At 42.4% G+C, this 144179-nt stretch overlaps 1 long non-coding RNA gene across 1 annotated transcript; it reads left to right on the forward strand.

Annotated features, from left to right (window-relative positions):
• The first annotated feature begins 18768 nt into the window (after positions 1-18768).
• LOC117980530 (uncharacterized) lies at positions 18769-94054 on the forward strand. Its single transcript, XR_004671840.1, has 4 exons — positions 18769-19276; positions 40092-40200; positions 68769-68899; positions 93422-94054. It is a non-coding gene; the product is annotated as an uncharacterized LOC117980530 (long non-coding RNA).
• Positions 94055-144179: the final 50125 nt, after the last annotated feature.

Here is a 144179-nt window from a genome sequence, read left to right on the forward strand (position 1 = left end):
GGCAACACAGGCTCAGATGTGGATACTGACATAGTTTGGATCTGTGTCCCCACCCAAATCTCATATTGAAATGTAATCCCCAATGTTGGAGGTGGGCCTGATGGGAGGTGGTTGGATCATGGGGCCAGATTTCTCATGAATGATTTAGCACCATTGCTCTTGGTATTGTCCTTGAGATAGTGAGTGAGTTCTCTTGATATCTGGTTGTTTAAAAGTATCTAGCACCTCCCCCTTCACTCTCTGGCTTCTGCTTTCGCTATGTGAAGTGTCTGCTCTCGCTTTGCCTTCTGCCATGACTGTAAGCTTCCCCAGAAGAGGCCTCTCCAGGAGCCAAGTGATGTTGGTGCCATGCTTGTATAGCCTGCAGAATCATAAGCCAATTAAACCTCTTTTCTTATAAGTTACCCAGTCTCAGGTATTTCTTTATAGTAATGCAAGAATGGCCTAATACACATACCAAAGACCAAATGTATCCAGACAGCAAACAGAACTACTGGAAGATACAGGAACCAGTATATCTAGAGGTAGCCAAGCAAAGTTCCCAGGTGGCCCACAGCTGGGGGTGGGGAGTGGTGTCCCAAATATGCCTGAGCATCAGAGGGGGACAGGCAGCTCGACACCACTCTGGCCTCACTCCCTAGAGATTCTGATTCAGGGAGTCTGAGAGGGGATGGAAAGGTGAACTTTAAACAAGCCAACTTAACCACTGCCAATTTGGGGACTACTGATTTACAAAGTGGAACCCAGAACCCAGAAAATGAGGCCTGCATCCTGTTCCTTTCTCAGCTACAGACTAACTTTGAAAAGCAATTTTAAATCTTAGGTGCCTTCTGTGATGGCGTGAATAGGTAAGTCGCCTTGTGAGTGGTCAAAACATGGCACAGCACTCATTTATCATCTTCATGTCTCAGTTTCCCCAAATGTGTGATGAAATGATATCTGAAAGCACTTTTCTGAAATCTTGTGAGGATAAGTTAAATGCAAACATGGAGTACTTTGAGCTCTTTGGAGGAGAGGAATTCCAGTGATTATTAAAATAGCGCTTTACTGTAGTAGCCAAATGAAGTGCCATTTTTAAATTCTTGATAATCTTGAAGATGCAGTTCTTGAGTCATGAAGCCCATAACAATCTCTTAGTTATTCAGGTGAAAATCAGTTGGAACTACGTGCATCATCTTCCTGTACTTAGAGGGGGAAGCAGCTATCGAGGGTCCTTCTCTTCTTTCTTCCCCTGACCACAGGCACTTTATGTAAACCCACCGGTCTGTGTTCATGGGTAGAGGGACCAATCTTTAACCAGTTCACTTGAGTTCCTATTTCATTCAGTAGCTAATGCAGGAAACCTTAACAGGGTCTCTGGTGTGCAAATGGACTCTGTTTCAAAAGTTCATTTGGAACTTGGAAAATGACAATGTGTCTAAACTGTGGTTAGTTCACCTCCCTTCCCTCACATCCTTAAAAATATCATTTAACAGTTACCTGAAGTCCTGAACAAAGAAGGTGAAAGAACTGGGCAATTATGTTTAGCAATGTGTTTATGGGGTAACACATAGAGCAAAGAAAAAACAGTTTCCTGACAGAGACATCGGGGATTGGGGACATCTGCCTTCCCCTAGAAAAAGCACAGTCTCCCTCTTCAGCTGGCCAGAGGGAGAACACTCAGCTGCACATTGAAGTTGGCGGTGGCTTCTATGACGTGGCTGGGTTAGGTTGGGTTTGGGTTTTAAGGTGTAAGAATAAGATTGTTGGCTCTTCAGTTGTGGGATGGAGATATTCAGAATCAACTTATGTCCATCAACAGATGAATGGATAAAGAAACTGGGTGTATGAACACAGTGGAATACTATGCAGCCTTTGAAAAGAAGGAAATTCTGTCGTGTGACACAAGGATGGAGTTAGAGAACATTATGCTAAATGAAATGAGGCAGGCACAGAAAGATAAATACTGCATGTTCTTACTTTATGTGGGATCTAAAACAACCAAACTCATAGAAGCAGAGAGTAGGATGGCAGTTACCAGAGGCTGGGGGTGGAGGGGAAAATGGGGAGATGATGGTTAAAAGATACAAAGTCTTAGTTAAACAGGAGGAATATGGTGTTTTTTTTTTTTTTTTTTAGTTCTGTTGAACAGCATGGTGAATATAGTTAATAATAGAGTATTGTACATGTCAAAATTGCTAAGAGAACAAATTTCAAATGTTCTCACCACAAAAAGTGATGTGTTTGAGGTGATAGTTATGCTAATTGGCTTGATTTAATTATTCTACATTGTATTCATAAATCATGATAACCTCACTTTATATCCTTAAACATTACTTTAGGGTGATGTTTTACCGAGATTACTTTAGTCATCTGTCCAACCGGGCCAAGAGGCAGGAAACGGAGATGATCCTTTGAGACTCTTCTACCCCACCCCACCTACAGTTCTTTCTTCCTCAGCTGCCTTTTCTTCCCAACTCCCACCCTCTCCTCCTGCCCCACCCTAGCACCTGTTCCATTTCGCGTTCCTGCAGGGCTTTCCTCTCCCATTGAGCTCTCACCTGAGAAGTCAGATTTGCCCGTGAAAGCCCCAGAGAGTTTTGCCATCACACCTTTTTTCTTTCTTGGTTCTGTTGTATGGGGTGGGGTCTGGTGTGGGCAGAATTCCATCACCCATTAAGGTTTGGTTTTTGTCTCCCACACCTCTCCAGCTCTATGCTTTTTAGCTAGAGGATTGAACTTGAGCAAATGTGTAATTTTTGTATGCTTCAGTTTTTATTACAAAATGGAGATCATACTTTCCCTCATTTTCATCCTCTTCCCCGTTGAGCTGTTTGTTCTTCCCTCCCACGTGCCCTCCCGATTCTCTCCTCTTCCCATGCCTCGGCTGACAGACGTTCAGGCCTTCATCACCTTGAGAAGGGATAGATTCGATGACTTGTCCCCAGCCCCCATCACTGTCCACAGGGGCCTGTGCCACTGTGCCAGGTTGTTTCTGAAATGCAGTCATTCCTCACCCACCACAGCAGCCATGGCTGGGCTCAAGTACAGCCCCTCAGTTGGGGCTCTGGCTTCCTTGCCTTGTCTCCCATTTCTTCTCCTTACATACCCCCTCTGCTCAAGACAATTCATGTTAGCCTTTTTCCAGAAAAAATTCTCAACACTTCTGGCCTGATATGGTTTGGCTGTGTCCCCACCCAAATCTCATCTTGAATTGTAGCTCCCATAATTCCCTCATGTCATGAAAGGGACCCAGTGGGAGGTAATTGAATCATGGGGGATAGTCTTTCCTGTGCTGTTCTCACCATAGTGAATAAGTCTCATGAGATCTGATGGTTTTATAAAGAGGAGTTCGCCTGCACACGTTTTCTCTTGCCTGCTGCCATGTAAGATGTGACTTTCCTCCTCCTTGCTTTCCACCATGATTGTGAAGCCTTCCCAGCCATGTGGAACTGAGTCAATTAAACCTCTTTTCTTTATAAATTACCCAGTCATGGGAATGTCTTTATTAGCAGCATAAGAACAGACTAATACATGGCTTTTGCTGATACTTTTTCATCCTCATGGAATGTTATTTCAGCTCAGCAAATTGAGAGCCTAATTTCAGCTCAAATTATATGCCACCTCCTCCATGACATTTTACTCATGGTAGCAGCCACAAGTAAGCCCCTCCCGTCCTGTGCTCCCTACCTACAGCACTCATATGTGCCAGCTGTGAATGCTGTTTGCTGATCCACTTGTCTCCTCTCCTCCACTAGATGATAATGGGAGCCTAAGGAGTGCAGGGGAAAGTTTTGCTTGGAATTAGAAGATGGGGCCCTGACGTCAACCTGGTTGTTAACAATGGAAGGTTACTTAGCTTTTCTGGGCTTCAGTTTCCTCATCTATTAAATGAAGTGGTTGACCCAGGTGCCCTTGAAGGTCTCCACCAGCACTAAGTCTCTGTGAACTCTTTAGCAGAACTTTAGGGTCCACCCAACAATATGTATTTATCTTCTCTCCTTGCCTCTGCCTCTTTCTGGAAGGGGATGAGAATTAGCTGAGCAATTTCTCAGTGGCAGTGGGCTACCCAGTAATGCAGAGGGCACTAAAATGGTAGTTAAAAGAATGGGACTTGGGTCATTCAGGTTGGAGTTTGAATTCAGCTCTATACTTTTTAACTAGAGCATTGAACTTGAGCAAATGTGTAACCTTTGTATACTTCAGTTTTTATTTACAAAATGGAGACCATAACAACATCTACCCCAGAGGGTTGCTGACAGGTTAAGAAGATAATTTAATGAAGGTCTCATAATAAACAATAAATAGATGTATAAGTGGTAAAGACCCACCTTCTATCAAGACAATGTGTGGGAGTTACTTTACCATGTCTGGGTCTCAGTCATGGATGCACATTAAAATCATCTGGGGAGCTTTTAAAAAAAAAAAATACCATCACCTGGGCCCCAGTCCAAAGTGAATCAAAATCTCTGGGGGGTAGCATTCTGGCATTGGTATTGTTGAAGCTGTTCTCCTCTCCAGGTTTTTCTAATTTACAGCAAGATTGTGAACCATCGTTCTAATGAGAATTTAATCGACCCTAAGAGAGGAAAATCCACATGTTGAATAACAAATTTCTAAGACATGCTTTAGAGAAGTTTGAGGCACTTGGGCAAAGAAAGTCCTGCTTCCCCAGTGCAGGAGCCATGAAGTTCTCTAAACTCATGTCTATCTCCTGGACTCTTCCTAGTAGGCCTAGATAAAAAGCAACCCGCCTGAGCTAGGAATGGCACTTAGGAAATGTCTCGTGACTCTGAGTCCCAACATTTGAAGTCATTCTGGAGGCCTTCAAATCTCTCCCAACCCTCTAACTGATTATATGGATTTAAAATTCAAGATCTCTAGTCAACTACTTTTTCCAGTTCCCTGTTCCAAATGTAACTTAATAGGCTGTCACCATGGAAACAGGTATTTCTCCTTGAGGACCAATCCTCCTCTTGAAAGTCTGTCTCTTCTATCATTTGATTATGATCAACGAGGGGTCATGAAAAGCGAGATTTATATCCATGGAATATGTGTAAAGAATCTGGATTTAGACTCTTCTGAGGGATGGTACAGCACTTTCTCTGAATCTGTTAAAGTTCCATTTTTGATAATAAGATACTCTTGCCCTTCTGGGAAGAAGGAAAAAAAATCCTGCTTCAAGAATATCGCTCAGTACTAGCTAGATGTGTTTCCAAATGTGAGAAAGTAAAATTATCATTTTAATCTGCCTCATTCTCACTTTTTGGGATCCAAAGGGTAGAATAAAAAACCAGTTTCAGACTGGTGCCTGTTTCAGACTGGTGCAGGGGGTGCCAGTAGCTCTGGGTCGGGGGGTCTGTACCCCAGGTTCCCCACCTACTGAAGGGCAGTGATCCACACAGCCCTGCTGGGGGTCTGCAGTGCCCTTCTGGGCCCTTCTTAATCCTAACAATTTCTGAAACATGCCCAATCATTTGGCACTTTGGCCTTCACGGATAATGGAGAAAATGGGAAGGAAGTGAGGAGGGAACCAGGTGGGAAGCCGAATGTGAGAAAAGGAGAAGAGCAGGAGAGAGAGGCCTCCGGTGAAGAACCACGCAATTCTTCAGGGAGAAGCGATGCTTGGCAGGTATGGTGCCTTGTTCCTGGACCAAACTGAGGGTCAGGCTGCTATTTCTCGTGGCCCAATAATGAGATGCAGATGGACTGGGGAGGAAGAGAGTTTTTCTTTCTGTAACCAGCTATAGGGAGAAGGCCTGGAAATTATCACCAGACCAACTCCAAATTACAGTTTTCCAGAGCTTATATACCTTCTAAGCTATATGTCTGTGTGTAAGTGTGCATTTATCTAAAGACCGAAGTGATTAACTTCTTTTAATCTATAACAAAGGTCTGAGTCCTGAAGACCTTCCTCTGGAGCCTCAGTAAATTTACTTAATTTAAATGGGTCCAGGTGCTGGGGTGATTACTCTTTATCTTCTTTCCTGCTAAATCATGGAGGTTCAGACCCCCCAGTAAACTGGTTTGTGGAGGCCGGAGGAGTTTCTTCAGACCCACAATGAAACTTGTTTAATCATAAATGTGTCCTGTTAAGAGTTCCTTCATTATTTTGTCATGCCTGAGTTTCAGGAAATGCCTACGCAAAACTCTTGGGCTTTTGTTACATTCCAGCCTTTGTATAAGGACACTGGCTTTTCTTAGCTTTTAATATTTAACTAACCACTCAGTCAGTACTGAAACAGTTGTTATGGAGGCCTGTGTTAGTGAGACCTGGCCTGCCACATTGTCACATGTCACCATGGCAAGGCTGAACTGTGCTTCCCAGAATTCCCTTTTCTGCATAATTCCAGTTAGGGTGGGCCATAAGAGACATCTTGCACAGGACTGGAGAGCATCATATTGTCTGTGCATTCAGTAGCTTGGCACTGTGGCAGCCGTGCATGTGTTGTCATTTGTCTGCCGGCTCATGTTGCTGGTGAGAGACGGCAGCAGGCCTGCAGCTACTACACTTCTCCTGGATCCTCTCTCAGCTTTTGCAAATCCTGGGCCAGATGGGTGTTAAGCTCCATAAAAAAGAGGCCTGGCTCTGGATCCTGCAGGACGCCCCATCCTGGAGGATGGAGACAGTGAGGGAATGACATGGATTCAGTCCATCCTGCAGGTTCTGGCTTGTCCTTACTGTCCCCACTGTCTTAATCAGCTTGGGCTGCTGTAACAGAATATGGAGTGGGTGGCTTAAACCACAAACATTTATTTCTCACTGTTCTGGAGGCTGGAAGTCTGAGATCAGGATGCCAGCATGGTCAGGTTCTCAGTGAGGGCCCTCTTCCTGGTTTACAGATGCCTGCTTTCTTGCTTTTCCTTCCAGGATCATCTCTCTGTGTCTCTTTTTACAAGGGCACTAATCCCATCCATGAGGGCTTCAGGCTTATGACCTAGTCATCTCCCAAATGCCCCACTTTCAAATACCATCATACGGAGGATTAGGCTTCAACATATGAATTTCAGAGAGTGCACAAAATTCAGTCCACAGAATCCCCTTTGCATTCATCTTTCTTTCTACGCTACCTGACTTGCAAATTTCAACTTCCAGCACTGGACACAGAGAAACAGCCTTGTAGAAACTAGTGCCTACAATTGCATAAGATGAAATCCCTATGATAAATTCATGTGGATGTGTGCATGTAAGGCTATCCTAGTGGTTCTGCGTTTCTGATCAAATTCTGACTGCATCAGCAGGAACACATGGAGGGGAGGACGGCATGAAGGGCTAGCACCCTTGCTCTGTGGGTGCAGTCATGGGTCCTCTGCTACATCCAAAGATGGACCAGACTGAGTCAGGCCAGTTCTCTCGGGGTACCTAAAGAACTAGAACTGAGAGAGTCACTCTCTGTTGGTGCAGAGGCTGTAAGAAGTAAAGTTGGGGTGCTGTGGGGAACTGTATTAGTCTGCAATGGCTGCTGTAAGAAAATACCAAAGACTGGGAAGCTTAAACAACAGAAATTGATTTCCTCACAGTTCCAGAGGCCCTAAGTCGAAGATCAAGGTGTCAGCTGGGTTGCTTGCTTCTGAGGTCTTTCTCTTTTGTGTACAGATTACTGCCTTCTCCCTGTATCCTTATGTGGACTGTCCTCCGTGCACATACATCCCTGGTGTCTCTTCCTCCTCTTATGAGGACACTAGTCATACTGGATTAGAATCACCCTAACAGCCTCATTTCAACTGAGTGGGCTCTTTAAAGGCCTTATCTCCAAATGCAGTCACATTCTGAGGTACTGGGGGCTAGGATTTCCACCATATGAATATTTGGGGACACAGTTCAGCCCATAACACTGGCTATTAGTGGGCAAGTGTGGTAGATATACTTTTTGCCATCTGGAGAAAGTCTGATTGCAGAGAAAGTCGGATTGCAGAGAAAGAGAAGAATGTAGCAGACACTCAGAGAGCCATGGAACTGATACACTGTATAGAGAAGACCACAGCCTTTGGGATGGAAGGAACCCAACTTTGTAAGGAGAGCCATTCACAACTGCCTCTGTAGATGACTCGTGACACAGCTCATAGGAATTTATCACTCCCAGCATACAAACTGTCTGACGGTTTGCCCTGCAGCATGGTCAGGCTTCAAGGCTGTTTTCCCAGCTGCAGAGCTCACAGGTGTCTGTGCATGAGTCTACTGTAGCTAGAGCATCTCCCCAGCCATGAGACAGGGGCTGATATCGGGATCAGTCAAAATAGCTCTACTAGCAACAGCAAGACACCTTTTTTCCTATTATTATTTAAAATTATCTATGACTTTTTTCTCCCCTCTAGTGCTATAAATGGAAAAAAGATTTCTAGAAAGTTCTTTGTATGTTTTAGACATTCCTTTCATAACCTACAAGCTAACTGTATATTAATAAACTATTACCTCCATTCAATCACATGCCAAACTCGCAGAAGCCCAATGACTTTTCAGTAACTTGTGCCAATGAACCAATCCATGTTTATTGAGCTCTGATTATAAATGAAGCTCAGCAGTAGGGAATACAAGAGATTCAAAGATGGTGAGGACAAGCTCCTCACTCTCAAAAATCTTACCATCTAGATGAGCTCAGGGACCAAGGCACTGAACTAGCCATGTACACCTCAGAGTCAAGGTCAAAGCATAATTTTAGTTTTGATTCAGTCCTTTGGCCAGAGAAGCAGAAGTGTCAAATTATAGCCATGAACAAGCACTTAAATAGCTTAGCTTTGTCTATAGGAGGGTCTCTGGACAGCTGGGCAAATTCATAGCCTTTACTCTTCTAGTGTTTACATCTTCCATGCATTTTTTGTGAATTCTAAAACAATGTGGCTATGTCACAGAAATGGAAGTCACCAGTTTGGTTTGCTAGTGTACTGCTTATGTACAAGTTGCTTTGGATTTCTTTTATGTCTGGGCCCTGGGTGGCCCTCAGTTCTGCCCATGGCAGTAGCTGACAGTGCTCCGTGGTTGTAGGAATATTTGGAAGGAGCAGAAAAGAGGTACAGTTAGAATGAGTGGGACTTGTCTGGTGGGTTGACTACTGATATAGTTCAGTGTCTGGTTACTGCTTCGAACATTTAGGTGAAAAATATCGTGCTGACCCATCCAGCACAGGCTCTGCGTAAAGAACACTTCACAGAGTAGTGAAGTACAAACACACAAGGCAATAATTATATATTATAACACACACCTTATTGGTACTGTTTCTGTGAAGAACCTTGATACATCATCTAAGGAAATTTCTCAAATGTCCCATCCAAGAAGTGTTCCTAGATAAAACCTAGGATGCCCCATTAAATTGAAATTGCAGATATATCACAGATAATTTCTTATAAGTATGTCTCATGCAATATTTGGGACATACTTATAATAAAAAGTTGTTTATTGTTCATCTCAAATTCAAATTTAGCTGTGGGTCTTGTATTTTTATTTGCTAATCTGGCAACCCGACATCTACATACTGCTGTTTTTGTAACATCTGCCGGAGCTACATGCCACAGCCATCACTGCCTGCAAGGGAGGCTGGGAAATGTAGTGCTGTTAACCAAGAACATTGTTGCAGTCAAGAACATAGGAGTTTTGGTAATAAGGAAGATGGAGATGATGAATAATGGATATTGGGTGGGCAACTCCTATAAAGTCCAGGTGACCCTTTTACCCATGTGAGATGGGTATAAGTCTATATTGATAATATTATTAGCAGCTATCCCATATTACATTCTTACTTTGTGTCATGAACCATGCTAAGACCTTTACATACAGCTTCTCATTTAATCTCCACAACAACATTATTGCTACCCCCATTTTACAGATTAGAAGCCTTATCCCATGGCTCAGACTAAGAGAGATTTAGTTGTTTGAGGTCACACAGCTAGTAAGTTGCTGAGTTAGGGCTAGAATCCACATTGATGTGATTTCAAAGCTGATGCTTTTGATATTTTTTTCCCAACAACAATTCTGCATGCCTACCATGTGCCAAGCACTAGAACAAAGTGTTATTAGAGTAAACAGAGAAGACAGTCTTTGCCATCAAGGAGCTTACTTCCCGTTATCGAGGCCTTTGGGAGGAGGTCATAAGGGTGAGGTCCTAATTCGATGAAGTAGTATTTTTATAAAAAGAGGAAGAGACAGCCTGGCATGGTGGCTCATGCCTGTAATCCCAGCATTTTAGGAGATTGAGGCGGGCGGATCATGATGTCAAGAGCTCAAGAACATCCTGGTCAACATGGTGAAACCCCATCTCTACAAAAAAAAAAAAAATAGCTGGGTGTGGTGGCAGGCACCTCTAGTCCCAGCTACTTGGGAGGCTGAGGCAGGAGAATCGCCCGAACCTGGGAGGCAGAGGTTGCAGTGAGCTGAGATCACGCCACTGCACTCCAGCCTGGTGACAGAGCGAGACTCCGTCTCAAAAAAAAAAAAAAAAAAAAGGAAGAGACACCAGAGACCTTCCTCTCTCTCTCTACATGTGCAGACAGGAAAGGCCATGTGAAGACAAAGCAAGAAGTCAACTCTCTACAAACCAGGAAGAGAGCCCTCACTGGAAACCAACCCTCATAGCACCTTGATCATGGACCTCCAGTTTCCAGAACTGTGAGAAAATAAATATCTCTTGTTGAAGCCACTCAGCCTATGGTATTTTGTCATGGGAGCCCCAGAAGACTAATATACCCCCACTATTAATAGAGAGAAACATAAATAAAAATCAGTAAATATGGAACAAATAAGTAGTGAAAAGAATCAGAGGTCATAGGGGTACTAAGGATGGTGTCAGCTCTTTAGAAAGGAATCTCAACACTGAGATGTGGCATTTGGGCAGAAACTTGAGGGGTGCAAGGGAATGAGACACGATGTCTGGGCAGGAATGCTCCAGGAAGAGGGAGCTCAGAGTCCTCCAGCAGGAGCCTGCACTGTGCCTGGAGAGGGAGAGCACAGGGCAGAGTGGCGGGAAATGAGGATGGAGAGTCAGGGCCAGGTCATGTTGAAAGCCCAGGGTTCTAAGTATGATGGGAAGCCGTGGGGGAATGACATGGTCTGAACTTCATTTCTGTAAGATCAATAACTCTGGCTGCTGTGTAAAAAAACGAACCATAAGCAGAGGACAGTGGGAGTCGAGAGAGACCAGTCAGGAGGCCACTTCAGTAGGGCAGATGAAAGAGGATGTAGCTTGAAATAGCCTGATAGATGTGGGGGTGGAGGAAAGTAGCCAGATTTCAGGATATATTTAGAGAAAGAACAGTCAGTAAAGAATCTGAGCAACTGGAAGGAATGAATTGTCATTTACTTAGATAGATTCATGTTCAGCGATGGAAATCAAGAGCTCTGGGCATTGGTGGGGGACCTTAAAGGGATCCCTCATAAGTGCCACCCCTCTTCTCTGCCTGAGAAATAAAAGAAAGACTAGAGATAGACACTGAAATATTACTTTTACTACTGATAGAGGACAACTAGGGGTAGCGGCTTAGAGTGGGATCAAATCACCCCCTAACCAAACTCCAGAATTAGGCAAACTTACCTCTCAGCCCCAGGCAATGCTGTCCAGGTTGAGCTCCTCAGTGAATCTCAGAGCACAGAAGAGAACATGTGTTCTCTGCTCCCAAGTGAGCATGCCCAGACTTTACTCATCAGAACCCCCGAGGCAGTGGAGTGAGTCAAGGGCAGAGTGAGGCCTAGAGTTCCATGAATTGAACTCCTTTCATAAGAAGAGGACACCAGGAATGGACGAGACACATTTTCTGCTAATAGATGTGTTAAGTTTGAGGCCCTTCATATGTCCAGGTGGAGTAAGGAGTTGGCTAGATAAGCCTGGTGCTCAGGGGAATGATTGGATTGATAATAAAGATTTGGGGTCATCAGTGTACTTTTGTTAATTAAAGGCATGGGACTGGGTGAAAGAACATACAAAGAAGATGCCTGGGCACTCTGAGACTTAAAGGCCAGAAGGATGCTTAGAGAAGAATCCAGCAAAAGAGAAGACATACCCCGTGGGGTAGGAGGACAGCTGAGAGCTCAGTGAGGAAACTTTCAAGAAACAGAAAGCAATTCACCGTGTTGAATGCTGCTGGGAAGTACAACTATGGTCATTGGATCTGCAAGAGGGAGTTGTTGCATAATGAAGAATTTATCTGGTCATTATCTCTGTTCCTTGGAGGGAGATTCTAAATTTTGGGAATTTCCCAAGCAATAGGAGTGTCTTTGCTATTCATGGTGGGCCCTGATAGTTTTTGCTAATGAAATGACTCCAGATGACAAGAGGAGGAGGGCCAGCATGGTGGCTCATGCCTATAATTCCAGCACTTTGGGAGGCTAAGGCAGGTGGATTGCTTTGAGCTCAGGAGTTTGAGACCAGTGGATCACTTTGAGCTCAGGAGTTGGAGACCAGCCTGGCAAATGTGGCAAAACCCTGTCTGTACTAAAAATATAAAAATTAGCTGTGCGTCATGGCACACGCATATAATCCCAGCTCAGAAGGCTGAGGCTGTATAATGGCTTCAGCCTGGGAGGTGAGGTTGTAGTGACCCAAGATTGCACCACTGCACTCCAGCCTGGGTGACAGAGTGAAACTCTGTCTCAAAAAGAAAAAAAGAGGATGGGGCTGGTCATGCCAGGAAAACCATGTGATTAGCAGGTTTGGTCTTTGAGCCACATGGTATCAAGCTGATCTCCAGACACTTGGAGTGTGAAGAGGGGCTTGAGTTGAGATTGATTTCAATCATGTAGCCAATGATTCAGTCAATCATGCCTCTGTAATGAAACCTCAATAAAAACTCTGGCCACTGAAGTGTGTTGGAGCTTCCTGGTTGGTGAACACATCTATGTGCTGGGAGAGTGGGGCACCCTGATTCCTTGGGGATGAAAGCTTGTGTTCAGGATCCTCCCATATCTCACCCTATGTGTCTCTTCATTTGACTAGCCCTGATTTATGTCCTTGATAATAAAACCATAGCTATAAATATAGCACTTGGTGGAAATCTGTGAATTGTTCTAGTGAATTATCAAACCTGAGGGTCATGGGAATCTCTGAATTTGTAGCCAGTTTGTCAGAAGGGCAGATGGCCTGGAGACCCCCAAACTTGTGCCTAGTGTTAGAAGGGAGGGCAGTCTTATGAAGGACTGAGCCCTTAACTTGTGGGGCATCCGGGCTAACTCTGGGTGGTCAGTGTCAGGATGCATTGTAAGGCCCCCCAGTATTGCAGGGGCCCACTAGTAGCATTGATGAGTGTGATTTCAGTGGTGTGATAGGAATGGAAGTTGATTATAGTTATTTTAGAAGAGAATATGAGGAAGTAAGTGGAGACACAAGTATAGACAACTGCTTTGGGAGTTTTTCTGGAAAGGGGAACAGAAAAATACGATGCTAGAATGACATTAAACTGCCCTCTAATGTTGATTATTGATTTATAAGGGTGTAAGGCCCTAGATAGGCATTTGTAAAAGTTATTTTGAAAGAGCAGGTATGTATTATGTGGTGTTATGGTTTGAATATGGTCCCTCCAAAATTCAGATGTTGCCAATGTATTAAGAGGTGGATACTTTAAGAGGTGATTAGGCCATGAGGACTCTTCCCTTGCAAATGGGATTAAGGTCCTTATAAAAGAGGCTTCACACAGCATTCAGTCTCTTGCTCGTCTGACTTCTGCCACAAGAGGACACAGCATTTGTCCTCTCCAGAGGAGGCAGCTCTCACCAGACAACCAAACCTGCTAGCACCTGTATCTTGGACTTTTCATCTTCCAGAATTTTGGGAAGTGAATTTCTGTTCTTTTTTGTCTAGGTAACTAGACAATTACCTAGTCTGTGGTATTCTGTTACAGCAGCACAAAATGGACTAAGATGTGGCCATGGTTAACAAGTTGTATGGAAATTGTATCCCCCAGTAGGCAGAGAAGTAATGTTGAAATATTTGAATGGCACAGTTGATCTGAGGACAAAGAAAGGCAAGGAACATGGCAGGGAAAGCAATGGGAAGAAACTGAGCCAAAGGCAGTGGTGCCTAGGGAGGTGGGGGCCTGGATGACTAATGAGTGGGGCCACCACTGCCCTGAGGGATTCCAAGTATCCCAAAGACCCCAGCAGGAGAATCATTTTACAAATTGATTGATGAGGCTTCTCAGCATTAACTGCCTGTACAGTGTCTGAGAGCAGGCAATGTGTACTCCGTGAACTGTGAGTTTATGCCTTTTTTTTTTTTTTTTTGAGGTGGAGTCTCACTCTGTGACTCAGGCTAGAGTGCAATGGCATGATCATGGCTCACTGCAACCTCTGCCTCCTGGGTTCAAGCAATTCTTCTGGTTCAGCCTCCCGAGTAGCTGGGATTAGAGGTGTGCATCACCACGCTTGGCTAATTTTTGTATTTTTAGTAGAGACAGGTTTCGCTGTGTTGGCCAGACTGGTCTCAAATTCCTGATGTCAGGTGATCTGCCTGCCTTGGCCTCCCAAAGTATTGGGGTTACAGGTGTGAGCCACTGTGCTTGGCCTGAGTTTATGCCTTTCTACTTAGTATTCCCAGCACAGTATTTGGCATAGAGTACATGTTCAATAAGTGCTTAATGAATGAAGCTTTCCTGAGGATACCCACTTTGTCTAGTTTGAACCCCAAATTTTTCCAAACTGTGCCTTCAGATCACCTAAATATCAACTTGGCAGGGAAAGCGCTGGTGCGCCAGAACTGGACAGTCACCTGCTGGGGACTTTTGAAAAGGAACTCCTGAATGTAGATGGCCCCTCTTGTCCTTGTCAACATAAGATTCTTTGGCTCCATGACCTCTAAAGAGGCTACGAGAATAATAATAATGATAATAATTAGAATATCAATAATTAACACATAATTCTTACAATGTCCTAGGCACTGAGGTAAACAATTGGCATCATTATTTCATTTAATAATACCTATGAGGTGGGTGCCATTACTATCTCCATTTAACAGATGAGGAAACTGAGGTATAGAAAGAACAAGTGACTTGCTCAAGGTTGTCCATGTGTACGTGATAGTCTTGATATGTAGCTTGTCTTAGCCACTAAGCCAGTGGTTTCCCAGACTTGCCTGCAAGGTGGAATCACTTGGAGAGCTCTGAAACCTCTCCATACCCAGGTTCTACCCAGGGTCAATTAAATTGGAATGGCCACGGTGGGAGTGGGCATCAGTATTGTTTAAAGATTCCCAGCCGATTCCAATGGGCAGTAAACTTTCGGAATCACCCATGAGGCTACGTTGCCTCTCAAATGAAGGTAAAAGAGGCCAGTTGCTGAGCTGGGGTGGACAGGGGTGACCTCTCATCCTTTCCTGCCCTCAGGTACCAGGGCAGAGTGTCTCAGGTGAGAGCCATGTGAACAGAGAGAATGAGATTCTTTATTTGTAACTTTTAATTGCAAGTTCTTATTCCTACCCCACAGACTCAGGTGAGAGGGCAAGCCAAACTATTACAGAAAAAAAGGATTAAATGGCTATAAGGTTTATTATTGTTATTTTTGTCATCATTCTATAATTTAGATCAGCCAGAACAGTTGTGTTCATTTTAATAAGCTAATGAGTACCATGGGAGAGCTGCCTCCAACGATTCGTGATGATGTATAACGTTCAACGTTAACTGCCTAGGCAAAAAACAAAAAGCACTGCCCTCACTTTCCCAGTCATCACCCCCACAGGGAAATTCCTCAGCCTTAAGCTGAATATTCCTGCTGAATATTTAACCTATAAACTCAAAAGCCTGGTAATTTACAGACAGTCTAGCAGGAGAGATCATAAATGACTCTCCCTTTGCATCGGGCGTATGCGTGGAGGAATTTGAAGAATAGGGCCTGTCTTGATTTTGTGGTGTAGCAAGGCCAGGCCATCGATTACAGCCAATAAAACAAAGCAGACAGCCCAAGGGTTGTGGAAGGCACAAAGCAGTTGGCACCATCTGCAATATTTCAGGGCATGGAGTACAGAACAACTTTGGAGTGAGGGTGAGAGGTTATGTTCTGGATGATGGGGCACATAGAAATAATGCATTGTTTGCAAAAAGCGCATGACAGCCATGCTCAGGGGCAGGGAGGGGAAAGAAGGCACGACGCAGCCTGTCACAGAACAGGGTGCCTTTTTCCGCTCGAGGCACCTGTGTCTGCCTTCTTTTATAGCGGGGAGAGGGTGCTGTTATGTTTCTGGAACCTTCTCTAGCAAAGTTAAGAATGGCAGCAGGGGCAAGGGAAAGGGTGGAGTATATGAGGCATATATATGTGAAAGGAAGACTTACCTTTCAGGATGAAGGTGGGGGGACGTTACCTATTAGCATCTGCATTTGTTTCTTATTGCTGCCTAACAAATTATCACACATTTAGCAGCTTAAAACAACACCTGCTTATGAACTCACTGTTCTGAGGTCAAAAGGTTGGGTGCAGCATGTCTGGGTTCTCTATTCAGAATTTTGCAAGGCTGAAATTGAGGTGTTGACCAGATACTGGTCTTGTTAGAAGGCATGACTGAAAAAGAATCCACTTCCAAAGCTCATTTGTGTTGTTGGCACAATTCAGTTCCTTATAGTTGTAGGACTGGGGTCCCGTTTCCTGGTTGGCCATCAGCCGATGGCCACCTGCGTTCCTTGCCTGTGACCTCCTCCATCTTCAATGGCAGAAATGGGGAATGTTTTTTCACAATTCAATCTCTCTTGCTAAGAATAGTCCTGGCTCTTAACAGTTCACTCGATTAGGTGAGGCCCACCGACGGTGATCTCCCTTTCTTGAGATCAACTGATTTGGGACTTTGGTTACAGTGACAAAATCTCATCACAGCTGCACCTAGATTCATGTTTGATTAAATAACTGGGAGAAAGGGGGTATATACCAGGGGACGGGACAATCTTGGGCACCATCTTAAAATTCTAACCCCGTCTCTACTAAAAATACAAAAATTAGCCAGGCATAGTGGTGGGTGCCAGTAAGCCCAGTTACTTGGGAGGTTGAGGCAGGAGAATCGCTTGAACCCGGGAGGCAGAGGTTGCGTGAGCCAAGACCGTGCCATTGCACTCCAGCCTGGGCGACAAGAGCGAAACTCTGTCTCAAAAAAGAAATTCTGCCTACAGCAGCATCTTAAGCAAAGTTCCTAAAAACATATGAGTGAGTGTGAGCAGGGTATGGGCCCAATTTCTAGGCATATCCATAGCCCTCATTGTTCACTGCAATGCTTGATCTGTGAGCCTAGCCTTAGCATGGTAATAAAGCCTTCACGCAGTGAATATTTGTTTTATCGATGGCTAATGGAAATGCTAACATTAACTCATCAAGAAGACCTAAGGCTGAACTTTCCACCGATTTACTGCAGGCTCAGTGAGAAAGGAGAGCTGGCGCTGCTGGAGGAGGGGAAATACAGGAGCATCTTGCTGAAAGCAGCTTTATTCTACTGTCCACTTAGATGCTGCATATCACACGTTAAAACAACGAGCAAAATGTACCTGTTAGAGGACATTTTAAAAATACATCTTTTTAAAGGGAAATAACTATTAATTCTTGCTCTGATGAGGCAAAGACAGAGCCCACTAAGAGATGCAGAGTGTAGACCCTGCTGAGGAATGTGGCTCGCGTGATATGAAAGGCCACAGCATGGAGTTTCGTGAGGAAGAAGCATAAAAACAAATCAAGGGTGGTTGAGTTGCCTAGAGAGGAGGAGGTAAGAATTGGAGAGGCTCCAAGGACATAACCCTGACAATGCCTATGGGATTTCTGAGCAGAGTGAAAATTATTGATATAAACATTGATTTATCTTTGAGTCACTCACATACTAAGTGCCAGACATTTGGCTGGATGCTGAAATACAAACATATCCCCTTTCCTCCAAGAGCTCACAGTGGGAGAGACGAGGACAAGGGTGGAAAGTTGTAACGTCCAGGGCTCAGTGTAGGGAGGGCAATGCACTCGGGAGGTGGCATAGCCTGGAGGGTGCACCCAACTCCACCAAAGAGGGTGTGGCAGAAAAGCCTGAGCCCAGTGTCACAGGGGGACCAGAACAATTTGATACTTGTCCACCTTCAAGATATGTGCATCTCATAGGTAACAAGAATGCCTGGCGTAGTACCAGACTCCAAAGGAGCATTCAGGAAACACTAATCATCATCATCATCTCATACTGTGGTCCCTTCCCCCTCCCCCACATACCTTCTTAAAATTTTGAGTCTGGAAGGGGCTGTAGAGATGATCAAGTCATATCTGCTCATTTTTGAGTGTGGAAACTAAGTGCTGCAAGGTGGACAGCCCAACCAAAGGCACACAGTTTGTTCATCACTGGTGTAGTTAGCACTCCTGTTTCCCAACCAGAGTGCTTTTTCAGTTGCTCTCAAATTTAAGCATGCATCAGAAGCACCTGGAGAACTTGAGAAACCAGAGATTGCTGGGCCCTCCCCGCAGAGATTCTGATTATTCAGTTAGTCTGGGTGGGGCCTGAGAATCTGCATTTCTTTCCTCCTTTTTCTTTTTTTGAGATGGGGTCTTGCTCTGTTGTCCAGGCTGGAGTGCAGTGGTGTGATCACGGCTCACTGCAACCTTAAACTCTTGGGCTCAAGCAATCCTCCCAACTCAGCCTCCTGAGTAGCTGGGACTACTGGGGTGCACTACCATGCCTGGCTAATTAAATTTTTTTAATAGTGAGTGGATCTCCTTATGTTGCCCAGGCTGGTCTCGAACTCCTGGTCTCAAGTGATCCTCCCTCCTACGGCTACCAAAGTACTGGGACTAAAGGCATGAGCCACCATGGCCCGGCCAAGAATCTGGTCCAGGGGATGCTGATGCTGCGGGTGCTTTGAAAGCAACTGCTCTTTATTATGCTCTCTCATTTGCCTCTGTACAATGTGCTTGCAAAGGGTTAACAAAACATCAAATGGTTGGTAATTTTACAATGGACATTGACAAATGTGGCCTTGGAGGAACACTAGAGTGAGGAATGGCTCCCCAGAGGAAAGGGCCAGAAGGTTTTCACCAGCGCGGTGAGTGGCGAGGATTTCAGGAAGATTGGAATTGAGGAGGAAGCCATTTGCCTGCCTACACCCTCCTGTATCCCCATGTTGGTGACAGAACAAAAGATAAAGCAGTCAGCATTACCTGAAGTGACTTGGAGGTGATTAATACTCAGAGCTCCTGGAGCAGAAAGGTGGGCATGCAAGTTGCAATTAAGATGATAAAGAACGCTGCTTAGCAGCAAGCTGGGGTGCGAGGCTGGTGAGGAGGAGAGCTACTGCCTGTCTCTTGCTCTGCAGAGACTGCTTCTGAGATACAGGCACGGGGTTTATGATGCTGCCAGGCTCATCAGGAGAGAGAAGAAAGGTAATTAGAAAGGTTATTTTCAAGACATGGGAGTTTTGTTTTGTTTTGTTTTTTTGTCTCCCTCCCTGGAAGGAAGGATGGAGACTCCAGCAGTTACTGATAACCATATTGATGAGGATTTCAATGGGTGGCGGGTGGAAAAAGTGATCATGATTTGGTTTAAATTCAGACTGTGTCTAGCCTAGCTAGTAATTGATGGAAGGAAGTAAATGACCCGAAGGAGGCTCTCAGTGTGATTCATAAGTCTTATGTGAAATTCGAAGGCAGCACAGGTTACATACACAGGGTCAGCCCTACTACATGGAAGAAAATCATTTCCAGTGCCACTTTGCCTCCTATTTTTGTGCTCTTTCTGAACACCCTGACCTCTCTCCAGGGCTAGGTGGAAGCTCCGAGGCACCATAAAAATTCTTATTCTCCAAGCAAACTGCTGTAGGGTGCATTAACTAAATTCACACCAAATCAACAAATGGTGACTTAATGCCTCTATTTAGGTCACTGTCTAATTCTGACAAATAACCCTATAATGGCGGAAGGGAGGCAGAGAGGGGCAGAAGTTAGCAGCAGATGTGTGTATCCACCTGCCCTCAACATTTCTGCTTGAATGTCTAATTCGCATCTCACTTGCCATGGCCCTACCTGAACCCTACCTTTGCTGCTTGCCTTAGCCCAAAGTGCTCCTCTTAGTCTTCTCCACTGCACGAAATGGGACTAGGTTTCACCTTTGAATCCTCTCAGGCAAATCCATCAGCAGATCTTTTTAGATTTACCTTCAGAACATACACCGAATTCAACCTCCTTTCGCCTCTGTGCTCCCACCTTAATTTATTTATTTTTGTTTTTTTTTGTTGTTGTTGTTTTTAATTTTATTATTATTATACTTTAAGTTTTAGGGTACATGTGCACAATGTGCAGGTTTTTTACATATGTATACATGTACCATGTTGGTGTGCTGCACCCAGTAACTCGTCATTTAGCATCAGGTATGTCTCCTAATGCTATCCCTCCCCCCTCCCCCCACCCCACAACAGTCCCCGGTGTGTGATATTCCTCTTCCTGTGTCCATGTGTTCTCATTGTTCAATTCCCACCTATGAGTGAGAACATGCGGTGTTTGGTTTTTTGTCCTTGCGATAGTTTGCTGAGAATGATGGTTTCCAGCTTCATCCATGTCCCTACAAAGGACATGAACTCATCATTTTTTATGGCTGCATAGTATTCCATGGTGTATGTGTGCCACATTTTCTTAATTCAGTCTATTGTTGTTGGACATTTGGGTTGGTTCCAAGTCTTTGCTATTGTGAATAGTGCCGCAATAAACATACGTGTGCATGTGTCTTTATAGCAGCATGATTTATAATCCTTTGGGTATATACCCAGTAATGGGATGGCTGGGTCAAATGGTATTTCTAGTTCTAGATCGCTGAGGAATCGCCACACTGACTTCCACAATGGTTGAACTAGTTTACAGTCCCACCAACAGTGTAAAACTGTTCCTATGTCTCCACATCCTCTCCAGCACCTGTTGTTTCCTAACTTTTTAATAATTGCCATTCTAACTGGTGTGAGATGGTATCTCCTTGTGGTTTTGACTTGCATTTCTCTGATGGTCAGTGATGATGAGCATTTTTTCATGTGTTTTTTGGCTGCATAAATGTCTTCTTTTGAGAAGTGTCTGTTCATGTCCTTTGCCCACTTTTTGATGGGGCTGTTTGTTTTTTTCTTGTAAATTTGTTTGAGTTCATTGTAGATTCTGGATATTAGCCCTTTGTCAGATGAGTAGGTTGCGAAAATTTTCTCCCATTCTGTAGGTTGCCTGTTCACTCTGATGGTAGTTTCTTTTGCTGTGCAGAAGCTCTTTAGTTTAATTAGATCTCATTTGTCAATTTTGTCTTTTGTTGCCATTGCTTTTGGTGTTTTAGACATGAAGTCCTTGCCCATGCCTATGTCCTGAGTGGTAATGCCTAGGTTTTCTTCTAGGGTTTTTATGGTTTTAGGTCTAACATGTAAGTCTTTAATCCATCTTGAATTAATTTTTGTATAAGGTGTAGGTACGGGATCCAATTTCAGCTTTCTACATATGGCTAGCCAGTTTTCCCAGCACCATTTATTAAATAGGGAATCCTTTCCCCATTGCTTGTTTTTGTCAGGTTTGTCAAAGAACAGATAGTTGTAGATATGCGACGTTATTTCTGAGGGCTCTGTTCTGTTCCATTGGTCTATATCTCTGTTTTGGTACCAGTACCATGCTGTTTTGGTTACTGTAGCCTTGTAGTATAGTTTGAAGTCAGGTAGCGTGATGCCTCCAGCTTTGTTCTTTTGGCTTAGGATTGACTTGGCAATGCAGGCTCTTTTTTGGTTCCATATGAACTTTAAAGTAGTTTTTTCCAATTCTGTGAAGAAAGTCGTTGGTAGCTTGATGGGGATGGCATTGAATCTATAAATTACCTTGGGCAGTATGGCCATTTTCACAATATTGATTCTTCCTACCCATGAGCATGGAAAGTTCTTCCATTTGTTTGTATCCTCTTTTATTTCATTGAGCAGTGGTTTGTAGTTCTCCTTGAAGAGGTCCTTCACTTCCCTTGTAAGTTGGATTCCTAGGTATTTTATTCTCTTTGAAGCAATTGTGAATGCGAGTTCACTCATGATTTGGCTCTCTGTTTGTCTGTTATTGGTGTACAAGAATGCTTGTGATTTTTGCACATTGATTTTGTATCCTGAGACTTAGCTGAAGTTGCTTATCAGCTTAAGGAGATTTTGGGCTGAGACGATGGGGTTTTCTAGATGTACAATCATGTCATCTGCAAACAGGGACAATTTGACTTCCTCTTTTCCTAATTGAATGACCTTTATTTCCTTCTCCTGCCTGATTGTCCTGGCCAGAACTTCCAACACTATGTTGAATAGGAGTGGTGAGAGAGGGCATCCCTGTCTTGTCCCAGTTTTCAAAGGGAATGCCTCCAGTTTTTGTCCATTCAGTAGGATACTGGCTGTGGGTTTGTCATAGATAGCTCTTATTATTTTGAGATACGTCTCATCAATACCTAATTTATGGAGAGTTTTTAGCATGAAGGGTTGTTGAATTTTGTCAAAGGCCTTTTCTGCATCTATTGAGATAATTATGTGGTTTTTGTGTTTGGTTCTGTTTATATGCTGGATTCCGTTTATTGATTTTTGTATGTTGAACCAGCCTTGCATCCCAGGGATGAAGCCCACTTGATCATGGTGGATAAGCTTTTTGATGTGCTGCTGGATTCGGTTTGCCAGTATTTTATTGAGGATTTTTGCATCAATGTTCATCAAGGATATTGGTCTAAAATTCTCTTTTTTGGTTGTGTCTCTGCCCGGCTTTGGTATCAGGATGATGCTGGCCTCATAAAATGAGTTAGGGAGGATTCCCTCTTTTTCTATTGATTGGAATAGTTTCAGAAGGAATGGTACCAGCTCCTCCTTGTACCTCTGGTAGAATTCGGCTGTGAATCCATCTGGTCCTGGACTTTTTTTGGTTGGTAAGCTATTAATTATTGCCTCAATTTCAGAGCCTGTTATTGGTCTATTCAGAGATTCAGCTTCTTCCTGGTTTAGTCTTGGGAGGGTGTATGTGTCGAGGAATTTATCCATTTCTTCTAGATTTTCTAGTTTATTTGCATAGAGGTGTTTATAGTATTCTCCGATGGTAGTTTGTATTTCTGTGGGATCAGTGGTGATATCCCCTTTACCATTTTTTATTGCGTCTATTTGATTCTTCTCTCTTTTCTTCTTTATTAGTCTTGCTAGCAGTCTATCAATTTTGTTGATCTTTTCAAAAAACCAGCTCCTGGAACCAGGAACCAGGAGGGAGGTGATTGGATAGTGAGTGAGTTCTCATGACAGCTGATGGTTTTAAAGTGTGGCACTTTCTCATCCTTGCTCACACTCTCTCTTGCTGCCTTGTGAAGAAGGTACTTGCTTCTCCTTTGCCTTCTGTCATGACTGTAAGTTTCCTGAGGCCTGCACAGCCATGCAGAACTATGAGTCAATTAAACCTCCTTTCTTTATAAATTACCCAGTCTCTGGTAGTATCTTTATAGCAGTATGAGAAGACTAATACAGGGCAAATGAGACCTCCGAGCACATTTCTAATGATGATGGTAAAAAGGACCAGTACTTACCAAGTGCCTATACTGTGCCGAGGACTGTTTATTTTCTTCTTAACCTTCTTAGTAATCCTTTGAATCTTTATTTTGTAACAAGAGGAAACAGGAAGCATAGAAAAGTTTAGGAACTTTTCCAAGGTCATTTGGTGGTAAGTAATGGAGGCAGGATTTGAACCCAGATGGCTGGGCTCCAGAGCCTTCCCCCACAGGCTGACAGATTCTGTCCTGGGTCAGTGCATATAAACCATTCACCATCCCTGATCCCCCTGTCATTCTCACCACAAGGGCTTTACCTTTGTCTGTCTTGTTTTTGTTTCTATGTTTGTTTGTTTGTTTTTTTACCTGAAACATCCAGAAGAGTGTCTGGCGCTGAGTGGAAAATTACTTATGTTGAATAAATGAAGGAAGCAGTGAATGTTTCAAGAGGGAATTTTTATATCATCTAATTAAAATGTCCCCTTTGAGCCAGTAAGTCGTTAACAAATGTTACCACCACAAATGTCTAATGTGAAAAAGAGTTGGCCTGTAAGTTTTTGACTGTATAGAAGCATGAAACAGATACTTATATTTATACAAGGGGAAATATATTGCATCTAGAACTCTGTAGTATTGTTCTTTCTGACACATTTTAGCATCTGGAAAGGACAGAGCATTACTGAGGGCCAGCAGAGCAGATGCAGGGCTGAAACACACCGAGGAAAGTGCTATGAATATTCATACGTAATGCACATAGAAATGTTTGTGTGTGTACACAAATGTCAATGTCCATGTACAGTGTTTGTACATAAGTGTGTGTATTATTCAGGGTCTAGTCAGGAAACAGCATCCATGCTAGTTACTTTAACAGAGATAATTTGCTATAGGCAATTGATTAAACAGCTGTTGAAAGACAGGAAAAACAAAAGTGTTAATGAATGAACACAGAGATACTCACTGGAGGAGGCCACTGGAACCTCTAGGACTGGGATAATGAAGGGGAGAGTTTGGGTTTATTGGAAACCAAAAGCTTGGATGGAGGCTTCACATGAATGACAGATCTCCAGGGAGAGGACCCTGTCTAACTGCTGCTGGCACCCCCAGATCTTGGAGGAGGAGCCCCTGGAACTGGGACTTAGAGAAGGGGCTGCTACGCATGTGCCTTCCAGGATAGCACTGTGAACCAGGTTCCAGGACAGTGAAAAGCAGCTGGAAATCAGAGCCACCTGTCACTGGAACCTACGTGCAGGTGCCAGGATTGGGGGCTGTTGCTTGGGTGCTGCTGACAAGAATGGCATCAGGTCCGTTGTTCCGCTCCCACCTTCTAAACCTCTTCCTGTGCCTGCTACTGGTTGCTTAAGAGGGAAACAGGGAGGCAGCTGGCAAAGGAAAGAGGGAGTTTGCCAAGTTCTGGCCCCAGGATCACTAAACAGATTGAGGAAGGAGAATTTAGAACTGAGAGACGACATTTAATAACAGACAGGCAAAGGTCCTTTTCCCATGCTGATTATCCTCACATAGCCTTTATGGCAGAGTGAACATTTATTCAAACCTAAATCATGCACCAAGCTGTTCATCGCCCATCTCACTGGAAGTTTCCATGTCAAATAATAGCTTTTCCTACTCCAGTCCTCACGAAGGCGTGGCTACCTATTCTCTATTTTCAACAACGTAACAACTCTAATTCAGTTAAATAACAGTAAAATAGCTAACATTTATTGATTATTTACTGTGTGTTAGGAACATAATATTTATACATATTATCTCATATAATCCTCATTATAACCCTATCAGATAGGTATTATATTTATCTCCAACTTGCAGATGAGAAACTGAGGCACTTTAAAATTAAGTAATTGACCCAATTTTACAAGTTTATATGTGGCCAAGGTCCAGGACACGTGTTCTTATCTTTTCCACGTCACTGCCTCTAACCAGCTATTGAATAGCTCTGACCTCAGCTGACTTGGGCATTAGAATAGAGTTGTGGTTAGAATAAGTGCTTTAGAACCAGATAAAGCTGGTTTTACGTCTGAGCTACTGTTCTTGCTTGCTAAATGGCATTGGAGAAATTGATTAAACTTACTAAGCCTCCACTCCCTTATCATGAACAAGGGAATAAAGATTGTGTCTGCCATAGAGATTATTGTTAAGAATTAAATGAAATAATTCTTATAAACCACATAGTGCAATTCATTACACATAACAAGTGCTAATAACAGGTAGCTATTTATAATGTATAATTACCCATTATTTTGCAATGTAAAATTGAGAAATTCTTTGTACTTCAGTTGCGTTACCTGAGAAAGGTGGTAGTTTGTGGCCCACCTCTAAGGTAGACTTCTAGACAATTTTTGGAGGGGACCATTCAGCAGCTCCAGCCTAACAGGCTCCCCCTGGCTGTAAAGGAGCTGGAGGCAGAAGCCACCTCCCAAGGGAAAGAGAGAAGCAGTGTGGCAGCAACAGGTGGGGGGGTGGGCACCTGTGGCAGGTCAGGTCTGCAAGATGCAGAGTGGCAAGAACTAGCCAGGACACAGCAGATGGCTCTACTATCCTTTCTCACATGGGAAGAAGTTTCATGGAACTCCCCTCCTCCATCCTGCAGTGGTAGGCTGAATGCTGAAGTCTGAATTCATAGAACCCGTGAATGTGTTACCTTACCTGGTAAAAGGGACTTTGAAGATATGAGTAAGTCAAAGATCTTGAGATGGGGTGATGATTCTGGATTATCTGGGTGGGTTCAATGTCATTACAGGCTACTTATAAGATGAGGCAGGAGACTGGAGGAAGGAAGGGAATGTGATGATGGAGTCACAAATTGGAGTGACGAGGTCACGGGCAAGGCCAGCAACACAGGCAGCCTCTAGAGGAGGCAAAGGAATGGATACTCCCCTGGAATCCTCAGAAGGAATTAGCCCTGTCAGTTCTTTTTTATTTGATGGGGTCTCCCTATATTTCCCAGGCTGGCCTCAAATTTCTGGGCTCAAGGGATCCTCCTACCTCGGCCTCCCATGTAGCTGGGACTATAGGCATGAACCACTGTCCCTGGGTCTCAACACTTTTATTTTAGCTCCATAAGACTCAGTTTGGACTTCTAATCTCCGGAATTGTAGAAGAATAAATTAGTGTTGTTTCAAGCCACTAAGCTAGCGGCAGTTTATTACAGTAGCAATAAGAAACTGATACACTGCCCAACTGACTTAGTAACTCCCTCTTTACTCCTTTCTGTCTCTGTAGTTTGGTCATACCTATATTATAGCACACATCAGATCCAGTTGTGTTTATTTGCTTATCTCCTCTACTAGATAGACAGTGAAGAGGAGGGGCCCTAAGAGCCTCAGAGCCTGTCAGAGGACTTAGTTCACAACAGGCTGCATAAATGTGGGTGAACTGAATTAATGTATAGATGGACAAGAGTGTCCCAAATTGTCTTAAATTTGTGACTGTCTTAACAGAGGCCTTCTTAAACTACCTGCCTTTGTTTAAAAGCATTAAAGATGGTTTTTAAAAAAACATACTCTGAATTTATAGCCATGGAAGGGATCCCTGATTCCTTTGGTGTCTATATATCTGACTCTGGTCAACATAAAGATCAAAGCGATAATCTTCCACTAATGAGCTAAGACTACGGAGAAGGACAGGAAGGAGAGAGAAAATGCACAAAGCTATTTAGAAGAGGAAGTTTCAGTACAAATATAATTGAAGCAAGAAGTGATCAGAATATGCAGCAACTGTTATTTTAAGGAAAATAAATTCATGAGATTCAAACTTCAGCATGATGGAGAAAAAGCGAAGTTTTTTACATTTTCCACAAGATGTTCAGCAAGATGAATCTGTCAAGAAATGGGGGGAAAGGTCACACAGAAGCCAATGGAAAGTTGTGGATGGAATTCATTCTGCCACACGGCATCATCTCAATTAAAATATAACTGGGAGATTGTCAATTAGGCTCACATCTTTTCAGAATCTTCTATATGGAACATTGACAGGGGTTGTTTATTTGATAACAGAACCTCTCAAGTCTTCCCATTGGGTTTGCAGTCTGAGAAAATTAATGCGTGAAATGGTCTATTGACTTTATTTTGACAGGAGCTGTCTCCGATATGTGGGAATTGGATAGTAAACAAAGCACTGAGTTCCCTCGGGATGTCCAGGGTTTGTGTTATTTTCTTGGATGGTGTTAGATCTGGGGTGCTGTCCATGCTACACCAGGGAACAATCACTTGGAGACCAGAGTCCTGGGGGAGGACTCACCAGGATGAGGTCTTAGTCATGGATGATGGGCAGGTGGGCGGAACATGGTACAGGGAGTGGGACTCAGAAAAATCAAGTTCACAAGGAAGTGGTGGGTGAAACCCCATCTCTACTAAAAACACAAAAAAATTTAGACGGGCGTGGAGGCAGGCGCCTGTAGTCCCAGCTACTTGGGAGGCTGAGGCAGGAGAATGGCGTGAACTCAGGAGGCGGAGCTTGCAGTGAGTCGAGATCGCGCCACTGTACTCCAGCCTGGGTGACAGAGCGAGACTCCGTCTCAAAAAAAAAAAAAAGGAAGTGGTGGGTATGGTGGTGAGCTAATAAATTAGCTAATAAATCCGTGGTGAGCTAATAAATTAGGCTGATGCAAAAGTAAGTGTGGTTTTTCACATTACTTTTTAATGGCAAAAACTGCAGTTACTTTTGCACCAACCTATTTGTGGAGGGGTTGCCGATTTCTATGGTGGGAATACTTCTGTCATGGCTGATTTCAACTGACGAGCAAAATTCTTAAAAATTAACAACCAGGTCTTGTTAGCCAGCACAAACCAGCTTCAGCATGCCATGGGATAAGTGTATTGTTTTTTTAATTTATTTTTTTAATTGAGACAAAATATGCATATATAATTTACCATCTGTATTGCTCTGTTCTTGCACTGCTATAAAGAAATACCTGAGACTGGGTAAGTTATAAATAAAAGAGGTTTAATTGGCTCACACTTCCACAGGCTGTACAAGAAGCATGGCTGGGGAGGGCACAGGAACCTGACAATCACGGTGGAAGGCAAAGGGGAAGCAAGCATGTCTTCCGTGGCTGGAGCAGGAGGAAGAGAGAGGAGGGAGGTGCTACACACTTTTTTTTTTTTTTTTTTGAGACAGAATCTCGCTTTATCACCCAGGCTGGAGTGCAGTGGCGTGATCTCAGCTGACTGCAACCTCTGTCTCCCGGGCTCAAGCAATTCTCTGCCTTAGCCTCCCAAGTAGCTGGGATTACAAGCACCCTGACCACTATACCTGGCTAATTTTTGTATTTTTAGTAGAGATGGGGTTTCACCATCTTGGCCAGGCTGGTCTTTAACTCCTGAGTTCGTGATCCACCTGCCTCAGCCTCCCAAAGTACTGGGATACAGGCATGAACCACCCTGCCCTGTCTTTTTGTTTGTTTGTTTCTTTGAGACCCAGTTTCCCTCTGTCGCCCAGGCTGGAGAGCAGTGGTGTAACCTCCACTGACTGCAACCTCCGCCTCCCAGGCTTAAAGGATTCTCCTGCCTCAGCCTCATGAGTAGCTGGGATTACAGGCATCCACCACCACGCCCAGCTAATTTTTGTATTTTTAGTAGAGATGGGGTTTCACCACGTTGGCCAGGATGGTTTTGAACTTACCTCAAGTGATCCGCCCGCCTCAGCCTCCCAAAGTGCTGGGATTACAGGCATGAGCCACCACACCCAGCCTGATTCCATATTTGACAATTGTGAATAGTACTACAATAAACATGGTAGGCAGATATCTCTTTGATATATGGATTCTTTTCTTTTGGACAACTACCTCAGTAGTGGAGTTGCTGGATCATATGGTAGTTCTAATTTTAGTTTTTTGAGGAATCTCCATACTGTTCTCCATAGTGGCTGTGCTAATTTACATTCCCATTAGCAGTGTATGAGAGTTTCCCTTTCTCCACATTCTTGCCAGCATCTGCTATTGCTTGTCTTTTTCATACAAGTCCTTTTAACTGGGATGAGAGGATATTGCAAATTGGTTTTGATTTGCATTTCTCCATGATTAGTGATGTTGAACTTTTTTTTCATAGAGCTGTAGGCCATTTGTATGTCACTGTTGAGAAATATTCACATCTTTTGCCCATTTTTTAATTAGATTTTTTGTTGTTGTGGTTGCTATTAAGTTGTTTGAGCTCCTTATCTATTCTGGTTATTAATCACTTGTCAAACGGATGGTTTTCCAATATTTTCTTCCTTTCTATGTGTTGTCCCTTCAATGTCTTGATTGTTCATTTGCAGAAGAAACTTTTTAGCTTGATATAAACCCAGTTCTATATTTTTGCTTTGGTCGCCTGTGCTTTCGAAGTCGTATACAAAAAAAAAAAATTGCCAAGACCAATGTCCTGGAGCATTTCCCCAATGTTTTCTTCTAGCAGTTTCATGATGTCAGGTCTTAGATTCAAGTCTTTAATTCATTTTGATCTGATTTTTTTGTGTATGGTGAGAGATTCAGGGTCTACTTTCATTCTTGTGTACATAGCTGTCTAGTTTTTCTAGCACTGTTTCTTGAAAAGGCTGTCTTCACCCCATTGTATGTTTTTGCATCTTTGTCAAAGATGAGTTGGTTGTAAATTCATGGATTTATATCAGAGGTCTCTATTCTGTTCCATCGGTCTATGTGTCTGTTTTTATGCCAGTACCACACTGTTTTGGTTACTATGTCTTTGTAGTAAATTTTGAAGTCAGGTAAGTGTGATACCTCCAGCTTTGCTCTTTTTGCTCAGGATTACTTTAGCTATTTGAGTTTTTTTGTGGTTCCATATACATTTGAGAATTTTTTTTCTATTTCTGTGGAGAATGTGATTGGTATTCTGATAAGGATTGCATTGAATCTGTAAAGTGCTTTGGATAGTATTGTCATTTTAACAATATGAATTCCTCCAGCCCATGAGCACAGAGTATCTTTTAATTTTTTTATGTGAGTGCATGTTGTTAAAGGCAGGCATCAGGGGGATTACAGGATAGGCCAAAGCCCAAATTGAGAAATTGCAGAAATAGGTTGCAGGCAGGCCTAAAGCCTGAGTTTGTCTGGGAAACTGACCCAAAATTTAAAGGTCTTACAATAACATTCAGGAATGTGCTGTGGTTGTTACCAGTTTCTTGCATCTGACTGGCAAGTGGGCATGTGACTAGAGTCTCCAGAACTTCTAGAAAAGACAGGAGAATACATGCTGAGAATGAATAATAGTGGTGACCGGGCACGGTGGCTCATGCCTGTAATCCCAGCACTTTGGGAGGCCGGGACGGCTGGATCACATGAGGTCAGGAATTCGAGACCAGCCTGGCCAACATGGTGAAACCCCGTCTCTACTAAAATACAAAAATTAGCCAGGCCTGGTGGCAGGCACCTGTAATCCCGGGTACTCAGGAGGCTGAGGCAGGAGAATTGCTTGAATCTGGGAAGTAGAGGTTGCAGTGAGCCTTGATCGCACCACTGCACTCCAGCCTGGGTGACAGAGCAAGACTCTGTCTCAAAACAAAACAAAACAAAACAAAATATGCACAAAACACACACACACACACAAATAATGGTGACTGGTTTTTGATGTTCTACTCTGTGCCAGACATCATATTTATATGCATTACCTTCAGTCCTCCTGATAACCTTGTGACACAGAGGCCGTTATTTCCATTTCTTCGATGAGACCAGTAAGGTGGAGAGGGGCTTATCACCTGTCTCACATTGTATTGCTTGTGAGTAGCAAATGCTGGAATTGGAATCCAGATGTTTCTGATTCCAGAGTTGCTCTCTTCTGCTGCTGCTTTCCAGCCCATCCCATCAAGTGAGCTGGAAATGGGGGAGACTGACGGGGAGCGGGGATGGGTAAAGGAAAGGTGAGGGGTGGAGGGAGGGAGGGGTTGTACAAACTAACCCAGCCTCTTGATTTTCTTACCTGAGGGGAGATGTCTGATTGCAGAGGCCCTCACAATCCCTGAGTTCTAATTCACTGCGTTTGGCCTGGGGGTAGCACCTGAGGCCATAGATGACACTTGAAGTCAGGTGGCAGCCAAGCTGACGTTCTGGGCACTGAACCCATTTGCAGCACAACCAGGAAGCCCACAGATTGGGGTTTTGGGAGCCTGATGCAGCCATTAAGGAGAGGGGGCTGGCATGAAGAATGCAGAGTCAGAAGCACAGCTGGAAAAGTAGGGCTCAAAGCAGAGTTTGAGGCCAGGAGGGAGCTGGACTGTGGGAGGGGGTTCAGGTACGTGAGAGGAGGCAGTCTGATAAGTCACAGAGGTGACAACCACCTGGGGCTTTGGTCATGCAATCCTCTTTCCCAATTTATGGAGTTCCTATGAGGGAATTGCTACTGACCCAAAAGAATGATGAGAGCAATACAGATAAACATCAGCTCCTGGGGCCTGGAGGAACTGAGCTTGTAATGGAATCATGAGATTAGCCTTGAGCACTCTCTGAAGTTGATCAAATCGCCACCACATAATAGCCTATAGCCCTTGGGCATCTGGAGTCTTTGGCGCTCTGCTTGGCTTTGTACAGAGTTGAGACAGGATGACATGACATCATCCTGGCCTACAGCAGAGGTCCCAGCCCTTACACCTGGGTGGGGGTGCTGCTCGGAGGTATTGAAGAGATTCTGGGAATCCCTGTGTGTACCCCTGTGTTCTTGATCAGCGGCATAACTATTACCCTGAGGGCATTCCACTAATATTTGAAAAACGGGAACTCTAAGCTTAAAGAGAAGCAGAACTGGAAGGCAACCACTGAGATCATCAAGTAGTTTGAAAGACATCATTTTTATTGGATAGCATGAAATCTAAGAATTCTTTCAAAAACACTGGTGTACATGTGTACGTGTGTGCTGTGTGTCCCTGTGTGAAAGGAGATGAGGGGAGAGAGAGAATGTGATTGTGAGAGAGGAAGCATGAAACAGGGCTTGGCCATGGGGCACCATGGAAGGCCAGAAGAAAGCAGGAGGAGGAGGATGTTAGTAAGATAGTAGGGAAAGAGGAAATGGGGAGGCAATATATGTGGCCTGAGACAAGAGATAGAACAGTGAGAATTCAGTGCAAGGTCTCAGAGAAACTGTTGGTTTGCCCCCAAATTCCTCATGTTTTTCAACAGGCTTCTGGTTCCAAGAGGGCATGGCTCCTTAAGGCCATCAGGAACCCATACTGGGTCCTGATGTCCAGGAAAGAGAAGGGAATGGAGAAGCCTTTTGAACGGGAACATCTTACTCCAGAAGGATGTTTGCAAGCTCCAAGGTTGGCGTGCTTTAATGATTCTCTGCTGGAGAAACATAGGCTTAGCTCAGTGGAAGGCAGTCTCGGGAAGGGAGGGGAGGAACAGGGCACTTTTGCAGCACTCAGCCGCTGCCCTCTGGGCTGCCACCCCACAGAGGTTGCCAGGCCCACTCCCCAGTTGATCCGGGATTTTGGATGGGTCCGAAGGCTCACTGCAGAGTTCAGGCAGCTGCGTTCCTCTACACCGCCCTGAAATTGTACCTAAATGTTTTAGTTGTTCTTCTGTGACAGGACTGAATGTAAAAAATGGAGGGTAAATACATTTTTAAATTAATTTAGTTTGAAAGTTTTTTTTAAAGATTTTGTTTTAAATCCATTAAGTGAAAAAATATATACTTAAATCCCCTATTTACATGAATGCAGGCAAATGAAAGAAGAGAAATAATGTTTCAGTTTTACATTAAAACTGAATATCCCCATTCAGAGGAAAATTTTGCAACAAATGAAGCCATTTAGCATGGAACTAATCATCTCTTTTAAATCATAGAGAAATGTACCAAGTTCTTACAAAGAGATATAGCTTTAAAATAGCCTGCTTCAGAATGCAATCATCTTAGGTATTGTCTTGCAGATTGATTAACAGAGGAGAACATGGTGGCAAATCTGTTCTCCCTCTGGACATGACCTCCACCACTCTCTGCTCTATTCTTCTTCTTTCTCTTAAAATTATAGGCTTTGAAATATCAGATTTTGAATAGTTTTCAAATTCATTAGCATAGAGTTCTTATAACTTTATAAAAACTTGTCATTGCTTAAAAAAAGTCACATTCGTGATAAAAAATTGCTAAACATAAAAAATAAAAAACAACCCCCCCCCCACCAACGTAATAAAAAGTAAAATCTTGCATCTAGAATTAATTAGTATGAAAAATCAGGGTGCATAAACTTCCAATCTTTCTTCTATATTTAACAAAACAAAACAAAGATTGGAAGATGCTTTGAGTTTGTTCTTGTATTAGTTTTTCCTTAGTTAATTGTGAACATTTCCACATTGTTAAGTACTTTTTCAGAAACATAATTTTTAATGAGGATACCATAAATTGCTTAGTCCTTCCCCCATTCTTGAACATTGTGGTTGTTCAGTACTTTGCTATTATGAAAGTACTATGATGAATATTCTGTTCAAAGACTTTGAGTGAATCTTGATTATTTTCTTAGGCTAAGTTTCTAGAAGCAGAATTACTGAGTCAAATACTATGAAGAGATTTCGGTCTTCTGATGTGGTGAATGTCACTCACATCTTTGCAGCATGTGGACACAATAAAGTCTCGGCCGAACATGTGGCTTTTGTTGCAGGCGGGCGGTGGGAGGGGTGGGGAGGCAGTGCGCAATGGGTAACCGGGCTGGTGGTGTGGGGGTAAAAGAATTTACCAAGACAGGTATAGGTAAAGAAAGTTACAGTTATTAGAGAAAGCAGGAAAATATGTTTGAAAAGGGGCAGTGGACAGCCTGCATGAGAGAAGCAGACTGCAAAGAAACAAAGGCTTGCTGGAGATTTTTTTTTTTTTTTTTTTGAGATGGAGTCTTGCTGTCGCCCAGGCTGGAGTGCAGTGGCATGATCTCACTGCAAACTCCGCCTCCCAGGTTCACGCCATTCTCCTGCCTCAGCCTCCTGAGTAGCTGGGACTACAGGCACCTGCCACCACGCCCGGCTAATTTTTTATATTTTTAGTAGAGACGGGGTTTCACCGTATTAGCCAGGATGGTCTCCATCTCCTGACCTCATGATCCGCCCACCTCTGCCACCCAAAGTGTTGGGATTACAGGCGTGAGTCACTGTGCCCAGCCGCTTGCTGGAGATTTTATGGGATGGTGTTTATGCTGTATGCTGAAGAGGGCTTTGCGCAGTACTAATAATGCCAAGGTTGCAGGGAGCTAACTTGAAGGTGTCTGGTGATAGCTTGGTGTGAGAACATTGTAAGTTATTTGTGCAGTAGGGCTCTGTGTCCTGGACCATGAAGAAAGGCAGGCTTGTAGCTTATCTGCTTCCTCTTGGTCCCACCAGCTCTACTCCTTTTGCCTAATTAGGTTGCTACAGCTTTTACTAGCTTGAGTGCCCCTCTTTTTTAATTTTTATTTTTTGAGACAGGGTCTTGCTCTGTTGCCCAGGCTGGAGTGCAGTGGTGCAATCTTGGCTCACTGCAGGCTCCATCTCCTGGGTTCCAGCGATTCTCATGCCTCAGCCTCCCAAGTAGCTGAGATGACAGGCATGTGCCACCACATCTGGCTATTTTTTTCTTTTGTTTTGTATTTTTTGTAGAGATAGGATTTCGTCATGTTGGCCAGGCTGGTCTCCAAATCCTTGCTTCAAGTGATCTGCCCTCCTTGGCCCCCTAAAGTACTGGGATTACAGGCATGAGCCACTGTGCCCGGCTGAGTGCCCCTCTTTTGACCTGAGGAGAAAGAGTAAGAGAAAGAGTAAAAGAGAAAGAGGGAGAGAGTGAGAGAGAGAGAGAATCAGAGAGAAGAAGTGAAACAGGGCTTGGCCGCTGGGCAACCTAGAAGGCTACTTAAACTCCCTTTCTAGTTCCCTTTTCCTCTCTAGCATGCCAGGGAGCTCCCAGAGGTGCCCCACATTGGTTGGTGGTCCCTCAGGACACCCAGGTGCCCTTCCTGCTGAAGTGCACCTGAGCTGCCGCTGAGCTGCTCCACGCTGCCCTGGCCGCTGGTGCCAGCTCTCTCCTCTCCATTCTGCACTTCAGAGGTTCCCATGACTCAGATTCTTGGTCTGTGAGGTGTGATGGCCTTTATACTAATGCATCTCTGGTTTCAAGTGCACCTTTTTTTCCCTCCCTAGAACATCCCAGCTGGCCGGAGCTAGGCAGATCCAAGTGCTCGTGTACTTGCCAGTGGGCTTGGCACCACTGTGTCTCCATTTGGAGACCCCGTAGCCTGATGAGTCTACCTGCCTCTTCTTCCCCAAGGAAGATTTCCTTCAAGGATACCATATTTCCTCCTGGAACTTAATTTGAGATGACCCCATCTAAATTTACTAGACACATCTGAACTTCACACGGATACATAGTTCTGGATAGTTCCAAGACAGCTTCTAGTTCCCCAGCAAATAGTGAATTTAAATAGCTATCAGAGGAGAAGGGTGCTGCCTGGAATGTTCAAATCTCTGACCCAGTCAGCAGAAATCTTCTCTATAATACACATGACTAAATTGTCCTTCAGAAAGGTTGTGTCTATTCACCTTTCCAATAGAAAGTGTACATTTATCTAAGCCACCAATGATATTAGATAGCATCATTTTTAAAAAAGGATTTTGTCCATTTAGAGGCCAATAAGAGGGTCTGGTTATTTTTATTGGCACTTGCTTAGTTATGAGTAAATTTGAATGCTTTCGCAAATGTTTACTGTTTTTCTTCGTTTGAGAATTATCTGTTCTTTTGCTTAATTTAAAAAAATCTTGAAATAGGCATCTTTTTCTCATTAACTTTTATGTTTTAAGGATGTTAATTAACCATCTGTTCATCAGGTGGGATACTTTTAGTTGCAACTAAAATTCAAGGGAGTTGTAATGTCATAAATAAAAAGACCCAAGTAGGCAAGCTCTGGAATTGGTTAATTCAGGGGCCTTATGGCATCACCGGGGTGCCTGATGTCTTTCCACTCTGCCATCCCTGACATATCGTCTTGCTTTCAGCCTCATGCCTTCATGCTCTGGCGATGGTGGCTCAAAACTCCAGAAATCATCTGCTCCTCACAGCAGCATTCAGAGGCAGAAAGAGGCCATTCTCTTCCATGAGTTCCTTCAAGTTTGAGGGAAACTTATCCCAGAATCCCTCAAGCCGACTTCCCTTCACAGCTCATTGGTTAGAACTGTATCTCATGCCCATGGCAACACCAGTCACAGGCAAAGGCTACCCATGACTGGGGTGACTGGCTTACATCAGTCACCCTGAGTCTCACGGAAAAGTGTAGATACCCCTCTCTTAGCAAGGAAAAGCAGGGAATGACCTTTGACTGCCTACCAATAGTATCTGCTACACTATGACTTTCACATATGAAATTCTAGTTTTAAAACAAAATACGGAGCCAGACACGGTAGCTTGTGCCTCTGGTCCCAGCTACTTGGAAGGCTGAGGCAAGAGAATCGCCTGAGCCCAGGAGGTCGATGCTGCAGTGAGCCATGATTGTACCACAGCACTCCAGCCTGGGCGACAGAGCAAGAGCTTGTCTCTAAAGTAAAACAAACAAAAACCAAAGTAGTAGCACATCTCAGATCTTTCCCTGAGCAGTGCCTTGTGTGTCAGGGAAGTCTCTTGATTGCTAATACACAATACTTAGCAGAGATGTTTGTGCCTCACTGGAGGTCAGAAGGTCTATTCCCCAGCTGCATTAGAGTACTCCCTCTGTATAGCAGAGGAGTTAAAATCAATGAGTCTGAAAACATTTTCTTCTAAAAACTGCTTAGAATTCCTCAAAGACTCTGCATTTTTCTGAGGGGAGCATTATACATACATCCAGTGCTCATCAAGACCAATTCAGATATCCATAATACTCCTCTCCTCACTTGCTGGGTGTGTCAGTTTCCCATTGCTACTAAAACAAATTATGTAACCTTCGTGGCATCAAACAGCACAAATTTATCATCTTACAATTTGGAAGGGTAGCAATGCATTTAATATGGCCCTCAGTGGGCTAACATCAAGTTATCCACTGGGCTGTGTTCCTTCTGGAGACTCAAGGAGAGAACCTGTTTCCTTTCCATTTCCAGCTGCTAGAGGCTGTCCACTCCCTCTGTCTTCAAAGCCAACCATGTTACTTATTATATCACATCACTCTGACCTTCTCTTCTGCTTCCCTCTTGCACTTATTTTTTAAGAGATGGGGTCTTGCTGTGTTGCCCAGGCTGGAATGCAGTGGCACAATCATGGCCCACTGCAGCCTCGAACTCCTGGGCTCAAGTAATCCTCCTACCTCAGCCTCCTGAGTAGCTGAGACTGCAGTTACATGCCAGCATGCTTGGCTCCCTCTTGCACTTTTAAAGACCTTTGTGATTACCTCGGGCCCACCCTGATAATAAGGACAGCCTCCCCATCTCAAGGTCATCTGATTAGCAATCTTAATTTCATCTGCATCTTTACCTCTCCTTTGCCATGTAACCTAACCTAACACGATCATAGATTCTGTGCATGAGAATGCAGAAATCTTTGTGCAGGTATTTTTCTGTCTACCATAACCCGTAGGAAAATAATTTCCTTTTCCTTCTCTATAATCTTTATTTAATGTTACCATGGTATTTAGGATACTTCTGGCCTCAAAATAGTACTGCTTTGGTTTTCTAGAGGCCACTTCATTATTTTCCCTTTGGGCCCATAAGGGTTCTGCCTCTGGCTTTTTGCTGAGGATACGACATTTGGCATCAGATCAAAGAGCGCAAGTATCTCTTCTTCCAGGCTTTCTAAGCCTCTCTGCTCCTTAGCATGGATATTTCTATCTGGTTGCCCATAACAGACTCATCATTCCACTATGCTTCTATTTAGGGTTGTACTATATGTATTCACTCCTCTTTAGTATGGTTCCCTTGTCAGAGTAAATCCATCTTGGAGCAGAGAGCTGCTTGCCCCACTTTGACTTCGTTTCTCACAAGTCCATGGAAGCCATGCGCTGGGATAAATTTAGCTCAGCTCTTGACCCTGACAGGTCATACAAGCTGTCCTTTATACTCCGAATTGCCTTAGGTCATTTTAATGGTAAGAAGTATTTTCTTTTAACTTTTTTCCCCTTTTCTTCCTGATGCCATTTATTATACAACATGCTTTCTTGTTCTTCCATGATCAGAACTAATCACAATAGGAAAACAGAAGACTCACCTGAGAAACACCAGGGCAGCTGAGAGCTCATAAAGGAACTGAAAACGGAACAAAATTGTGCATAGCCTGCCTTCCACATACAGACTTTGCATTTGGTAGATTATTGGTGGTTCAGTAAATGAACTTTAACATGTAAGTTATTTCTCTAGGTTTAATTGGTTCCATAATAGCATTTAGGTCCCAGTAACTTAAAAATGCCCAAATAGAAAGTTCAATGAACTCTGACCTCAAAATTCAGTGTAAATATTCTGGAACTTGGCTGGGCAGGGTGGCTCATGGCTGTAATCCCAGCACTTTGGGAGGCTGAGGCTGGTGGATCACCTGAGGTCAGGAGTTCAAGACCAGCCTGGCCAACATAGCAAAACCCCATCTCTACTAAAAAATACAAAAATTTGCCAGGCATGGTGGTGGGCACCTGTAATGCCAGCTACTTTGGAGGCTGAGGCAGGATAATTGCTTGAACCCGGGAGGTGGAGGTTGCAGTGAGCCAAAATTGTGCCACTGTACTCCAGCCTGGGCAACAGAGCAAGACTCCATCACTCTGTCTCAAAACATAGAAAAAAAAAAATTCTGGATCTTTAAGTGATCTGCATTTAGCCAAATGTGGATTCTTTTGAGATTCAAAGTGTTGCAGGAAACCCTTAGAGCCCTTTGGCCATGTGTAAAACATTACTCAGTATCAAATGAGAAAGAATAAACATGTTTGAATCACGCTGATTTAATTTTCTTTACAAAGCTGTCTGGAATCCTTGCAGCATAATCTGTTTGGGGTATCTAGAACCCAGGCATGCCATTGAATAACAAATTCCTGACTTCTGAAGATGCTCTGCATGGATGCTATGCGATGTATTTGGTGAAACACAGCTAAACAAATTTCTTAGTTTGGGCTGCGATAACAAAGTGCTATATACTGGGTGGATTATAAATGACAGAAACTTATTTCTCACACTTCTGGAGGCTGAAAGTCTGAGATCGGGGTACCAACATGGTCAAGTTCTGGTGAGAACTCTCTTCTGTGTTGCCATCTGCTGCCTTCTCATATCCTCGTGTGGTAGAGATCAGAGACAGGAAGAAAGCTCTCACTTGACTCATATAAGAACACTAATCCCATTCATGAGGGCTCTACCCTTATGGCCTCATCTCATCCTAATTACCTCCCAAAGACCCACCTCCTTATACCATCCCATTGTGGGGTATGGTTTCAATATATGAATTTTGAGAGCACACAGACATTTAGTCTGTAACAGGATCTATGTAGTTTTTTAAAAAACTGATCCAACAAAGGATTTTTAAAAAGCATTTCTGCTTCTTAAATCAACTCCTGGTTTCACGAAACCCCAGACCTCTAAGGCTTCTTTCCAGCTAAACACTAAAGACAGCACCTGAGTTTCCCTCCAAAACAGATAAAATCCTGAACAAGGGCTTGAAAGGAAACAGCTAGAAGAAACGAGGTAACCTTCCTTCTGGTTTCTTCCCTTGGCGTGCACAGGCATGATGCTACAGCTCTGTACTGTCAATGCTGTCACCAGGCATCACTTCCTTATGGTTTACACTCCTCTCTTCCCATCGTGTCATTTCTTAGAGCTCTGTAATCACACAGTCGTGTGCATCCATCCCCAGCTGTCAACAGGATCTTCTGAGTAAAACACAGCTAAATGAATCTCTGCAATGAGGAAGGACCGCAATCAAAGGTGAGTCTATACCAATCTCCGCCACAGTTCTGGTCAGCCTCACTCTCCCTAGACTGCTTGCTTATTCATTGCAATGCTAGTGAAACTTTGTTCTAATTGGGTGAGCTTCTCACCTTGCATTTCAAATGAAGCCCATACTCCTAGGAACCCCTGTGTTCACGTAACGTCTGGAAACCAGCATTGAAAATATGGAGAAGGCTCTCCTGTTGATCAGAGGCTTATTAGAGGCCTGTCTGTCATCATGATTCCTTCCCATTTTCAAGCATTTAAAATGTGAGCAGCAGTTCTAGCTGATATATCATTTGGTGGACGTCTGTGAAGGCTCAGTACTTTGCTGTTGTTGGGGGATTATCCCATGTTCCCTGTGGTAGTCAGAATATTGGCTCCCTCAGGTGCCCATGTGCTAATCCCCAGAACCTGTGAATACATCACCTTATGTGGCAAAAGGGACTTTGCAAATGTGATGTAGGTTAAGGACCTGGAGATGAGGAGATTGTGCTGGATTAGCTGGGTGGGCTCAAAGTAATCATGAGATTCCTTATAAGGGAGAGAGGGAGGCAGGAGAGTTGGAGAAGGAGAAGGAATGATGGAGGCAGAGGTGGAGAATGCAAGTGGGGTCTGGGGTCTTTGAACCAAGAAACACAGCACACCCTAGAAATTAAAAAAGACAAACGAAAAGCCCCCCAAAACCCCAAACCACCCAAATTATTTCCTAGAGCTTCCAAAAGGAAGGTGGCACCTCTGTCATCTTGAAATAGCCCAGTGAGACCCATTTCAGAATTCTGACCTCCGGCACTGTAAGATCATAAATTTGTGTTGTTTTAAGTCATAAAGTTTATGAGAATTTATAACTTCCACAACAGGAAACTAATGCTTCCCCCTAATTAGAATCTGTTTAATTAGGCTGCTTTGGTGGCAAGAATTAACAATGAACCTCAAACAATGAGGTGTTTACCTGAAGGCGACATGTGCTTAGAAACCCACCTGCTAGGAAGAGCAGGACACGGGGAAGCTCTTTCAACCACTGCAGATCTGGCAGCTCTTGGCCCCGCCAAGCTCCTCTTGATGTGTCTGTTTCTCTCTTCCAGTTGGCTCATTTTTTCCGTCTTCTCTGTGTTCGATAATTTATTCCTGGTCTCTGTTTCTTTTCAGTTCCTGCTCCCTCATAATTTTTCCCTGAAAATGGTACCTCATGGTCTCTACTCTACCCCAGAACTTTCCTTCAGCCTCAGGTCACTGTTATCTACTCTGTTCTTTCTGTCTTAGTTCTGTTCTTGAGGATGAACGTGACTGGCCGCGCTCAATCTACCATGCTAAGTCACAGCACGGATTGCTGGCCAGACTCTCAGTGGGCTGTCCTTAGATCACATTCCTCTCTGAGTCCAGTCAGCAGAGGCCAGGACTGAGTGATGGGTTGAGAAATGTGGCTGCCCAAGAGCCATCTCATTACTAGGGTGTGGCGGATGGGAGGTTGATGGCTATTGAAGTCAATCTAGGGCATGAATAATGGACCTAGGGAGTTGCTTTTCTTTCTGAATTAAAACATCTCCACATGGAATCTGTCCCTGATAAATAGTAAAGAGGCTCGGAAAGTCTCAAGTGTAGTCCCTTTCCTCCACCCCTGCTACTTTGCTGATACTCCAAGCAAGAATGGATATCCATTTTCTGTCCCCAGAGAGCTAGGGATTTATTACTTATTATTTTAATTATTATTATTATTAATTTTTTTTTCTGAGACAGAGTCTTACTCTGTCACCCAGGCTGGAGTGCAATGGCACCATCTCAGCTCACTGCAACCTCCGCCTCCCAGGTTCAAGCAATTCTCCTGCCTCAGCCTCCTGAGTAGCTGGGATTACAGGCACACACCCATGCCCAGCTAATTTTCATATTTTTAGTAGAGACAGCGTTTCACCATGTTGGCCAGGCTGGTCTTGAACTCCTGACCTCAGGTGATCCACCCCCTTCAACTGCCCAAAGTGCTGGGATGACAGGCGTGGGCCACCACACCCCGCCAAGCTGGGGATGTGTAAAGGAGATATGTAATGAGGTAATGTTAGCTGTAGAGTTTGGTCCATGGCATAAAAGGCCAAATCAGGAAGGACTGGCACCAAGGAACTGAACAAAACCAACAACCTTTCTTAAGTACCTACTCTGTACCAGGCACTGTTTTAGGCACTTGGGCTATACCTGTGAACAAAACAGCTCTCCCCTGGGAGCTGACATTCTGAGAAGAGGAGAAAGACATACAATAATAGTCAGTCTCTCAGTGAGGCTGACCACTCATTAGACATCCAGTCATAGGCACCCAGAGGAAGTCTTGGCAAGCGTGTGAAGTATCAGAAGAGAAGAGCTAGGCAGCAGTTCCTGGGCAGGGGTCCAGGCCTGGGGCAGGGAAAGGGAGGCCAAGGAGACCTGGCACTAGAGGCTGCAGGGTGTCAGAAGGTACGGGAGTGCCATCCTGGGGGCTTCATGTCACACCCATTATGGAGAAGACCAAGACAGCTGGTGGGCTATGGCGAAAGGGACTTGACAGTGAGGATTAAAGTGCCAAAATGAGACCTCTGTCTTCTGAGAACTGGTTGCAATATGGAGAAGTTTGTAAAGCCTGGAAGCGTGGGGACAATGCTGACAATGGGATGCAGTTTGGGGGCTTGGTTTCTGAGGAATGAATGGGACAACCTCACCTCCGGTCAGAATGGAGTCAGGATTCTGCACCCCTGACTTTGGGGCTTCTCAGTCCCTTCTCAGAATCTGAAGTTGGGCAGAACTTGGAGACATACTAACCAGGCCCATAGGCCTGAGTGGCCCCAGCTGTGCCACCTGGACTACAGAGGGCAGGCGGGAATCAGGCAGGTCCTTACAATCAGGGCTGATCCCTGGTTGTTCTTCTCCTTGTGTGACCTGAGACCTGCCTTGGGTTATTAGTTCTGACCACTAGGGCCATGAACAGCAAGTCTAAATCTTTCAAACAGCAGCCTTCCAATTATTTAAGGCTCTTATCGCAGTATTCTGGGCAGTGATTTTTCAAACTTTATAAGCAAGGGAAGCCCTCTCTCCCCACTGCTCACCACTCTTTGATGTGAATCTTATGCTACAGTCCAAATGTAAAGCAGAGAAAAGCAGAGCTGCTCCCTCTCTACCTGGGTTAGGGACCTGTTGTCCCACCCACTCCCTCTCTGCTCCCTGTATCTTGGCAGCCCCTTGGGCATCCCTGTGAAATTTTCAATGCACTTTGAAAGCCACTCCCTGAGACTTCTCTTTTTTAGGCTGAATACCTCTAGTTCCCTCCATAACTCCTCTGTATATCTATAAGCTTCCACAACCTTCACCAACCTGGTTAGCCTTTCCCAGGTGAACTGTATTTTGTGAGCATGTACTCGGGGACCATAAGTGGTCTGACCACCACAGCTCAGACCTTCTGTGAGCTAGACTCCTGGACACCCTGGAGTCCTTCCTTCCATGTGTATATATCTGCCCATCTACATTTTTGGTGTTCATTAGTTCATTTCATAAACACTTAACAGATCTGATAAAAGAAAAACTTCAGCTGAATTAAATTTAAAGAAGTTTCATTGAGCAATGAACGACTCACTAATTGAGCAGCCTTTCGGGCCAGAGAAGGCTCAGAGACTCCAGTGCAGCCACGTGGTAGAAAAAGATTTATGGACAGGAAAAGGAAAGTGACGTACAGAAAACAGAAGTGAGGTACAGAAACGGCAGGATTGGTTACAGGTTGGCATTTGCCTTGTTTGAACATGGTTCAAACAGCTGGCTACATTTGATTGGCCAAAACTTGGAGATTGGCACAAGCGTAGGCTATGGTCTGTTTATACCTCCACTTGCTATAGTTTATGATGTACAGAAAAACCTTTAGGCCACACTTAAAATATGCAAGGAGGCAGCTTTAGGCTAAACTTGATTTAACAGATCCCAACTATGAGGCTTAATATTAAGCCTTCTATGTTAAGAACTGGAGTTAAAGGGAAAAATTAAATATGGTCTTTATGTTGAAGGGGGTTGAGGAAGGTTGGGGAGAGGTTTGCTTGGCTCTAGTTGGTAAGTGCTATGATAACTATCTGTCAAGGTGCAGGACACAGGCCAGTGATTCTACCTGTGGGGGGCTGGAGAGGGCCTCCTCCCAACCAACTGGCTTCACCAGCCTCTCTTCTAGCTCTGCATTCCAGTCCCTAGCTGTGTGACCTGGGGTTGATCACATACCTCTACGCATCCCCACCTGTTTTGTCTTGTTTAATATGAGGAAATTTGACCCAAATATTTCCAAAGTCCTTCCATGTTCCATCCCATGTGCCAGTTGTGATAGTTTGCAGCTTCTGATTTGGTACTGCCAGCTGGAGCTTGGGATGCATTTTTCTCATTTAAACACATTCTCCAGTAGTGGTTAGGAGTACTTTGTTAGAAGCTCAACAGTATCTTGAAATCTGACAGTAGCATTTCTCAGAGGAATATTCATGATCCTTGGGATTAAGACCTTATTTTTCCAGAATTCAGAAAATCCTCTGAACTCGTCATTCATAGCCTCACATTGCCTCTGCTTGGCAGCTCTTATTTCATGTTGGGACCCTTAAACTTAGTCACTAATTCTGACAACACTCCTACTCTTGTATCCTGGATCAGCACAAGTATTTGCTTTCATTCTGGCCTGAATCTCCATCCCATCCGCATTTCTGATTTTGATCTTTTTAGATCTCAGCCAGTGTATTGTGCGGACAGACTCTTGGTGCTGTGTGTAAGTAGAACCTAACTACCATTACAACACTCCCTATGCTCAATCAAGTTTGTGGTGTAGAACAACTGACTTCTGAACAAATTTGGAACATGGCCCCTTTAGAAGTCCAGGACTTTCTATTAACTTTTGCTTATTTTTCTTTTTTTCAGTCTTAATGTATTTACCCTCTGGCCAGTCATCCAGTGATCACTTACATCAAACTTAGCATGAAAAGATTTTTTAAGTTGAAAATGTATGTCGATTTTATTTTAAGAGAATTGGTTCTTCTGTTCACCTAAACTATACTTCATTTTCTCTTCTTGGTAAAGGTGATGTCTTTTTTCTCTAATACTAGATATTCAAATTTCCTACCAGTTAAACATCGCTTATCTTGTTTATTTTGTACACATACTCTCAAGGTGCTTACTTGCGGTTATTAATGCCATATAACTCTGAATCCCTCAGCCCTTCTTCTTTGGACATGATTTGTATCCCTCTGGGACTCTGGAACTTTCAGATGTTACTCAAGGGAGATTTTTGAGATTTCTGGTCATTAGATATCCCCATTTAATTCCAAGTAGGGATGTCTAGTGATTTTTTTCTTTTATATTTATGACTTTTGAGAGCATAATTTGTTGTCTTGGTTTTCAGATTCCTTTGAGTTGTAAGGGTTTCTGATTTGAGAACTTCAACTTTGTTTCTCTTAGCAACCCTAATTTCAATCTTAATCTTCAATCTTTCTAACACAGCACAGTCTTCCAAGATAATGTTTTGTATCAGCATCCTAAAAGAGAAAGAAGAAAATATACAAAACGAGAGCTGCGTTGTGGCAAGCATGCATAAGACTATAATCATATATACCATCTTTACACTATACCCTAGTCCATAAAACTCCTTTGTGTATGCCCTTTTATATATAGTGCATTTAAGAGTTTTGAGAGAGAGAAAGGGGAGAATCTACCAAGCTTTGGCTCTCACAGCGTTCCTTTTTCATGTCTTTGTCTCTTAAGGCTTCTCATTCTTATCCTTCTTAAAGGTTAATATGACCTTCTCATAACAACTGCAAGTGAAGTGAAAGGCACCTTTCACTACCTTTCTCACCATTGTCTTCATCTGAATTGTAGCCCGAATATATTAATATGATATATTTGGTCATTGTTCTATACAAATAAGCAAACAAAAACCCAAACTCAATTGAGACAATTTGACTGTGATTGTCTATTCACCAGACAGAACATTTTTTTTCTAAAGAAATTGGAAATTCTTTAAGCAGTAGTCTGTTCTGGAGAGTCCTTAGAGACTACAGCTGTTCTGCTCCTAGCTCTATAGTCTTCACCTTCTGTTTTTTCCCTCCTTTCTTGTTTTGTTATCCTTTAACACTGAATATACTGCTGAACTTTTAATGATGTTCTTTTCTATTTTTAGATTTTTCTTTTGCATTTTTTTCCTCCCCTGAGAATGGTGCACATTTGAAAGCTGACTTTGAATTCATGAGAGCACTGTGTTTTCAGTACAGATTTTCTGCTTTGCTCCTCTTCTTGGTGTAAGTGAGCTGACTCTGCCCCAGGGCCGTCCCAACTGCAGAATGTGCCCTTGTTCCCTCAAGGCTTATTATCACCATTTCACAGAGAGGAAGAAAATATTGGGCGGGCGCGGTGGCTCACGCCTGTAATCCTAGCACTTTGGGAGGCCGAAGCGGGCGGATCACGAGGTCAGGAGATCGAGACTATCCTGGCTAACATGGTGAAACCCCGTCTCTACTTAAAATACAAAAAATTAGCCGGGCGTGGTGGTAGGCGCCTGTAGTCCCAGCTACTTGGGAGGCTGAGGCAGGAGAATGGCGTGAACCCGGGAGGCGGAGCTTGCAGTGAGCTGAGATCGCACCACTGCACTCCAGCCTGGGCGACAGGCAAGACTGCATCTTAAAAAAAAAAAAAAAAGGAAAAAGAAAATATTGCTATGCTGGTTTCGGCAGAGCCAATCTCACTGAAGAATGGAAAGTTGTAGCCGGGCACTGTGGCTCATGCCTGTAATCCCAGCACTTTGGGAAGCCGAGACGGGCAGATCACGAGGTCAGGAGTTTGAGACCAGCCTGACCAACATGTGAAACCCCGTCTCTACTAAAAACACAAAAATTAGCCAGGCGTGGTGATGCGTGCCTGTAATCCCAGCTACTTGGAAGGCTGAGGCAGGAGTATTGTTTGAACCCGGGAGGTGGAGGTTGCCATGAGCTGAGATTGTGCCACTGCATTCCAGCCTGGGCAACAGAGCGAGACTCCGTCTCAAAAAAAAAAAAAAAAAAAAAAAGAAAGCGGTTACCTCCTTACTTGTTCTACAGGGTTGGAATCAAATAAGATAGCAGAGTGGCAAATATAGGCAGCTTTATGGCATAAGGTATGGTGTAATTATAGTTTATCTATTATAGTATTATTAGTATCATGCATGTTTGCTACAACACAGCTCTCTTTGTGTATATTTTGTTCTCATTTTCTCTCTCTTTTAAGAGTCTATTACTTAACTTTTTCTTGGAAGACTATGTGCTGTGTTAGAGAGAACATAAAACTGAAAGCTAGAAAATCCCAGTACTAATCCTGGCTTCATGAACTGTAATGTGACATATAAATGCTGGTTATTGTTGCTACTATTAACAACAATAGCCAGGAATGTATTGAGTGCCTGCTGTGGGTTAAGCTTTTTACATGTATTAGTTCATTTAATCCTCATGACAGCCCCTTAAAGGGGGTCGTTATTATATTATATTCATATGACAGGAGAGGAAATCAAGCTTTAGAGAGGTTACCCAACATCACATCTCTAGTAAGTGGTATTCAGACTCAGGTTTGTATGATTCAGAGCTCCTAGTCATTGCTACCATACCTCACCTTTTTTTAGTATTATTGATAACTATAGCAAGAATAAGGGTAATGCATGCAGGTCAATGCTGCATGATCATCTACTTTATCCCTTTCCAAATTGGTAGAACCAACTGTTTGACTTTGAAGCTAAAATGAATCCCAAGGATCACTTGGTGGAGCCTCCTGAATTCACAATTGAGGAAACTAAAGCCCCAAGAAAGGAAATGCCTTTTCTAAGCTGACAGTAAACTCCAGTGTGGACACCTGAACCTCCGAACCATCTGACTGTATGTGAACACAATTTCCTGCTTTCTTCTCATTCACCATGCAACTGATGATCACATTTGTGTATTCCTCTCCCAGGGACTACAGATCTGATACTTTGGGTGGACGTCAGAGATCCACATGATTTAAAGCAGGAAATCAGGCCTGGTCTTTTCAAGGTCTTAGGTTCGCCAGGTGGGTGACTTCCATGCTGTCTTTACAAGTGACAATTTCCCAAAGGGATAAACTCACCACATACTGTCTCTCATTTTATTGCCCTGTTGGCTTTCTTATGCACTCTGTCAGTGTCCACAACCGTCTTCATAATAGGATCAACACTGACACTTGAGATACTATAGTCCAATAAATTGAAGGTCTCCAACTCATGACTCCTTGTATCAAGTAGGATACAATCTGCTGCAAGGGACAAATAACGAATCAAAAATTGAGACTCATTAAGCTTAAATAATAAGAGGTTTGTTATCAAAGAAATCAGGAGGTCTGGAAGAAGAGGCATGCTGGTGATGGTCAGCTAAGTGGCTCCATGACATCTAGGACCTATGTTCTTTCCACCTTTCTGCTCTGCCAATCTCAGTTGTCACTTAGCTCCCTCCAGGTTTCAAAATGGCTACAGCAGTTCCAGGCATCCCATCCTCACATCAGCCAATGTCCAGAGGCAGAAAATAGTGACTCTCTCATCCTTGCATAAAAGCAAAGAAGTCATTCCCAGGAATCACCCCCTGCTAACTGGCCAGCAGAGGGTCATATGTCATTTCCTAAGTCCATCACTAGCAAGGGAATATAATTTCCATGACTGGTTTAAACTAATTAAAATCTACCTGTATGGGGATGAGAGGGGCCTAGCCTTTCCAGAGGTCTTATAGAGGAATGTGGATTCTTGAAGAACTTCAAGGTTCTGATGGCAAGGAAGAAATGGGAATGGTGACTGATTAGGCATTTTGATATACTATCATCCTAAAATCATTTTAAACTAAAAAGTAAAGCATCATCACATTATGGAACTTGTCCTTTTTCCTTACTCAGTTACATCAAAAATGTCTGTCAGAAAACTAAGACAATTTTGGCCAAGTTTGGTGGCTCACTCCTAGCAGTTTAGGAGGCCGAGGCAGGTGGATTTCTTGAGCTCAGGAGTTCAAAATCAGCCTGGGAAACATGGCGAAACCCCATCTCTACAAAAAATACAAAAATTGACTGGGCCTGGGAGAACACACTGTAGTCCCAGCTACTTGGGAGGCAGAGGCATGAGGACCACCTAACCACCAGGGAGGCTGTAGTAAGCCGTGATCGCACCATTGAGCTCCAGCCTGGGTGACATATTGAGACCATGTCTTAAGAAAGAAAAAAAAAAGAAAAGAAAATTAAGAAAAATTTAATACTAAATTAGGAAAAAAAAGTGCTCAGTGTTGGTGGGGGTGTATTGATGTAACCTTACTCATTGTTGAGAACACCACAAATGACATTCAACCTTTTGGAAATCCACTTGACAATACATATGGAGGCACAACAATATTCATGTGACCTAGTAATTTTACTTCTAAGAAATCAATCCAAAGTAGAGAAAAACTGTCAACACAAAGATATTCTAGTATTATTCAAGGCAACAAAAATTTGGCGACAACTAATGGGGTGTGCCATGGCATAGTGGAAAAGGCAGTGACTTGGAATTCAGCAAGCTTGAGCACAGCTCTTACTTTTACCACCTACTTGTAGCCAACCACTACACTTGTCTGAATTTGCAACAGCAATTATTATATTCGAGTTGTGGGATTGTTTGAGGGTTAAAGAAAATGAATACAGAGCCCTAATTACATAGTAGGCACACAATAAGGGGTACACACACACCATCTAAAACCAAGGAAATCGACCAGGTGCTGTGGCTCATGCCTATAAACCCAGCACTTTGGGAGGCCAAGGTGGGTGGATCGCCTGAGGTCAGGAGTTTGAGACCAGCCTAGCCAATATGGTGAAAGCTCATCTCTACTAAAAATACAAAAATTAGCTGGGTGTAGCGGCACATGTCTGTAATCCCAGATACTTGGAAGGTTGAGGCAGGAGAATTTCTTGAGCCTGGGAGGTGGAGGTTGCAGTGAGCCAAGATCATGCCACTGCACTCCAGCCTAGGCAACAGACTGAGACTCCATCCAAAAAAAAAAAAAAAAAAACCAAGGAAATCAAGGTTAACTCCTTTATAGACTTATGCAGGCATTAATATTTATATTAATTAAGACTTTCAACCAGCAGAAAAACCTGTTAATACAATAATAGTAAATGAAAAATCAGGATAACAAATTACTACCATGTTTAAACTAATCCTACACAATGCAAAAAATCCTCACATGCCAACATGCTGATAGGGTTATGTTAGGCTTAACAGGATGATGGGTAATATCCCCTCATTTTTTCTGTATCCTGACATTACATTTATAGTAAAAATAGTTTTTAAAAATACAAACCTATAAAAAGTCTGAGACAGTCTTTTAGTATTTACTTCTCCCTTTTCCTTCTCTGTGAACACATCTGAGAAAAATTCTGCCACCCCTTTTTGGTGGTCTAATCTAGATGTATCCAAGATTGAGCTTTCTGTCCCGTTTTCTGCATCAGTTGATCTCTTTTCATGTTTTTCTAGGAAAGTTTTCTTCTGCCGTTTCCCCCTTTCTAGCTTTCTTCATGCACATTGGCCTCATTGTGTTAGTGTAATTTTCCCTCTCCGATATTCTGTCAATATTCTCTGTGGGCCTTTCATTGGTTCTTCATTCCTATTTTGTCTCTTAAATTGCCTTGCATTGATTCTACTCCTCACCGTCTTCTTCATGTCTTTTTTCCTGCAATTGCCCATCGATCTTGTCTATCTTGAAGGCTGAGAAGGACTTTCTGTTCATTAATTACTTGGCTTACTTTCACCTATTCTCCTCCTGTCTAGAAAATTACTCATCTCCATACACCCTTAGCAAGACTACTGAGATGTGCTCAAATTGCTGGAAAGCTAAAGAACAAGGTCAGAAGGCAGGTAGGAGCCGCGGGAAGCTGAGTAGCTTTGAGGTCATGCCATAGAAGCAGTCTGGCTAGGACACTGTCACAGGTGTAGCAGCTATTGTCACTGCTGGACATTGTCACTGAAAATGGATTTAAACTGCCCTTGTGCTTTCATACTCAGCTGAGAATCAGAGTTGGCGTTGGAACACCTGACAGATGGATCTAGGTCAGGTGTCCATACCCTTCTGGCTGCCAGTGGGAAGACCGGTCTTCCCTGTTTGGCTTTCATGGTGGGAGATTGGACAGCCAAACCTCATACAAAGAGAGGTCCCCACCATGGGAAGAAAGTTCAGATCCTGACCAAGAATAAACAAATAAGTAAAAACAGAAAACCAGTGTCTTCTGCACTTTTCAGAATCCCGTGGTCCCAAAGGCAAAGAGCCTGGACTTTATACTGTTATTCTACAGTGCAGATACCTTCTGTTAAGTAGAATTCACCTATGCAGCATTTTCTTTCTGCCTTTTCATGAGGAATTCTCTAGCTCTGGCATCGTATTGCGAGCTAAGAGGATACCTTTCACTTTCCTCTTATTACTATAATGACCTTACTTCATGCTGGGTTTTGCTTATCTCTCTCCACAAAGGCAGCTTTTTCTGTAATGGCTTTGTCCATTGCTGATTCTCAAGCATGTCTGTCTCTTCTCCCATACCGACCCCTCCCTGGCATATGCACCGTTCGGCAGAATGTTAACTAACGCTCTTTTTCCATTAAACTAAAAGCTCCTTGAGGGCACATATTGCCTCTTTACCCTTAACACCTAGTACTGGGCCTGGCACATATCATACATAATGAATGAATGAATGAATGAATGAATGAACACATGTTCCCTCTTCTGTATTTTTAGTTCAGTGTTTTACAGCAAACACGTGTCCTGTATTTCCTGGAATCACTGGTGGTGAAATTTTCTTCTTTTCAATAAAAAATACTCTTTAACTGTCTAACTAGATATGCTTCATTTCTGTACAATTATAAAGCTTTCTTTATCAATACCTTCTTAGGTCATAGATGATTCATTGTGAAGCCACATTTCAATTTTGGTTCAGAAAAAGGTAATTCCTGTAATTATCATCAGAGATAGCATACAATTCTTGAAATGCTATTTAAAAAAAGGAAAAGCACCTTGTACAATTTCTTCTCACAAAGACCAAAAATAAAACCTCAAATGGAAATGTTTGAGTCTTAAATATATGTCTCTTGTTACCTTATCTATTTTTTATGACAAATGTAAGGGAGTGGGGATGTTAGCTTATGTGGAAGCCAGATCTATTATTGGGGTCAGATTTCTCTGTAGACTGTTGGGCAGCTCCCTGATGGATGTCCCCTATATGGGGCTCCCACTCAATATCTGGCCTGTGTCCTTTGGCCTGAAGGATGTGTTCTGCAACCATAACTCAGGGAAATAATTCTCCACCCTATCTGACCACCTTTTGATGACTACATTCTTTAACGACTTCTTTTACTATTCTAAAATAAAATTCGTGAGAAACATAACTTATCTACACACACATTTTTAAAAACACCAAAAAATACTCTAACTGGAATATAAAGAAGACATAAAAGGAGATTAATTTATGATGCACTCTTGTGCATTTCAGTAAGTATTAAAGGCTCAACACAACCATTCTAGAAGACAAAAGGAAGTCATAAGACACTTCACCTCTCAGCATGAATGTGTGGCAGCTAGGAGCACAGGTGAGTAGAGGTGTGTATGTGGAATGGTGAATACTATTGGCTATATTCCAAATAAAACTTAATAAAAGCTTCCCTTAATTCATATAGTAGGTGCATTACTGGGAAATTCACTAATTAAAAACTATGCCCCAGCACTTTGGGAGGCCGAGGCGGGCAGATCACGAGGTCAGGAGTTCAAGACAAGCCTGGCCAACATAGTGAAACCCCGTCTCTACTAAAAATACAAAAAATTAGCTGGGCATGGTGACAGGCCGTTTGTAATCCCAGCTATTCAGGAGGCTGAAGCAGGAGAATCGCTTTGAACCCAGTAGGTGGAGGTTGCAGTGAGTAGAGATGGTGCCACTGTACTCCAGCCTGGGTGACGTGCGAGACTGTGTCTCAAAAAAGAAACAAACAAAAAAACTATGCCAAAATTTTGGGGGCTTGTGTGCAAAATAGAGTAAGGATCTATGTTCAAAAAATTGGAAAACTTTTTATATTTTTATTATGAAAAATTTCAGACATATAGAAGAGTTGAAAGAATAGCACAATAAATACTGGTATATATCCAAAAAGGTTGAACACAAATTCAACCATTTTTTTCCCAGAATCATTTGAAAGTGATGAAACATATCACAATTTATTTCACTATGTAGCTTCTAAAAATGACATTGTCCTACATATTTATGATACCATTATAACATCTAAGAAAATTAACAATTTCATAATACCGCCTGATATCTAGTCCATAAACAAATTTCTCCAGTTGACCCAAGCATTATTTTCAAGGCTGATTTTTAAAAATCAGGATCCAATCAGCATTCACCCATTATATTTGTTATGTTTTACTAGTTTCTTTTAATCTAGAATAATCCCTTCATCTTTTTCTCCCATGACATTGATTTTTTTTACACATCTGCCATTAGTTTTTGAAAACAAATTTGCCTTTCCTTTCTTATAATTGGAATCAATCATTCATCCAAGGATCTCTAATTCCATGGACAGAGCTAAGGCTGTGTGTGTACTTTTTTGTAATTGAGTTCATAAGCTACTTCCAATTCAAATAAAACATTGCAGAGATTTATCCTTTATATCTATTTTCTTAAGTTGACAATTTTGGTTCCTAATAACGTATATTCACTTTTTTACTTTCACCCTTAACATTAAAAAAAATACTTTAAAAAAGACCATACCTGTGGATGTTATGTACATCCTGAAGTCTGTTCATATCAATCTATCTAATTCTTTTCTTAATGGCTACATTATATTGTATTGTGTAGACGCACCTTAGTTTATTCAACCAGTGACACATTTATGGATGTTTGTATTGCTTCTAATCTTTTTAAAATTACAACAAATGCTGCCATTAATAACCCTGTATACATACTATTTTGTATTTGTGGAGGGGTAACTTAAGAGTGGATTCTAGAAGTGGGATCACTGGGCAAACATTTAGAGTTTTAGAGTTTGCCAAATTCTCCTCCATAGAAGTTGCACCATTTTGCCTCCCTGCCAGCAGTGTATAATAACATGTTACAAAAGGTTTTTCGTCTACACAAACATCCATATTGTACTGAAAAAGCCATGAGGGATACGGGACAATCCTTCCTTGGACGTGGGGCAGTTCTCTATTCTGTGCACTGTCTGCCCACTGCAGGGTGTTGACTGTCCCTGGGCTCTGCTCTCTAACTCCCAGGAGGACCTTCACTTTACAACAACCCCAAAACTCCAGTGCAAATGCCCAAAATGCCCCATTAAGAGCACCTCTGCTCCAGATACTCTAAAATCTACTCTTGGGATGAAGAGAGGCCCTTAGAAAGCTGTGTAGTCAGGCACATGGTTTTTTGCTTCCCGTATAATTGTTTTTGCTGACTTGCACTTGGCAGTATTGTATTTGCCAAGGACATGAGGTGAAGCAGCCCTATGAAGCTGCACGTCGGAACTTCTGTGGGGATGCTCTTGCTCACGACATCCTACTGGGCTCTCTTTCCAAGGACACTGGGAGAAATGCCTCTCTCGTATAGATCCTGGGAGAGTTTTGTTTCTCTTGCCATTGTCCTCTGAATACAATGCATCACAAACTTGATCTCGCTCTCCTGTTTGTACTGGATGCTAGAACATGACTAGGCCAGTCTGTGCTCTGTTTCTGGCTTGGGCACAGGATTTTACAATGGCATTTTGTGGACAAACCATCCCTAGATCTATCTTATTTTCCTATAGTCTTCATTTCTCCTTGTCTTATTTTTCTGACTCACCTTTTTAAAAAAATCAGTGGATTATATGATTTTCTAGTGTAATTAAATGATTTTCTAAGTTGCCTTAAAGAAATAAAAATTCAGCACCAGCCTCACAGAATTGTTGTCAGGATTATGCATGTAGGGGAGCTAGCCATGCCTGGCAGAAAAAAGGAGCAAGTAGTCCCTGCATCAGTCCTGCGTTCCTATCCCTCCACCTCCACCCCACACCCCTCCCACCAAAGCACACCTGCTCTCCACGACTAATGACCATGTCCGTGGATTCACTGAGTCCTACTTCTCCCTTTCTAGTTAGGTGCCCAGATGAGCTTTTGTTTTTGTTTTGTTTTTTTTGAGATGGAGTCTCACTGCAACACCCAGGCTGGAGTGCAACTGTGCCATCTTGGCTCACTGCAACCTCCACTTCCTGGGTTCGAGCAATTCTCCTGCCTCAGCCTCGTGAGTAGCTGGGACTACAGGTGCCTGCTGCCACGCCTGGCTAATTTTCGTATTTTTGGTAGAGACAGGGTTTCACCATATTGGCCAGGCTGGTCTCGAACTCCGGACCTCAAGTGATCTGCCCCCCTTGGCCTCCCAAAGTGCTGGGATTACAGGTGTGAGCCACCGTGCCTGGTCAAGATGAGCTTTTGAACGTGAACAAAATGTGTGTGTCTGCATGACATGGGCCACACAGTAGGTTACTTTCTTTGCAGCACGACAGTAAATGTTTTTTCTGCATTAAGGAATGGATAGCTGTTCTTGTATCTGAAGATACTTGAACACGAGTGTATTAGTCAGGGTTCTCCAGGGAAACAGAACCAATAAGAGATATCTGTATATAAGTCTATATAGAGAACTATAGATAGATCATGCAGGTATAGATACATAGAGAAAGAGTTGAAAAAACCAACCGTTTTTCCCATTATACTCTCACAACACAGAATGCTCCTGTAACCAAATGTGTGTGGGTTCCCCCCGCCCCCGCCGCCACACCCAACAAGTGAGCAATCCTGCAGCAGACATCAGCTGGGTTTGCTCTAATTCAATTCAATTCAATGCTGATACTCCCTATCTACCTGCAAGGAGATCCCACAGGGTGAGAGCTCAGTCCCACAAGACTGCTCTGCCCTTCAGACTCCATTTGCGAGTCCCGGACTTCCAGAACTTCTGACCAACAGGCTATACATTGGAGTGCCCATGACCCTTTCCTCAGGTGAAATTAATTTGCTAGGGTGGTTCACAGAACTCAGGGAAACACTCTAATAGTTCCCCGTGTATTACAAAGGCGATTTTAAAGGATACAAGGGAGCAGCAGGATGAAGAGATACAGAGAACATGGTCTGGAAGGGTCTTGAGTGCACGAGCTTCTGTCCCCATGTAGTAGTTGGGAGCCATCCTCCTGGTATGCGGATGAGTTCTTGTTTACCAACCTGGAAGCCCCCTGAACTCAGTACTTCTGGGTTTTTATAGAAACTTTGTTATATAGCATGATTGATTATATCATTGGCCATTGGTGATCAACTCAACCTTCAGCCCCTCTCCCCTCCCCAGAGGTGGAGCGAGGGACTGAAAGTTCCAATCCTCTAACACTTGGCTGGTTCCCGTGGCAACCAGCCCCCATCCTGATGCTATCAAGAGGTCCCCAGCTGACTAGTTATCTCATTAGCACACACAAAATACTCTTATGACTCCAGAGATTCAAAGGATTTTAGGAGCTGTACGTCAGGAAACTGGGAAAAAGATCAAATATATATATATATTTTACATCATCACATACACATATAAAAAGATATTTGTTATAAGAAATCAGCTCACATCTCACATGATTATGGAGATTGAGAAGTCCCAAAGTCTGCAGTTGGCAAGCCGCAGACCCAGAAGACCGGATGGTGCAATTCCAGTCTGGGTCTAAAGGCCTGAGAATCAGAAGAGCTGACAGTGTGAGCTCAGCCTGAAAGCCAGCAGGCTTGAGATCCGGGAAGAGCCAATGTTTCAGTTTGAGTCCAAAGGCAAGAAAAAATCCAATATCCCAGCTCACAGGCAGTCAGACAGGATGAGTTCCTGCTGTCTCAATCTTTCTGTTCCATTCAGGTCTTCAGCCGATTGCATGAGGCCCATTCACATGAATCTGCTGTACTCAGGCTACTGATCCAAATGTTAATCTCATCACAGAAACACCCAGAATAATGTTTGGCAAAATGTCTAGGCATCCCGTGGCCCAGTCAAATTGACACATACAATTCACCATCACAATGGGGATCTCTTCAGTGGGCCCAGAGTGCAGTGCCTGGACTTATGAAGGAGCATGGGGCAGGTGGTTTATTGCCGTTGATGACCCTTACCCTTCATCCTTCTCTACCCTAACATTTCTCATTCCAGCTCCTTCTGCCTTTCTGGCTTTCTTGCCTGGATGACTCAGAACGCTGGCCCCTATTCACCCACATATAACTTGGTCAACTTTATTGTAATCATGATATTTTTTCTGGGAATGTATGCCCTTTTATTCTTCAGGCTGCCTGGTAATTTTACTGCAAAATCAAGCCAGCAATTTTCCCTTATTTTTTTCTCTAGAGATTCCTGTCCAAATGCATCATTTATTACCTTGTTTCCAAGATGCATTTCATACTCTTCAATCTCAGAAATCTGATATCCTGAAAAATTTCTTGCAGAGAGCCCCAGGAGCTCTTGCTGATGTTGCCACTGGATTTTCCCCCCGGATACAGAGCACTCTGAGTTGAAAAAAAAAAAAAAAAAAACTTCCTGTCCTAAAGAAACATAGGATCTCACTGAGGGGGTTTAGGGTGGGGAAAGGAAGGATCTTTTCATTCAAAAGCAAAACAACTGAGTAACTGTTTTCAACATGGTAAAATAGCAGCTACTGTCGCTGTTGTTTCAGACATTATAAAAATGTCTTGTCATAGATAAATTATGGTCATGGTACATAAATGACCTCTTTGATTTTTTAAAAACCAATTTATGGTCATGCCTTTGTTAAAGGCATTGTTAACGTCCATTGGGTAGAAAGGACGTTAGAGGTTTTCTGGTGACATAGGCCACAGAGTCAAGTGACTTCCCTAAAGCCACACAGCTAGTTATGGGCAAAGCCGGGAAGACCACTCAGGTATTCTTGTTTTCACGACAAGTCAATATCTACAGATAACGCGTGAATGGCTGGAACAGTTCACAAGTGCAGACTTGTTTTGGTGATCCTAAAGCAGCCAAATTGGCATTCGATTTTGCATTTTTTAAAAAAGTAGGGCTTGGATGTATTGAAAACCAAAACATGACCTTCTGAAATATGAGCTGTATGAAGTCAAGGACTGTTTGCAGATGAGACAAGTGGTACTTTTGCAGCAAAAGGAAGTCCTTGAAATTGCACTGAAACCTGAAGAAAAGATTGAGAAAAACTAAGACCTGGTAATTGACTTCAACCCTGGAGACATTTGAGGTTTAATGGTGTCGAGAGATGGTTATCCAACTGATAATTTAACTCTCTCCCCTTCCTTGGATGCATGAAGATAGGGTTGGGCTGCTTCTTTTTTGAGAGTGGGAGTTGCAGAACACAGCAGAAGCTCAGAACTATCTTTTCCTCCTCTTTTCTACACTGAAGGATGTCTCTTTCAACATTTATCTGTGTATTTAAGAAAGACAGCACTTCACCTCTCCGAAGTCCTCCCAGCCTATCCAACCACCACCTGTCTCTAGGTACACGGTGGGCCTCCTAGGCGACATTTGAACATCTACCCAAGGGTGGACTTTTTTGACCACCATAGCTGTCTAAGTGTTGGGCACCAAAAGTAAACCAGCTCTGCAAATCACACCATCAGAGGAGAATGTCAGAAACCCAGGGTTGGCACAGAATTTAGCTGGCTGTCTTGAATCTCTAGTTTTCTTTTTGAACTTAGAATTTTATAATTTTCCTGTAATGTTTTTCTCCCTGTGCTTTATTTTATTTTCAAAGAACATACAATTCATTTATTTTCCAAAATAATGGGAGGAACTTGCCATGTAAGCAATACAAAAATGTTTTCTGAAAATGAATAATTCTGGTACTGTTTCTAGGACAACGAGGGGGATAAAATAAAATGAAAAAACAGAAGCTGGGAAAATGGTGTAAAAATTTGTGTAAATCTAGAAAGAACCATTATCTTTAAAAACTAAGTTAAAAATCTGATATTTGGCAATGGAGATTTTAATAATTCAGGTCACATTTAAATAAGTGTCCTGGGCAATTTATTGTTGCTAATGTCATGTTGATAGGTGTTAGACAAGTATAAAATAGAATGTTATAGAAATAGAATGTAATCATCCTTTTTTCCCAAGGGTAACTCAGAGTCTCCTGAGATAACACGTTATGTTAGGGTTTATGTATAAGCTACTCTTTCTTTGGAAATGTGTTAGAAAATTACCATATGGATAATACTTAAAATGTTCTTCCTTAAGTGTTTTGAGAAACAGGAGTCAAACAAACACCAGCCCCTGAGTCCCCCTGCCACCAGGAACTGAGACAGCTCCCGGTGGCTCATCTGAAACTCCTCTTATCAGCAACTTACTCAAAAATAGCTCAGGATGAAAGGTCTTTGTACTATACTGGTAATTTTTCTAAACATTTTAAATTGTTTCAAAATTGTAAAAGAAGCAGATATATACACACACACACACAAAATAAACATGTAGATACATATTTTAAAAACATAAATGAGGATGTGTGTTATACTATACCAAGCCTATAACCTGAGTTTTTCACTTAACATTATGTTATAAACATCACCATATTATATGCAACCTGTTTAACCGGTTCATTGTAGGTATATACCATAATTTAACCAAGCTCCTCTTGTACTTTTAGATCATTTCCATTATTTTAATATAATAGATAGTGCTGCAATGACCAAAACAGCTTTAGACAAAGACAGCATTGTTGCACATAATGAAATTCAAGGGTTTGGTTTATCTGCGAATTCACTAAACTGTAAGGAAGCCCTTAGTCCATTATCTGTTAGAGTCTATTACTCCATGAAAGCTAGAAAGGATTGATTTTTTTCCCCCTGCTTAACAGTTCTTTCTGACTAGGTCACTAACTTTGGAAGTGACATCTTGACGTTGTGAATTTTCTCCCACTTAACAAAGCTAGCACAAAATTCCTTTAAACAGTGACAGAGTGCATTAAATCAAGAATACAGCCATTGGCTTCACGACAAGAATGTTGCCAGTGCCACTGGGTTGTAACAAGAAGGCAGAAGTGACAATGCCCACAGCACTCGGCTGTGCATTCAGCTTTCTTCTGCTAGTGTATTAAAGGGAAACATCCTGATTTGTCTGGTCTTTTACAATATATTGTTTAATATTTTTGTCAAATTCTATCAAGCACCGGTATTCAATCACTGAGATATTGGGCCTCACACATGCTGAAAATTATAATAATGTCACTACATTTATACAATGGCTTATGTGTTTCTAATCCTTTTACTTTTATAATCTAATGTGATTCTTTTTTAATGAAAATAGAGTTTATTAACTTTTAATATAAACATGAGAAATAAAAACCACATAAATTGTAGCATTCTTTTCAAAATAAAACTGCAATCAATACTTGAATCTCCAAGCTCCGAATTCCATAAACAATTTTGTTTTTTGAGGTGGTAGATTGTAATATTTTTATACCGTTATTTATCATTTATGTCTCTGTCCTTTGAAAATGATGGAAACTGCAGCATAATATGATGTGAAGCATTGCTGTAGTAGAGGAAGTATTCCCGGCCCAGAAATGCTTTGTTTATAAGCAAGATTCCTAGGATTAGATTTGAGAAAGTAGGACAAATAGATTTCACATAGTTGAGAACACTAATCTCTTTTTAGTATTTCAAATTTAGGTGACATTATTGGTCTCCTAATATTATTTGCTCCTTGCCTTTTAAAGCCTGAAGTAAGAGTTCCTAAGGGTTATGTAAGTTATTTCTTAAATAGCAAGACTTAATGGGACACCTACAGCTTGGTAGCATGTAGTATGATAAAACAGCTGTTCATATCACCTTCTATCATTAGGGTCCAATTCCTTTTATTACATGTTAATTAACACTGATCTTCAAAATCTTCCTTTAAAGAAACTTCGGTGATCAAAGCATATAGAGCACAGCTCTGCAGGTAACTACTTTTAAAAAGAGGAAGGCATTTTATGGAGATACAAGGTATTCCAAAAGTTTAGGGTAATTGTAAGCTTTGATACTTACAGAAGTATAAATGCTACAAACCTTCACAAACCCTTGTTTGAACATTTTTCTTTTTTTTTTTTCTTTGAGACAGGGTCTGGATGTCACCCAGGTTGGAGTGCAGTGACATGATCATGGCCCACTGCAGCCTTGACCTCCTGGGCTTAAGTGATCCTCCCACCTAGGCCTCCAGAGTGGCTGGGACTACAGACACGTGCCACCATATCCAACTAATTATTTTTATTTATTTATTTATTTATTTATTTATTTTTATGGACAGGTTCTCACTATGTTGCCTAGACTGGTCTTGAACTCCTGCGCTCAAGCAATCCTCCCACCTCAGCCTCCCAAAGTACTGAGATTATAGGCATGAATCACTATGCCCAACCCATTTCTTTTGCATTTAGTTTTGCGTTTTTCTAAGAGATGGGGTCTTGATATGTTGTCCAGGTTGGTGTGTAGTAGCTCTTCCTATAGGCACCATCATGGTACATTGCAGCCTCCAATACTTGACCTCAAGCAATCCTCCAGCCTCAGCCTCCCAAGTAGCTGGGACTACAGGTGTGCACCACCACACCCAGCTTCAATTTGCAAATTTTGAATATAAAGCTTTTAATTTTTTGCCTCAGTCAATGTCTACTATCTTCAAGAGTGACAGAAACAAAAAATTAAAGCTTAATATTCAGGAGACAAGTGTCAGGTGGGCCTGTAGTCCCAGCTACTTGTGTGGCTGAGGCTAGAGGATGGCTTGAGGTTTTTTTTTAAGAGATGGGGTCTTGCTGTGTTGTCCAAGCTGGAGTGCAGTGGCTGTTCACAGGTGCAATCATAATGCATTGCAGCCTAGAACTTCCTGGCCTCTAATGTGATTCTTAAGAACTCTCTAAGAAGTAGGCCAGGTGCAGTGGCTCAAGCCTGTAATCCCAGCACTTTGGGAGGCTGAGGTGGGCGGATCACAAGGTCAGGAGTTCGAGACCAGCCTGACCGACATGGTGAAATCCTGTCTCTACTAAAAACACAAAATAAAATTAGCCAGGCATGGTGGCACACACCTGTAATCCCAGCTGCTCAGGAGGCTGAGGCAGAAGAATCACTTGAACCTGGGAAGTGGAGGTTGCAGTGAGCCAAGATCGCGACACTGCACTCCAGCCTAGGTGATAGACGAGACTCTGTCTCAAAATAATAATAAAAAAGAAGTGATGGGGGAAGATACTACCATTCTCATTTCATTGATGATGGATACTAGAATGAGAGTGGGATTGTTGCTCAAAGTTACAATGCCAGGAAGAGGCACAGCTGGGACTGATGCTTAGGTTTTCTAGCCATTTGCTCAATATTCCTGGATGCCCAGTGTCTCCCCACCTTGCCATCTATCTCTCTCATATTTCCATCTGGTACAACCATCTACCCAGTTCTTCAACCCACTCTTTCCTTTGTTTTCATCACTCTCATATCCTATATGGTACCATCTTGCCCATTCTACTTTCAAACCACATCCCACATATGTTCTATTTGCTCCCTGTCTATCATATACATCCCCATCCAAGCTAGCATCGCTTCTCACCTGAGCAACAGTAATAGCTGCCTGTCTGGCCTCTGGCTCCCACTCTTACATCCCCATGTCTATTCTGTACATAGCAGCCAAGTGACTTTCTTAAAACACACATCAAACTCTGTTCCTTCCCTGCTCAGAACCCTTGAAATGCCCTTTGAATGAACTCAAAACTCTTCATCCCAGCCACCAATACACTAAGCCACACATGACCTGGTCTCTGCCTGTCTCTGATCTTCTCCCCACATCTCCCACCATCTCTCACTTGCTCTATCATATGTCACAGCTAGGCTTAGCTTTCTGCCTATTACTGTTAGGTTGGTACAAAAGTAATTGTGAGTTTTGCCATTAAAAGTAATGGCAAAACCTGCAATTTCTTTTTCACCAACCTAATAGAACATGCTAAGCTCACTCCTGTTCTAGTCTCTCATGACCTGAAGCTCTCTGGGCCTAGTCCTTCCACCATCAGGATCCTTCTTGTCATCCAGGTCTCCGCTGGAAGACCACCCTCCCTGAGCGCCCAAACTGAAGGGGACTCTGTCACCCTTTTCCACATTACCCTGTTTTACCAAATTATGTCATTACTTTGTATTTTGATTAAATGTCTATCTTGATTTACTAAATACACTCCATTTATTTAACAAGCATTTACATAGCATCACTATGAGCCTGGCATTTTTCTAAATGTATTAGCTATATTAACTCATTTAATCTTCGTAACACCCCTTTTATTTTTCAGATGAGGAAATGGAGGAAAAGAAACTTCTTCAAGGTCACCTAGCTCATAAATGGCAACACCAAGATTTAAATTGAAGTAGTTTATCTCGAGAGTCCTTGCTTTTGGATGGGAGTCTTGTCGATCACATTCAACCCTAAATACCCATCATGTAGAACAGTGCCTGGCACAGAGTAGGCACTCAATAAATATTTGTTGAATGGCTGAATGATGTAGTGGTTTCGAAGGAGACCCTAACCCTGGATCTCCATGAGCTTGCCCTTGGGTATACCCTATCACCTGTCTGATCCTTAGACCTTTGGTATTCAGAATCTGGCCTGGCTAACATTTTCTGAGATATTTCAATACAACTTCATCTTCAGCCAGAGTAATGTTTGAAATTAAAGCTATCCTCTGCTTGAATTCTACACAGTCACAACTAACATGCACGTGATGATGTATACATTTCTATGGTACTTTTCAAATGCATCTTCTCATATAACAATAGTGCAAGGAAAGAAATCATTCTCCCTTCAGGAGAGTAGGAGAGACTGAAGTAGTCATTGTCATTACCTCAGCAGGTTAATATAATAGCTTTTCACTCGCATTTAAATCCAGAGGAGAGAAACCACATGATATGCATTTGCCTGTGTCAGTAACATCTGCAGGGAACATTTACCTTTATTACTAAGGCTAATTTTGTGTTGATAGAGTTGGATCTTACTGAGAATGTCTAGTTATGAAGTTTTTTTTTTTAAAAAAAAAAGTGGGAAAAGTTAAATCTTATGGCAAGGCCAGGCTGAGCCAACTTTAATTAAATAATGGTGTGTTGTTATAAAATATCAGGCAGTGCGCAGTGGCTCATACCTGTAATCCCAGCACTTTGGGAGGCCAAGGTGGGCAGATCACTTGAGATCAAGAGTTGGAGACCAGTGTGGGCAACATGGCAAAACCCTGTCTCTACGGAAAATACAAAAATTAGCCTAGCATGGTGGCATATGCCTGTAATCCCAGCTTCTTGGGGGGCTGAGGCACGAGAATCACTTGAACCCAGGTGGCAGAGGTTGCAGTGAGCTGAGATGGAATGCACGACTACATTTCAGCCTGGGTGACAGAGTGAGACTCTGTCTCCAAAAATAAATCAATAAAAAATCATCTCCCACCTTTCTATACTTTCCTCATTGTTTCACAGAGCGCTCCTGTCATTCCATGGCCATCAGCCCACTCTGGAATGTTTCCCTTACTTCTCTTAAGCCCGCCCTTTCCCAGTTATCCTAGGCTTTACACAGTAATAGGTATATACTTCCCCTTAAAACTTACCTCTCCTGTGTCCTTGTACCTCATGGGGTCACTAAGTGAATAACTAGTTCTGATAATGAGTCATCCCAAGCCTTATGCAAAAGCCCCTTTCTCCTTGATCCACTTTGGTCCATTGTCTTCTGTTTTGCATTACCATCGCAGTCTGCTTCACTGGGTTACAAGCAGCGTGAAGCTCGTTTTGTGTAGTCTGGGCTTTGATGGCAAACTGCCTTGGTTCGAATCTTTGCTCTGCCACTTGCTATATGTGTAAAACCTTGGCAAAGTATTTCATCTTTCTGTGCAATTATTTCTTCTACAAATTAGGGATAACAGATCACCTGTCTCAGAGGATTGTTTTGCATGTTGTATTACTGCATGTAATGCAGTAATATGCTGCCTGGCCTGATACAAGTATTATGTTACAAGTATTATCAGTATTATGTTATTATTATTATTATTATAATATGTTAGTATCATTATTGTTGAAAACAGTGACAGTTTTTCTACTCGTCACAGCTCTTGTATACAAAATTGACACTTGATAAATGTGTGTTGGAAACAGTCTCATTGGTTTTCTTCATTACCGGTCTCAATGGCTTTAATGTATTATTCATCTCAAAGAATACTATACCACAAATGACTTAACGGACACCTAATATAAATTTGCAAAAGAATAATAATTTTTGCAATAATAAAAACAAAGCATGATATTGTGAAATGAATGACTATTTTTTCCCAGTGTGAGAGATGAAATTGTTTGCAACATTTTAATGAGTTTGGCTCAGTCCAGCTGGGTAGAATTGTTAATCAGTGTCTGCATCTCGATGACCCATCACCTTCAAGGTCATCGGGAATGGTGACCTTTTAGCTAGTTTAGGAGGTTCAGCTCAAAGATGAACCCAGAAATGATGGAGAATTGCTGTTAATTCTATAATCCAGCCTAGCTCAGTTAAATCCAGCTAATATCACCTGAACTGCAGGTTACTTACAGATATGTGAGTATAAAATTGAATGTTTATTATTTTATCCACTGAGATCTTAGAATTATTTGATATACAGAACTGTCACAGTAAAAACCTTTCTAATACGTGCATTGGTACCAGAAGCAGGGTTTTGCCTGTAATATGTGGCTATGGCTTTGGGATCAGAAAGCAAGTAGCAAAACAATGACAGAGGTTGGAAAAATGGTGACCCATGTTATGTGGTAGCAAAACACTTGGTAAAATTGTCACCTGACAAAATCGGGAAGGCAAATAACATAGTTCATTAAATGATGAGAGGATTAGGAAGTTTTGAGGCAGAATGTTGACAGTGTGAGCTGGTTGTTACTGTACTAAAAGAAAGGAATAGGTTCAGAAAAGAACTGTTTGGTTTCAAAGTAGAATAGAGAGGAAATAGAGAGAGGCCAAAGATTTTGGAACTTTCCGGGCTGAAAAATTAAACTGTTTCTCATCTCCAACCAGTAAAAGAGAAAATTGAAAAGTTCTTTGAGTTTAAAAGCTTACTAAGGCTCAGCCTCTGGGGAAAGACTGAATCAAGCTTTTAAAAGATCATTGCAAGGATTAAAGAGGTAGCTATAGATTTTTTTCCCCAGTGGGACATAATGGACCTGACATATTGGAAGTCTGATATATTGAAGTAGCTATTAATAAGTATATTGCATGTCTCAAAACAAATTGTGGGTATAACTTGTCACATAGAGTTGTTGAGAATGAAATACAAAAAGTCAACAAAGTTTTTGAGTGAGGTATCTTGTGCAAAGCACCCTAGGCTGGCTTAAAAGAGATGTGACTATTAACAAGCTAAAAAGAAAAAGAAAAACAAAAACAAAAAAAGACAAACTTGATTCTCCAACTTTCTACCAGTAGGAAGCAGGCTAAGAAAGTTCCCCAGCTGCCAAAAAGGTAGTAGGGTGACAAGGTTTGCCTGGGATTTTCCTGGTTTTAGCACAGAAAGCTCTGCAACCCAGGAAACTCTCAGTCCTGGACAAGTTGGGACAGTTGATCACCCTTCTAAGAGGGCATATTCTACAGTGCTATTTTTACGTAGCCAAGAAAGATATTGAAAACAGAGGGACATCTGTAGAGTACAGTCAAGAGTCATGGAGAACAATGGACTTGGGACTTATTCCCAGGAAGCAGAACTGAGGCTTAATTAAGGAACATTTCCTATCCCTTAGGTAGGGGGAACCTGATAAGATTTCAGAATTGCTATGGGCCACTGACTACTCACATCCTTCCTTGACCTACCTTGCTTAAGAGCAGTGGTTTCATTTGTCCTTCTCTGGTGTGCCAGAGAATTCTCAGGCCTCATTTGGAATTTCTCCAAAGATCTCTTATGAACTAAATGATTGGCTGAGACAACTTATAAAAATGAGGTTTATTTTACCTCATTTGGTACACATTTGGTAACAGCATGCTGTTACCAAAGGTGACAGTTTTCTTTCTATGTGGCAATAGGGAAATTTGCTGGGGCATCTCAGGATAGCAACCTAAAGCTGAAGGCCTGATGTCACTTTGTTCCCTTTGCATTTTCAATTCATGAAAGAGAGCATTTGATGAAGCTCTTTGGAGCAAGTTGGTGTGAGTCATCTCTTTTTGCCTTGTTTGCACCAGCCAGCTCGGAGGTGTCTGGACTGCTTCAGGTCCAGCCTATGCAGGTTTCTTCTCCCTTATGCACACCTCCTGCTATAATCTGATGTGGTTAGAGTGGGAAGCAGCTGACTCTGCCTTCCTAAGACGCTGAGAAAAACTGAGACAGAAAAAAGCATTCAGGTTATAAGCATTCCTCAAAAGGTGACTCTGTAAAGAGTCATAAGACTCTTTTAATCCATTCTGCAAAGTCTTAAAGAAAGGTATGGTGATGTGGAGATTTCATGTATCTTGGTGAGACTGAGAAGTATAGAAAGAGAGGGGCTAAAAAGGCCTTTTAGCTGTTCTATCATTATATGGGTAAAACCAACCAAGATGTGGTACAGACAATGCTGTGTGGTCACTAAATCTCATTTACTTTTCTTTCTCCTAGGCACAAAGGAATATATGCTTCTCAGCTTCTTCTTCTTCTTTTCTTCTTCTTCTCCTCTTCTTCTTCTTCTTGTTCTTGCTCTTCTTCTTCCTCTTCCCTTTCCCCTTCCCCTTCTCCTTCTCCTTCTTCTTATTCCCCTTCTTCCTCCTCTTCTTCTCCTTCTTCTCCTTCTTCTTCTTCTTTTGAGACAGTCTCACTCTGTCACACAGGCTGGAGTGCAGTGGCATGATCTCAGCTCACTGCAACCTCCACCTTTCATGTTCAAGCGATTCTCATGCCTCAGCCTCCTGAGTAGCTGGAATTACAGGCACTTGCCGCCATGCTAATTTTTGTATTTTTAGTAGAGTTGGGGTTTCACCATGTTGGCCAGGCTGGTCTCGAACTCCTGACCTCAAGTGATCCACCCGCCTTGGCCTCCCAGAGTGCTGGGATTACAGGTGTGAGCCACTGTGCCCATCCCTCAGCTTCCTTTACAGTTAGTTTGGGGCCATGCTACCAGATTTTATTATATTGTATTTTATTTTTTTCTGTCTTTTTTTTTTTTTGAGATGGGGTCTCAATGTGTTGCCCGGGCTGGAGTGCAATGGTGCAATCATGGCTCACTGAAGCCTTGGCCTGCTGGGCTCAAGTGATCCTCCCACTTCAGCCTCCTCAGTAGCTGGGAGGTGTGTGCCACCACATCTGGCTAATTCTTTTTATTATTGTTTTGTAGAGACGGGATCTTGCCATCTTGCCAGGCAAGATGCATAAAACAGAAAGAAAAGGTGCTTCCCAGAGCCTTGCAAGGTCCCCATGCAGGTCTGGAATTCCTGGGCTCAAGTGATCCTCTTGCCTCGACCTCCCAAAGTGTTGGGATTACAGGTGTGAGCCACCATTCCTGGCCTTATGCTACCAGGCTTTAGACAATGGCTATAAAACTCCTGTGTCATTTTCCACCAGCTCTGTGTTCTCTCTCCCTCTTTCACAGCTACCTTCCATTAGAGCTACCTGCCAAATTTTGGATGGCAGCACCCCAAGATGAAAGGAGCTTGGATCCCCAAGTCATTATTTGGAGGAGAGCCTCTGCAAAGAACTGCCTGCTGTGCACTGGACTGTGAGGTAAAAGGAATGTAAACCTGTGTCTTATTAAACCATGGAGCTTTGGGGATTGCTTGTTACAGCAACCGGCACTAATTATCCTGACTAGTATAAAAGGCTAAGGAAATGAAAATAGAGACTCCACCAGACAGTTTTTCCTCTTAGCTTAAACTCAGCAACTAGTTTTAAAGTGTCATCACTTCACTGGCATTAGAATTTATCATCCTTGTGTAATTGATTGTCCTCTCAGTTCTTGATTTGAAGTTGGGTGGTAGAGAGAGGGAGGAGGTGCTAGGTTGAAGTTCATGTCGTTGAAATCCTTATTCAAAGTACCAAAATTGAGCAGCAGAGGTCAAGAACATAAAAATATTTATGTGTAAGAATCAAAACACAACAGTAACATGCCTAAGTTATTTTACTTTTCTGGATTTTAAGACAACTATTCATGTCCAGTCCCCAGGGGATCCCCCTCCTCATTCCAGTTACTATTCGTCATTCATTCCCAGAGCGCCCAATTACAAAGTATGATGTATTTATTTCTCTTATCGAAAATAAACATTAAACATGGAAAAGTTAATACTGGACATAAGAGCATGCTGGGAGTTGAAACGAGCTCTAAAGTCTTGCTGAGGCAAAGATTCTGTGTCTTAAAGCCCTAATATAGTCCTTAGCAAGCAACAAAAATGAACCTGCTCCCAAAAGCATTGACCTGGAAGTGTGTCTTTGTTGCTTAAGTTATGATTACAACTTCCCGAGCTGGTTTTATTAATGAGCTCTAAATGGAAGTGTTTATCTCAGGAGGAAGTACTGTTTCTCCCTCTTGTCCCTGGTGACACGCTAAACATACTAATTGGTATGAAGCTGATTTTTAGGAGACAGGAAAGCCCTGAGGCCTTTGCCACATTGACAATCATGGCTAGACTCATTACAGGGCCTATCAAATCAGGGCTGGAAACAGGCTACTCACACTTTGCGGCATCCCTGGAGTGTGGGCTTTGCTGTGCTTTGTCATTCAACATATGCTTGAGAAAGTGCTTCCCTCTTTTACTTGGCCATATTACCTGCATGGGGACCTTGCAAGGCTCTGGGAAGCACCTTTTCTTGCTGTTTTATGCAAAATTTTACATCACTTTATTATACTGCCTTCAATTTCATCAGTCATTGGATGAAGAGGATTAGGCAATTACGTCTTCAAAAATGGGATAAACTGCAACGTAGATAAACGACAAATAATCTATCTTTAATGCATAAAGAGAATGTACAAATCAAGAAGAAAGAATCAAATTGACCATTTGAAAGACCAAAAAAAGAGCAGAACATGAAAATATGAAATACCAATGGCTAATAAATATTTTTTATTAAACAAATTAACTTTACTAGCAAGTAAAGAAAATAAATGAGATATAAACGTCACAAAGAGAAATAGCCCCTTATCTCTAATCAAATTGGAAAATATTTTACTTTTTATAGTAATATCTAGTGATATCCAGAGTGCAGAAAACAGGCATTTTCAAACACTGCTGGACATAGAGCGGAGTAAATCAGTGGAGTATTTAGAAATATTTATCCAAAGTCTTAAAAATTTGACCATCCAATTTCACTCTTAGGAATTTACTCCAAGGAAATAAATATGAATGTATCTAAAGAATACTTATTATAGAATTATCTAAAATAATAGAAGTGGAAGACAATCAAAACCCAACAATAAGGAATTAGTGAAATAAATATAGTTCTTCCATATGATAGAATGCAGTATAGCCATTAAAATCATTGTTCCAGAGTATCCAATAATACAAGGAAACGTTTCAGACATAATGTTAAATGAAAATGGCATGTTACAAAAGAGTATTACTCCAGTTTTGAAAAATAAAATGAGAATAAGTATATTTACTTACATAGAAAACAGATTGAAAAAATACACATCAAAATGCTTAATGATTATTATTTTAGTGTGATGGAATTTCTCTGTGTGTGTGTTATAATTTCTGTATTTTTCAATGTTTCCACTGGGGACATATATTTCTTTAATAATCAGAGAAAAAGATACACGTATCTATCTTTATATCATATTGATTCATATATATATAATAAATGTAAATGCTGGGCTTATGCAATCCTCCCACCTCAGCCTCCTGAATAGCTGGGACTACAGGCATGCACCACCACGCCCAGCTAATTGTTGTATTCTTTTGTAGAGATGCAGTTTCACCATGTTGTCCAGGCTGGTCCCAAACTCCTGGGTTCAGGTGATCCACCTGCCTTGGCCTCCCAATGTGTTGGGATTACAGGCATGAGCCACCGTGCCTGGCCCTAGCAAAATTTCTTATATATGCATTGTTGGTAAGAGTGTAAATTATTATAACCACCTTTGAAAGCAGTTTGGCATTAAGTTGGACAATTGAGTATTCACATACTATATAATTCAAGTAATTCTTCTTATAAATATACTTCTGTACATGTACAAGAATATATATAGATGCTCTATTTGTACTAGCAAAATCCTCAAAACAAGCCAAATGCCCATTGACAGGAGAATGAACGAAGTGAGGTATATGTACACAGTGGAATACTATATAGTAATAAAAGTGAATGAACTACATGCAACAATATGAAAGAGCCTGAACAATTTATTATTCAGCGAAAAAATAGGTAGAATATTAATTACAGAGCGTACCCTTTTTTTCTTTTTTTCTTTTTTGAGACGGAGTTTTACTCTTCTTGCCCAGGCTGGCGTGCAATGGTGTGATCTCAGCTCACTGTAAACTATGCCTCCTGGGTTCAAGCGATTCTTCTGTCTCAGCCTTCCAAGTAGCTGGAATTACAGGCATGCACCACCACGCCTGGCTAATTTTGTATTTTTAGTAGAGATGGGGTTTCTCCATGTTGGTCAAGCTGGTCTTGGACTCTCAACCTCAGGTGATCCACCCACCTCGGCCTCCCAAAGTGCTGGGATTATAGGCATGAGCCACTGCATCTGGCCAAGTGTATCCTTTTTACAAAATTAAAAAGTAAAGCTAAACAATATATTTTGGGAATGAATATATGTGATAAAACTAGAGATATGTAAAAACAAAAGAATAATAAACAATATAGTGGTTGTCTTGGGTGGGAGAAGGCTGAAAGATGGGAAGAACGACAAGCATATGGGTAACACGTATCAAGTTAATGTCAATATCTTAGTTTCTTCGTTGGGTGGCAGGTTCATAGTTGTTGTTGGAGATGTTTAAGAAGAGTTCCCATCTGCAAGTAGTGTGGTTGGTGCTAGTTAGTGATTAGCCCCCAACGTTTTTTTTTTTTTTTGAGGAAGTGTCTCACTCTGTCACCCAGGCTGGAGTGCAGTGGTGTGATCACGGCTTACTGCAGCCTCAACCTCCCAAGGCTCAGGTGATACTCTTGCTCCAGCTCCCAGAGTAGCTGGGACAAAAGGTGCATGCTGCTAGTGATTTCCTTTTACAACCCATACAACAAACTGCTTACTCAACTTTGTTAATAGCTACTCCCTTCCCCTACATGCAGACTCCAGGACCTCAAAGACAACTTGGTTGTTCCTCTCTTACAGCACATAGCCAGCCATTCTTCAAATTAGTCTCTTGTCCTACAACATATGACCTGTTCAAATGGCATTTTAGCTGTCTTTCAGATGGAGACACTTGACTGTGTTTCGCTTATTCCCAGTGACCTCGCAAAAGCAATGGAAAGATCCCGCAGAGGTTCTTATTATGGGAGAGTGTGCTCTGCTGGCAAGAGTTTAATTCTAGGTAGAAGACCCACCTGGGTTGTGATTAGAAGTCCTTGGGCCATCAGAATGTCTTGAAAATGAAATAGGTGCTTTGGGAGGTGGAGAGTTCTCCAACACTGGAGGTATTCAAACAGAATCAAGGGGAGCATTTGGACTAGCTGTCTTCTAAGGCCCCTTCTAACTCAGGATGTGAGTCCAGGTTTCATCCTCTTCCAGAGGGCAATCAGAGCACAGCCCTCTGTAGTAGATTGAGTGGCATTTTTAATTCTATGCATTACCCCCCACCAGCAATTTTGTCACAAGTTAATAGCCTGTCCTATTAACTTAGATTATAACACTAATTAGGTACCTGGCATACAGGTATTTATGAGCCTTGAAAATAAGGGCCAAAACAAGGCCAAACACATTTTTATGAGCTGTTCTCCTTCCCTACAATGAATTCCCATATTCACAGAGATAATGATGAAATAAGAAATGTGCTTGGTATCCTTCATGTATGTGTATATTTCTTAAGATCACAAGTACCTTTAACTGATCTTGACAGCCAGAGAACAATTCATTCAGGCAATTTTTTTCCTTATAGGTTTTATTTGGTATCTTGTTCAGATTCCAGGCTTCTCTGGGTGACCTCGTGATTTGATTGTCTGATCAGGGAACATTACTCATTAAAAATAAATGTACAAAGAGGTTTGGAGATTGAAGTTTCATGTTTTATTTGTTGAAAAGAAAGAGGTCATGTCAACTAATCAAATTCAACGTACATAAATGCAATTCCCAAGCCTCTGAATGCAGGGTATAAAGAAGGGATTACAAAACCAACTCGTTAACAAGTACTGAGGGAGGTTTCTAAAATGTCTGGGTTCTACTAAATACAGACTGACCGCCCAAGTGGTCCCACTCTGCTTTTCTGTCCATTTAGGATAGGTTCTGTCGGATGCCTGATTTTAGGATATTTTACTCTAGGAGCTAAGATGGTTTAATTTCATTTAAACATTCCATTTGTACAGCAAAAATGGGAAATGACTCTTCCTAGCTCAAAGCATGACTTTCCATTATCCCCTTTAGTGTCTTTTTCTTCTTTAACATGGTATTAAGGATGGGAGAAAAAGCATGGGGTTTTGAATTAAAAACTAAAAAGAAATTGGGTTTCAGATTAGCTCTGTTACTAGTTTTGTTACTTTGATGAGGAATTTTACAGTTTTGAGGTTTATTCATTTTTAAAATTGGATAGATAACTATATCCACTCTCACAACAACCCTGTAAGATGGATATATAACTGTATAACTATAACCATATGACTAAATCCATCTCATAGGGTTGTTGTGAGAATTAGATAAAACTGTCATGTGTTTAGAATTTTCTTTGTTCTGGAAGGGATTTAAGGCAGCTTTATAGATAAGGCTCTAGTAAACACACAACTTTATAACACACACGTATGTCACACACAGACTCATATGACATATATACACACTATACACCAATGTAGCATAAATTTAAAATATACATAAAAGATGAAAGGAAAACAAAAGTGGGAACATATAGTGAAGTCAGAAGTGAGAATAAAAATATGAATGAGATACAAATTTGATTGTAATATTTACAGCAAATAGCAAAAACTAAAAATAAAAAAAGGAAGCCTAGTCTATAGAACATTTCACAGTATCCATAATGTAAAAGGAACCAGTCGTCCCGGAGAACTAGTAAATGTCATTGTTTCCGGGACTAGGCAGGGAATTCTTCCATTTCCAGAAGACAGTATATGAGGCAATGGACAAAGTCTTTGACAATGATCTTACAGTAAATGCAATGATGCACTTCATAAGGCTGTTTATTATATGGATTTTTTATGACATTACCCAAAAGTAAAATATGACCAAAAAATACTAGAACATGTAGAAGTTGCTTAGAATATGTTTCTAGGTATATTGCATCCTGGTGACTTGGCTTGCCTGTCTAGGAGGATACATGGACCATGTATGCTTCAAGCAATTCTCCATGTACTAAGAAAGAGATGAACCTATAAGCAACAAGATGCTATAGAACAATGGATAGTCACTCTCCCGGTACCTCTAGCCCAAGAAATATTACTTGTGTCTCTGTTTGTGGAACTGTCATGATTACAAAGCAACTTGATAGACTTAACCTTGATAAAGTTAATTCCTGAAGACTTAAAGGGTGATTCCTACTAGGAATATCTGCATTTCAATAAGCAACTCTTGAAGCTCCCAAACCCTAAAAGCCCTAAAGAAATGGTCTTTAATGAAAATGCTTTGTTCACAATGACAAGACAGGTACAGAGGAGGTTTTCTTCCTGGGATTTTATTTTCTACGTAAGTGGCCACTGATGCCCTTACTTATAAAACTATATGTCTCTAGGGTGAGATTCCAAGTCTAAATCTAATACAATTTTTTTTAATTTTCAGATTTTTAGAAGAGGCCATTTTATAAGGAAGACACTTTCATTGAATGTGTTTTCCAAGACAACTGTTGCTAACAGTATGTTACTTATGTGTCCTTCGTAATTCCCATGTGCTTGTCCCATGAATAGATCTCACTCTGTTCCCAAGAGCAACAAACCATTCACAACAAGACCTGATGAAAACAAGTTATTTTCAAATTGATTTTCCTTTCTGTAAAAAGCTCTTATCATCCAATTTACTAAAAAATTTCTTCTAATTAAAGGCTCATTATTTAAAAAAAAATACAGCTTCAATCTTTATGCCATTAGGTAAGAACATGCTCTGAAAATCAAGTAGCTTTCAGCAGTACAAAAGAAAATGAATTCTTTGAACTGGGAGTTGCGTTGGAAAGAGATTGCTACCTGGAAAGCTGATCAATACCTTCTGTGTTTCAATCCATAAATGTATGATAATCAGTCAGGAGTGGCAGCTGTCACACTCCCCAGTGTTATGGAAAGGATTACAATAAGCAAGATAACAGAGTTACCATTTCATCTTTCAGCCTCCATGCTTACAGTGCCTTCAGCTGACAGAGGCCAGAATTACTCACCTGCCATTCTCAAAACCCTTCTTATTAAAAGAATATAGTGATCACTTAGTTACTTTAGACTGGTGGAGGCTGTGTGTTCTGCTGGAGTTCATGAATATTACAATAGCAGAAAACAGCACAAGTTGGCTCTCTATATCCTTCCAGATAATGAAGAGTTTCTTAGGGGCTGAATAGAGTCTCTTTTAAGAAAGGATGGGTTTTTTTAACCCACGTTTTTATCCATTTTACCTGAAGAAATCACTATTTACAAAGAGAGAATGGGTATCATTGGGTGAAAGTTCGCAAAACCATTAAGCAGAAACATTCATTGATCAACCAAGTTCTTTCTAACTAATTCACTGGAGCCTTGCTGAATACAGAAAAAGTCCAGGAAACAAAGAGTGAGGCTTCAAGTGGTGGTCAAATTAATGGTCAGCTGGGAGACTGCTAGATACCCAAGTCACTCCCGTATGGGCAGATGGTGAATCCACAGGGGTCCCATCAGGAGACAGAAAATACACAGTCATTTACACAGGGAAGTTTAATATAAAAAATTGCTGAGTTATGATAGGAGAGCAACCATCAGGATGTAAAGATAACCCTAAAAGATACCATAGGGCTGAGGGAGAGTATCTAAGGAGGGACAAACTTGGGAGGGCCCCCACCCACCAAGCCTGGGGTTCAGACCTTGCGGAGAAGGGATGGTTGCAGCCCAGTGGTAGCAGATAATTTTGCTGGGTTTCCAGTTCTAGCTCATCCATTGGTGCTGAGCAATAAGAGACAGCCCTCTGAGATACAGGCGAGTGGACAGGTGGACAGGGGCACAGAGGGAGTCAGGGCTCCATAGCGGGTGGAAGGCCTGTATTGCTTGGTGTCCACATGGGAAGGGCCATGGGAAGGTGGTCACCAGACCCAAACAGGACTGCACTGGTCACTGAGGGACTGCAAATGTGTGGCTGGGGCAGAACACCACCAGGTATCTCTGCACCCATGCCCCATTCACAGACTGTGGTAGGGATAAGAAAAGCAAAATGTGGCAACTAGAGCCAGGAAGAGAAGCCTCCTTCTTCCTGGAATGTCTCTGCAGTACCCTCTACTGACAAAGCTTCTATCACTTTCACTCTAAGGGAGAAATGCTTTGAGTCCAGTGGATTATGGCAGAGTAGGTATGAAGGGTGACATTGGATCTTAGAGGCAATACATTGATAACTGGCTCATTTATAATGATATAAAGCATCTTCTAAAAGTGGTGAGAAGTAGGAAGGGGGAAAGGCCTGGCAGTCCCATTACTTCCTATATCAAAGGAATTTGGCTTTTGTACTGATGTATAAACACAGAGGTTTGTAGAACACTGGTCTATATGGATGATGGAAAGACAGTAACGATGTTCTGCTTGGGCAAAATTGTGCAGCCAATCTATATGTTTAACTAATTGCTTACTAAACAATTAACTTTGTTACCGTTAGCATAAATGAACAGGGTCTGCCATGTATGTTGTCAATGCCCCTGCCCCACCCAAAAAAGAAAAATCTACCAAGTCATGTTGGTGGCTAGGGGTGAGTTAGAAGGAAGAATGGGTTGATGTTTCAGTTTTCAGACAGCTTATGGAGAATTGATCAGATAGCTAACCTTTGGCAACAGTTAAAAGGGCCCCTCCACTTTGGGAGGGCTATAAGGGAGGTGGAGGGAGACATGGAGATGGCTTTGACAATCAGTGCTAAAAAGATCTGGGAATCAAAAATAGTATCTTATAAGGCCCCTCCCTGACTTTCTATTACCATGGGAATGTGACACCACTCCACATGCAGCCCATTTTAGACTCTCCCTGACATTTCCCTTAGCCCAGTTTCATCCAGATGGTGATGCCAGAGGGGAGGGAGTGGTAGAGTTGGGGGCTCAGATCTGGGTCCTCATCTTTCTTAGGAATTGCTGGATCCCTCACACTTCTGTGTGTAGGTTCCAGCTCTACATCTTTGGAGGCACTTTCTGTTCCCCAGGAGTGCTTAGAGCTACATGTTACTGTACCGTCAAGCTAGGTTCTGAACTTTAGAATGCATTTTTAAAATTAAATACGAAAAACCACCATGGGAGTCAATCATGAGATGAGCACGTGGAAAAATGCAGTTGCTTAGGCAGCAGTGTGGCTGCCTTTGACTGGGAGCAGAAAAACAGCCAAATATGTTTTCCATTGATTATAATAAGGCTACACCTAATTTGTCAGAAAATAGCGTATCTCATGAGTGTGGATCTTTTCAACTTTATAGACACTAAAATTCATACCAAATTTTTAAAGAAGGTGATAGGCCCCAATAAAAATAATGACTTAGATTGGGCCTGTAAGCCATAAAGTAATGGGGAGTTGCATAATCATTTAATATAATCAACTTAATTGTATGTGTGTATGCATACATAGATAGATAGAAATAGATATATCTAGATATCTATATAGCTACATGTGTTGATATATATACACACATACATATACATATATACATACACACTTATATGTCATATATATGGATATATAAATCTGTATTTTTATATACATTGCATAGCTCAGATTCCCCAAATAATTTCTGACTCTTCATGTTACTAAAATTTGGTTTTACCAGAGGTTATCTTGTACAAGAAATGGTCAAGAATTTTAACAGGAATTCATTATTCAACCATTAATAGTTGCCATTAGGATGAAGAAAATTGTGTGTGTGTGTGTGTCTGTGTGTGTGTGCAACATTCTATGAAATGACTTTTGCAGTGATGTTCTGTTGAATAACAGAGTGACCTGAATGATAGCAGGACACAGTGTGAACATGAGGGTTCTTCATACGTGAGTTACGTTTAGAAGATAATTCTGTTTGGAAGCCTTTTCTATTTTCAGATCTTATTAAGCCCTGTGAGGTCTCTTAGACTTACTTGTCTGGAATCAACAATGAGTAAGAACAAGAACAAGTGCTAACTCCATGAAAGGCCAAAGTATTTCTCTCCTGAGACAAGTGGCACACACGTGGGTGAGCAGTGCTGTGGAATATGAGGGCGGTCAGTGCAGAACCAGCTGGAGAAATCAGGAAGAGCTGAAGTCAGAGGAGGGCTGAGAGAGCAAGTTTGAATGGACTAGAGTTCTCTTACATATGCTTGAGCCTCACATCAACCCCGTGAAGAAGGGAAAAGCAAAAATTGTCATGTTCATTTCATGAATAGAGAAAAACTCAGAAAAGTCAGAGGATTTATATGCCCAAGGTCACAGCTAATGTATAACAGAGCTGGGATTGGAAACCAAGTCTTCTAACTACAAATGCCTTATTCTTTCCACTTCATCACACTGACTCATATCTGCCAAGTTCCTTCCCACGTTTTAATTTTTTTTAAAGCCATGGAGTAAAAGCTTGGGTATTAATGGTGAATGGGTGACGTACTTCATTTTATAAGGATAAATGTCTTCTTTGGTTGCTAAATTACAATAACAGACTCTAGACATTTTCATAAAAAGTATTTAATAAAAACACCTAAAGAGTTTCTTGTATATCAAAGTTAAATGAAATAGATTAAGTAACAATAAGGAGAGCCTTTGATCAGGCATCATAGCCAAACAAGGCTTGGTAACATTTCTAAGGAAGTGCTAAGTAAATAAAGAGACTTTGTCTTGCTCTAGGAAGGAACACACAATGTCAAAATTTAACCAAAATTGTTCCTGGAGAATAAAGTTTCCATGTCACATTCATGTGATATATTTTGTTTGGGATCTCATGGGATGGAGAGGGGATGGAGAAATAGAAAGACATTTGTGAATTCTTTTTGGCTTGTTTCTTTGTAAAGAAACAAGAGCTAGTGGCTTTAGGAATGGTGGTAGGAAATAGAGTCCTGGGTATAAATGAAAGATGCTGGGTTAGATCCTAACTGGAAACGATTCACCACATTGCTAGCCAGCAGTTATTCAGCAATCCGGATAAAAGTGATTTGATGTCTGTTGTCATACTGGGTGAGCAGAAAACTCAAAGGCCTGGTCCTATTAACCAACAGCCAACAACCATTCAGAACAAGGTACATTTTCTTAACTGCTTCCTATACATCAGGCTGTGCCAATCTCTTTACATGGCAGGGACCCACTTAAGACTCCAGAACAACCCTACAAGGGAGTAAGGTTATTTTCTCCATTCCACAGAGGAGCCAAATGAGGCTTAAAACTGGCCTATAATTTTATTTTTTAGTTGATTCAGTTTTTTTCTTACATATAATCTTAATGAGTCTTTGAGGATGTGACAAAAGGTTTGTTCTCTACCTGAAAAGCTAATTTTAAAATACAAACTAATTTGATGAATTTCCTACCACAGGGTATAAGAATAATTATTGAATCTTAGGAAAGCAGTGAATTCTTCTCTAGAACTCATTTTTAAATAGAGCTAAGATTTTGGGCCAGGGTAAGAATAGTCATGGGATTGGATCACCAGCTCCTTCATGTCCCTTCAAAGACCTGTTTTTCCATGATTCTATAATTTACATTCAGATTAAAATGCAGAGTTGAAAGGTGCTTCTATTTTGTGTTAGTAAACCAACTGAGCTCTTTTCTTGATGACCTCATATAGGATAAGATTTTGAGAATCGAGGCTGGTTTTGAGGAGAGGTTGGCAAAAGGGATGTAGATGTAGAGTGTTGGATGAGAGCAGCTAGGGAATCCAAGGACAGTGTGCAATAGCATGACCAGCACAGGCAGCCAGAGAGAAGCCAGCAATCTACTACTGAGGTCAGGCAAGACCAAACCAACAGGTTCAACATGGCAAATGGGAGGCAGATCTCAGAGTTGTTTGAAGCATCAAAAGAGAGGGAATAAACCATTTTCAGGGTTCCTCTACTTTCACCGGAGGCCAAAGAAGGAGCAGTTGTGGAGCTCACGTAGCCGAACACATGGTTTTGAACGTGAGTTCCTGGCCGGGCGGAGTGGCTCATGCCTATAACCCCAGCACTTTGGGAGGCCAAGGCGGGCAGATCACGAGGTCAGGAGTTCGAGACCAGCCTGGCCCATATGGTGAAACCCCGTCTCTACTAAAAATACAAAAATTAGCCGGGCTGGTGGCATGCACCTGTAGTCCCAGCTACTCGGGAGGCTGAGGCAGGAGAATCGCTTGAACCCAGGAGGCAGAGGTTGCAGTGAACTGAGATTGCGCCACTGCACTCCAGCCTGGTGACAGAGTGAGACTCCTTCTCAAAGAAAAAAAAAAAAAAAGTGAGTTCCTTATTAAAATCATGCCCAACTAATGTAAAATCCTATTGCTTTTTAGTTTTTGAGTGTTCTCATAGTCCTCCTAAAATAGTAGTTTTTTGGTTAAAAGAAAAAAGTTGAAGTGATTTAAACTTGCTTTGACCTGGCTTCAGAGAGTTTCAGTAGACCTTACTAGATATCTCGAGACCATTTATATAGTAGCCTTAAAGCAATAGTTTTCAGTTTTTTGCTGTTGATGGCTGTAAGCCAAATTTTATTAAGAATATCAACATTCAAAACAATTTTGCTCCTCTGTATGAGGAAAGTTGCAGGATTAAGCATAGTGTCTGCTCTTACCACCCCCAACACCCTCTGAGGCTCCTGGGGCACCTCCTAGGAACCCTTAGAACTCTGGGGAGAATATTTTGGAAACTATTTCCTTGAAGAAAGAAAATCTATCCTGTTGGTAACCTCTGGAAAAATGATTGGAAAATTGTCTGTTACCTTGACCTTAGAAATTATAGAAAATTGTTTCACATTTCATATGCCCAAAGGTATAATACATGCATAATTATGGATGAACTGTCTTTGCATAAATTTTAAACTATTAAAGCAATTAATGATTAATGACTAGATTAGGGAAGATGCTCAGGCTCTATTAGAATCTTAAGTCCACCAGCCCCTCCTGAAAACAGTAGATTAAAGGGACATTCAGGGAGTATCTGGTTGAGGGTAGAGGACAGTAAGAAAGAAGGATTTCTGGCCCCAGTGATTTTATCATAAGTTCAGGTATGTGATGTTAACTGAGTCAAGTTAAAATAAAAACAGGAGACATTCAAAAATGTTTACATGTAATATTAGGATGAAAAGAGTATCTTAGAAATGGCTGTTCTGTGTACTAACTGCCTCTGAAACTAAATTTACCTGGGCCCTGTATACAATTGTGGAATTGTAATTGGTAACTTTTTCATAATCTGTATGTATACACATAGGGTGTATCAATATACAAGCCTATCCATTAAAATAAAAATCAACATATTACAAAGTGTCTACGTATTTTTGAGACAGATAATCCACAGGTTGACCATAAATACAAATGTTTCTGTACTCCTTGTATCATAGCCAAATTGTGGGTATTTTGGGAACATTTAGGACAACTCTCTTTTATTTAACTTGAAAATGGTTGGTGGTTCACTTCAGAATTTGCCATCTTTTCTATCTTGTTATGTCAGCCACATCAATACTATTGGCAACGCTTTTAAATCCATCAGTGTGATACCAGATGTGAGTTTTCCTATTTTAAATTTCTGCTTTCTTTCTAATATTATAATGAATATGGCAATATGGTTATATGCAGTATTACTGCCAGTCAAGGGTCTTATTATATACTATTATTACATATAGCAATATTTTATTGATTTATTTATTTTAATTTCAATAGTTTTTGGGAAACAGGTGGTTTTGATTACCTGGATAAGTTCTTTAGTGGTAATTTGTGAGATTTTGGTGCACATGTCACCTGAGCAGTGTACACTGTACCCATATGTAGTCTTTTATTCCTCAGACACACAGCAATATTTTAAAATCTCTAATGCTATCATCATCATGATCACAAAAAAAGATTTCTCAAATGTACTTTAAAAGGCCGCTCTCTGAATAACTTATAAACTCTCTGAGCTTCAGTTTCTTCATAGCTATAAAATGGGGGCTAATAATATCTACCTTCTATAGTTATGATGAGGATCAAATGAAATAAGGTATGTAAAAATGCAATAAACTCAAAGTACTATAAACATCAATGGTAGAGATATAAAAACAGAAGCACAGGAGATAGCTCAGATGGTAGCCACATGAAAAATACCCCTTTGACTCTTGCTGTCCTGGAGTCATCCTTTATGGTTCATGTTTCTCTTCTCTAATGGACATGTGTGTGGGGTAACTGTGGTTTCCATTTTTTGAATGCCGCTCCATGTCTTCTACACGCTCAGATGAGTAGCTTGGGGAAACACTGCAAATGCACGAAAACTAAAATACAGTTCTACACAAAGCATCCAAAGGTCTACAAGCTTTGTGAAATCAGCGTGTTTGGTTCTGACACAAATAGAACCAGCCACAATCTAATTTGTTTTAACTCTTCCCCAAGGAAACACAAGTCATCCCATGAGATTTTTATAAATTGTCTGTTGGCCTTGCTGTCTCTTTCTCGCCTTTCATCTGGCAAAAATAATGTCTTGGTTCACAAAGCAAAACTCAGTTATTGATTTAATGCCAATAATTCTGGTTTCTTATGTTCAAGGTGTTTTCAAGTGATCATGGTAGAATATGCTGGGCTCTTCCTGGGAGTGTACATAATGGCATGGAGCAGAAAATAGGATGAGCCCAGTGTAATATTCTAGATAAGTTGAATTTCCAGGCTTTTAAGTATCCTTTAAATTTGTTGAGGGTGACCATGAAGACTGTTATGTAGGGTGACCACAGAAATTTTCAAAAGGAATAAATGGCTAGTTTGATACTTCCATCTGATGTCGTCATCTCTGAGCCTATGTTCCTGCCAGGAGAGCTTTCTCCTGCCCTCTCTACCTGACCAACTCCTACTAATACTTTAAGACCCAATTCCAGTTTCACCTGCTAGAACCACATGAACCTAGCATGATCTCTTGCTCCTTAGAATGCCTGTCATACCCATGGATATGTACCCAGGGCATTCTCAATCATGGGCTACATTTAATTGGCATTTTACATTTCATGTGCACATGTCTTAGCTGCTCAGTGAGGCCACAAGCTTCTTGGAGGCTAGAATAAACCATAGTATCCAAGGTTCTATATATAGTTGGTCCTCTGTGTCCACAGAGTCCACATCTGTGGATTCAACCAACCACAGATCAAAAATATTCTTAAAAAAAAGAATTGAATGGTTGCACCTGTACCTCACAGACTGTTTTTCTTGTCATTATTCTCTAAACAATGCAGTATAAAAATTATTTACATAACATTTACTTTGTATTACATATTATAAGTAATCCACAGATAATTTAAATTATATGGGGGATGTGCCTAGGCTATATGCAAATATAACGCCATTTTATATAAGGGACTTTATATAAGTGACTAGGTTATAGGCAAATATTACACCATTTTATATAAGGGACTTGAGCATCCTCAAATTTGGTATCTGCAGGGGTCCTGGAAGCAATCTCCCACAGATTCTGAAGAACTATATCTGCTATGTGTACAATAAATAGCTTTTAAATTAAAATGGATTGATTTGACAGAAAAATTCAAAGGTTTGGATAACATTTTCCAAGCAGCTGAACATAAAATTTCAATAAAAATTCTGCCATTTGGAATGTCAGAATATGATCTAAAAGCTTGACTTGACTGTTAGAATACAGGGCCTCCAAGGAGGATGAAAGCTGCTTTTGAATAACAGAAGGTCAAAGAAGTAGTTGGTTAATTTTCTTTGGTTTTGGAAAAGGAATTGAAAAACCAGCCTGTTTTGCCTACATATTGAAGGACTGTGGTTCTAACTTCCATGTGCAATATCAAATCCTACCCTTGATTTGGGCATAAGTTGGATTGAGAAACCTTCAAGGCAAACTTTTAAAAATTACTCCCACTCTGGTTCACAATGTCAGAAGAATTAGGAGGCTACACATGAAACCCCAGATTAATTTTGTTTTTGAGACAGAGTCTCATTCTGTTGCCCAGGCTCGAGTGCAGTGGTGCAATCACAGCTCACTGTAGTCTCAACCTCCTGGGCTTATGTAATCCTCCCATTGCAGCCTCCCAAGTACCAGGGACTATAGGCACGCACCACCGTGCCCAGCTAATTTTTTAATTTTTTGTAGAGCCTAGGTTTCACCATGTTGCCCAGGCTGTTCTCAAACTGCTGGGCTCAAGTAATCTTCCCGCTTCAGCCTCCAAAAGTGCTGGGATTACAAGGCATGAACCACTACGCCTGGTCCCCAAATGAGTATTCATGGAAAAATTTAAAAGAGTATTGTACTTATCAAGCAGCTTTGGAAGAGCTTCTAAATACCCATGAGAATTTGCAGACCTTTCAGTGGAGAAGAGCTCTGTTGTGATCTAAGTGATCTAAGCAGCAGACCTGGACGCAGACAGCCTCTGGCTTTTCACAGTGTGAAGTTGGGATTACTCACTCTTCCTGTTATTTTCCGATCCTTTCCTACTTTCTGCTCTGTTTTCTAAAGACTTTCCAGTTTTCACTGTAATCCAACTTATTTCTATTTTGGGGCAAGCATGAGCATGTGTTCAGTTCTCCAATTTGGGAGCATCAGTTAATTTTCAAAATGTGTGTCTTTAGTGCATGATTTGGGAAATTTCTTCTGTGGGCTATTTTTATTGTTCTCCTTTATCAGCTGATGGTATCCCAGAATCTGAGAGTTGGTAAGAGCTGGTTTTCTAACCAATCTTGCACAATCATCTAGCCCTCTGCCTGCCTGTCAGATATCTGAGTCCATGGAAAGAAACTACAGTCATTATATTCAGAATTGTAAGTCCCTCCATATCCAGAAAACTTTCTAATGAACACCTGGCATTCCACAGATTATAGCATGAGAGTCTTGGAAGAGATTGAACTTCTTCAAGGATTATTTTTTCTTGAACATTATTTTCTTCCTAACGCATTCCTAAAATTTGATGCTCTTTTATTCTTAAACATTTCCAGGGAAGAAAAATTTACTGCATGCTCTGGCTTGGTTTTAATGCTTGACAACCCTTGAAATCAGAAAGTTACATGAAACCTAGACTCTTGCTGCAGTCTATGCCTGACTTCACTTGTTTGGTCTTAACTGGAGCCTGAATATCAATTACCCATGCATTAGATACAACCCATTTGTATGGAGCTCTAGGGGGTGAAAAATTCTGGCATGGGCCATTCTGTTTGACCTCCTCTCTGGGAATGAAAATGACCTTCTGCTGCTATCTCCTGTGCTGCACCATATGGGCCACCTGCTCTGGTCTGTTTTGCCTCCCTGTGTTCCCTGGACACGCACATCTTGCTTGTTCCTCTCTCTGCTCTGTGCATGCTGTGTCCCCATCTGGCATACCCCCTTCTTTCTCTCACCACCAGAAGGTAAACTCCAGGAGCCGACAAGCAAGGACTTTGTCTCTTTTGCTCACAGCTGTATCACGAGGTGTGTCACAGCCACATCACTCAGAGCGTATGCCTGGAACCGTGTCAGACATGCCACACACACTGGATAAGTGACATTTCATAATTGATATTCAAATTCTATCCAACATCAAGGCCTTTGCCCAAGGAAATAGAACAGCATAAACCATCATTCATGCAACAAAACTGCTGTCTACACCACCAATGAGTGTCTACACCAAGTCCAATACTGCTCCTATATTTGCAGTTACAAGAACATGGAGTTGACTCCTCATCCACAGTACATGTTTTTGTTAGGTAAAGAATGAGCTGCCTACAATTGTTGATGAGTGAAAATATTGTGTCTCAATAACACATTAAGTTAATGTCCAATTCCAGACCCAGATCACAATAAGATAATAGATACCATTTATTGATAGTTTAGTATAGTGTGCCAGGCACTATTCTAAGGGCTTTATAAATCTCAACTCAATAATTCTCTTTACCATTCCATGTGTTAGATATGGTCATTATCCCTATCTTACAAGTAATGATACAGAGGAACAGAGAGATTAAGTAACTTGCCCAAGGTCACACAGTTAGCAGAGCCAGGATTGAGACTTAGGTAGGTCTGGAGCTTTAATTTCTATGCCACGCTACTGTTCTCTTTGCCACATCGCTTGACTTTAGGTCTCGTGTTCCTAACCTCTGCTTTCTCCTGATGGGGACCACCTTCCATACTACGGGAATGCCACCTCCCTCTACTAAACACAAACACTGGCACTAAGATTTGGAAACTCACAGTCAACTGTTTCCTTTCTCAACCCACATCAGCCTCCTCAAGGCTCGTGTTCTTTAACTACTTTCTGTTATTTATGAACACGTCTGTCTCCCCATTAGACAACAAGTGACTTTGAGGACAGCAAATGTGACTTACTCATCTCCCCCACTCCCTCCCTCCACATTCCAGAACACGGTACAGTGCTTTGCATATAATAGGAATTTAGTAAGCATTTGTTTAATAAATATGTTTAGGGAATTTTTCCTGTTCTTTTCTTTTAAAGCCAAAACTACTCACAAGGGTTAAAAATGTTAAACCTCATCTGTCACCTCTGAGATGAACTGTAGGGAAAATGAATAAACAGTCCACTCCAGCTGCGGGAACCTAGGCCCCAAGGAGCATCCAGAAAGCCCTCAAACCTGAAGACTAAGCAGACTGTAACACATGAGGCCATTTATTAAGTCAGCAGTGGCCAGTGAATGAAAGGTTGTATTTTCAGAGAAGAATGAACTATAACTTCAGAAGACAGCTTCCTTTGTGGAGGTCTTAACACAGTAAGCAATATTTTGTGGCTTTTTTGGTAACAGTTCTTATCTGAGAATGTCTGTGGTAGATTAAAGATGGCCACAGATGCTTTGCTACTGTTTCCTTTGAGCAGTAGAATCTAACTCCCCTCTTCTTGATTCTGGGCTGGGCTTAGCGACTTGCTGGACCAATCAAATGCAGAGCAAGTGACACTTCATGGCTTCCACGTCGAAGTCAGAAGAAGCCATTGGCTTCCACCTTGGCCTCTGGGCACACTCACTCTTGAAACCCAGACATTGTGCTGTGAGGAAGCCCAGGGAGCCATGGAGAGGCCAACACGGAGAGGAATCATGGCCTCTGGGAGACAGCCACAGCTGGGGTCCCAGCCGATAGCCAGCAGGGATTTGCCAGCCATGAGAGTAAATGGTCTTGGAGTGGATCCTCCAGCCCAGCCCAGCTCCGCCAGCTGATGCACATGGAGCAGAGATGGGCCATCCCACCAAGGCCTTCCCCAGTTCCTGACTCAAAAAAAAAAAAAAAAAAAGGAACTGTGAACAAAATGAAGTCATTTTAAGTCACAAGCTTAAAACAGCAATAATGCTGAAACCAGCACAGTGAGAAACAGCCCATCAAAAAGCCTATCAAAAAGCTCTTCACTTTATAGGTGATTTTTCCCAAACATACCCATTGGATTACATCTTTGACCTGCCTTTACCTCTTGAGTCGTGGTGTTTTAGAAAGAAACTGTTCACTTCGTAGGTCAAAACTATGTCAAAGAAAGACATGGAAAAAAAGAAACCCTATGGCTCTGCTATTCTAAACTGAAATTGTAAGGGAATTAACATGTGGCAGTCTGCTCTGAAAAAATTCAACACATAATCCCATGATTGATTTAAACCCAGATTTATGATATTAAGAAAATCTAAGCCTTTAACTAGATCAAACAGTTACTAGATCAATTATTTCAAAGAAATGTTAGACCGCTGGTATAAGGCCACCCTGATGATAAAATAGGCAAAATAAAAATACCTTCCCACCTCTAACCCTCAAAGCCTACCGTTAATGGTTGATTCACTTGTCTTTATAAGATCCTCTTTTAAAATGCAAATATTCTGAAGGTTCGTGCATTAACAGTTAATGCAGCCTTCAGTTATTCACAAGCTAGACTGAGTTACAGAATTCCAGTTCACTGTGTAGAGGTGGGGGAAATGGAGTGGTTCTTGGTGAGCAGCTGGTAGCCATCAAGGGAACATGTCACCTGGGAGGGAGGGGAGAAAGCTTGGGAGGCAGCAAGGTGTGCAAAAAGTTAGGTGGGAAGCATCTAAAAATTGCTTCTACTTTGCTGGCTTCCTTTAGGCTGACCAAGCTACTGGAACTTACGAGAGCTTTTGAAAAATACAAGGCTAGAAAGGGTTAAACAAGACAGCCAGCAGTACCAAGTCGTTCCTTCCAATTAATAACTCTGTAGGGTCTTATAGTATTTTGCCTCTTCCCAATTTCACCTCCTTGCTGACCCCTACAACTGGGAGGATCCCCCGCCAGTGCTCTTTGAAATTGAGTTTGCTTGACCTCTTGAGTGACTGTGATTCTCAGCTGAATGGGATATTCCTGTCTTTGTTCTCCCCATGTGGCCTCAAATGCTCCTGGCCTTATAGCTTGTCAGCTCATTATCAGGGTGTTCATAGAACAGTTAGAAACCCTAAAGCAAGATAGTTAAACAGGTATTTTCCTCAGGGCCCACAGAAGCTCTCTGCTACACACTGACTAGGGAAGTCCCCATCACTGGCCATGTCCTTTGAGGACACAGAGGAAAAGTACGCAGTTGCTTTCACATAGTAGTTCCCCGAGATTAATATTTACCTGGTTCAAATACTTTCCTCATTACACTAAAGAGCTTCTGCACAATCAACAGAGTAAACAGTTAACCTACAGAATGGGAGAAAATATTTGCAAACTATGCATCTGACAAGAGCTAATATCCAAAATCTTTAAGAAACTTAGACAAATCAACAAGAAAATAGCAAAGAATCCTATGAAAAAGTGGGCAAAGGGTATAAACAGACACTTCTCAAAAGAAGACACACACGGCCAACAAACATATGAAAAAATGCTCCACATCACTGGTCATCAGAGAAACGCACATTAAAACCACAAAGAGATACCATCTCATACCAGTCAGAATGGTTATTATTAAAAAGTCAACAAATAATACGTGTTAGAGAGGATGCAGAGAAAAGAGAATGCTTATATACTGTTGGTAGGAATGTAAATTAGTTCAGCCTCTATGGAAAACAGTATGGAGATTTCTCAAAGAACTAAACACAGGACTACCATTCGACCCAGCAATCCTACTACTATGTATCTACACAAAGGAAAAAAAAAAATCATTTTATCAAAAAGACACCTGCATTCAGTGTTTATAACAACACTATTCACAATAGCAAAGTCACAGAATCAACCTAAGTGTCCATCAATGATTGATTGGATAAAGAAAATATGGTGGCCGGGTGTGGTGGCTCACGCCTGTAATCCCAACATTTTAGGAGGCCGAGGAGGGTGGATCACCTGAGGTCAGGAGTTCGAGACCAGCCTGGCCAACATGGTGAAACCCCATCTCTACTAAAAATACGAAAATTAGATGGGCATGGTGACGGGCACCTGTAATCCCAGCTACTTGGGAGGCTAAGGCAAGAGGATCACTTGAACCTGGGAGGTAGAGGTTGCAGTGAGCCGAGATTGCACCATTGCACTCCAGCCTGGGCAACAAGAGCGAAACTCAGTCTCAAAAAATATGTATGTATATATGGTACATATACACAATGGAATACTATGTAGTCATAAAAAGAATGAAATAATGTCCTTTTTAGCAACATGGATGGAACTGGAGGACATTATCCTAAGTGAAATAACTCAGAAACAGAAAATCAAATACTGCATGTTTTCTCTTATAAGTGGAAGCTAAATAATAAGTACCCATGGACACAAAGATGGAAGCAATAGACACTGGGGACTCCAAAGCAGGGAAGAAAGATGGGGGGCAAGGGTCAAAAAATTACTCATCAGGCACTATGTTCACTGTTTGGGTGATGAGTTCACTAGAAGCCCAAACCTCACCATTACACAATAGACCTGTGTAATAGACCTGCACATGAAACCCTGAACCTAAAATTTAAAAAAATACTTTCCTCATTGATTGTTTCATTTCTTCATATGGCTAATTAGTCACAGAGAAAAGATTATTCTCCTCTGCTGTGCCCAACCCCATACACTTCATGCAGGTCTTTCTTCAAACGGGGGACCATTATACTGGTGTCCATCTCTTTGAAGAAAAGGAGAGGGAAAATCTGGAGTTTGAGGCTCTGTTTCTTATCATAGTCTTTTTCATCTTTTAATTTTTGTTCAGCCTTATCTACTATGGCAGAAACTACCAATACCTGAGTTTTCCTTTTGGAGGCACACAATTAGACCATATTTCCCATCCTGTGGCATCTATGTGAGACTACAGAACTGATTCCTATCAACGTGACACATCTCAGGGAGGCGAGGTGTGTTACTTGGAGGGCTAGGTGTGTCTGCTATGCTCTCTCAGTCTTTCTTTACACATCTCATAAATGTAGAGAACTCTGACATACAGTCACAAGTTGACAGATGCCTGGATCCCTGAATGATTGCATGAGCAGAGCTCTCCATCGACCACACTGAAATGTGACTTGACTGGGAACTTTTTTATGTTACGTTACATTGTTTGTTTTAGCAATCAAGTCTACCCTGACTCATAATTGCCAGCTTTTTCTCTTCTCCTTTCTTATTCTCTCTGGCCAAACGTTTGCTTGGTACTCTGTTCCTGAGTCATTTCTTGAATCTTCACCTGACTAACTCACCAGAGGTTACTTGTCAATGGCTCTAGCTCTTCAAAGACAGGGCAGGTATACTGTTCACCTTTGCACCTCTATTGTCATTCATGCAGTAGGTTCGATAAATAAATGTGTAAGGTGCTATTCATAAGATGTTGCTAAAATAGGTCCTTCTTCTTGAGGTTCTTACCTCAAATTGAGGAGACAAGATATATACATATGTAAGGTAGTATATGAAAAGTGCCAGTGGTTCATATACACTGTGAAATATTGTGCAGCCATAAAAAAGGATGAGTTCATGTCCTTTGCAGGGACATGGATGCAGCTGGAAACCATCATTCTGAGCAAACTATCACAAGGACAGAAAACCAAACACCTCATGATCTCACTCATAGGTAGGAATTGAACAGTAAGAACACTTGGACACAGGGCGGTGAACATCACACACCAGGGCCTGTCGTCGGGTGGGGGTCTAGGGGAGGGATAGCATTAGGAGAAATACCTAATGTAAATGATGAGTTAATGGGTGCAGCAAACCAACATGGCACATGTATACCTATGTAACAAACCTGCACGTTGTGCACATGTACCCTAGAACTTAAAGTATAATTAAAAAAAAAAAAAGAAAAGAAAAAAGAAAAGTGCCGATGGTTTGTTCAGAAAATAACTGCAGCTGGGGATCAGAAGAGGAAGCTAATATACAGCCTACTGTAGTTAAGGAAGTGTTCACATCAGGGAGGAGAAGTGAGCTAAGCTTTGAAGGGCAAGTAGGATTCTAAGAGGTGGAGGAGATGGGAGAAATCACAGGAAAAGAGAAAGAGGAGGCATCTCTAGAGTTGCCCAGTGACATAAGCACAATTAAAACTTGGTTGTGCACATCATTCTTCCACAAGTGAGGTCCTAACCCAGTTGACTAATCAATAAAATTATACTTATCTGCTCCTGGCATATTATACTTTCATGTACATCTTTGGAACAATTCTCCTGATCTCTCCCTATATGAGATATATAAATAAGTGCTCATTATTGATAGTAATTCCTATACTCTATCTGACATAGAGTCAGATTATTATTACCAATAAATCAGAGAGTTTCATCTGGCGTTCTCCTCCATTCTGTCTATCAGTAATTTAAGCTTGCAGTCTCATTGAATATATATTCCTCTATAATTTCTTCTCATGGCTTAAAACTAATTTTAACAGCCCTTTGTGTGTGTAGATACATTTATTTTAAAGGGCTCTCATCCATCTCTCATCATAGGATATGGAGAAGACTGAGGCTATCTCCTGAAGCAGAGACTTTAAGTGCAGATGATATTAGCTGTCTATAACCAAGACAGGGCTGTTGGCTTATTATGGCAGACAGGATTGGTAGTTCATTGGTAGTTTTCAGATGAAGAATTCACTATAAATGCTAATAAAGCCAGGCCAAGCTGATCGTTGTCCAGGAAGGAGAATAGACAAGGAGACAGCTCTCAAGAGGGTCAGTCATCATGAAAGGAGTGGAGAGAAAGTGTTCTGGGGGTTCCAATATGGACTTAAGAGAAGTCATCTCTGAGAGCCTTGTTTCATGTTTATTTTCAACTGGATCCATCCTTTTCCCATTCCTAGCATTCACGCTCCCATCCCAAATCACTGAAGGGTTTCAGGTCTTGTTATAGGAACTATTTTTTAAAAAGTGTTTTTTTGTTTTGTTTTGTTTTTTGAGAGAGGGTCTCGCTCTGTCACCCAGGTTGGAGTGCAGTGGCACAATCTCGGCTCACTGCAACTTCCACCTCCCAGGCTCAAGTGATCCTCCCACCTCAGCCCCCACAGTAGCTGAAACTACAGACGTGTGCCACACACCTGGCTAATTTTTGTATTTTTTGTAGAGATGGGGATTCGCTACATTGCCCAGGCAGGTCTCAAACTCCTGAGCTCAAGCATTCCACCTGCCTCGACCTCCCAAAGTGCTGGGATTACAGGCATGAGCCACCATGCACGGTCTAGGGAACTATATTTGATACAGTTGTGATTGTAGGGAAAAATGAGAGAAATGGAATATTTACCCATAAAGTGTAGTTATAAAATTCCTTTAAATTTTCTATTTTCTTCTCCAATATACTTGGAAGCCCAATATATTAATATTCTAGATGTGCTGAATACCCCCCTCTTCTGTCTCTGAGAACACTAATGGTCCTCGCCATTCATCTGGCCCTCCACAGAGTCTGCCTTAATACTGAGGCTGGCTTTTCCACAAGTGCTTTCTCCTTCCTTAGTAGTTACTCACAGACCACAGTTCTTGGTGGTCACCTGTAGACCTGGTTCTGAAGAAGCAGCATAATTGTTACCTGTTTTTCTTCCCAATAGACTCTGAGCCTCCTTGATGGGAAAGATTTTCCTTCTGGACCTCCATCTCCCTGGTGAAAGAAAGGTGGCACATGGCAAATCTTCAACAAACGTTGGCTGTTTGAATGGATTGGTGAAGGATGAATGGATAAATGAAGTGCAGATCCCTTGCAAGTGGAGTCTGTGTTAGTGTCTGTGTTATACCTCCTGTATCCTTGGTACCGGGCACTGTTCCTTGAACAGAGTTTTTAAACCCGTGGATGCTCTTTCAGCATGTAAGTCATTGGAATCAGTATTTAGGGGAAGAGTTATGAGTTGTTCTTTATTTCTCTATTAGTTATACCCAGCTTACTTCCAAAAGGAACTTAAAGAAAAAGAACATTAAGACTAGGACTTTTTCTCAAACATCTTACAGATTACAGGATTGTTCTTTTGAACTCTGAAAAGTAAGCTGGTTTTGCTGTCAACTTTATGATTGGGTCAGAAGTCGTCAGTGCTTTAACAACAGAATCTTGGGTGTGGTGTTTGCATGATTTCACCCAAGCATGTTCCCAGCATGAACATAAGGGAGGGAACACATGATTAAATAATGGTTTTTAACATCTTGTCACAACTACATGTTTAGCCGGACTCTCAATAAAAAATGAATGTGTCCTCAGAGTCACTTGTCTGTTTTAGACACATTTCTAGCAGCACTTTGAACTTTCTTTAAAACATCACACGCCCCTTGAAAGCAGAGTCTGTGCTCTCAGGCTATGTGTGCAGTGAGTGTCTATAAATCCGCAATCACTTTCAAATCTATGGGATTATAAGGCCAGGTCATCCCATGCCCTCAAAGCTGAATTCCAACTTAAATCAAAACAGTTTTCTGACTTAAATCACAAGTGCCCTGACTGGTATGCTCACAACTTTCTTTCCTAATAACTAAAATGGTCTGTGTGTGTGTGTGTGTGTGTGTGTGTGTGTTTCTCAGTTTGGCTCTCCCCCTTCCCCCCTCGTCCCATCTTTCTCCTTATCTCAACAAAACCATCAATTTGCCGAGTAACCACTGTGGAAATTTCATTAGAGCTGCTGTATTTTACTGTAAATATCACCAACTCAGGGCATCCGGTTGAGCAGCACCAGATGTGCTTTCCTGGCCCATCGCCAGCCTCTGCTGAGCCATCGCCCTAGAAGGACATTTTCACCTCTGTGAGTTCATCACATCAAGAGTAGCTCTTTCCAGAGACTTCTGTTAATGACTGAGAAAGTCTATCTTGCTTTGTGCTTTAAATTGTGTGCCCCATGTGCTGGAGCTGCATCTGCACAACAGTCTAAATGCGAACAATTGGGCTCTGTGGTGTTTTGTGGTGTATAAAGTGAGATTCTCATTCTGTCCTAATAAGATGAGTCCAGGCGACTCTGCACACCACTGTAGGGTGGATTGAAGAGATTTGGCAGCCTCTCCATTCCCTCTTCTGGTTTTGGTTTTCCCACCTCTTCACCCACCCAGGTTTCTCCCAACCTGCTCTTGGTACAAGTTGAAGCTCTAACCCTCAGTATCTTAGCATGTGGTCTTATTTAGAGATAGGGTCTTTACAGGGGTAAACAAGTTAATATGAGGACATATAGGTGAGCCCTAATCCCATATGACTGGTGTTCTTTTCTTTTTTTTAACGTTTATGTTCAGGGGTACACATACAGGCTTGTTTTATGGGTAAACTCATGTCGTGGGGGTTTGGTATATATTCTTGCATCACCCAGGTACTAAGCATAGTACCTGTTTTTTTTTTTCTGAACCTCTCCCTCCTGCTACCCTCCTCCCTCAAGGGGGCCTCAGTGTCTGTTGTTCCCCTCTTTGTATCTCTGTGTCCTCATTATTTAGCTCGCACTTATAAGTGAGAACATGAAGTATTTGGTTTTCTGTTCCTGCGTTAGTTCCCTTAGGATAAGGCCTCCAGCTCTATCCATGTTCCTGCAAAGGACATAATATTATTATTTTCTTATGGCTGCATAGTATTCCATGGTGTATATGTGCCACATTTTATTTATTCAGTCCACCGTTGATGGGCATTTAGGTTGATTCCGTATCTTTGCTACTGTGAATAGTGCTGCAATGAACACATGCGTGCATGTGTCTTTATGGTAGAATGATTTATATTCCCTCGGGTATAGATCCAATAATGGGATGGCTGGGTCAAATGGTAGTTCTGTTTTTAGTTCTTTGAGGAACCACCACAGTGCTTTCCACAATGGTTGAACTAATTTAGACCGGTTTAAGAAGAGGAGCAGAGACGCAGAGGCAGATGTGCAGAGGAAAGAGGATGTGATGACACACAGGAAGAAGACGGCCATGTGGCTGGGGTGATGCCTCTACAAGCCCAGGAATACCAGGGATAGCCAGCAAACACGAGGAACTGGAAGAGGCATGGAAGGCTCCATTCCTAGAGCTATCAGAGAGAGGATGGCTCTGCTGACACCCTGATTTCAGACTCCCAGCCTCCAGGACTGTGAGAGAATACATTTCTGATGTTTTAAGTTGCCCAGTTAGTTCTTGGTATCTTGCAGCAGCAGCCCCCAAAAAGGAGTACCCCTCTCTTTCTCCCACTCTGCTCACAGCAGCTGTCTTCCAACTCAGGGTCGTTCCACAGTCATGCTCCACTCTAGCTGCATTCCAAGTGGCAAGTTTTTCTCTCTTTGCCCTCCAGCCGTCACAACGTATCAGTCTTTGTCCACTTCTCCAATGCCTCAGTGTCTTTAGAGTTATTAATAGTGAAGGGACTACCTAAGAACAGTAGCATCTTAGGGCACGGCTGCTGGGCTGACAGGTCAATGGTCTGGGTCCAGGTTGTACATAACATCTACCAGAGCTTTCCCAGGAAAAATGGCTTCCACTGTTTCTCAAACTGGAATCTGAGGTCTCTCTAAGAGTTGTTTTTCTTGAGACAGGGTCTTGCTCTGTTGCCCACACTGGAGTGCAGTGGCACAATCACAGCTCACTGCGGCCTCAACCTCCCGGGCTCAAGCAATCCTCCTACCTCAGCCTCCTGAGTAGCTGGGACTACAGGTGCATGCTACCACGCCCAGCTAAGTTTCTAATTTTTGGCAGAAATGGGGTTTCACTATATGGCCCAGGCTAGTCTTGAATTCCTGGACTCAAGTGATCCTCCCACCTCAGCCTCCCAAAGTGCTGGGATTACAGGCATGAGCCATTGTGCTCAGCCACTCTGAGAGTTTTTTATCTTGTGTTTTCATTTATAAGACCTTCTAAAAAGTTATTAGTCTTCCAATTATAAAATCAAAACTTCTGTTTTGCAGTGATTATTACAAGCAAATATAATTTTTAAATCCATTTTCCTCGAACACTTTTTCCCCCCTTAAAAGGGGGCTATTTATTTCTCAAAATGAAGAAACCATGATGCAAATGAAAGGAATGGTTGGAGAGAAACCTGGGCTGAGAGGCCTTTGGTCTTACCGCCGGCTTATTGTAATTTTGAGCTGGATCTCATTCAATGCCAAGCCAAATTTGCCAGCTCATCATTAGCCATTACATGTACAGATATATTTGCATGAGGATTTTAGAAAATAAAAACAATTGCTCACCTGTCTTTCTATCAACTGAAACAGCCTTTCCAAATAACACTCTCTTTTCCCCTACTGCACCTCATGGAGCAAACATGCTGTGAGCAACTTTTAAAATAAATTATTCAGAATCTTGGAGGTTGGAAGATGGAGCAGAAGTCCCCTGGAGTATTTTGAAGTAAACACCAAATTATAAATGAAGAGCTCTTTATAAACAGGTTGTAGGGGCAGGAACAAGGACGGAGTGGATGGGCTGGATTCCAGCCCCTGGCTAACCTTCAGGAAAACAACTGAGTCTCAGTTCACCTGCTGGGAATCCTGAGGGGTAGTGCCCCTGTCTCTGAGGGTCTAGTGGAAAGGTTCCCTGATGAACGTCTGTGTGGATGTATGTGTGGGGGAAGAGTTCTCTTCTCCAGGCCTGGTTTCCACCGTCTGAGCATCATCAATCCCTAACGGAGGTGTGCTGTCTCTGCTCAGGCTGCAGAGAGGACGGGTGGGCCTGAGCGGAAGCAGAGAGTGGGAAGAGATGGACTTGGGCATGCAGGAAGCCCTCTCTGGGCTGCCTTCCAAGGGCCTGATTTCCAGCTCTGCCGTGGCCCATCCAGGACAGAGGGCTTCAGCAGCTGTTTGGAACAAGGCTTAGTCTAGGAGACAATCTGACAAGGTATAAGAGATGGACCCAACATGTCTTTGGGATGGGTTGATAAACAGCACAAGGTTTATAATTAGATCCCTGATTATCCTAAATTTCTAAAACAGAAGATTTTTGCTTTCCCTTCCTCTCCCATGGTAGAAAACTGGAAAGCATGCAGACCACCCTGGAAGAGCCCTCTTCCCAGAACTCTGGGGGTATAAAGGCTTGCCTAGGTAGGCCAGGACTGAAGAATGACAGGTCATGTCATCTTTTGCCAGATACTGGAAAATTCATTCTAAACACACATACAAAAAATCCCCATTGCATTTAATTAAAATATAATATGGCCAGGTGCGGTGGCTCACACCTGTAATCCTAGCACTTTGGGCGGCCGAGGTGGGCAGATCACCTGAGGTCGTGAGTTCGAGACGAGCCTGACCAACATGGAGAAACCCCATCTCTACTAAAAATACAAAATTAGCCGGGTGTAGTGGCACATGCCTGTAATCCCAGCTACTCAGGAGGCTGAGGCTGGAGAATCGCTTGAACTCGGGAGGCAGAGGTTGCTGTGAGCCGAGATTGCGTCATTGCACTCCAGCCTGGGCAACAAGAGCAAAACTGTCTCAAAAATATATATATGTGTGTGTGTGTGTGTGTGTGTGTGTGTATGTGTATACATATATATACACATATGTGTATATATTATATATAAATATATATAATATATATAATGCATACTCTCTGGGCATGGTGACTCATGCCTGTAATCCCAGCACTTTGAGAGGCCAAGGAGGGAGGATTGCCTGAGCCCAGGAATTTGAAACCAGCCTGGGCAACATAGCAAGACCCTGGCTCCACAAAAAATTTTAAAAAATAAGCCTAGTGTGCTGGCACATGCCTGTGAGTTCCAGCTACCTGTGAGGTTGAGGTGGGAGGATCATTTAAGCCCGGGAGGTCAAGGCTGCAGTGAGCCATGATCACACCACTGTACTCTAGCCTTGGTGACGGATAGAGACCCTGTCTCAGAAAAAGAAAAAAAAGGTGCGTACAAATGACGAAAATATCACATCATAGAAAACTATATTCAGTGAAAACAGCCAGGCACAGTGGCTCAAACCTGTAATCTCAGTGCTTTAGGAGGCCGAGATGGGCAGATCACTTCAGGCCAGGAGTTTGAGACCAGACTGGCCAACATGGTGAAACCCCATATCTACTAAAAAAAAAAAAAATGCAGAAAAGATTAGCCAGGCATGGTGGTGTGTGCCTGTAATCCCAGCTACTCAGGAGGCTGAGGCAGAATAGCTTGAAACTGGGTGGTGGCAGCTGCAGTGAGCTGAGATCACATCACTGCACTCCAGCCTGGGTGACAGAGTGAGACCCTGTCTCAAGAAAAAAAAAAAAAAAAAAAAGAGAGAGAAAAAAGAAAACTATATTCAGTGAAAAGTAAGCTTTCATTTCTTCCAGATCAGGCGCTCTCTCTTCAGAGGAAACCAAGAATACATTCTTGTACATATTTTTCTATGCATCAACAAAGACATACGTGTATCAGTAAACATATCTGTTGATATTTATATGACAGAATACCATACCCAATATTTGTGATCTCGCTTTAATCACTTAACACATCTCAATGCTATTTTTTTTTTTTGAGATGGAGTTTTGCTCATGTCACCCAGGCTGGAGCGTGTGGTGGTGCGATCTCAGTTCACTGCAGCCTCCGCCTCCCAAGTAGCTGGGATTACAGGCATGCATCACCACGCCCAGCTAATTTTTATATTTTTAGCAGAGACAGGGTTTCACCATGTTGGCCAGGCTGGTCTGGAACTCCTGACCTCAAGTGATCTGCCCACCTCGGCCCCCCAAAGTGCTGGGATTACAGGCGTGAGCCACGGTGCCCGGCCCCTCAGTGCTCTTTTTATCCCTACCTAGAATGATCCAACTTATTTTAAAAATCTTCATACTACCAGTGCTGAAACAACATTTTCCACACATTTCTTAGGTGTGCAAGTTTATTTGCCAGATATATTCCTAACAGTAGTGGAACTGTTAGATCAAAGGCATATGAATTTTTCATTTTGATAGATATTGACAAATTGCCCTCTAAAGAGAGCATGTCGATTTATATTCCCTGCCTGTCTGCACTCTTACCAGTGCTGTGCATTTTAAAACTTTCTGATCTTTGCAAAACGTATGAGGAAACAAATGTGTCTTCAGTGATTTTCTTGCTTCCAGTCTTGCTCCTTTTGATTCACTATTCACTCTGCAGCTAGGGTGTGAGTCCAATCCTGTAACTCAACTTTAGAAGATGCTTCCATGGCTCCTCACCGTCCTTGAAATAGAGTCCCATTTCCTTGACTGGCTCACAAGGCCTTTTGTGTTTGCGGTCCTGTGTAGGTCTCTACTGCCATCCCTCATCTTTTGCTGCCTCGCACTCCACATTTCAGCCATGCTAAACTACTCAGTCTGCTCTCCCTCACCTCCTTCCAGACCTCTTTCCCGTGCTCCACCTGCCTGAGAATACTTTCCATTGCCTGTCTTCCCTACTCTGGCTCACACTCATCATTCTATTTTTGGCTTAGATGTGACATCTACCAGGTTATAACAGGGATGCACTGGCTGCCTCCACAGCCCTCTTACTTCGCCTTTTAAATTATGCAACACTTGGTATATCAAAATAGTATGTAATATACACGTACGTTATGATGCAGAATCATAAAAATAAACCTATGCACCTACCAACTGCAACTGAAGAAACAGATGGCTGCCAACACTGTAATATGTGCTGCTTTCCTATCCATCATTACTCTTACCACACTGGGTGGTAGAGAATCTATACTTGTCTCTATTTCCCACTGGCATCTGAGTCCTGGGAAACAGGTCTGGATCTGACCCGTGCATAGTGGTATTCCAAAGCCAAGCATAGGGTGTGATAAATTGCAATCACTTAATAATATTTTTAAATTGAATATAATAATAGTCAGAAAGGGGAATTTTTTTAATAGCCACGCTCTCAGAAAACAAGTCAGTTATTAAGAACTTATCATCAGTTCACACTGTACTTTGGGTCATTTTTCCAAGGTCAGAGATCAAGTTGTATAGCTTAAGCCTCCTTGTCTGCCTCCTTTGGTGAGGTAGTCTGCTATGACTTTTCATTTCTTTTCTTTTTTTCTTTCTTTCTATTTTTTGGTGGGCGGTACCATTGCTTTTTTAAATTTTTCAGTTGTGTATCAATAAGGCTGAACAGTTTCTGAAGTACCAGGAATCTATATTAATATTATAATTGCAAAGTGAGTAAACTTACTCTTCCATGGTAATAAGTAATTCAGTTCCTGTCCAAACCGAGAAATGTCATTTGTGACACTGATTTCACAAATTAAATGCTATCAGCTACTTGAATTAAATAAGGAAACATATCACTAATGGAATTTAAATTAAGGTAACAATAGTAACTCTAATTTAATAAGGGTGGACCTCATGCTAGGCACACTGTAGATTTTTTGCTGATCTTTACCATTATCCTAGAAAGATACGAATGATTATTTCTGTGTTCAGATGAGGACATAGAGGTTCAAAGGGCGAGGGATTGAACCAATGCCACTAAGCTTGGACATCAGAGAGCCAGAACGGGCATCAAAGTCTGTGTCTCCACAAAGCCAAGCCCCTTCCCCCATATCACACAGCATCTCAAACACCATAACTAAAGAAATAGCACAATGCCTTTAAAAAGCATTTTCCTTATTTTTTTCTTTAAATTTACCCTGGTCTATCACTTTAAAAAAATCATTTTTATTGTTTTAAAATTATAACCTTTACTATTTTTTTACATGGTATTGGATATTTACTAAAAAGAGTATAATAAAGTAGTATGTTATTCATGATAAGTGCTAAAAGGAAAAACAAAGCAATGTAAGCGGATGGGAGGAGACAAGTCTGGATGTTTCGTTAGAAGAGGAGTTCAGAGGAACTTTCTTTGATAAGATGATATTTGAACAGAAACCTCAGTGAAAGGAGGGAGGGAATCTGTGGAGATATCGGGAGTAGAAGGTGGGGAAAGAGGGGTCCCGGGCAAGGTGCACCTGCCTCAGTGTGCACATTCACACCTAATTTGTAGTATATCCCAAGCTATAATATGGCTGTTTACATTTTAGAAGAGATTCCCCTACATTTTATGGAGCTTATGAATTGAAAAAGTTTTCTTAAGTCCTCAAAACAACCGATTTCTCTTGACTTCCAGACCCCCAAGAGCAAGCTGCACCTTTGCCTGCTTCCTGTTGGCTCTGAATGAGGAGAAGGTTGCTCAAGCACCCACTCCCACTAGTGAAGCTCAGCAGAGAGCTGGTGATTGGGGACTTAATGAGATGGCACCTGTGAAACCCAAGTACATGCATGAAAGCTTATTGCTATTTTGGTTTTTGTAAGATTGAAAGTCAGGGGCACTCAGCATGGTCATATTTATCAAGCAGAAAGACATAATTCTCTTGTGTATTAGAAGTAAAGTTCCCATTCAAAGCGCATGTGTATTTCTATCTCTCCAGGCATGCTGGGGCCCGTTAGACCAAATACCACGTGGATGGTCTCAGCAGACAGAAAAACTCCATGGAGTTCTATCTGGGTAGGGGAAGGCCATCAAAGGGAGATATTGTCCAGGGCCTGAAAGTGGCACCAAAAAAAGAAAGGGTGGATCTTCACACAGGATGGGTGGAAGGGAAAGGAGGGAAGCTATTTAGCTGGAAACAAAACAAACCCACCCAGAATGAAATTGCACAATAAAAGGAGGAACAGAGAGTTCACAGTGCCAATTTGAGAATAAGTTCAATGCATTTTCTAGCAAATTAGTAAATAAAACAGGATGAAATAGTGGATCAAGAAGGATTATTAATGAAAAGAACCATGACTTTGGGTTGCTAGGCTCCAGCTTGAGAGTCGCCAGCAGGACTAGATATGTCTGGTTAAGGTGGGTGGAAGCTGTCTCCATGTTCACAGTCATGTCTGCAAAAATAGAATTGGGATGATAAGAAAAGCCTGAAGGAAAATAAGCTGCTCTTCTACTCTCTCCATTCCTTGTGCATTGCTTCAATTTAACCTTACTAAACAAGCGCCGGCCTGCAGAAAGATGAGTGGTGTTTCCTATTCAATTAATCATTGAGGTGCTCTCCCAAAGAAACCATCTGTCAATAAGACACATTTGGAATGATGACAGGAGACCATGGACTATTAAACAGTAGAATGATGTGGATTTTCAGCTCACTTTCAAGGTTTCAGAGAGCACGTACAACAAACACTTTCCTTCTAAAGACTCTAGGACCCCCACACTGTTGAATAAATGACTGTGTGTGTGTGTCTCTCTCCATCTCTCTCTCTCCTGCTCTGCAACATTTATGAAAAACTAGTGCAAAAATTGTGCATGGTTATGGATTCTCAAATCAAGTTTCCCCTGGGTTATCATTCAGATAAACTTAGCAAGAGAATCTTATTGGTGATAATAATTATGATAATGAAAGTAACTTCCAGGCTGGGTGTGGTGGCTCCTATCTGTAATCCCAGCACTTTGGGAGGCCGAGATGGGAGGATTGCTTGAGCCCAGGAGTTTGAGACCAGCCTGGGCGACATAAGGAGACCTCATCTCTAAAAAAAAATTAAAAATTAGCTGGGCCTGGTGGCTCACGTCTACTTGGGAGGCTACTTGGGAGGCTGAGGCAGGAGGATGGCTTGAGCCCAGAAGGTTAAGCCTGCAGTGAGCCATGATTGCACCACTGCACTCCAGCCTGGGCAACAGAGTGAGATCCTGTCTCCAAAAAAAAAGTAACCTCCAGTATTTGCACAGGTCCTTATGGTTCATATTTAGTCCCCACAAGAACGCTTAGGTAGTACATATCCCCATTTTATAGATGAGAAAGCTAGCTTAGGCACACGCTGCCAGAATTTGGAAGCAGTCAGCAGAGCAGTCCTAGGGAGTGCTAGGTCTGAGCGGGACTGGACCCTTTATCTCCCTCTGCTTTCCTCTCTGCCCTGGCCAGAGAAGAGCACCAAACACATGCTGTCAATCCTCACTCTGTCTCCACAGGGACGCCAAACGTCCTGTGCTACTAACAGACTTTCCACATGTGGAATTCCTTATGGCTCACAGCAGTTGGGAGACAACGACACTGCTGATCAACCAACTGCTCTGCTGCTGGTCTTAACAAGCAATGATAAAAAAGACCCATCAACTTCTGAGGTCGGCCTCCCAGAAGACAAAGCCTTTGTTCCCAATGTGGAATCAAGTCCTTGAGGGCGCCAGCTCTGTGTCTGTGCTTCCTTCAGCACCCTGCTCTTTTCCTCTTGCCAAATAGAAACCTTTTGAACTAGCATTTCTCAAAGTACTCAGCAGAATGTTCCAGAAGATGTTAGGCAATGGAATGTGGAGAGGGTGGTGGGAGGATTCTGTGATCAAATGTGCTTGAGAAATGCTCTTGAAGATTTACATGCACACTAGTATAGTAAAGTTTCTGAGGAATCCCACAGTAAAGAACTATTTAATTTTATTTATTTTTGTGGTTCAGATTCTCCTTTTCTTTCTCCTCTGAACCCTACCCATGTCTAGTGGAATATTTCTTTACCCATTATAGAATTGTAAAATTATGCAACCCTCCAAAATAATATCAGAGCAAGGCCAGGCGTGATGGGTCATGCCTGTAATCCCAGCACTTTGGGAGGCCAAGGCGGGCAGATAACCTGGGTCAGGAGTTCAAGACCAGCCTGAAACACATGGCGAAAGCCTGTCTCTACTGAAAGTACAAAAATTACCTAGGCATGGTCATGTGTGCCTGTAATCCCAGCTACTCAGGAGGCTGAGGCAGGAGAATCACTTGAACCTGGGAGGCAGAGGTTGCAGTGAGCCAAGATCGTGGCATTGCACTCCAGCCTGGGCGACAGAGTGAGACTCTGTCTCAAAATAAACAAACAAACAAAAAAAGACAAAATAATATCAGTGCATAGAATGTTCTGGAAATGCCTAGCTTCCTGAACATGGCCTGGTATACAGTAGGGCTTACAGTTGTTGAACATTTTTAGGTATTTTATAAATCAATCCCCAGTATTTATGTAAAAGAATGAAACTATAGCCAATTAAACAATCATGTTCATTTGACACTGCTATTGCTCAGTGGTTCTCAAATTTTGTTGCAATTAGAATCACCAGAGGGAACTTTAAAATTTGTGATGCCCGTGCTGCACCCTAGACCCATTCAATCAGAACTGTGGGATTGTAGCCAAAGTATCAGTATTTTTTAAGTTCTCCAGGTGATTTTAATGTGCAGCCAAAGTTGATAACAAAAGGTATGAATAATTATGCAATGGCAAAGAGCAGATATGGGACTGAGAAGAGTTTCTGGGATGGGTGATATGCATCACTTGAAAATTGTCCGTGAATTTATGAAATTTGTCCAGTCAAAACCGAGATAAATGCTAGAGACTTAGCCTATACTTTTACCTTTCTAATCAGTAAACATGTGTTTCTAACAATGCATGCGAATTAGTTTAATTATACACAAAAAATTCTGGTTTATGTAGATTGCAGAAAGCTGCAGGTTGGATATTTGTTGCATCATATGGCAATTTGGTTCAAGGTGGACAAACACAGGTAACAATGAAAGACACCGAAGAGTTGGCTTGTAGAATGGGGTTTTGCGGATATGTAACACAATTGATTTATGAACCAATTTCTATGCTGAATACTCTGAAAAACGTTCCCCTTCCAAACTATTAGCCCATCATGGATACATACTAATGGTGGCTGAGTGCTGAAGCTCAGGTGATTTTCATCACTCGGGGCATCATGAGGAAAGAACAGGCACTTAAGATGGAGCTTAGATCTCTCAAGGAAGAGTAGATCTTAGGCCACATGGAGAGTTCTGAGTAGTCAGGAATAAGTAAAAGTAAAAATAATAATAGCTAGACTTTACTAAATACCAGGCTATATTATATATGTCAGTTATTTCATGCAATCCTTGTTAATGAGAGAGGTACTATTTTTATCTCCATTTTCCTGGCGAGGAAACTGGGGGGATTCAGTGAGTTTGTGTATGCAAAGTGCTTGGCACCGGAGCTGGCACATGACCAACACTCAATAGTGGTGGCTCCTAATTTTTGGATCATAGAATGTTAGAGTTGGAAGAGACCTTAGAGATCATTAGTGAAACCCATCATTTTATTTCTTAAAATAAAACCGGCCGGGCTCAGTGGCTCACGCCTGTAATCCCAGCAGTTTGGGAGGCTGAGGCGGGCAGATCACCTGAAGTCGGGAGTTGGGAGACCAGCCTGACCAACATGGAGAAACCCCGTCTTCACTAAAAATACAAAATCAGCCGGGCACAGTGGCACATGCCTGTAATCCCAGCTACTCGGGAGGCTGAGGCAGGAGAATGGCGTGAACCCAGGAGGCGGAGGTTGTAGTGAGCTGAGATCACGCCACTGCACTCCAGCCTAGGCAACAAGAGAGAAATTCCATCTCAAAAAAAAAAAATTAATAATTAAATGAAACAAAATGGTAACAATAGAGAATTTCAATATTTAGAATCTGCCTGAGATTCGGCTGTGATCCAATGTTAAGAGTGCTGGTAAAATCCCATCTACCAAATCCCTCCTCTACAGATAGCATTGTTCTTTGCTCCTGATGGCTGGAGTCCCTTAGGTAGAGACCCCACAGGGCCTTTAAGCTGTGGCCATAGAACAGAATTCCCTGACCACCTGCATTGTGTCACCCTGGAATAGAGGCTCTGACTGGCATGAAAGACGGGGAAGGAACATTCTCTTTCCCTAAATGTCCACAGAGAGATACTATTTTAGAATAACTAAGCATAGGCAGGGCGCAGTGGCTCCTGCCTGTAATCTCAACACTTCGGGAGGCTGAGGCAGGCAGATTGCTTGAGCTCGCAAGTTCGAGACCAGCTTGGGCAACATGGCAAAATCTTGGCTCTACAAAAAATACAAAAATTAGCTGGGCGTGGCGGCACACACCTTAGTCCCAGCTACTTAGGAGGCTGAGGTGGGAGGATTGCTGAGCCCAACAGGTGGAGATTGCAGTGAGCTGAGATTGCCTCACTGTACTCCAGCCTGGGCAACAGAGCTAGACCTTGTCTCAAAAAATAAATAAATAAATAAATAAATAAAGAATAATGAAGCGTAAATGACTAGATATGTCACTTACCAAGGATATAGGAGTCAGCTCATTTTTTATTCATTCACTGGGCAACTATTTATGGAGTAGGGGTTAACACTTATTGAGCAATCACCATGTGGTAGATGCTGTGGATGTTGTAATGTGCCTCCGAGATCCTGCTTCTTGAATGAATGATTTCAGCTGGAGGGAGTGCTGTTGGCAGGCAGCCTTCAGCTATCAGCCCCCTTCAGAGGATGCCTTAAATAAAGAGAGCTAATTTGCCCAAGGATACACCTCCAACACATCCTGGGCTTTCTCTCATCCAATGACTTATTGAAATAGGGTGCCAGGGAAGTGATAAAAGCATAGCCCTCTTGCCCCAACCCAGGACAGTTCTGAAAGATTGTCTCATGTTCAGAACTCCCTGCAGAGTTGACTTGGCTTTCAGCCCTTCCCCATTCCTGTTCCTAGCACTTTATCCATTCATTCATTCATTTCACAAATATTAATTAAGCAGTTTTCATGAGACAGAATCCGCAGGCAAGAGTATATTGGATATATATTCAACATACTCTACACCATGTAGGCTCTACCTCATGTTCATGATGCAGAAGGTGTCCTCAGGGATGAAAAGAATCTAATAGAATATTAATATTAATTCCTTGCTTGGGTCTCTGCTAAAAAAATGTAGAGAAACTCTCATTAAACTGTATTTAATAGAGACAAATAATAGGAACTGAACCATGTCATAATAGATTAATTAATTCTCCCAAAACTAATTGAGAAAGGAGTTGTCAATAGATATCGTCACTGGAATCTAATGGTTTAATTTGGCAGACATCCCAGATAACATTTGGGGTCTATCTGTGTGGGATAAACCTTGCTGCCTTATTCTCCAGGAATGAATACATAGGTATTCCAAGTACAAATGCAGAGTTACCTGAATGCTTATGCAAGCATATTATCGGGTTTTGGTGTACTGTATGAATTAGTAGCATAATTAATAACAGGTCTACATATAAGTAATGCATAAAATATATTATATTTATCTGAAAGTATTTCAGTAAAATAATGATATTCCATGTTTTAAAAAATAAACTTTATGAGGGAAGAAATGTTTATTACTATCATATGATTTTTTGATAATTTTTTCTAATGATTATGATTTACAGACAACTGATTTTTATGTTTTGGCCCAGTTTTATTTTCATACTGAGGAAGTAAGAAGAAATATTCAAGTTTTTCAAGATGGAGTGAGAGGAAATAGCCACTTCATATGGTGCTCTAGGATAAGAATTCTGCAATCAACAACAAAATACCTGTCCTTAAGACGGTGTCATGGCTTAACTGTGCCTGCAATTTATGCATTTTACCACCAGAGGGAGATAAGGAATAATAGTCATTGGAAGCTCCTGAGCCTACAAGCTCCTAAGTGCGTCAATTTTTTTGATTGAAGATAATTCACTCTCCCTCTAAATAATAAGCATACATTTTCAAATTTTGAATGCACTATATATTTTCTAAAATATAAAAATAAGCTATTTTTAAGCAATCTATTTACTGAAAGACAATACCTTAGAAACAGGGGTCAACAAACTTTGTAAGGCAGATAGTATAGTAAATATTTTAGGCTTTGTGAGTCATGATTTCTGTTGTAACCACTCAACTTTGCCATGTAGTTGAAAACAGCCATACGCGATATGTAAATGAATGAGTACCCTATTTCAAGAAAACTTTAGTTATAAAATCAGGCAGTGGGCTGGGTTTGGCCCATAGGCTATGATTTACTGATCGCTAACTCAAAATTAAGTATTACGAATTCAGTTGCCTACAGTAAAGCAGGCTCTGTAGAGACCATGACAAATCAGGGAGCACATATTTTATTTAATAGCCAGCTCCACTCAGCTCCAGCCGATAGTAACTAGGCAGAATGTGAGCCTAGCATGACCAGATCTTTCTATTTTTCAAAAACAGATGGAAATCTGTATTTTTACATATTTCCCTATTTTAAAATTTTGGCAATTAGTTCAGACACCACCACCACCACCACCATACACACCTTGGGTACCCAGAAAGCAACTGCACAGACTGCATTTGTCCTGTTGAGCAGCTTCTGCTGCAGAGCAACTTTTAAAAATTAAAAATTAACCAGGCTGGGCATGGTGGCTCATGCTTGTAATCCCAGCACTTTGGGAGGCCAGGGTGGGCGGATCACCTGAGGTTGGGAATTCGAGACCAGCCTGATCAACAAGGGGAAACCCCGTCTCTACTAAAAATACAAAATTGGATGGGCGCGGTGGCGCGTGCCTGTAATCCCAGCTACTCAGGAAGCTAAAGCAGGAGAATTGCTTGTACCCGGGAGGCGGAGGCTGCAGTGAGCCGAGATCACGCCATTGCACTCCAGCCTGAGCAACAAGAGCGAAACTCCGTCTCAAAAAAAAAAAAAAAAAAAAATTAACCAATATGCTAAAGACAGATGTGGAGATTTCTATCATTCTTTCATGTAAGTAAAGGAAATCAAAATATTTTACCCCAAAATATATTTCTTTAACATATTTTGAAATGGCTGCTGCAGAGCTGGCAAAGCGAAATGGCCTTGCAAAGCTGTCTTTTATGGGGTAAAATTTGCATCTGTAGAGAATCTCCATTAACACAACCAGGCTCTAGGAGAGATTCAGAGTCTTACACCTTTAAAAGTCTAAAAAGAAACATTTACCTTTGAGGGAGGCTTTATCTACAAAATAATGCCAGCTCTGCTGACCAAGCCTATTTCTTTCTCTGGCCCTTAAACTGTCCTGCCACCAAAACCTGTTTGGGGGCAGGCACTGAGTCGTCATTCTTTCTTTAATCTCCAGATAGTATAAAAGCTTCTGTATTGTTGGGTTGGATCTTCATTCTGAAAGTTCCTGTATAGACATGCTAAATTGTATACCTTTTCTGCTATTAATCAACCTGCCTCATGTCAGTGACTTTTTTTAGTGAACCTTTAGAGGGCCAAGAGCCTATGGCCCCCACATAAACACTTACATAGCACTGATTAAGTGGGAGGCACAATTCTAAGTGCTTTGTCTATATTAGCTCATGAATTATCCTCACAGCAACCTTGTAAGGTAGGTGCTATTACTGTTTCACCCTGGGCAAAGAGAAGCTGAGTAACACCCAAGGTTACACAGCTGAGGTGTGGCAGAGCTGGGATTTGAACCTAGGCAGCTCTAAGGTAGAGTCTGTACACATAACCCATTAGGCTGTAACTTATCCGAAAGGGGTCTTGATCCAGACCCCAAGAGAGGGTTCTTGGTTCTTGTACAAGAAAGAATTCGGGGCGAGTTCACGGAGTGAAGTGAAAACAAGTTGATTAGGAAAGTAAAGGAATAAAGAAGAGCTACTCCATAGGCAGAGCCCAGCACTGGCTGCTTGTCTAAGGACATTTATAGTCATTTCTTGATTATATGTTAAACAAGGGGCAGATTATTCATGAGTTTTCTGGGAAAGGAGTGGTCAATTCCTGGAACTGAGGGTTCCTCCCTGTTTTAGACCATATAGGGTAACTTCCGGATGTTGCCATGACACCTGTAAACCGTTATGGCACTGGTGAGAGTGTCTTTTAGCATGCTAATGTATTATAATCAGTGAATAATGAGCACTGAGGATGACCAGAGGTCACTTTTATTGCCATCTTGGTTTTGGTGAGATTTGGCTGGCTTCCTCACTGCATGCTGTTTTATCAGCAAGGTCTTTATGATCTGTACCTTGAGCTGACCTCCTTTCTCATCCTGTGACTTAGAATGCCTAACCTCCTGGGAATGCAGCCCGGTAGGTCTCAGCCTCATTTTACCCAGCCCCTATTCAAGATGGAGTCACTCTGGTTCAAAGGCCTCTGATGTAACCGTCTCCCTTCCATGGCTGCTTTCCTCTCTTAATCCTGCACTAAGCTACAGCAATTGAGAGAAGAAGACTCTTGTCTCTCTTCTAACTAGACTTGGGCCTCAGGGTCAAGGTTTCTTCCCAGTCAACTTATCTTCTCAACCCAAGTGTGGACTTTGTGGCTTTGGGGAAAGTCATGTCTGAGATGACTTCATCCCCTACTGTGAGGCAAACTCCCTAGCAAATGTCAAGTTGAAAGTTTGGATCACCCCATCACTTCTGTGTTTATATTTTATTGTAATTATTTTTCAGTAAAGCTTACTGCTCTGGAATTTGGATTAACTCTACACACAATATTTAGTTTAATTATCCATCGTGCTTTTCTAATTTGTTCTAGCAAGCCCCAAGAAAATGACTTCAGATAATGTGTGGAAAGATGTCTTTCTTAAAGCTACAGTAACTGAATATAAGAAAAGGCCATCAAATGGAAATTAAAATTGCTTTAAAAGGATAGCGAGAACTCATGTCTAAGTTTGCTCAGTTGAAATCACAGTTTTGAGAGAGAAGTAGAATTTTTTTTCTCTAGCAAACTTAAAAGAAATGACGAATTAGGTACTTGTGTCACTTTTCTAAAATGCAGCTATGAGTTTTATTGCTGATTCTTGAAGATATTCTGAAAAGTAATTTCAGCTGCAAAGGAAATGCAGGAGGCAAAACAAATTATAGTCCCTCTTTTCAAAAAATGCGAATACCTCTGGGAGACCAGTGAAGCTATCAGTCATACACAATTTAATATGCAATACTTTTTGCAGCAATGTTTTCCTTCTAATGCCCACAGAAGCTAGATTCTGCTGGGAAAGGAAAGTTTTAGAACTTCTGGGGTCATGTGAGGCTTATGGTGATAATGCATGTAGTTTCGTAACAGAAACAGGGTTTGCCTGGAACTGTCCCAGTTTTAAAACTGAAAGTCTTGTATCCCAGGAATGCCCTCAGTACCAGGCAAACCGGGACACTCAGTGACCCTAAGATCACCGGACGGCGTTTGTGATTTCCTGTCTAGTTCTGCTCTCACTTCCCTCCTCTCCTCACAGCTAAGCCATCTTAACTGCTACTTACAGATATGGCCCCACAGGCTCTGAATAACCTCCTCAGTGCTTTCCAAACCTCCTTGACTGTGGGAATCACCTGGGTGCTTGCCAAACCCAGATTCCCAGGCTGCACTTTTGGTAATTCTCATCCAGAGGTTTGCAGTAGGTCCTGAGAGTCAGTGAATTCACCAAAGCCAGGGGAGTCTTATAATTGGAGAAGTCTGGGAAGCACTAATTAGCCTACATTCAAAGGGGTATGCAAGTACTCTAGTTCAAGAACCAGGAGACTCAGCATAATCCACACTCGCTGTGGCCTGGCTTGGCCACTGGGACTGTCAGCGGCGTTCGAACCAGAACAACTTCATCTTGAATAGGGGCTAGGTAAAATGAGGATGAGACCTGCTAGGTTGCATTCCTAGGAGGTTAGGCTTATTCACAGGATGAGATAGGAGGTCAGCATAAGATACAGGTTATAAAGACCCCACTGATAAAACAGGATGTGGTCAAGAAGCCAGCCAAAACCCACCAAAACCAAGGTGGCAACAAAAGTGACCTCTGGTCATCCTCACTGCTCATTATAGGCTAATTATAATGTATTAACATGATAATAGACACACCCATCAGTACTATAACAGTTTACAAATGCCATGGCAATGTCTGGGAGTTACCCTATATGGTCTAAGAAGGGGAGTAACCAGCCCAGCGCAGTGGCTCATGCCTGTAATCCCAGCACTTTGGGAGGCCAAGGTGGAAGGGTCACTTGAGATCAGGAGTTCAAGACTAGCTTGGTCAATATCGCAAAACTCCCGTCTCTACTAAAAATACAAAAGTTAGCTGGAAGAACCCTCGGTTCCAGGAGAAACCCCTGCCCCATTCCAGGAAAACTCACGAATAATCTATCCCTTAAGTAGCATATACTCAAGAAAATAACCATAAAAATAGCCCGCTAGCAACCTTTGGGGCCGCTCTGTCTATGGAGTAGCCATTCTTTTATTCCTTTACTTTCTTAATCAACTTGCATTCACTTTACCCTATGGACTCACCCCGAATTCTTTCTTGCACGAGATCCAAGAGCCCTTTCTTGGGATCTAGGGATCGGGACCCCTTCCCAGTAAGAGGACCATTGCTAGCAACTGGTTTCCAGGGGGCTCCCCACACACTTAGGAACTAATCCCTGAATATTTGTCCAGGGGCTGAACTTTCCTGCCTGCTGACAGAGGTCTCTAGTTCTTCCTGCTTTTCTGAATGTCTGGAAATAGCTTATTCTGAGAGTCGCCATTTTCTGTCCCTGTACTCTCATGGAGTCTACCACTCTCAAGGTCATTGCCCTGTGTGTGGAACTGCCACATCTCACCTCTACCTGCAGCTGAGTTTGCTTCTCTGTGAGTCTTCACTGTTCCTGGCCTCTCCTAGTTTCTCCTGTAGACTGTGTTTAATGCTTTTCTGTCAAAATGTTTTAAGAGATTCACCACGATGAGAAGAACGCAAAAGGCAAGGGATACTGCTTAAGGGTGTGAGCCCCTGAGCTGACTGCTGAAGTTGAACTCCAGCTGTGTGATCTTTGGCCTCAGTTACTTAACCTGTGAAATGGGGATAATCACAGTATTGATTTCCTTACATTGTTGGCAGGGTTAAATGAGAAGATATCTGTAAAGCATTTAGCATGGTGCCTGACACCTTTGAAACTGTAAATGTTAGCTATCATCATCACTCTTATTATTACTAGTGCTCTTATCATCATTGTTATATTATTTTTACTAGGAAGTAGGAGAAGGATATAGAAGATAGGGCAGGAGAAGATCCTTTATCTTTTAAAAATTTTGCCATGGAGGCTGAGTGCAGTGACTCATGCCTATAATCCCAGCACTTTGGGAAGTTGAGGCAGGAGGATCACTTAAGCCCAGGAGTTCGAGACCAGCCTGGGCAACATAGAGAGACCCTATCTCTACAAAAAGTCAAAAAATTAGCCATGCATGGTGGTATGCGCCTGAATTCCAGCTACTGGGGAGGCTGAGGTGGGAGGATTGCTTGAGCCCAGGAAGTCAACTGTGTAGTGAGCCTTGATCACACTACTGCCTCCAGCCTGGGCCACAGAGTAAGACCCTTTCTCAAAAAACGGCCAGGTGCAGTGGCTCACACCTGTAATCCTACCACTTTGGGAGATGGAGGCAGGCAGATCACTTGAGGTCAGAAGTTCAAGACCCGCCTGGCCAACATGGCAAAACCTCGTCTCTACTAAAATTACAAAAATTAGCCAGGTGTGGTGGCATATTCCTGTGGTCCCAGCTACTTGGGAGGCTGAGGCATGAGAATCTCTTGAACCTAGGAGGTGGAGGCTGCAGTGAGCCAAAATCACACTACTGCATTCCAGCCTGGGTGACAGAGCAAGATTCTGTCTTAAAAACAAAACAAAACAAAACAAACAAACAAAAAAACCGAACAAACAAAAATTTGCCAGGGGCTTTTGAAAGAGAAATTCTCCCTCTTCTTCATCTGCTCATCTTCCTCACCATACCAAAGGATTACAGCAGCTGCATTTTCAAAAGGAACATCAGGATACATGACCTGACCATTCAGTGGGAAGAATTTAATTTCCAAACACTTCTAGAAAATTCCAGTGATATGATCATGCATTTGATTTCTGCTTAGAGGACCAAGAATGTAAGCTAAGACTATTTAGTATAGATACATTGGATGTATGGAAGTTTTATGGGATGGTCTATAAATCCAGCCTCCATACATGTTGTGAAATCCTAATAGCCAACTCACATCTGGATTTTAGCAATATAACCCATTGCTATGACAACTATTAATTATATCATGTTGTGCCCCAACTCAGTGCACTGGAGTACTCTCCAAAGGGAAACACATTTACATGAATCAATTTATCTTTCATCTCATATCAAAGAAGCCAATCAGATTATTTTTGCCCAGCGGATCTATTATTAAAGGAACAATTTTGTCTTTAAGTCCCTACTTATTGATGAACAGAATTCATCTTATTTATAATACCAGTATGAAAGGCAAGGTCTTCTGCAGATTAAAGAAAGCTAGTTACTTCAGCAGTACACTTCAGACGTGTACATGCACAGGCCAGCAGTCACTATTTTTCCAGAGTCCTCTCCACATGGAAAGGTTAGAAAAAAGGAAATCCCAATTGTACTCTCAATTAAACAGCCACTGAGTGCTCCAAAGTATGGTTTTTAGCAAGGTACTTTATTTTTATTTTTATTTTTGGAGATGGAGTCTTGCTCTGCCGCCCAGGCTAGAGTGCAGTGGTGCAATCTCAGCTCACAGCAACCTCTGCCTCCCGAGGTCAAGCTATTCTTCTGCCTCAGCCTCCTGAGTAGCTGGGATTACAGGCGCCCGCCACCGTGCCTGGCTAAGTTTTTTTGTATTTTTAGTAGAGATGGGGTTTCACCATCTTGGCCAGGCTGGTCTCGAACTCCTGACCTCGTGATTACAGGCGTGAGCCCAGCCAACAATGGATGTTTTTGACTCTAGGTCTCTTGCACGCAACATCTCAAGCTTTCCAGCAGTGGTAGTGTTACCAGTGGTGGAATTCACACAAATCTGCAGCAAACTCGATCCTTGTCTCCTTGGAGGAAAAAATTCTGCTGAGGGGCAGACACAGGTTTAAAGCAAAGGGAAAGACTGAGGCAAGTTTTAGAGCAGGGATGAGAGTTTATTAAAATGTTTTAGAGCAGAAGCAAAAGGAAGCAAAGTACATATGGAAAAGGGCCAAGCTGGCAACTTGAGAGGCCAACCGCCCCATTCAGCCTTTGACTTGGGGATTTATACATTGGCATGATTTTGGGGCTTTCTTTTCTCCTCCCTTGATCCTTCCCTTGGGGCGGGCTGTTGCTCAACCACCACATGCACAGTGTTGCTCAGCACTTGGGAGGATGACTGCGTGCATAGTTTATTTTACTGCGGTTGCACGCATGCTCTCTACGGGCAATTTTCCCTTACCGGTCGACTGTTCCCAGGTGAAGGTCACATACCTGCCACTTTGCCTCTTAGTGTGCATGCTTGGGCCTGCTTGTCCAACCCCTGAACTCTTATTGAGAAGCTGCTGATCACCAGCTCCAGGTATTTTCTATCTACTGGGAGCCTGTCTTTCCCTGGTGCTGGCTGTGACCAATTATCATTTCAGAGAGAGTTTAACAACCGCCTGATCATCACCTGATGGTCACCTGACACTCCTGGGGGTGCCCTCTCCTGCCCTGCTCATGTCTGCCTATCTACTCTAACATTAGAAACATTCTAACACACACTTTATAGTTTTCACGTGGCAGCTAACTTTGTACAGGCATTGCAAATTCAGATGGGAAGAGCTCCACCTATGATTTTTGTCTGAGACTTTAAGGTTAGTAAAGAAGGTCAGACGTTTCTCCTCCCCTGGGACTCCCATGAGCTCAAAACCTCAAAGACGTTTCACCAAAATGACAGGCAATGTTATTTTGGTTAGAGATATGCTTCTTCAAGGAGAAGTGAAAGCATCTCAGCTTCAGGAGTGATATGACTGTGTGCCCTTGAGCACGTTTCATGGCATGGAAATGAAGAGACCACTCCCTTCAAGGCAGTGAGTCATAGCTCCGTTGGGGTCCATGTTGCTCCTAAGAATCCTTTCAAAGCTGGGCATGCTGGCTCATGCCTGTAATCCCAACAATTTGGGAGGGTGAGGCAAGAGATGTACTCGAGCCCAGGAATTTAAGACCAGCTTGGGCATATTAGTGAGACCCCATTTCTCCAAGAACTAAAAAATTAGCCAGACATGGTGGCACCCCCCTGTAGTCGTAGCTACTCAAGACACTGAGTGGGAGGATTGCTTGAGCCCAGGAAGTTGAGGCTGCAGTGAGCTATGATTGTGCCACTGCACTCCAGCCTGGGTAGCAGAGCGAGACCCTGGCTAAAATAAAATAAAACAAAAAAAAACTTACTTGTGTTGGGTGCCTTTTGTGCTGTCCACTCAGGTGACATCCACCCTGGCGTCCTCTTCCTTGCCAGTCCTAACCATAGCACTCAGCACTTTAGCATGTAAGGGATGTTAGTGGAGTGTCCACAACTAAACCAGAACCTACTTGGGAGTGGAGACTGTGAGCTGTCCTCTTTGTCTCTCATAGCTCCTATAATTCCAGTGACTGGCCAGTGTGGTGTCTCATGCCTGTAATCCCAGAACTTTGGGAGGCCGAGGTGGGTGGATCACCTGAGGTCAGGAGTTCAAGACCAGCCTGGCCAAAATGGTGAAAACCCGTCTGTACTAAAAATGCAAAAATTAGCTGGGCATGATGGTGGGTGCCTGTAGTCCCAGCTACTCGGGAGGCTAAGGCAGGAGAATAGGTTGAACCTGGGAGGCAGAGGTTGTAGTTAGCCAAGATGGTGCCACTGCACTCCAGCCTGGGCAAAAAGAGCAAGACTCTGTCTCAAAAGATAATAATTCTAGTGGCTGATGAAGATGAAGAAGAAAGATGATGATGATGACAGGTTAGCAGCAATAGCAGCTAACATTTTGGACTACCAAAGCTGATGCTGAACTGTTTTCACTGGATTTCTCATTTCATCCTCACAAGAATGCTTTGTGGTACAGATGAAGAGGCTGAGACTAAGAGAGGTTAAACGGCTTCTTAAGGTTGCTGTAGGGTTGAATAGTCTCTCCCCAGTATTCATTTCTACTCAGAACCTGTGAATGTGACCTTATTTGGAAATAGGATCTTTATTAAGTTTAAGATGAAGTCATACTAGATTAGGTTGAGCCCTAAAGTCAATAATTGGTGTCCTTAGAAAAAGAGGAAAATGTGGACACAGACATAGAGGATGCACACAGGTTAGGAGGCCATGTGAAGACAGAGGCAGAGGTTGGAGTGATGCTGCCACAAGCCAGGGAATGCCAGGGATTGCTGGCAACCACCAGGAGCTAGAAGAAAGACATGAAGCAGATCCTTTCTCTAAACCTCCGGAAAGAACCAACCCCAATGACACCTTGATTCTGGCCTTCTAACCTCCAGAACTGTTAGAGAATACATTTCTGTTGTCTTAAGCCACACAGTTTGTGGTAACTTGTTACAGCAGCCCTAGCTGATGGATATAGTAGTTTCACAGATACTTGGTTGAATAAACTGACTTGGGTGGTGTATTAGTCCATTCTCACGCTGCTAATAAAGACATACCCAAGACTGGGTAATTTATAAAGGAAAAAAGTTTAATTGACTCACAGTTCCACAGGGCTGGGTAGACCTCAGGAAACTTACAATCATGGTAGAAGGGGAAGCAAACACATCTGTCTTCACATGGTGGCAGCGAGGAGAAGTGCAGATCAAAGTGGGGAAAAAGCCCCTTATAAAACCATCAGATCTCATGATCTCACTATCATGAGAAGAGCATGGAGTAACGGTCCCCATGATTCAATTACCTCCCACAGGGTCCCTCCTATGACACGTGGAAATTATGTGAACTACAGTTCAAGATGAGATTTGGGGCCAAGCACAGTGGCTCACACCTGTAATCCCAGCACTTTGGGAGGCCAAGGCGGGCAAATCACTTGAGGTCAGGGGTTCGAGACCAGCCTGGCCAACATGAGGAAACCATGTCTCTACTAAAAATACAAAAATTAGCTGGGCATGGTGGCACACACCTGTAGTCCCAGCTACTTGGGAAGCTAAGGCAGGAGGATCGCTTGAACCTGGTAGGCAGAGGTTGCAGGGAGTAGACATTGTGCCACTGCACTCCAGCGTGGGCAACAGAGTGAGACTTTATCTCTCAAAAAGAAAAAAAAAAAAAGATGAGATTTGGGTGGGGACACAGCCAAACCATATCAGGTAGTGACTTGAACCAACCTATAACTCACCTAACTCATCTGAGAGATCTGCATAGCATTGATTGCTATGAGAATCCAATGTAATAATGTAACTGCCCCATGGGTTCTCCTTACCCTCTGCCTAGACAGAGCTGATTTATTAAGACAGGAGAATTGCGTTAGAGAAAGATTTCAATTCATGCAGAGCTGGCTGTATGAAATTTTATTATTACTCAAATCGGTCTTCCTGAGAATTTGGGAATTGGAATTTTTAAGTATAATTTGGTGGGTAGGGGCCAGTGAGTTGGGAGTGCTGATTGTTTGGGTTGGAGAGGAAATCAAAGGGAGTTGAAGCTGTCCTCTTGCACTGAGCACTTCCTGGTTGGGGGCCACAAGACCAGATGAGCCAGTTTATCGATCTGGGTGGTGCCAGCTTATCCATGGAGTACAGGGTCTGCAAAATATTTCAAACACTGAACTTAGGTTTTATATTAGTGACGTTATCCCCAGGAGCATTTGGGGATGTTCTGAATTTTGCAGCCTCCAGCAGCATGACTCCTAAACCATAATTTCTAATCTTGGGGCTAATTTGTTAGTCCTGCACAGGCAGTCTAGTCCCCGGGCAGGAGGGGGATTTGTTTTGGGAAAGGGCTGTTACTGTCTTTGTTTTAAACTATAAACTATGTTCCTTCCAAACTTAGTTCGGCCTATGCCCAGGAATGAACAAGGACAGCTTGGAGGTTAGAAGCAAGATGGAGTTGGTTAGGTCAGATCTCTTTCACTGTAATGATTTTGTCAGTTATAATTTTTGCAAAGGTGGCTTCAGTAACACTTTTGCCACAACAAAATCTTTGGCTGTCAGTGTGCTTTGTTGTTTTGGTTAAAGTACTTCATAAAGTATAGCAATGCAAGCATTTGAATATGCACAGAACCCCTCTGGAGTCATCCACAGGGAATTGGTAGAGGAGGTGGTCTCTGTGTAACTGCCCAGTGGGTTCTTCCCGCCTACTGCACAGACAAAACCAATTCACTGAGACCACAGGATTGTAATAAAGAAAGAGTTTAGTAGACACGAGGCTGGCCATGCCATGTGGGAGACAGAGTTGTTAATCAAGTTGATCTCCCAGAAGATTCAGAGGCTAGGATTTTTCAAGGATAGTTCATTGGGCCAGGGAGTCTGCTTCTGGATGAGATCAAGACTGGTGGGCAGGGGCCTGTGGGTCCGGGTGGAGCTATTGCCAAAATGCAAAAACCTGAAAAGACATCTCAAAAGGCCAGTCTTAGGTTCCACAGTAGAGATGTTACCTGCAGGGGTAATTGGGGAAGTTGCAAATCTTGTGATCGCCAGAATAATGGTGGTAATCATTTACGTCTATACCTTAGCAGAATTCAGATTCTTCACATCCTCCCCGTGGCATTTCACTCTCTTTACAAAGGCATTTAATTTTAGAGAAGGGCTATTACCATTTAAACTATAAACCAAATGTGTCGCAAAGTTAGCTTGGCAAAAGCCCAGGAATAATTAAGGGCAGCTTGGAGGTTAAAGGCAAGTTGGGGGTTGGTTAGATCAGATATCTTTCACTGTCATAATTTTCTCACTGTTACAATTTTTGCAAAGGCAGTTTCATCTGGGGATGGGAACTGGTTGCGGGGAGTCAGGTGTGGGTGAGGACTTAGTCTTCACTGTTTACATTATTGAATTGGGTTACGTATTCATGCAGCACCTATTTTAAAAGGTAAAAATTTAAGTGATAAAGAGCTATGTGACAGTTATTCCCTGTGACTCACTTTCCTCTTCCTCTTTCTGTTTCTCTCTGTTGCTGTGTCTTTGGTGAAGCAGAGGGTAGAGGACATCATGGGTCAATGAGCTGTGCGTTGGGGCCCAGGACAAGGATAAACATTCCAGATCAAGAGTTGAGTGCTTGTCTCCCACACAGTACTCCCACTCCCTGCTCTGAGGCTACTTGCTGCTATCTTCATTGTGCATGTCAGGCAACGCAAATTCCCCCCATCCCCCATATACTCAGACCTCCAATCATTTGTCAAGTAGCTCATACAATATTATGTCGAGGGCCTGGGGCAGTACATGCCCATAGCAAGTGCTCAGCTGAAATGCACTGAGGTACATGGCTGGAGCCCTACCCTGATTCTTACTGGATGAAGGCTTCCTCCCTCCCCTTGTTAGGCTGAGCCCCAGGCAACTTTTCCAGAAAGGGTACAGCTGTGGGGAGAGGAGGGCATACATGCAGCACCCAGAAATGATTCTATCTTCTCTTCCATCCCTATTAGGCCAATCTTTCAGAATTTATGAAATATCAAGCAATGTAATCAAATGAGGAATCCGTTGCATGCACTGTGGGCCTGAAATACCAAAGGCAGCACAGTGAGGAACAGAAAGGAGGAATGCAATCTGTTTCCAGCAAATTAAGGTAGAATTGAGCTTGCCTTCCTCCCCCACCTTCTCACTTAGCCTTTCACCAGAAAAATCATGCAATTTCGCCTTCTCTCTAATGTGTACTAATGTATGGTATTTGTAGTGGATGAAATTGCCATGCAGGAATTTGGGATGCTGGTATCCGAGGAGGCAGATGTCTTGCGAAAAGGTTACCATGAACCTGTGGGGAGGGGTGTTGCCCACCGCCAGGGATCTACAGCTGAGACTGCTCTGCCTGGGCCTCCCACACGCTGGCTGGCATCTGGCTGGACTGGAACTGTAACCGCCAAATGGGTTCACCTTGCCCGCTGCCTAGACAGAACCAATTTATCAAGACAGGGGAATTACAATAGAGAAAGAGTAATTCACACAGAGCCGGCTGTGTGGGAGTCCAGAATTTTATTATTACTCAAATTAGTCTTCCCGAGCATTCTGGGATCGGATCTTTTAAAGACAACTTGATGGTTGGGCGCGGTGGCTCACACCTGTAATCCCAGCACTTTGGGAGGCCGAGGTGGGTGGATCACCTGAGGTCAGGACTTCGAGACCAGCCTGGCCAACATGGAGAAACCCCATCTCTACTAAAAATACAAAAATAAGCTGGGCGTGGTGACTGTGCCTGCAGTCCCAGCTACTCGGGAGGCTGAGACTGGAGAATCACTTGATCGAGGGAGGCAGAGGTTGCAGTGAGCTGAGATGGCACCACTGCACTCCAGCCTGGGCTACGGAGCAAGACCCTGTCTCAAAAAATAAATAAATAACATAAAGACAACTTGGTGGGTGGGAGGAAGCCAGTGAACCGGGAGTGCTGATTGGTCAGGTCAGAGATGAAATCATAGAAAACTGAAGCTGTCCTCTTGCGCTGAGTCAGTCCCTGTGCTCAGTTCACAAGGTCATATGAGCCAGTTTATCCACCTGGGTGGTGCCAGCTGTGCCAGCTGATCCATCAAGTGCAGGGTCTGCAAAATATCTCAAGCGCTGATCTTAGGAGCAGTTTAGGGAGGGTCAGAATCTTGTAGCCTCCAGCTGCATGACTCCTAGACCGTAATTTCTAATCTGTGGCTAATCTGTTAGTCCTACAAAGGCAGTCTAGTCCCCAGGCAACAAGGAGTCTTCTTTGGGGAAAGGGCTGTTATCGTCTTTGTTTTAAACTGTAAACTAAGTTCCTCCCCAAATTAGTTCAGCCTATGCCCAGGAATGAACAAGGACAGCTTGACGTTTAGAAGCAAGATGAAGTTGCTTAGGTCGGATCTCTTTCACTGTTTCAGTTACAATTTTGCAATGGCAGTTTCAGAACCACTAACCTTATTTTGGCTCACAAACTTATATATGCTTTTCTGGACTTGCCCTCTCCCTTAGCTGTACTTGTTTTTTTCCAAGATACTCGTTTTGACTCAAAAGAAAATTGTAATAGGGAAGAAATCAAATCTTCACCTTACTGCGAGGCAAACAGGAGTTGGAGAGGTTTGAAAGTGTTCTCAATTAGAGGACGGAAAAAAGTGTGACAGGCAGGCCACAGGGAAATGCTTTTCATTTGTTCAGACAGTCACATCAGAAAGAACCAATCTGTTAGAAATACTAAACGGGTATTGGTATGGATTTAGAACAAAGGCTACCGATATAAACATGAGCACGCACATGTCGGCAGTTCTGAGCTGGAAGACACATCTGTTTATTAAGGGCTCAATCCCCTAGGGGCAGAGATGCCCAGACCAGTTAGACTGGATTGAGAGTCCATTATGGATTGAATCCATTGTGCTTGGGCCATCTGTCTGCTTGTGATAAGAGAGAGGCCCAGGAAGGCGGAAGAATCATCGGTTTCCCTGGTTAGATGAGGCATCAGGGGTGGTTTTTCCAAAGGGAGCTGTGTGGTTTTACTTTCCCCATGTAAGGATTGAAAATCATGTTATTTGCTTCATACTAATATACGTAGGTCTACATATGTGTAAAACCTCATTGAATCTCCTCCGCCAGCCAGTCGGGTGTTAATTGCCATTGACATCATTTCCACTTCACAGATGAGCACACCACAGTCCAGAGAGATTTAGCATCAGGTTATAATGTTTGGTGTTTGGACTCAGATAGTCTGGAGTCAGGAGGCTATGCAGATTAATCCAGTGGGCTCTTTATCACCGAAATAGAGCTCACTCATACATTCCAGAAGTATTTACTGAGATTCTGAGCGCTGGATGCCATTCCTGGTATAGGGTGTTGGGGAGGGAAGATGAGGGACCCAAATGTGAATAATGCTCAGCTCTGGCCTCTGGGAGCCCACCTGCTGCTGGGGAAAACAGACAATGATAAAATAATGGGTAGGACAGGGAGAGTGGGATGGGATCCCAAGAGATTCTCCTCATTCAGCTGTGGGGTGATGGTATCAAGGAAAGACTTCCTGAGGGAGGTGGATCTCAAAGGATGAAGGGGTTACTGATGGGCAAAGCACTGGGGATGAACACGCGTGTGGTGGAAGATGCATGTGTGTGTGCGTGTGTGTGTGTGTGTGTGTGAGGTCTGTGTATAGTATGTTAGGTGTGTGGGTGTTTATGTGTGTGTCTCTGAGGAGTATATATGAGGTGTGAGAGAGGGGGTGTGTGTGTAGCTATGAAGAAAGTCTATGAGCAAATCTGTATAGCCAGTATAAAGACTTGAAATGTACTAAACGCATAGACATGATAAATATTTGGGTGATGGAAACCCTAAATGCCCTGACTTATCATTACCAACTATCCATGTAACAAAATTTCACATGTACCCTGTAAATACATTCAAATATAATGCATCAATCAATCAATCAATCAATAATAGAAGGGTTGTAAAAAAGCAGGGTTCAGGAGCTTGATTGTAGAGAAGCAGGCTGTACTGTGACATTAACTTTCGTGTGAAACTCGTATCAGGAAGATAGAGACAGGGATTTTTCATCTCTGATAATGACAGCTCTGAGCACCTGGAGGGAGGAAGGCCCTAAAGTAATCTCTGTAAATGAGTAGAGGGCTGAAAAGACAAGCAGAATGAGATAGTTAAAGAGGACGATTTAGCCTTTATTGGGGCCCGAGGTTCTAAAGGGCTAGTTAGGGAGAGCATGCTGAGGCTGTCCTTGCAGCAGACCTGATTCAGGGGAAGCTCCCAAAGTCCCAGGGTCGTGGGCAGTAGGCAAGGTGGCTCTGGTGGCAGCAGTCTTGAATTCAAATCCTGCTCCCTCCACCTGTGTGACAATGTGACCTGGGGTAAGTTGTTTACCATTTCGGAGCCTCGCTTTGCTCACCTATGAGGCAAAGGTAAAGGCATGGCTTGCAGGTATGTTAGGAAGATAACACGAACTAAAAATATGTGGACCTAGTGCCTTGTGGGCACTCCGTAGAGCAGCTTTCTTTAGGTTCTTAAGTCAGGGCCATAGGAGGGTGGTTTTTCCCGACACTATCAAATACAGTGTCAAAGCATGATATTCCAACACATTGAGCTTTAAAGATCGAATTGGCTATTATTAGCAATTCATAATCCAGGCAGTGTCCAGTCTCTGAAATAGACTGTCAGGAATGGCAGAACAGTGGATTTTTGTAAGGCACCTGAGCAGGAACGAGGAAAACAGCAAAAAGCAGATTGGTCAATATCAGCTGACTCTGGGTTATTTTCCTTGTATGGGTGAAAGCAGATGGGACTTCCTTAACACTGGCTCAGGTTGACTGGGCTTCTTTTGATTAGTTGCTGTGAATCTCCTGGGTTGCGTTTGTTTGTTTGTTTGTTTGTTTTGAAAACTGGCCTGTTTGGGTATTTTTCTGTTTTTTAAAATTTCTGTTTGCTTCTGTGGCACTTATCATGAGTGATTGCATTTTGGTTTGGTGTGTTGGGGCTTAATGCAGGTGCTCAGTCCAAAACAATGGCCTCTTATAGATTTTATTTAAGGATAGAATAATACAGAGGAAATCTGCCCAGGCAAACGGAGACAGTATATGAATTGTTATTTAAAGGAGCACCTAAATATCTTGGTTTGAGTGCTTTCTGTTTGTGGTTAGAAAACAATTTCAGAGAGAACTGAATCACAACACTAGAGGCACCACAGGTGGTCTCCAGTGCTCTCTATGAGGGTTAAGACATTCTCAAAAGAAATAAATTTTAATTAACTTTAACTTAAATATATCTAGAAATTTCAAAGGATGGTAGGAGTCCAGAGGCACATTGTAAATTTTAATACATTTTATTTTTTTAATTTATTTTCTTTTCGAGATGGAGTCTCACTCTATATACTAGGCTGGAGTGCAATGGCGTGATCTCGGCTCACTGCAACCTCCACCTCCCAGGTTCAAGTGGTTCTCCTGCCTCAGCCTCCCGAGTAGCTGGGATTACAGGCACCCACCATCATGCCTGGCTAATGTTTGTATTTTTGTAGAGATGGGGTTTCACCATGTTGGCCAGGCTGGTCTTGAACTCCTGACCTCAGGTGATCCTCCCCCCTTGGCCTCCCAAAATGCTGGGATTACAGGCATGAGCCACTGTGCCCAGACTAAATTTTAATACATTTTAAAGTAAAGATCACACACTTGGACATAGAGTATGGAATGATAGACATTGTAAACTTGGAAGGGAGGGAGGGCTGGAGCCCAGTGAGAGAAGAGAAATCACTTAGTGTACATTATTCAGGTGATGGCTACACTAAAAGCCCAGACTTCACCACTAGGCAATATATCCAAGTAACAACAAAAATAAAATAAAAAGTAAAGATCCACTGTGTCCCCCTCCTCTAAGTCTAAAAAGTGTTAAATAGTTTAGGAATCATTATTCTTTGGCTTTAAGGTAATGCAATTTGAGATGTTTTATGCACAACATGAATGAGAATACCCCTCATTCACCTAAGATATATTTAATACAGATTTCTTAAGAAGAACAGCGTTTCTTCTAACCATTTCTTTGATTTGTTACTTTGAAGTAAGACAGTGAACTAGACTTTCTGGGATGGGGTTGAAATTGGCAAATACTGTGGGAATTTTGGTGTGTTTTAAAAGGCTATTTGAAAATGACGTTTTCTCCCAAAGAAAGAACAGCTTGGAGCATCTTGTATGAATCGTAGCTTGTGCTCTATAATTGCAAGGGTCATGCTAACTAGAAGAGTGACATTGCTTTATAATAGGATGTGCAAGACAATTAATTTAATAGAGAATGAGACAGGTACGAGAAACAGTTTGGTATTTCAGCATTCTCAGTTAAACACATTCCCTGGACAAAATTATGAATTGGGCCAAGAAGGTCAAGAAACTGTATTAGTTATCTACTGTTGTGTAACAATTCATTCTGACATTTAGCAGCTTAAAACAACAAACGTTTATTATTTTGTGCAATTTTTGAAAGTTAGGAGTCTGGGTTTAGCTGGGTGGTTCTGGCCCAGTGTGTGTCATGAGATGTAGTTGAGATGTTGATGTCGGCCAGAGCTACAGACATCTGGAGGTCTGCCTGGGGTTGCAAGACCCACTTCTAAACTCATTCAGGTGGCTGTTGGCCGGATGCCTCTCCCACCTTACCCCATGGCCCTATCCATAGGGCTGCTCATAACATGGCAACTGGCTAATCCGAGAGCAAGTGATCTGAGAGACAGCCACCAGGACAGAAGCCACCATGCCTTTATAACCTAATCTTGGAAGTGATACACCATCACCTCTGCTGTATTCTACTGTCACACAGACCAGCTCAACTACTGTGGTTAGGAAATGTACAAGGGTGTGAATACCAGGAGGTGGGGGGGCCTTTGCTTCTTGGGAGCAAAAAGTGATGGTAGATCACTTTGAAGCTTGGCTGAGTCACTTATTACTTGTGTGGCTTTAGTTAAGTTACTTAAACTCCTTGTGCCTCTGCGGTCTCATTATAAAATAGAAACACTTGTCCTCACCTCTGACTTAATACATGCAGAGCACCTGGAGCAATGCCTGATACATTGTAAGTATTAATACCATAGAAATGTCAGCTCTTACTTTTAGCTTGCACCCTGCTGGCCTTATATTAGTTCTTCCCCACCTTGGTTGTTCCTGCCCTTCTTCCTTCCCTTTCTCTTGCAAAAAACCTTATTCTCCTTTACAGTGCTTAATTTGCACTGACTGATGACAGAGGTTTTTTTTTTTTTGAGATGAGTCTCGCTCTGACAGAGTTTTAGTATTATTCCTTCTGAATATATTTTCATATTAACTGAGAATAATATCTTGAACTTAAGGGTGAAGCTGCCAGCTGTAGAGGGAAGGGCTTTGGAGAAGTGGCTGGGCTTTTCTTAGCTCCCTGGAATTTGCTCTTTGAAAGAAATACACATATTTGCATATGTCCCATGATGAATATAGTCCTAGGATTTGATAGTTCGTGGTTAAAAGACATTTTAGAAATGTCTTGGAAATACTAAGACTGAAGTTTCTTAAGTCAGTGTATGCTAAACTACACTTATATGTGTGTGTTTGTGTGTATGTATATATATACTCAGTGTATCTTAAATATACATAGTTCCTTATAAAAGAAATAAATGCACATCAGGCCAGGTGCAGTGGCTCACGCCTATAACTCCAGCACCTTGGGAGGCCAAGGCCAGTGGATCACCTGAAGTCAGGAGTTTGAGACTAGCCTGGCCAGCATAGTGAAACCCCGTCTCTACAAAAATACAAAAATTAGTCAGGCATGGTGGTGCACACTTGTAATCTCAGCTACTTGGGAGGCTGAGGTTGGGAGGATCGCTTGAACTCGGGAGGCAGAGGTTGGAGTGAGCCGAGGTGGTGCTGCTGCACTCCAGCCTGGCCAACAGGGTGAGACTCTGTCCTGAGAAAAAAAAACCAAACAGAAAAGAAATACATGCACATCGAAATTAATAACTTATATGAACAAAAGGACACAACCAATAGAGTGAAAAGGAAGCCTATGGAATTGGAGAAAATATTTGCAAATCATATTTCTGCTAAGAGGTTAATATTTAGAATATAAGAATGCCTACAAATCGACAACAAAAACAAAACATCCTGATTAAAAATGAGCAGAGGCTGGATGCAGTAGCTCACACCTGTAATCCCAGCACTTTAGGAGGCTGAGGTAAGAGGATCACCTGAGCCTGGGAGGTAAAGGCTGCGATGAGCCATGATTGTGCTACTGCACTCCTCCTGCCTGAGTGTGACAGACAAAGTGAGACCCTGTCTCAAAAAGGAAGGAAGGAAGAAGGATGGAAAGGAAGGAAGAAAGGAGAAGGGAAAGGGAAAAGAAAAGGAAGAAAGAAAGAAAGAAAAAGGCAAAGGACTTGAATAGACTTTTCTCTAAAGATATGCAAATGGCCAAAAAACACATTGAAAGATGTTTAACATCACTAATCATTAGGGAAATGCAAAAAAGCCGCAATGAAATACCACCTTATATCCATTAGGATGGCTGCTATAAAAAACAAAAACTCCAAACAGAAAACAAGTGCTTGTGAGGATGTGGAGAAATTGGAACTCTTGTACATGGTGGGAAGGTAAAATGGTACAGCCTCTATGGAAAACACTATGGCAATTCCTCAAGAAGATAAAAAATAGAATTAACATACCACCCAGCCATTCTGCTTCTGGGTATGCACCCAGAAGAATTGAAAGCGGGGGCCAGGCACAGTGGCTCCCGCCTGTAATCCCAGCATTTTGGGAGGCCGAGGCAGGTGGATCACTTGGGGTCAGGAGTTCAAGACCAGCCTGGCCAACATGGTGAAACACTGTCTCTACTAAAAATACAAAAATTAACTGGGCATGGTGGTAGGCACCTGTGATCCCAGCTACTCGGGAGGCTGCAGCACGAGAATTACTTGAATCTGGGTGGTAGAGGTTGCGGTGAGTAGAGATCATGCCACCACACTCCAACTTGGGTGACAGTCTCAAAAAAAAAAAAAAATTGAAGGTAGGGTGTCAAAGAGATATTTGCACATCCATGTTCATAGCAGAATTATTCACAATAGCCAAATGGTAGAAGCAACCCAAATGTCCATTGATGATGAATGTATATTTAAAATGTGGTATATACCCTCAACTATTATTCAGTCTTAAAAAGAAAGGAAATTCTGACACATGCTACAAAATAGATGAATCATGAAGATATTCCACTGAGTTAAGTAAGCCAGTCATAAAAGGACAAATATTGTATGATTTCACTTCTATGAGGTTTCTAGAATAGTCAAATTCATAGAGAAAGCAGGTAGAATGGTGGTTACCAGAAGCTGGGGGAGGGTGAATGGATCATCGTTAGAATTCCAGTTTTGCAAGATGAAAACAGTTCTGAAGATTGCTTGCATAGCATTATGAACATACTTAACACTACTGAAATGTACACTTACATGTTAAGATGGTAAATTTTACAAGTGTTTTACCACAAGAAAAAATAAAAATAATTTTTTTTTTAAAAAAAAGAACATCTAGCTCAAGTTAGACAAATTATCGGGAATTGAAATTAATATTTGTTTTCAAGAATAAATGTATATATAGTCTACATATTCTATATATATTTTACACATATATGTAGAAATAAAAAGACAATTTCAGAGAAAAGACTATTTTCTAAATTGTTAGTGATTGCCAAAGCAGAATTTTAAAAATAATTGTTATTGAAAGAGAAATGTGAAGATTTGAATTTGAATTATGAAATATATACTATTTAAGGCAAAAAGCAAAGGATTATTTTACTGAGGCCCACAGTCCCCCAAGAGAAAATTAAAACAGGTAAGGACTACACAGACATAATATCAGCCCAATTTTCTTAAGAAAAATTTTTCTTAAGGGGAGCTATAAATGTTATTTCTTAGTTTTAAGTGAAGAATAAGAAGCATAAGATTTCACACAATGAGTGCGACTATATAAATCCATACTTTCTCCAGCTTACCATTATGAGTAAAGATGAATAAAGAAAGAAAGAAGAACAGGGAGGCCACACTGAAGGCGGACGACATGGACGCACAGGGCTGGGTAAGTTCTGAAGGGCTGATGGAGCTGTTCCTTAAACCTCTTATCAGAGTTTGGAACTCAGCCAGCACCTTAACAAGCACCCTACCCTCAAATGATAAAGGAACGTCACAGAGACCTCTGCATTCAAGTATTAGCTGGGAACACCTTATCTTTCCTGGCCTCCCTTCAGGTTCTTTGTGCAGACAGAACATTTATCTTATAAAAACTTTGAAGCAAGAATATGTCTCTTTCTTCCCCCCTCCTCCTGTTTTAAGTGCTGTGGACCAAGATAATTTTCCCTTTTTTGTCTTCCATAATATACTGTTTCCTGGCCTCAAAATGGGAACCACTGATTTGATCAGTGGTTTGAAAAGTGACCTGGTTTCTTTCCAGTGGCTGTAGTTACTTCTACATGTCCCGTGTTCAGTGCAATTCGGTGACTTCATAGCGTTTCCAGGGAGGATGGCAGCTGTCAGTCCCATGGCCATCTCAAAGGGTTGTTGTAGAGCGAACTCTGACAGCCCTTTGAGATGGCCATGGGTTGTTGCTTCTGTGATATTGTGCTCTCCCTTACCAGGCCTAAGACCTGTAGGCCCCAGGCTCCTGTTAGAAAGATTCGAATGTTAAACACAAGAGGCTTTTCTGTTCTGATAAACAGCTTGCCCCTGTCTTGATCCCCTTGATCTTTCTTGTTACACACAGGACTGAACGACCCATGGAAATCATGGAAATCACAGCCGGCAATAACGACAATACCATCTTGTGTTCATATAATGTTTGCACATACTGTATAACAGTTGTACCACCTTACTTCATATACAATCTCATCTGAGAGCAATAGCAACACAATTTTGATAGGGCCAGTGTTATTTCCATTTTGTAGATAAAGACTGGAAAGGGAGGCTCAACTAGAGCCAAAAAGTTTCAGAAACTTATCTAAGCCCACTCACTAAGTTAGTTACAGAGTAAGTGCTACAACTCTGAACCCTTGACTCCAAAGCCAAAGAGAAGCAGGAGCCTAAGAGAATTTTGCATGATTTATCTTGCTGATAAAATAGGAGAGTTCCCTGACTTCCCTCACAGGACATGCGACAGGGGTGTGGCTCTTCTGTTCTATTGCCGCCCCTGCTCAAACCCCTTACAGGAGGAGGAGCATACAGATGGGCAGGTGCAGGACCTGGGGTGCTGGGCTCCAGCCCCATGGCAGCATCCAGGGGTGGGAGCCTGTGACTCCCAAAGTCCAGATGGAAGTGTGTTACAGTGCGCTCTTTTAGCCTTGCTGTCCATGGACACCTTAAGTGTTAACCAGCTCAGTGATCCCTCTGCCTTTTTGCAAGGGCACAGGGCCAGTGTGACAGCTTTCTGTATCCCAAGCTCTTGTTCAGCATCCCAGAAGAATCGGGTCACACGAGGACTTGAAGGATGAATGCAGGGATTTTATTGAGTGGTGGAGGTGGCTCTCAGTGGGATGGATCGGGAGCTGGAAGGGGGATGGAGTGGAAAGATGATCTTCCCCTGAAGTTTGGCCATCCAGCAGCTGATTTCCTCTCCAATCATCCACAGCTAAACTCCTCTTGGCCTTCAGACATGTCTTTTCCCTCTGCTGCACTGTTCTGCTCTTCTGTTCATTCACTCGTCTCCTTCTCTTCTTCTGGGGTCTGGGCTTTATATAGATATAGGATAGGGGGAATGGTGGGCCAAAAGGCAGGTTTTGGGCACAAAAGCAGGAATGCCTGTCCTCATTTGGGGCTGCGGGTATTCAGGCTTGAGGGTGGGGGCTTTGCTGGAGAATCACCCACTTCTGCCCAGTATTTCCCTGTCTCGTGTTCATATAACCAACATTAGAAGAGAGGGACAATATGCATCAGAAAACAGTTCCGTGTCATTAAAAGACCACTTAGCCACTAGGCCTTAAGACCACCAGGTTTGAGGTTGCAACTATTTTCCCCACTCCACGCTGCATGAAACTGGATATATAGGGTCTTCAGTTGCTATGCCAAGTTTTAGGAGTCCTGTGTTGTGCTGAGGAACCAGCACCCAAGATCTGAGCTGGGCCTTTTCAAGCCTCAGCAGACCCATTGGTTTCTGGGTGGCATCTCTCCTTTTTTCTCCTAACAGGGACTCCTTAGTGTTTCCTGGTAATTAGGAAAATGTTGAATGGCTTATGAAGTATTTGGTGGTCAATCATGTCTCATAAAATAGAGTTGCCAGGTTTTGCAAATAAAAGTACGAGATGCCCACTTAAATTTAAATTTCAGATAAACTGCAAATAAATTTTTAGTAGGATATGTCCCCAATATTATATTTTATCTTGCAGCCTTACTCAAAGATAAATTAGAACACTAAACAGTTTGAGTTGTTTGGTTATATTTAAGAGCTGCTATGGAAGCCATCTAATATTCTTGTGATTCTGTCCCCAGGGAATACCTCTTACTTTAAAAATATTAATTTTTTGTCATCTTAACTCTAATAAGCCATTCTTAAGTTTCAGATAATTACATTGAAATTGAAACTCTGATCTCCTTATGAATTCACATTCCAGCATGTTAAAGGGTTTCTTCTACATCTGAATTAATTGAATATTGGACAGGAGGAGGCTAGTAAATTCATCAAGAGAAATTTAATTTCTTTGTTTGCTTGAAACACCTGAGCCCTTAAGCATGGTGTTCTAAATTCACCTAAAGCGAGATCAAAACTTACAGCAGAAAAGGGGAAAAATGAAACTGTGTATTGATGAGATTAAGATGGACAGAGCTGTATGCTGTTTACACAATTAAATGAGGTATATGTGAACATCTCCATGGTAACACGTCATATGGAGGCATTCAGAGTATGGGGAGATCAAAGGTTTGGTTTAATAGAAGGTTTGCATATGGACATTTTTAAAAATTGAAGAAAATTGTAATGTCTATGACAGAAAGTATGAAGGCTAGTGTATACCCAGAGAAGTATACCACTTAATATTTGCTCATCAATTGAAACCCGCATTTTTCTAGAAATGCAAGGTTAAGAAAAGTGCAGGAGGATCCCAGCAAGCTAAAAGAAGTACCCATAAGATCAGAGTTTGGCTTTAAAGCCTGGTGTTTTCTATCAGGTATGCCTGTCAACTCTGGCTCAATTGTACTCATCCTCACTTTACTGTGGTTCATATGGGCAGCTGTGTTTTCTTGCTTTCTGCCAAGATCTAACCTTATACGTATTGGAACTTTACATTTGGGCCCACGTTCACTCCAAGTTAGGAAAATGTAGTGGATATTTATTAGCCACAGCAGAGCTCCACTTCTGGGAAGGGAATCAATGAGTTACTGTAGCCATGGAGATAAAATGCTATGATTGGGCCATCTCCACAGCCACAGGGAATCATTCATTCATCAAAGTCAACAAATATTCATTGAGAGTCCTCTGGGTGCTGGGTGCGGCACTATTCTAGGCACTAGGATGTATCTGTTGTCTAGGGAAAAAAACAAACAAACAAAAATCAAAATCCTGGCCAGCGTGGTGGCTCACATCTGTAATCCCAGCACTTTGGGAGGCCAAGGTGGGAGGATAGCTTGAGCCCAAGAGTTTGAGACCAGCCTGGGCAACATGGCAAAACCCCATCTCTACAAAAAGTACAACAAATTAGCCAGGGATGGTGGTCTGCACCTGTAGTCCCAGCTACCCAGGAGGCTGAGGTGGGAGGATTGCTTGAGCCTGGGAGGTTGAGGCTACAGTGAGCCGTGATTGCATCACTGCACTCCAGCCTGAGTGACAGAGTGAGACCCTGTCTGAACAAAAAGAAAAAAAATCAAAATCCCTGCTCTAATGGGAGGATTACATTCTAGTGCAAGGAGACTGACCATCAAGACTGTTCATTTCTTTATTCCACCGCAAATATTTATTAAGCTGCTGTGCACCAGGCACTAGGGAATGTGTGTGTGTGTGTGTGTGTGTGTGTATATATATATATATATGTATTTACACTATATATATATATTTTTTTATTTTTTGTTTTGTTTTGTTTTCAGACCAAGTCTCGCTCTGTTTCCCAGGCTGGCATACAGTGGTGTGATCTCAGTTCACTGCAACCTCTGCCTCCCAGGTTCCGTGATTCTTGTGCTCATGTCTCAGCCTCCTGAATAGCTGGGATTACAGGCACATGCCACCACACCGGCTAATTTTTATATTTTTAGTAGAGATGGTGTTTCACCATGTTGATCAGGCTCGTCTCGAACTCCTGACCTCAAGTGATCCACCCACCTCACCCTCCGAAAGTGTTTAGATTACGGGCTTGAGCCACCGCGCCTGGCCAACACTAGGGCATATTAATAAGCAAAATAGACAATAATCCTTGCCTTCTGGAGCTTACATTATAGTGGGAGGAGCTAGACAGAAATCTTAGCAAATTAGTATGTCAGAAGACGATAAATGCTACGGAAAAAAATAGAGTAGGATAAGGAGAGACAGCGATTTCTTGGGGGTTGAGGGGTACAATTTAAGTGGGTGGGCAGAGAAGCCTCACTGAGGAGACATAAAGACCCTGGGGGAGTGAGGGGCATCAGACTGTCTGGGTCATAATGGTCCTTTGGTTCAGGAACAGCTATGTAATTCAAGCCAGGTCAACCAACGCCTCTCCCTGGGATTTTTCAACCAAAGCGGACTAGAACCCACCATTTTTTCTCTCCCTTCAGGGAGCTGCAGGGAGGAAGCTGGGGGCTGCTAACAGCCATGCCTCTGCTTCAGGAGAAAATGATGATGGAGGAGAGAAAGAACAGGAGACAGGACATGGACATGGAGGTCCTGGGGGCCTGGAGAGCCGGGTTCATGGGGGCCCGGAGCCCACTCTGCCCCTGTCTCTTCAGCAGTTTGATTATGTGAGCCATTTTCCTTTTTTTGTGTCAGCTAACTCCAGTTGGGTGTCTGTGACTTACAGGCAAAGGGGGAGACCACACAGAAGGGAAAGGGAATTTCCAGCCATTCTGGAGCAGCGCATTGCTGGAGAAAAGTCACCTGAGGCATCCATTCTCCACAGGCTGGTGCCCCACACAGGGAAAGCTGGGCCCATAGGCCCTGCCCAGAGTCATGCTTCCCAGATGTTTGAATATTTAGGGCTTATACATTTCCAGAAGGAAAAACAAAAAGTAAGTTGGGCTGGCGACTTTTTTATTTCGTCCAATGAGGATAAGAGAAAATAAATAATCGGTGATCAACTACTTTCACCACCATTTCACAGGAGATGTGCCATGCTCGAACTCCGAAGGTGGAGGGCATGGTTCAGAATAAAGGATAGCGTTGTGAATGGAATAAAATAATGTGATGAAAGCCCCACTTTATTTTCTTGTCTCCCAAAGGACTGGGGAAAGCGCCTCTGAGAGCGGCCCCCATGAACCACCGCAGTGGGCTCAGAACCATTGCCCTGAAGTGCGTAGTGGGACTCAGAACTTTCAGGAAGACACAGGGCCAAAAGGGCCAGACTCCTCTTTCCAAATCCTGATTAGGTGAAGTTGTTTTATTAGACATTAGATCCCCCAAGCAAAAGGATTTTGTAACTAGCAGAGAATTGCCTTACCTTGGGGAAAATAGACTATTGCTACACCTTCCATGACTGGAAAGAGAGGAACCTAGTGTCTGCTGACCTGGAATATTTGTTCCCCAAGAATTAGCCTTTGAAGAGCTTGCTCCTCTGCCTGTTTGAGGAAGGCAGTACAATCCTCATGAGCTCTATACAACCTTTCCTGCCAGTCCCCAGGCCTCAGATGCTCCCTAATAGCCATGCTGTGTTACCGCCTTAGAATTTCCCTTTTCTCTAGGACTGTTGTTTTTCTGAGCATTGCCTTGTACTAGTCGAGATGTTGGTGAAGTTTTTCTGTAAAGGACTGGATAGTAAATGTTTTAGGCTTTGTGGGTCACATGGTCTCTATTGCAACAACTCAGCTCTGCTGCTATTATGCAAAAGCAGCCACAGACAATATGTAAACAAATGGGTGAGGCAGTGTTTCAATAAAACTTTATTTACAAAACAGATGGAGGGCTAGATTTGACCCACAGGCCACAGTTTGCTGACTCTTACACTTAGCCCGTATTTCAAAATGTGAAGTTTAACCCTCCCTTTCTGTTAAAGACACTGATGACGTTTGTTACCTTTACCCAGGGGTGGAAGGAGGAGGGACTGAGTTGTTCTTTTACTGATACCCTAGGGTCTGTGACTTTCCCTGTATCTTTCTTATTACTAAGACCTTGTGCCACATTTATTCTCTTTTTAAACAGAACCCCCATTTTTTTGTTATGGTGGGTTTATCTTATGAATTTTAAATAATTTCTCAAACCAGGAAATAAATTCAATGTTTTTGTTATGAGTTAAATTTATCCACCCCACCCCACATCAAACTCGTATATTGGATTTTCAACCAAAGCTGACTAACCCCCAATACTGCAGACTGTGATCTTATCTGTAAAAAGGGTTGTTGCAGATGTAATTGGATAAGTTAAGTTGAGGTTCTACTGGAGGAGTAGGGTGGGCCCTAAATAGAAAAGGGAAATTTGAACACAAACACATAGAAATGGGAGCACCACGTGAAGATTGGAGTAATGCTGACACACGCAGAGGAAATGCTCAAAGCTGGGAGAGGTCTAGAACAAATTCAGTCCTGTTCTGGCACCTTCAGAGGGGACAACGTCCTGACGACACCTAGAGCTCAGACTTCCAGCCTCCAGAACTGTGAGAGAATAAATTTCTGATTTAAGCCACTCAGTATGTGATACATGGCTATGGAAGCCATAGCAAACACATATAGTTCTGTTATGAGATGGGCTGACCCAAGGTAGACTAATGATGAATCTTGACTTTCTCAATGGGTACATGTCAGTATCGCCAAGATGGAAGGTTGGGCATCTGTGACCTGGGGTTGTAGATTGAAAAACAGTTGTTGACATATTCCTGGGTTGTTCCAGCTTTAAAGGAGATGCCATTTGGGCCTTCTTGAGAAGAAAGTTTTCATTCTTGAACTCAAGCTCAGAGGCCAGACCACTTGGAAGGGCCTGCCAGCCACAGATGTAAAGCTGTACCAGGTCTCCCTGGGAGAATGCAGGGCTGCAGGCCAGCTGGGGCCCCTTCCTTGTGTGTTCTGGTCATCTGGCTTCCATCAGTTCCTCTGCCCTGCTGGCTCAGGCTTTCTTCTTTAATCCTTAAGGTATTTTTTGCATCATTTAAGTGTTTCTGCTTCCTGCTGATACCAAGATACACAGAAGTTGCCCGGAATGTGGTGGAGTGAACTTAAATGTGAGTCACACAATCAAATCTATTTTTAAAATCGAACAGATTTTTGTCTCTATCCACTGTATGCATGTGTTCCTCATACCAGCTTTCTGCCCATACCATGGGAAGGAGAGACTCAGAGGGTCCTTCTCTGAAAACATGTATCAGGGACACACCTTTCAGTAATAAAATTCTTCCCTTTCTTTAAGCCTCACTGGGCAATGTCCTGGAAACCAACAGAATTCCAAACACCGCTGTCTATTCCAAGATAAGAACACAAATGGCCCTCTGGATAGATAAGCCCGTGGAACTGATGCTTCATTGTCATTCTTCCACTGTACAAATGTTGACTGAACTTCCAACACAGACCTGACTGTTGGCACCACTATTCTGTAAGCATCCCAAAGGGTATGAGAAAAGGGTGTGTTTGCCAACATTTTCATCCCCAGTTGTAAAAGAGGCCCATAGTCCCACAGACGCTCAGCATTGATTCTTTTAGACATCACCTCGACTTAGCACAGTCCACTAGGGTCTTCATAAAGGGATGTTTTGCTACAAGTTTAGCATCGTGGTTGCTATCTTATTTTGCTTTGTTAATTTTCCCATCTCCCCTTCTTGGCTTCACCAAGCTCCCTGACTCTGACACCCAACCGTCTCAAGGCTTGCATGGAAGTGTGTACAGTTGCCCATTAGTGCTCTCTTGCCAATATGCTTTCTGTACCCCTGGGTCCTGCCCTGGCCATCTTCCCTTCACCAGCAACCTGCCTGAAGTTCACTGCACTTGAGCATCATTAATGGTACTTTATAATATGTTCTTATTCCTCCTTCCTCTCACCTTCCAAATGTTCCAATCCCATGACCCATTTCTGTAGACATCTGCTCCTTGGCAGCTGGGAGAAAGGAGGAGGCACCATAACAGGCAGGATGGGAATGGTTGCCACTGGCTTGGCAATTGAACAAAGATGGCAGCTGGGCTCTCTGTTTGTGTGACTTCACTTGTTCTGTGAACTGAAAGGTCTGGCAGGGTTTCTGTTGCCCACCAAGAGAGTACAAATCACTCCATCCTTTTGTGTTTTATACATGCTTTTATCAGTGTATACATCACAATTAGACTAAACCAATTACTTATTGTCATGCCTGTCTTCCCTGTTAGGAAATGGCAATGACTTTCATTTTTCCATCAACCTAAAGGCCTTTAAAGGTCTTTGTGCCTGCTAGGTGAAAACTGGAGCAATAGAATGGTAAAGCTTTGAGAACCTCTGATACAACCTTCTCCTGTCATACAAGGAAACTGAGGCTCAGAAAGTTGGCTTGCTCAGCAGAGATAAGGGAATGTCTGCTGGCTTTGAAATCATATTTATCTGTGTTCAAAGCCTTCCTCTTCCAACAGCTGGATGACCTTGTTCAAGATATATCTTTCTTTTTTTTTTTTTTTTTTTTTTTTGAGACGGAGTCTTGCTCTGTCACCCAAGCTGGAGCACAGTGGTGCCATCTTAGCTCATTCCAACCTCCGCCTCCCAGGTTCAAGCGATTCTCCTGCCTCGGCCTCCTGAGTAGCTGGGATTATGGGCATGCACCACCATGCCCAGCTAATTTTTTTATTTTTAGTAGATACAGGGTTTCACCATGTTGACCAGGCTGGTCTTAAACTTCTGACCTCAGGTGATCTGCCTGCCTAGGCCTCCCAAAGTGCTAGGATTACAGGCGTGAGCCACTGCGCCTGGCCAAGATATATCTGTCAACCTCTGTTTTCTCACCTGTAGAAAGAGAATACTGCAGTGATAGCCACTTTGAAAGGTTGTTATAAGGAATAAACAAAATAATACCTGTTAAGTGACTAGCACAACTGTTGACACCTTAACGGATGGTAGTTCATTCACTTCCCACCAATCCTCTCCCATCCTGGGTCCATGCACTCCCCCATGAATAGTGAAGAGTTCTGTGCTCTTCTCTCTATTTCATGTGGACTTCCTAATATTTAATTGCTTAAGCTAGTGGTGAGAGGTTTTGCTTTGCAGTCAGTATTTCCCAGATGGCACAGGGATTACCAGAAGAGCTAACTCCCAGTGGGCAATGGTAGTTTCCCATGTGCTCTGCACCTAGAATGAAATAACAGGATTTAGGCTGTCATAGAAAACTCAGAATCAAGTACTCCTTGCTGAGTGGCCTTTGAAAGTTTTTGTCCATTTGGACATATGGATGGGAAGCAGTACAGGGCAGTGGTTCAGAACATGGACTTCAAGTCAGACAAATATGACCTCAAACCCCATCTCTGCTTTTCATTATGTGGAGTTGGACATGTTACTTAACCTCACTGTGCCTCAATTTATTTATCTGTAAAATGGGAATAACAATAATAGCTTCCTTAGAGGTTGTTGTAAAAATTAAATGCAGTAGTATACACAAAGGACCTGGCATTTGGTGGGCAGTCTCATGGTGGCTATCATTGGTATTACTCTCATCTCCTCTGTTAGAAACTGGCTCAGGAATCAGTGGCTTGTACTCTAAAACTCAGTAGGAAAAAGTCCCTTTAGGAAAGCTTATCCACTGCTGGTGGGAATGTAAATTAGTTTAGCCATTGTGGAAAGAAGTTTGGTGATTTCTCAAGGAACTTAAAACAGAACTATCATTTGACCCAGCAATCCCATTACTGAGTATACCCAAAGGAATATAAATCATCCTACCCTAAATACACATTCTGTGTATGTTCATTGCAGTACTATTCACAACAGCAAAGACATGGAATCAACCTAAATGCCCATCAATGGTAGACTAGATAAAGAAAATGTGGTACATATACACCATGGAATACTATGTAGCCATAGAAAAGAATGAGATCATGTCCTTTGCAGTAACATAGATACAGCTGGGGGCCATTATCCAAAGCAAACTTACGCAGGAACAGAAAACCAAATACTGCATGTTTTCATTTATAAGTGGGAGTTAAATATTGAGTACACGTGGTCACAAAGAAGGGAACAATAGACACCAGGGCTTACTTGAGGGTGGAAGGTAGGAGGAGGGTGAGGATCAAAAAACTATCTATCAGGTACTATGCTTATTACCTGGGTTGATGAACTAATCTGTATACCAAACTCCCCCAACATGCAATTTACCTGTATAATCAATCTGTGCATGTACCCCTGAACTTAAAATAAAAGTTAAGGAAACACAAGTTCTTTCATAATGCTCTTAACTATTTGGATTTGTCACTGGTTCAGTGACCCTGAAATTAATATTTTTAAACATCATCTATAATTACTTTGAACTGTGCTGGGTATCATGATTAGAAAGAAATTTGAAACCATGATTTGTGTTCCACAAAATTGTAAAATCCATTTGGACAGAAGATAGAGGATGTTTTACTTGATGGAAGGCTAGACTCTGAGTCAGGAAAACTGGGCTCTACTCTCAACTCTGCCATTAACAAATTACGTGATATTTGGCAAACTGTCATTGGCTTTGCCTCAGTTTTCTCAGCTGTAATGTGAGGTGGTTTGAAAATTTTCCAGCAGGAACAATCATTTGTATATTCGTACAACAGATTAAATTGTTTTGGGGGCTAGAGATACAGAAGTGAGCAAAACAGACAAAGCCCTGCCCTCCTGGGGTTCCAGTGTTGAGACAGAGATAAACGGAACATGCAAGAAAACATCTAGTGTGTCGAATGATGATGAAGGCCACAGAGAAAACGCAGCAGGGAAGGGGGACAGGAAGTACTGGTACAGATTGGGAAGTTGGCTGTCATTTTAAATAGCATGGCCAGAGAATGCCACACAGAGAAGGTGACATTTCATCCAGGACTTAAAAGGAAGTAAGGAAACCAGCCATGTGGCTGCCTGGGGAAAATGTCTTCCAGGCTGGTGAAACAGTAAATATATGAGAGAGGGGCATGCCTGGCATGGGTGGAGGAACAGCAAAAAGGTGAATGTGACTAGAGCGAGTGAAGGAGGGGAGAGGAGATGAAGTGAGAGAATGGATGGCAGGGAGGCCCAATCCTGCAGGGCCCAGAGGTCACTGGACAGATCCTGGCTTTTGCTCTACGGGAAATGGCTGCCATTGATGAGTTGAGTAGAGGAGCAACATGGTCTGATTATGATCTAAAGGATCTCTCTGACTACTGGGTAAAGAATAGTCTAAGATGGAACAAAGGCAGAGCAATACTCAAGATGAAGGCTGAGGCGGGAGGGCCACTCCAGCCCAGGAGTTCGAGGCTATAGTGCATTATGATCACATCTGTGAATAGCTGCTGCACCCAAGCTTGCACAGCATGACATGATCCATCTCTATTAAATAAAAAAATAGTCAAGATGAGAAATGATGGTAGCTTGGACCAAGATCCCAGCAGTGAAGGTGGTAAACAGTGGCAAGTCTCAAGGTATATGTTGAAGGTAGAGTTGACAGGATTTGCTGTCGGACTGGGAGATAAGAATGAAAAGAAAAATGAATGAAGAACTCTTGGCTTGAGAAACTGCAAGGATGCAGTTGATGTTAAGATGGGAAATCGTGTAGATGCGGCAGGTTTTGGGGGAAGATCAGGAGTTTGATTTTGAGAAAGTTAACATTTCAGATGCCTGTTAGGCACTTCAGTGGGCAGCTGACATATGAGTCTAGAGTCCAGGCAAGAGCTAGATCTGGAAGACATCAGCTTATAGATGGCATTTACAGCCGTGAGACTGGATGTAAGGGATGGTTGTAGAAACAGAAAAGAAGTCCAAACCCTGCTCCTGAGGTCTCCAGTGATAAGGATCAGGGAGGTGTGGAGAAACCAGCAAAGGTTCCTGAGAAGTATTGGCCCAGGAAATACAAGGAAATCCAGGAGAGTGTGATGTCTCAGAAGCCAAGTGTGGAAAGTATTCCAGGAAATCTATAAACCTATGACAAAACAGTCTGAAGAAATGAAGAGATGGCCTTCAGAGATTCATGCGTAGGCATGGATTAGAGTCCATTGTTCCTGAGGTTCCTGAGAGCTTGGGGGCAGGGCTGGTATTAGGCTCAGAACAGGAGGAGGATCTAGGTGGAAGTTGTTTATGCAATTACCTTTCAGCCTTTTCTAAGCAGGTTATACACAAGACTGACAGACTGTAGTTGGGCAATTAAGTAGGACTCAGAGGGTAGGATAGAGTGTTGAAAGAAAAAAATTAACATTTTAGATCAAAATTCATCTCAACGACAAGCTATTAAATGTCTTTCCTGTGTTTCTTTCCATACACTTTTAATTATTTCTTGGTCAGAAACATCCTGTTGGTGAATGCCTAGAAGGGTCAGCCATTCCCCAAATTCTTTTGAAATGCTGAGTTCTAAGTTATGAAAGTTGTTTCTCTTAGAAGGGCATCTGAAGATGAAAGTCAACCTCTCCCCTGCTCAGCAGTGAATTACATTGGCCTCTCTTATTATTCCCTCATTTTTATGAAATGGAAACTCTTTCACAATGTTTAATGGGCTCTTCACATGTTATTTCACGGACCATTAACATAACTGGATAATAGAATTGATGGTTAAAATACCCTACTTATCCCATGTAAGGTGTGAATATGCCACGATTAACCCAGGACAGAAGAGGGCAAGAGCAAAGCCATCCGACACAAAGCAAGAGTGGTTCAGAAGCACAGGAAGTGGGTGCCCTGCCTGCCTGTTTGGGAGAAATAATAATGATCATAATGGCTATCATTTATGTTCTATACGCATCCCCTTTTCCAGTCTGTACACAAATTGTATGAGGCAATACTGTCCCCACTTTTTAAAAAAGTAAATTACTGAGGATCCCCTGGCCGAAGGGGTGTGCTATCAAAGGTGCCTGAATAACGACCTACTGCAGCCTAGCCCAAGTGGCACATCAAACTCACTATCATAGGTGCCCCCCAGAATTCATGTATTGAAGCCCCGACCCCCAGTACTTGATGTGTGGCTGTATTTGGAGGGAAGGCTTTTAAAGAGGTAATGAAGATTAAATGAGGCCATTAGGGTGGGGCCCTAATCCAGTAAGTCCAGTGTCCTTACAAGGAGAGAAAGGGACCCCAGGGATGCGCACGCATAGAAGAAAGGCCGTGTGAGGACACAGCAAGAAGGTGGCTGTCTGCAAGCCAAGAAGAGAGGCCTCAGGAGAATGTGACCCTTCCGGCACTTTGATCTTGGACTTCCAGCCTCCAGAATGGTGAGAAAGAAATTTATGTTTAAGCCACCCCAACTGTGGTATTTGCTATAGCAGCCTTAGCATACTAAGATAGGGTGGTATCAGGTCTGTGGTAGACATATTTTGGAGCACTCTTTTTGTGAAATGGACACTCTTATCCTCTACTTAATTAGCGGTGGTGGGGAAGGTGGTCATGTTTGTGCCACATGACCCTTGGCTGCCTATAGCTGTGGACCAGGGGTATATGGCAGGCTCCTGGCAATCAGATCTCTGTCCTGGGAGTTTATAATTGGAAGACTGAGAAATGGAGTCAGTTAGACAATGAAGGTCAAGGCAGTGGTGATGCCACAGAGTCCTGAGGCCATGGTGGTCTGTGGGTGAGCAGAAAAACTTGGCCTTCCATTGGAGAGAGCAAGGGATATGTGGAAAGAGAGAGGGACTCTGTAGTCTCAGAATCAGAGAGATGAAAGAGAAGCCACCTGGTGATGTCTGAGTCCTGTGAGACCCTGCTTTGCTTCCTGCCCTTGGATTCTGGGAGCATCTCTGTATCCTTCCAATAAGTCTTCAACTCTGCCTAGTCTGAGTGGATTTCTCTTCCTTGTGATCAAACCGAATCAGACACCAAGCTCAGGCTCTTTCCATGTGTATAGTGTGCTAGGCCCATCTAAGGCAATCCCTCACAGCCCAGCAGCACTCCTGAACATTCAGGATCTTTCTCCTTCAGTACAGCTTTATTAATTCTACAAAAGCATGTTAGATGCTGTGTTGGTCAGGGTTCTCCAGAGAAACAGAACCAGGAGATCATATATACAAAGAGACTGATTTGAAGGAATTGGCTTATGTGATTGTGGGGGTTGGCAAGTCCAAAATCATGAAGGAAGCCAATGACAGGTTGGAACCTCTGAGGCAGGTGGTTTGATGTAAATTAAGGATAGGAGTTGACAAATGTTTTCTGTAAAGGGCCAGACTGTAATTATATTAGTC

This window comes from Pan paniscus, chromosome 5, assembly GCF_029289425.2.
Source record: "Pan paniscus chromosome 5, NHGRI_mPanPan1-v2.0_pri, whole genome shotgun sequence".
NCBI lineage: Eukaryota > Metazoa > Chordata > Mammalia > Primates > Hominidae > Pan > Pan paniscus.